The sequence below is a fragment of the Rosa rugosa genome, chromosome 5 (genome assembly GCF_958449725.1).
Source record: "Rosa rugosa chromosome 5, drRosRugo1.1, whole genome shotgun sequence".
Taxonomy (NCBI): Eukaryota; Viridiplantae; Streptophyta; class Magnoliopsida; order Rosales; family Rosaceae; genus Rosa; species Rosa rugosa.
In genome coordinates, this window is record NC_084824.1 from 30,051,342 (window position 1) to 30,195,520 (window position 144,179).

Here is a 144,179-nt window from a genome sequence, read left to right on the forward strand (position 1 = left end):
GGAAAAACAAAAAAAAATATCTGATATACATGAGCGTACATGAATGTGGTTAAGCTATGTACTTTGTCACCCTGAACTATAGAAATGGCTAAGCTATATACATCTCTGGTTCAGTTCTAGTGACCGTTCAAGTCTATGAACATAATCAGCACGATCTGTTATGTCAAATATTTTGTTGACGTACATCATAAGTTAAACTAGAGTAGAAAAATCTTAAGCTAATCTCAATTACAAAGAGTTCAACACGTACATTTTCTGGTACACTCACTCTAAGGATATGAACATTTTCTGGTACATCATACGTGCATGGATATGGATAGAGGATAGTTTGGGGACTTGGACATGCCTCATGTCAGTAGAGATTTGTTGTTAGTTAGATATTCTGTGATTGATCATGTGTCTATGCGTATGAAGTCATATCCAAACTGCTTCTTGTATTGAAATTAACGGTGAGGTTTAACGTGTGAATCTATTTATCTTGGCTTCACAATACTAATTAAGAAGAGTTTAAGCTTTGCTTCATGCAGAGATCATTGTCAAAACATATATATAACTTCACTATTGAACCAAAAAACAATCTCTATTACGAGGATCTCATCCAGTAATTCATTTTGTTTTGTGGTAGAAAAGGACTTGCATGCGGAAAAGTTAACTCGTTCTTGTTTATTTTTCATTCATCCTCCTCAGCCTCATCTCTGGTTTCATCATCTGAGATCTAACTGAAAATAGGCGGTCGGAGGTTATGAGATTAGGAGAAAAGAAAAGAATTAAAAGAAAAAAAGTCTAGCTGTCTAATCAATTAGTCATTAGTGGTCAATGTGATTATGGGATTCAAAGCTCAAATTGTACTGTTAAAGATTTGGATGAGGATTGATCGAGGACTAAGGACTAACATTATGCCAATATTTGAATCAGACGACACGCATCAGACAACTACGCACATATTTTATGTCGTTTGAAAAATTCAGACGACAATAAGAATTATTCTATTGTGTATGATTCAATCATACAATAGTTACTTTAAGGGACAATAGATTTTCATATTGCTATTGTCCAAATAGGTAGTTTCAGACAACATAATAAATGATGTTGTTGTTTCGTACGTAGTTATTCAAACAATGGTTGAAATTTGATGTCGTCTGAATAAATTTAGTTAGACAACTCTTTTCACAGTGTTATTGTGCAATTAATGATCAGAAAATCACCATATTTTTATGTTGTCTAATATTTTCAGTTCAGACAACATCTTTAATTTGTTGTCTGTTTTTAGGGTTAAAATTTATTCTGCCCTAGTTGACTTATATACATCTCAACACTTAGACAAAATTAAAAATTAAAACTTCCCTCTACTTTTTCCCTCTCAAAACACTCGAGCCCACCCTCAGCTCAAACTCTTTCCCAAAAACCCAAGCCTTCATCACCTCTCTCTCCCAAAATCGCTGTCCCCGACGATCTCACCTCTCTCTCTAGATCCAAAGTCCTGACCTCTCTCTCATCACTCAGCCCTCAGCCATCTCTCTCACTCATCCATCCACATCTTAATTGAAGCTTTGTAGTCGTCTCCCTCAATCGAAGCGTTGGAGGTTCTTGAAGCTAGTTGCTCCCTCTTTGGGCTAGGTATGAATTATACTTTACAAGTTTGTTAGGGTTTCGGGGTTGATTTCGATATGGGATTAGGGTTTCGAATTCAAATCGATTTTTGAGTATGTTTGATTTTCTAGATAACATGGATTTGGGGATTGGGGTAGAACTCGAATTGGGTTTAGGGTTTGTTATTAATTTCAATTTGGGCGTTGTCGAATTTGGGGGTTTTTTGTTGATTTCAATTTTGGGGTTGTGAAATTTATAAACTGCATATCAAATTTGTAATTTTAGGGTTTGTATGATTTTGAACTTGTTTGCTGTTAATTTAGAGCACAATGGTTGTGAAAATGCAACTTTTGGTTTGTAATATTGTCAGATGTACTGAGCTTATTCCTTTGTATGATTATGAACTTGTTTGTTGTTGATTTCGATGACAATGATGGTTGTCAAAATGTTACTTTTGGTTTGTAATATAGGCAGATGAACTGAGCTTATTGCTTTGTATGATTTTGAAGTTGTTTGCTGTTGATTTCGATGACAATGCGTGGTTGTGAAAATGTAACTTTTGGTTTGCAATATGGGTAGATGAACTGAGCTTTGATCTTATTGCTGGTGGAGGAGTATATATAAGCTTATTTATGGTGGAGGAGTATAACCTTATTGTGCGCTGGTGGAGGAGTGTAAGCTGAAGTGAGTATTTCTTAGCATATATACTCTTATTCGATCTGTACTAGTTAGTGAAGCATATATATAGGTTTATAAGTTTAAAGCATATGTTTGTTGAAATGCCTAGTTGTGAACTTGTGATGACATGCATATCGTATACAACCTGGAATAGTTGCGATAAAAATGTTTGATAAGTATGGTGTTTACTTGTGGGAATTCTTTCTAAGTTGTATTTTTTTTGTTTTTTGGTTTTTTTTTTTCTTTATAAGATGGATAAATCATGGATGCATGGTGACAGAATGTAATAACCCGAAAATTAGTGTCAACTATAGAACACTATATTATTAGTTATATTCGAAAAGTCTTACTTTGTTTTGAGTATTTTCTTTTTAGAAATCAATATCATCACATACCGCACTGAGAAGATATGTAATTTTTTTAATACTAGACTTCTAGTAAACTTATCAAAATACCTTAGTTCGTATTTCTTGTGTACACTCGATATTTATCATTGAGCTCAATACTATTATCTATATTATTTTTGTGATGCATGTCATTTTAGTACTAATTATTGCTATTTTTACCTTAAGAAAGCACTAAAGTTCTTTACTTATTAATTGGGTAAATGTGCATATGGATGTGTGTGTACATACATACATACATACATATATATATATATATATATATATATATATATATATATATATAATTAGCAAGCTGATTTATGCTTTCTTTCTTTTATTATTTTTTTTTAACTTTATCTTTTCCTTTAATCATTTAACCTAAATAGTGATTAATCACTCACCTTACAATATTAAGTCACTTACTTATTTTATGCTTATTTCTAGCCTATATAAACACATGATCTCTATCATATTTTCCTACAAGCTTAACAATCAAGTGCAAAACTGATTTGAAGCCTCCTTAGTTGAAGAGAAAACTCAAGATTCTCACACAAATCCTTCACTCTTTTTCTCTTAAGAAATTCCCTTTTTGTCAAAGAAGTCCAAGCTTGATTTCAAGACCAAAATCTTCACCTCACCTTCTGAGTTTCTTAAGTAAGTACATGAATACATTTCTATATTCTTTTGTCTTTAAGATTTATCAAACTACATAATCAATGATAAAATGGAAAAGGATCTGCTTTGCTGCAAACCTGTATTTTCGTATATAACAAAGTCTGTTTTGTTAAAAATATTTACAGTATTAAATTCCTCATCAAAAGTTCTTCAGTTTAGGCTTTTGAATCACTAAAAAAGGTTAAGAAATGAAGAAGTTATGGCTAATCAAAGTTTTCAACTTTTAAACTCACTGGAAATCTCATACAGCCATCACAACTTCAAAAATTCATATCTCCCTCATTTCTTATCCGTTTTCTACAAACTTTATATCAATTTGAAGCTTAGGACCTCTACTTGTGATCTGGAAAGTTTGAGAATTAATGGTAAAATACACCGTACGTAAAGACTTAAACATCAAAGGTCAGTATCAAAAATATCGGTTTCTGTACTGTTATGGTTCTTCACCCTTTCTGGACTATATCCCTCTGATCTGGACTACATGACTTATTCCATTGAATTCCTTGTGAAAAATCCTTTGAAATGGTGTACTCATTTGACTAATTCGGACTTGTGATGGACAATATAACACATTTTGAAGTTTGATGACTCTAATCGGAGAATCATGAACATGGTTGATGAACTTCAATGGATTTGGACATAAGAACTGAAATACTAACTATAATATAATTTTGTTAAATTGTGTATACTTATTTAATGCTTGCACTTTATTATTTTACTTTATTTCAGTTATTTACAAGCTTATTAATTGTGTATAGTTACTCATTTAATGTTTGTGCTTTATTATTTTACTTGATTTCAATTATGTATAAGCTTATTTATTTTATTATGTTGCTTGCAAGTGAATTTACTTATTTGTGTTATACAATTATGTTACATATGTTTTCATATGAGATTATTGCTAAATATATGTATCTATATGTGTGCGTACATATACATATATATTACGATATATAATTCATAAAGATTGTATTTTGTGAATTTGATTATGTTTGAGAAGTACAATTGTGAAGCCGGGTGATTAGTACTACCCCGTGCTTAAGTGAATTACTGGTAAACGTGTTTTGGTGTTATGTGGAAGTTAGCCTTGGGCCCTAGTCCCTACAGATAGTGCACTATTATACTCATAGGAAGGAAGTAGCCGACCTTGGGTATACATACTTTGGTAGAGGTCCCTAGTATGCTGCGGCTTACCCGTGCTTTGGGTATAGTAGACATACCCTAGTACGTGGATTTATGATTCGTTACCAGTTAATCCGAAAATTCACTAAGAAGAGAAGTGTACCTATATTATTTTGTTCAAATATCTATTTGCGATATATTATTAATATGTTACGGTGCTAAGTGAAAAAGAGAATTGAGCATGCATTGCTTTGAGGTTATTTCACCTATTAATGTTGCAATATATTGTTGGTTCAATAAGGAGATGTGACTATGTGATTTATTACCAAACCATTCACACGGATGAATATATTTGTATATATGTATGTGTGTATTGTGTGTATATATATACATATTTAAGAATTCGTATGAACATATAAATGGTTCCCGGTACATTTTTACTTGGTTGTTTAGTTTTGATTTCTTATAAGATACATTAATATAAGAATGTATGTTGTGTACTTACTGGGCTTGTGTTGCTCATGATGCTACACCTTCTTGTTTTCAGGTATTGAGTACATGCTTGGGAAAAAGGGATGAACCTACTATATAAAAGAATATTTTTCTACTAATATTTCTAGTGATACCTGTACTGATTTGAATTTTGCTTAACTTCGGTTATGTAAATATATTAACGATTTTCTAATAAAAGTACTATTCAGATATGTATATAATTTCTTTTACTTCCTATTGATTTATTCAAGAAGAAAATTTTATTCATTTTGACTCACGTCACAAATTCACGAGCCATATTTCAGTACAATATTGGCCTTGGATTTGGGGGCGTGACACAGAAGATCGCGGGATTTTCAGTTAGGGGTTGAAGAGATGATTCAGTTTGCATTAGAGAATGGTTGTGATGTTAATAGAATATGTTGCCCTTGTTTGAATTGTGAGCACATTAACTATCATAAGGCTAGGGTTGTGAAAGATCATTTAGTCGAGTTTGGCATAGATAGAACATACAAAAAATGGATTAACCACGGGGAAAATTCAGAGAATGAAGGGTATTCAGAAACTGTAGAGATGGAGCCTAGTCACATAGGTATAGGGGGGCACGATGATGAGGAGCTTTCAAAAGGCTCTGATGAGTTTTTGAGGTTTGACGATGATGGTGATAAACCTCTTTACCCTGGTTGTACCCATTTTACAAAGTTGAATGGACTTGTTAAAACATATAATCTGAAAGCGCACTACTAGAATTTTTGCCTTTAACATCGGCCAGAAACCGATGTTAAAAAAAAAATGTACCGATGTCTTAGTGGGTGATGTTAAAGATCAGGAAATCCCAGACATCGGTTTTTAGCCGATGTTAAAAATGACTCTAGACATCAGTTTCTTATAAGCTCCCGATGTATAAAATGACTCTAGACATCGTTTGATTTATACAAAACTGATTTTGTTTCCTACTATGACATCGTTATACATAATAAATTGATTTATATATCAGTATTAGACATATGTTTTATAGATAGAACTGATGTCCTTTGTCATTTATAACATCAGTTTGTTATTTCAAATTGTTATGTTTTCGTTCTTTTTGCTTCAATTTCTATTTTAGAAGTGATTACTAAATCAGTTTCTTTGCTAGAGAAGTTTCACAATGAGAATATCAGTGGTAAGCAAAAGAAAATTCTCATTAATAATATTGATAAAAAGAGTACAAAGAGTAGGGAGAAGGGGACGTATGGCCTAAACTTCTCCATATACAACAGCAAAAGAAAAGAACAAGATTGAAGTCTTCTAAACTCCTCCATATACAACAGCTGATAATGCCTCTGCTTTGCTCTGTTCTTTTGCAAGTTGATCCTACAAAGAAAATGCAACCCCGATGATACACCTTATCAGCAATATCAGCATAAGAAATAACAAAGTGAAAAAGAAAGCAAAGAATAGACAATCATGCTATTGCAGTTAATGAGCCAAAACACGCGATGTATTGTATAGAATCCCCACAGATAATCCCCATAGATATACTGAACTACGTACACCTTAGCTGCTATTGATAAATACACAGGACAACTCTATACATTATGGACTGGGAAAATATATGTCATCATTTAAGACTATACTGTGTACACCAATGTAACTAATAAATTTCTAGAATTGAGATTTCTGGTTATTAAGCACCAATAGAATCGACAAAATAAAATTTTATTATCCCTAAAATAGAAATCCTTTTTTACATGGACATGAAAATGAAGGAATTATGATGACTTTCTACATCAGATGAGATTTGCTAATTAATGATGTAACTTGAAAGCACCTTTGTTTCTGCAAAGTTCGGACCCAAATAGAACAATAGTAAATATAATATGCACACACACGAGTTATTAACAAGAAATATGACATACCATATTCCGGAGCTATTCTGCAATCTTTTAAATAATGAAGGGCCAATGCCACCTCTGTTGCCTACAAAGAAAAAACACAACCAATAAGTAAAGTCAGCACCATGAATTGACCAAAAATTCAATGCATGAAGGAACATAAACATACTAAAAACATAATGCTACCTGGCTCTGTTAGATCAAATCTGTTAATTCTGTTGAAGGTAGAAGTACTAGTCTCAAATGGCTGAAACACTTGGGAAGGTAGAAGTACTAGCTCAGACTCTGGATTAACAGGAATGTGAAAATACTATAACCTGCTGCAAAGAGATCGAGGTAACGCATCAGACAATACAAGTTGCCTAAATTCAGTTCATGTTCATCTTGAAGCAGTGACCATAACCATAACCATAACCAATGACCAATGGAGAAAAACTGGACTAACAATGAATCAGCAGCAGAAAATTAGTTAATTAAAATCATAATCCAATACCTTGGAAGTACAGTAAAACTTGTAGCTTTTTGAAAGAAATGTCAACGAATTATGAACACCATTAAAGAACAATCAAGTGATAAGAAGTGGACTCTACAGCCATATAAAGATTAAATTGAAATCATAACAACAGTTTAAATATATTCCCAGAAATACACCTTCAATGGGGTGTATAAGTCTGAATTCATTAACTCATAGATGAAACCACTGAGTAATCAAAAAGGGGAACCTTGCTTCCAAGTAACCTCATAATTGAAGTTTTCAAAACTTAATAGCATGCATGTAAAGAAAGAAAATCAGATTTCGATAGCAAAGCTGCACATGATATAAACATCATTAATATATATGTAGCTTTGTTGCAGCAACCAAAACTTTAGAAGGAGAGCAAGACTACAAAAAACCATAACACAGGATAATTGATTATTCTTGTGCTTCTTGCTTCTCATAGTTTGACTGAGAACAGTAGAAATACTAGGAAACAAAACAGAGGTTGAAGTTATGTATATGAAGTTATAGCAGAAACATCATTAATCAGTTGATTAATTCACATAATCAATTAGCAATTAGTATTGTTGGTCTTTCTAATTAGAAATACTATGCTCCTACTAGTTTGTGTCTTACCAGATAAACATATATATTAATGATGTTCCTAGTTTTATACCTAAATAAAACATTACATACGAATAAACACAATTAAACAAACAGAAATAATAGATGGACTTATTTTGTAAGTCTTTACCATCTTATTAGTTGATACAGAAGAAAGTTATTATCAAAACTCCAAAAGCAAGAGGTTGATAATATTATAGGCTCAAGCAGAGTTTATATCAGTTTATCCCATTGCTCAGTTTATTCCATACTATTACATACTGAATCCCTAAACTATAACATCCCCAACATAATAAACAAACTAATACCCAAGCTAAACCTCATAAAGCATCAGTTTAGATTTTGAATACCAAAATGCAGGTCCTATCACTCTAAATCTATAATACATCTGATTTGAACATGGAAACAAAGAACACAAATTCATTGTAATCCCAACTGAATTGTGCATTCAGATCAATCAAATTCAAAAGGACATTAGCTCAGACAACTAAACCATTAAATTGGATGGTCCTTGAAGATCTAAACATAATCCCATACATTTCTCCATAGGTCCATTGAATCATTGATCATTTGTTTTCAAAATTTTTGTGTAGTGATCAGTAATTATAAATAACAAAAAGCGTAGCATATACTTGTAACACTAATAAGGCTTTATTGCTGGAGATATTGGTTTAACAGGTTGCTATATCTCTGTATTTACAACAAAAAAAAACAAAAAAAAAACATTTGGTAGCGCCTAGTGCTAGCCTTTTTCACAGTTGATAACTTAAATGATGAGTAAACATTCCATCAACTTGAGATAGGTTAACACTGTAATTTACGGATGCATGCACATTGAGAAGTCCTGTAGGTAGAAAATTGAAAAATTCTTACCAAGATCTACTTGATGCTGGGATCGGGTCAGGTGGACCTGCATTATATTTCAACAAAAGTTATCAGCAATAGCACTTTCATTTCAACAAAGAATCATGCAATAATCAACATCAACTACAAAAAAATTACTGAAAAAAAAAAACAGAAATAAAAAATCTGCAAAACCAAGACTTTGATCAAGTAGAGAATGGACTGACTGATCACTGAAATCACTTTTGTAATACCCCGAAAAATCCAAATTAAATTCCGTTGTTTTTTAGAAATGATTTCACGATAGTGGGAGCGAGTACGAGGCTTGGAGAAGTGGTGGAATTAGTTTGAACGATTTTATTTCGAAATCGTACGTATTTAGGAGCGTCTCAAAAATTGACTTTTTATACGTATGGAATTTCGGAAAACTTCCTTCATGAAAGTTGTAGAGCTCGTCGATACGATCTCGTGCATATGTGGAACGTAATATTCGGAGTTCGTATGATTAAGTTATGAATATTTGAAAATTGGGAATTTTCTATAAATAGGAAAAATATCTGATTTTTTTCATTAAGGACGAAAAAAAATCTGATTTTTGCGGAATAGTCCCCCCCTCTCTCTCTCTCTCTCGCGCAAAACCCTCCCACCCTTGCCGACCCGCCGACCCGACCCGACGCCAGCGGCGCCGTCGCTCGTCCTCCGGCCACGACCCGGCCCTCCCCGAGGTCGCCTCGAGCCGTCCAGCCGCTCCCTGCCACCGCCTTGCCCCGCCGCTGCCCCCAGATGGAGATCGAAGACACCCCAGCCATGCAAACCCGACCCGGCCGGAAATCCCCGATTCCGGCGTTGCATGGGCCGATCGTTCCCATTTTCGTGATCTCCTCTTCCACCTGATCATCCCCATGTAAGCCTTTCATCACGATTTTGTGTATAGAACGCTAGATCATGGTTTGACTTTTTCGACGTCCCTGATTTAATCTGAAATCTGATCGGACGCACAGGATTAATCCGACTTCCAAGCTTGATCTAGGACGATCTAGGCCAAACCAGACTTAGCTCCAGGTATGGAAGTCGATCACCCTTTCATTTTGAACCAGTTTGTAGTTGGTCACTTTGCCATCTGAGGTGGTTGACCGGTGTTGACCGCCGCGTTGACCGCCCACTGACCACCGCTTGTGGCAGCGCATTCGACCATATTTTGAATTTTTATTATCTAGGCTATGTTCTACGCATCCATACGAGCGTTTTGATATATTACAAGGTTAGGTTAGAAAAAGTTGATAAATAGTGGATTTACGTTTTTACGTTACTATTTAACGTTTTTACGTTTTATCTTAAGTTTACGATCTGCGAAGATCTGACCATCGGTTTTACTTCAAATTTAGATATGTTGATCGTATGACTGTCCCGATGACTTTGTGTGGTCATGGGCGAAGATCCGACCGTTGGATCTTCGTATAATTGTGAAATAGTGATTCGGAAGGCGATTCGTGAGAATCTAACCGTCGGATTTTCGTATAATTTTGTGAAGATGTTAGTAAGGACGATTCAAGAAGATCTGACCGTTGGATCTTCATTATAATTTTGGAGGATGATCCTAAAGGCGATCCGTGAGGATCTGACCGTTGGATCATCATTAAATTAAGATTCGACCGTCGGATCATCATATAATTAGAATCCGACCGTTGGATTTCAGTATATGTGTGGTTTATGAGTAATTTACTAAGTCAAGATAGTATCTGATTAGGTGATTGACGAATCGAGTTGGTGGACGATTCAGATGGATATGTGGCTTTTAGAAGACGCAGCTGGAATTGGAGGTGAGTAAACCTCACGTGGTTCATATTACGAACCCAATATATTTAATTGCTTTATTTTGCAATCATATGAACTATTGTTGGTGTATTAGACATTCCTGTGTGAATGTCTGTATATATATTATTACGTGAAATAATATGTATTGTTGGAGTTGTGTTGAGTTTATTGTTGAGAAACAATAAATTGTTGTGATCTGTGGAGATCAATAGGTCACGGGGTGACCATGGCATACTATCAGCGAACCACGCTCTCGCGCCGGGTAGGTGGAACTGAATAGTATTAAATCGTGAACCACGCTCTCGCGCCGGGTAGGTGGAAACGATCAGTTAGAGCTCTAGTCTGTCTGCCAAATATTGAGTGACCTTATGGGGGAAATTGAGAGTAACTCATAAGTGTCTATATATATATATATGAGAGTGAGAAAGTAACGTGGGTTTGTGGTGGTCTTGTAATTTAATAAATCAACAGTTCTTTCTTGTTTACTCATACTAGCTGTCAAAAGCTTACCGGGTTTTGTGTTGTTGCAACTCCCGGTACACTATTCAAATTGTGTAGCGGGTAATCCTACAGGACAGGAGAACCAGGACGGTGATCGTGCGGTTAGAGCAATTGTTAGAGTTTTACAGCAATTGTACGTTGTGAGGTGTGTTATGCTCATTTGAACTTTACAATATTGCTTGTGAGAGTGAATTGTAATAATGAACTCGAAGTTTCGAGATTTGGATTTTGTAATTGTAATTATTCATGTTTCGGATTTGAATTTATTATTCAAAATTCGGGGCGTGACAGTTTGGTATCAGAGCGTAAGGTACATATTTGGTGATAATCAGTACCTCCCGAGTGATGGCCCGTCTGCAGCGGATCCCCATCATATACTCTTCGGTACTGGTATAATCATTGGGTATGTCTTAGTATGGGGTCTAGACAACGTGTAAGTCCGTAGGACGGTAGAGTTGTCTACTAAGTTCGTATTAGAATAAGTTTAGTTTCCGCGAGTTGTGATCTTCGAGGAATAGGAACCTCTGGATTTAACTCTGATGAGTCGGTGAGGTAGAGGTCGAGTCTGATGTAGGGACAGGATCTTTCTATGGAGACAGTTGAGGATGAGGTGGAGGCATTAGAGGTTGAGTTGCCTAGTCTACCTGTAGTTGATGTGATGGATGTTATTCTTGGGTTGAAATGGTGAAAGAGATTGAGACCCTAGGAATAGTTGAAAAGAGAATTGATCTCACCAACTCAAGATGATAGGAGTGTGAGAGATTATGAGACAGAATTCTCAAGACTATATTGGTGTACGAGTGTAGTGATGTAATTTGGGAGATACTTATGTTACCTTTAATAAGGGTAGTATGTTAAGTGATCATGGCATAGGTTGACTTTGTAAGTGAAGTGGTGGAGTTTGTGTAGCTTCTTTGAGTTATAACCTTTGAGGAATGGGAACCTTTGGATTAAACTCTGGTGGAGTTATTGAGGATGGTTTCCACGAAAAACAGTATCCTTATGTGCATTGTAGTCGTTGGTTGTTGGGGTCATGGTGTTTGACCAATGCTTGTATCTAAAGTCGTTACGAGTATTTGACTAGTAGTTGTGATACTTTCCATTAGTTGGATATGCAGATGTTTTGAGTTGAAGAATACTTAGCAGTTATTGGTTGCTTAGTGATGGAATTGTGTTATAATGGAGCATTCATTCATGCACAGTTGTTTGGTGTTTAGGATAGCTACTATACATTAGCTAAATGTCGGGGTGTGGTTTGAGGTCTGCGGATGGTATTGGAAATTATTGTGGAGTGCTGCTTCACTGACTATTGTTGAGTAGTAATGCATAATTTGTTGTTACTATGATGGATTTTGTGTATGGTTGACTTATGGAAAGATTGATATGACCTCGTGATAGGATTGACTGTGAAGAGACATTGTGTTGATGTATGAGCTTAGGTAATAACGTTGTTTTCAACTCTAGGAGTGCTAGTGTTGTATAACTAATTTATGAGGCCAGATACTGTTGTGAGGACAGATTATGGATTATGACGTGGTTAGTGTGAAGTGCTATAATCACAGAATTTTGACCCACTAGATGTTGACTTACCACCAAATGAGCAGTGAGGTGATTCGTGGGTGAGATACTGAGTGTTGTACCATTATCGATTAATGGATGCTAAGATGGTACATATTGCTTGTTGAAGCAATTGATAGATGGAATGATCGAGATTTTTTTTAGAGTTGTAAGTGTAACTCTAAAGATGTGGGTTTTTCCTAGCTAACTCAGGAAGTGTTTAGCTTTATTAATCCCTAATTCTAGCGACGAAATTATTGTGTTTGGTTTGACTCAGAGGATACTAGCTTGACCTCTGTGTGACTTAATTGATTGCTAGGTTTTGAGTGATTGTTTTTATTGCATCATTATGAAAGATGTGTGCAGTAGAGTTGTTTATGGTTTTGAAAATAGTATTGGGTGACCAAGGTTCGATCCTTGGTGTTGTTGTTGGTTAAACAAAAAGAAAAGAAAACATGCACACCATCTTATTGATTTTACATTACAAAAAAAAAAAAAAAAAAAAAAAAAAAGGAAAACGAGGACTATGCTATACTAAGCCTAGTCAGCAGCTCCGGATGGATTGAGGCTGAGCTCAAGAGAAACGTTTGAGCCACTGTGGTAACCGCCTGAGCCACCAGAATAGTAACCAAAAGCGCTACCTTCCTCGGAAGTAGCCTTCAGGTTACCAAAGACGTCCTCGCCGTGCACGGGGAACAGAGGAAGAGTTTGAACCTCCTGGTGATCTCCTCCTCGTTGTTGCAGGGATGTTTGTCCTCCTGTTGTGCCAAAAGAGTTGTACTGGTATTAGTGTTGAAGTGTGAGGAAGAATATGAAACAAAATTTAAATCAAGAAATCCTTCATTACCAGTAGAATAGGTGGAACCAAAGTTGAGATCAATGGATCTACCATCATCAGTAGAACTAGTGGACCCAAAATTGATGTCAATGGATCCACCAGCCGGCCCAAAATTGATGTCGATGGATCCACCAGCACCAGTAGAACCAGTGGACCCAAAATTGAGATCGATGGATCCACCAGTACCAAGAGAACTAGTTCCCATGGGCACTGGAGCAGCCTGATTACACCTATTCATCTGCTTCTCTCGAGCCCTGACGTTCTGGAACCAAAAGTAAATGTTCTTACCCTCAACATGTCCATACTGGTTCAGCTGGAGGCAGATCTCGTGAATGTGCTCTGTAGATGGGCACTTAAATCCCTTGACGTAGTAAAGATCCTTGAGGATTCTTATTTGTTCTGGAGTAGGAATCCATCTGGTACGGCTTCGCCAGAAATCCATGTTGGCACTACTTCCAGCTGCTTGGGTGTTTCCTCCCTCCTCTGTTGGTTGCTGTTGTTGTGGTTCCATTTGTTGCGGGGTTTGGAGCTCCATTAGTTGCAAAGTTCGTGGCTCTTGGGTCATGAGGTGAGAGGATGTGAATATCGAGGAATACATGGTTTAGTGTTTGAGGGAGATTTTGTTAGAAGGATTGGAGTTGTTGAACTGGTGATTGGAGATCTGAGATTCTCAGAGGAAAGATGAAATCGAATCTTCAAATGGGAGAGAAGATCAGAAGAGAAGGATTGAAATTGATGAAGAAAGGATTTGAGTTTCGAGAGGAAGGCTGCAGAGTTTGAGAGAGAATGGCTGGGGAAAATTTCTTTTCTTTGGTGTGAACAGTTTTTCTCCAGGATGCACCTATTTATAGAACGAGGTTAGCAGATCTCCACCGTTGGATGGACGATCTCTGAGATTCAATCTACGCGTTGGATTAAAGTCATCCGAAAACCCGGAAAAGTTGTTGGCGCGTGGAGAGCGTGTAAGGGGACAGGCCGAACCTCGAGACGCTGTGGCAGACAGCTTTAGCCGAAAGTGATTTGCTTTCCGTAAATCACGGAAGAGACGTGTCGTGGCACGTGGAGTGTACCGACAGTTTGTTGTTATTCTATCGCTTATGATAGAATAAATAAAAGAAGTTGCATGGATAGTAACGAGAGCAGCTGGTGCTCTAGTGGTTGAAGAGCAAGGCTCTTGTACAAGAGGTCAGAGGTTCGAACCTTGCCTCTCGTTTATTTTTATTATGTTCGCTTATGACATAATAAGTATAACATTTGTACACATTATATTAAGCACAGCTTGTGCTCCAGTGGTTGGGGAAAAAAGGTTTCGTGCGGCAGGTTGAGGTTTCGAACCTTGCCTTCCCCGTTATTTTATTTATGTCGCTTATGACATAATAAATATAACACGTGAGCATATATTAATGAAGGCAGCTCTTGCTTCAGTGGTTGGGAGCAAAACCTTCGTGTTCGAGGTCGGGAGTTCGAACCTTACCTCTTACAAATATTTTTGGATCTCGTATATGCTTGATATACGGACGTATATACGGTCTGTACGGTATGCATACGTATATACAGTTGTACGGTATGCATACGTATATACGGTCTGTACGGTATGCATACGTATATACGGTATGTACAATTTCATACCGTAGCCGAGCTGGAAGTTGGTGGGCCGATTGGTAGGCCCAAATAGTAAGCCCAAATAGTAAGCCCAATTGTTCGGCCCGATTTGTAGGCCCAATTGTTCAGCCCGAATGGTAGGCCCAAATAGTAAGCCCAAATGTTAAGCCCAATCGTTCGGCCCGAATAGTAGGCCCAAATGTTAAACCCAAATTGGTTTGGGCCGGTTCGAAATTTGGATGGTTCGGTTTCTTCGGCCCAAATGGCCAGCCCTAATGCTTAGCCCAAGGATTGAGCAAGCCCAAGTCATCATCGCTGGGTGACATATTTTATTGGCGTGCTTTTGGGGATGAATTGTTTCGAGTGATGCATCTCTATTGTTGTGTAGAATAGTGCATGCTTAAGTTTTACTATAGAGATTTACCGTGATGCTAATTGAGTAGCGAAATGCTTTGTGGGAATGTTTACTGTGCTTGTATGCCAGTACAGAGTGATGATCTAAGTGAAGATCTATGTGATGATCTATGTGAGGATCTATGAGATGATCCATGTGACGATTTTGTGTATGTGATGTGGAGTGTTGTTGAGCAGTTGTTTTGTGAATTTACATTGTGATGAAAGGATTTAGTGGCCATAGGAATGTATTTTTATACAAGGGGCTGTGGCTTTGTAGATTTCTACAGATTTGGAAAAGATGGAGATTCTATGGTTAGGTCAACCTTAATCGAGAGGAATTGACTTACGCTCAAATTTCGGGACGAAATTTCTTTAAGGAGGGTAGAATGTAATACCCCGAAAAATCCAAATTAAATTCCGTTGTTTTTTAGAAATGATTTCACGATAGTGGGAGCGAGTACGAGGCTTGGAGAAGTGGTGGAATTAGTTTGAACGATTTTATTTCGAAATCGTACGTATTTAGGAGCGTCTCAAAAATTGACTTTTTATACGTATGGAATTTCGGAAAACTTCCTTCATGAAAGTTGTAGAGCTCGTCGATACGATCTCGTGCATATGTGGAACGTAATATTCGGAGTTCGTATGATTAAGTTATGAATATTTGAAAATTGGGAATTTTCTATAAATAGGAAAAATATCTGATTTTTTTCATTAAGGACGAAAAAAAATCTGATTTTTGCGGAATAGTCCCCCCCCTCTCTCTCTCTCTCTCGCGCAAAACCCTCCCACCCTTGCCGACCCGCCGACCCGACCCGACGCCAGCGGCGCCGTCGCTCGTCCTCCGGCCACGACCCGGCCCTCCCCGAGGTCGCCTCGAGCCGTCCAGCCGCTCCCTGCCACCGCCTTGCCCCGCCGCTGCCCCCAGATGGAGATCGAAGACACCCCAGCCATGCAAACCCGACCCGGCCGGAAATCCCCGATTCCGGCGTTGCATGGGCCGATCGTTCCCATTTTCGTGATCTCCTCTTCCCCCTGATCATCCCCATGTAAGCCTTTCATCACGATTTTGTGTATAGAACGCTAGATCATGGTTTGACTTTTTCGACGTCCCTGATTTAATCTGAAATCTGATCGGACGCACAGGATTAATCCGACTTCCAAGCTTGATCTAGGACGATCTAGGCCAAACCAGACTTAGCTCCAGGTATGGAAGTCGATCACCCTTTCATTTTGAACCAGTTTGTAGTTGGTCACTTTGCCATCTGAGGTGGTTGACCGGTGTTGACCGCCGCGTTGACCGCCCACTGACCACCGCTTGTGGCAGCGCATTCGACCATATTTTGAATTTTTATTATCTAGGCTATGTTCTACGCATCCATACGAGCGTTTTGATATATTACAAGGTTAGGTTAGAAAAAGTTGATAAATAGTGGATTTACGTTTTTACGTTACTATTTAACGTTTTTACGTTTTATCTTAAGTTTACGATCTGCGAAGATCTGACCATCGGTTTTACTTCAAATTTAGATATGTTGATCGTATGACTGTCCCGATGACTTTGTGTGGTCATGGGCGAAGATCCGACCGTTGGATCTTCGTATAATTGTGAAATAGTGATTCGGAAGGCGATTCGTGAGAATCTAACCGTCGGATTTTCGTATAATTTTGTGAAGATGTTAGTAAGGACGATTCAAGAAGATCTGACCGTTGGATCTTCATTATAATTTTGGAGGATGATCCTAAAGGCGATCCGTGAGGATCTGACCGTTGGATCATCATTAAATTAAGATTCGACCGTCGGATCATCATATAATTAGAATCCGACCGTTGGATTTCAGTATATGTGTGGTTTATGAGTAATTTACTAAGTCAAGATAGTATCTGATTAGGTGATTGACGAATCGAGTTGGTGGACGATTCAGATGGATATGTGGCTTTTAGAAGACGCAGCTGGAATTGGAGGTGAGTAAACCTCACGTGGTTCATATTACGAACCCAATATATTTAATTGCTTTATTTTGCAATCATATGAACTATTGTTGGTGTATTAGACATTCCTGTGTGAATGTCTGTATATATATTATTACGTGAAATAATATGTATTGTTGGAGTTGTGTTGAGTTTATTGTTGAGAAACAATATATTGTGAGGGGTATTGAGTTTATTGTTGAGAAACAATATATTGTGAGGGGTATTGAGTTTATTGTTGTGAAACAATATATTGTGAGGGGTATTGAGTTTATTGTTGAGAAACAATATATTGTGAGGGGTATTGAGTTTATTGTTGTGAAACAATATATTGAGAGAGATGTTGAGTTTTATTGTTGAGGAACAATAAATTGTTGTGATCTGTGGAGATCAATAGGTCACGGGGTGACCATGGCATACTATCAGCGAACCACGCTCTCGCGCCGGGTAGGTGGAACTGAATAGTATTAAATCGTGAACCACGCTCTCGCGCCGGGTAGGTGGAAACGATCAGTTAGAGCTCTAGTCTGTCTGCCAAATATTGAGTGACCTTATGGGGGAAATTGAGAGTAACTCATAAGTGTCTATATATATATATATGAGAGTGAGAAAGTAACGTGGGTTTGTGGTGGTCTTGTAATTTAATAAATCAACAGTTCTTTCTTGTTTACTCATACTAGCTGTCAAAAGCTTACCGGGTTTTGTGTTGTTGCAACTCCCGGTACACTATTCAAATTGTGTAGCGGGTAATCCTACAGGACAGGAGAACCAGGACGGTGATCGTGCGGTTAGAGCAATTGTTAGAGTTTTACAGCAATTGTACGTTGTGAGGTGTGTTATGCTCATTTGAGCTTTACAATATTGCTTGTGAGAGTGAATTGTAATAATGAACTCGAAGTTTCGAGATTTGGATTTTGTAATTGTAATTATTCATGTTTCGGATTTGAATTTATTATTCAAAATTCGGGGCGTGACAACTTTAATTTAATAGTTTAAGCTTTGACCTTAAATTCCAGCCAGCATTGGACCTGTTTTTCCAGAAGGAGAGGTTCCCGAATATTGATCCTACTTCCTTTCTTTGTTTGTTCCCAACCAAATACTCCTGAGAAGATTGAACCTCGAACAATCCTACTTTTTCTTTTCAGCAAATTAAGAACATTAGAGGGAATTACTTCAGACTGCAATCAAACCAACAAATCAACACAAACATTATTGACAAAGAAAAAAATTACCAGCTAAAGAATTCTTGCGCTCCAACCAAATAGTAAACAACTGCAAGACAACCATAATAAATAGAAATCAGATAAATTGAAACTCTTCTGAGTCAATGAAGACAAAAGAAAATCTGAATTCACCCCCAAAACTAATTATCTTTGATGCCTGATGAAAACCCAACCTCGTCAGCAAACGACAACCAAAATCTCTGCGCCAAAACAGCTGAAATCGCCGGTCATGCAAACTCCTGGCCCTCTCTCTATCTCTCTCTCTTTTTATGTCTCTTTGATCCAAAGACAAAGAACTTTATAAAATTGTAATACCCGAAAAAAATCCAAATTAAATTCCGTGGATTTTTAGAAATGATTTCACGATAGTAGGAGCGAGTACGAAGCTTGGAGAAGTCGTGGAATTAGTTCGAACGATTTTATTTTCGAAAACGAACGTTTTTAGGGGGTCAACAAAGTTGACTTTTTATACGTTCAAAATTTGGGAAAACTTCCTTCATGAAAGTTGTAGAGCTCGTCGATACGAGTTCGTGGACATGTGGAACGCAATATTCGGAGTTCGTATGATTAAGTTATGAATATTTTAAAATTGGGTTTTTTCTATAAATAGAGAAATTTTCCAAATTCTTTCATTAAGGACGAAACTTTTCCCTTTTTGCTAAATAGTCCCTCCGGTTCTCTCTCTCTCTCGATCGAAAACCCTCAGACCCGGAACTATTCGACTGACCCGACCCGGACCCATCTCCGGCCTCCGGCGTCCTCCGGCCACGACCCGGCCCTCCTTGTGATCGCCGCAAGCCGCCCAGTCGCCTGGTGCCACTGTCTTGCACCGCCGTTGCCCCCAAACCTGGATCGAAGCGACCCCAGGCGAAGTAACCGACCCGACCGGATCTCATCGACGCCGGCGTTGCACGGGCCGATCGGAGTGTGGAGTGTGGAGTTCCTTCCCCTGATCATCCTCATATCCTCCTTGCTTGACGATTTGGAGTGTGGAGTGAAAGATCACGAGTTGAAGATTTCGACGTCCCTGATTCAATCTGGAATCTGATCAGACGCACGAGATTAATCCAACTTCAACGCTTGATCTAGGACGATCTAGGCCGAACCAGGCTTAGCTCCAGGTATGAAAGTCGACCACCCTTTCATTTTGAACCAGTTTGTAGTTGGTCACTTTGCCATCTCAGGTGGTTGACCGGCGTTGACCGCCGCGTTGACCGCCCACTGACCACCGTTTGTGGCGGCGCATCAGACCATATTTCGAGTTTTCATTATCTAGGCGATGATCTATGCATCCATACGAGCGTTTTGATATATAACATGGTCATGTTAGAAAAAGTTGATAAATAGTGGATTTACGTTTTGACGTTACTATTTAACGTTTTTACGTTTATCTTCGGGTTACGATCTGTGAAGATCTGACCATCGGTTTTGCTTCAATTTTGGATATGTTGATCGTATGACTGTCCCGGTGACCTTGTGAGGTCACGGGCGAAGATCCGACCGTTGGATCTTCGTATAATTGAGAAATAGTGATTCGGAAGGCGATTCGTGAGAATCTGACCGTCGGATTTTCATATAATTTTGTGGAGATGTTAGTAAAGGCGATTCAGGAAGATCTGACCGTTGGATCTTCGTGATAATTTTGGAGGATGATCCTAAAGGCGATCCGTGAGGATCCGACCGTTGGATCATCATTAAATTCAGATCCGACCGTTGGATCATCGTTTAATTTGAATCTGAGCGTTGGATCGTCGTTTAATTACATATTTGAGTTGTTGGCTAAGTCAAGATCATTATTGGACTAGGTGATTGACGGTTTGAGTTGGTGGACGATTGTGGATCGTATTTTGAGCTGAATTGAAGACGCAGCGGGATTATCGAGGTGAGTAAACCTCACGTGGTTCATATTACGAACCCAATACAATTAATTGCTTTATTTTGTTGCAATCATATGAACTATTGTTGGTGTTACTAGACATTCCTGTGTGAATGTCTGTATATATATTATTACGTGAAATAATATGTATTGTTGGAGTTGTGTTGAGTTATTGTTGAGAAACAATATATTGTGAGAGATATTGAGTTTATTGTTGAGAAACAATATATTGTGAGAGGTGTTGAGTTTTATTGTTGAGGAACAATAAATTGTTGTGATCTGTGGAGATCACTAGGTCACGAGGTGACCATGGCATCTATTAGTGAATCACGCTCTCGTACCGGGCTGGTGGTTATTAATAGTATTAAATCGTAATCACGTCTGTGGCCGGACGAGTGGTTACGTTCAGTTAGAGCTCTAGTCTGTCTGCCAAATGTGGAGTGAACTTATGAGTGAAATTGAGAGTAACTCATAAGTGTCAATATATATATGGTAACCTTATGAGGGAAATTGAGAGTAACTCATAAGGGTCTATATATATATATGAGTCTGTCTACCAAATGTTGGGAAATCTTATGAGCGAATTTGAGAGTAACTCATAAGTGTCTATATATATATATGAGAGTGAGTGATCTTATGAGCTAAATTGAGAGTAACTCATAAGTGTCTATATATATATATGAGAGTGAGTGATCTTATGAGCTAAATTGAGAGTAACTCATAAGTGTCTATATATATATATGAGAGTGAGAAAGTAACGTGGGTTTGTGGTAGTCTTGAAATCTAATAAATCAACAGTTCTTTCTTGTTTACTCATACGGGCTGTAAAAAGCTTACCGGGTTTTGTGTTGTTGCAACTCCCGGTACACTATTCAAATTGTGTAGCGGGTAATCCTACAGGACAGGAGAACCAGGACGGTGATCGTGCGGTTAGAGCAATTGTTAGAGTTTTACAACAATTGTAAGTTGTGAGGTGTGTTATGCTCATTTGAGCTTTATAATATATTGTGAGAGTGAATTGTAATAATGAACTCGAAGTTTCGAGATTTGGTTTTTTGTAATTGTAATTATTCAGGTTTCGGATTTGAATTTATTATTCAAAATTCGGGGCGTGACAAAAATGCTCACAGTTTGTATCAGCAATTCAAAAGAACTTTATAAAATTGTTGGTCAATTCATGATACATGATCCGCAGTTTTATAGCATCGCGCGGGCATCAACTGATTAATGATGTTTCTGCTGATCAGCTAGTTTTGTAACAATGTAAATTAAAGACCAAGGAAAGTACATAATCAATTAGCAATAGCTCCTACTAGTTTGTAGGAATTACTGATCATTCAAGATTACTTATTGAAAAGCAAGAAGTAATGGTCAAGGATAGCAAACACTGGTCACTTTGGAAAAGCTGCAAACCTTGAGTATATAAAAGATCAAGAAGGGAATGAAGAACAAAGCCATCAGCATATGTAAAATGATTCTTCAGTCCTCGGGCCTGTAGCCACCAAGAAACAAAATATAACAACAAAGCTACATAAACACAGCACAATAAAATCCACAAACTAAATCACCCCACTTGAAGACTACAATTATACCACACGCCCATCAAAATTAAAAATGACAGCATGAACTATAAGCACTTGACAACAATGCAAAAAGTTGTTTCAGATTTCCCACCAACAATAAGAATCAGTATGGTTTAGCAATTTTATTACTTCAACAAGCTGAAATTTTTAGAACCATAAAGAGCAGCAGAGCTAGGTTCGTAAGATTTGTTCCATCCAAGTACATAGAAAACTAGGTTGAGCAAGTAGTATGAGCTAAACTTGGATTGACAATGGTACATAAATCAAAGAGAAAAACGAATGGAATACATATGGGAAGAGAACCCATTTGAATGTAAGATATGAAATGAAAGACGAACCAATTTCTGAGCTTGATCTCCCGCCGACGGCCGACCCTCATTTTGACGAGCAAGGAAGAAGGTTTGGTTTGGTCTATAAGGAGTAAGAGTAGAAATAGCCGCCCATATCATCGTTCCTCCACAGTTCTTGATTTATTCTCCCCTACAGAACCACCAAGATTGACCACCGTATTAAAGAAACCACAAGTCCACAACGAAACCCAGAAACTGGAGGACTCACCGATGAGATAGACAAAAGCACAGACGAGAGAAAGGGAGGAGGAGAGAGAAAGTAGATCTGGAAGACTCTCTCTCCTCCGTCATCGATCTCCGACCACCGGGGTGGACTCACCGCAGCCACCATCTTCTTTGCCTTTCTTCGATGGTGAGAGAGAGATAGAGAGAGAGAGGGGTGAGGTGAAGGACGAGAGGGATAGGGTATCGGGGAAGAGTGAGATTATGCGTGTGAATGTTGGAGATAAAGTGAGTGAGGTAAAGTAGGAAAATTTTGTTTGCCGCGTGTATGAAATTTTTTAACTTAGTCTTTCCGTGTTTTTGAAAATTTTGGAATCAAAATATAGACATCGGTCAACAGTAATAAACGATGTTAATTATATATATAGAAATCGGTTTTTCAGAAATCTATGTTAGAATATATTTTTCACATCACGTGTTTTCTGAACCGATTTAAATGACGTGATGTCTAAGGCCAAAATTCTAGTAGTCAAAGCAAGGGTTGAGTGATGCATGCTATTCTGAAATGTTATTACTGATCAGCATATTGCTTCCAGAAGGTAATGAGATACTGGTTCTTTCTACGAGGCCAAAAAGATGTTGTGTGCGTTGGGAATGGGCTACAAAAAAATACATGCATGCCCTAATGACTGTATTTTATATAGGGACAATCATGTTGATGCCATTAGTTGCCCTGCTTGTGGTATATCTAGGTGGAAGTTGGGAAAGAATAATGTAGAGAAAGAAGGGGTTCCAGGTAAAGTTTTGTGGTATTTTCCACCTATACCTAGGTTCCGAAAGATGTTTCAATCAAAGCATACAGCTAAAACCTTGACCTGGCACGCTGATGAGCGAGTCAAGGATGACAAATTAAGGCATCCGGCTAATTCCCCTACTTGGAAGTTAGTGGACGATAAGTGGCCAGCTTTTAGTTCAGACCCTAGGAATCTAAGGCTCGCGCTTTCCTCCGACGGCTTCAATCCCCACAATTCCCTATCTAGTAGATATTCTTGTTGGTCTGTCATATTAGTGAGCTACAATCTTCCTCCATGGCTATGCATTAAGAAGAAGGACATGATGCTCACTTTGTTAATCTTGGGACCTAAACAACCTAGAAATGACCTTGATGTCTACCTCCAACTGTTGATAGATGATTTGAAGATTTTGTGGGATGGGGTTGAAGGGGTCTATGATGCTTATAGGAATCAATACTTCAAACTAAAAGCAATCCTCTTTTGGACAATCAACGACTTCCCTGTATATGGGAACTATCAGGCAGCATTGTGAAAGGATGCAATGCGTGTCCTATTTGTCTAGATAACACCAAACCTCTTAGGCTCAGTCATGGTCAAAAGATGTCGTATCAACGGCATCGAAGATTCTTACCACGTCACCATCCTTATTTTAGGCAAGAAGTAGCTTTCGATAACACTGAAGAAGCTGACCTCGCTCATGTTCCATTAAGTGGACAGGAAGTGTTGGAAAGAGTGGAAGGGTTGAACATGCCTTTTGGTAAAAAGCATCGTCATCCTTCATATAAGGGTGTTGAAGATTTGAACAGGCCATGTTGAAGAAGAAATCAGTTTTCTTCGAATTGGAGTACTGGAAGTTTTTACCTAGGCTTGTTCGACACAATCTAGATGTCATGCATATCGAGAAGAATGTATGTGATGCAATCATTGGAACATTGCTGAACATTCCTGAGAAAATAAAAGATGGGGTGGCTGCTCGATTTGATATGGTTGCGCGCTATGGGTATAAGGACTGGTTTGAAGCCCGATACTTCGAGAAAAAAGTAGAAGTTACCGTTGGCAAGCTGGAATTTAATGTTAGAAGAGAAGAGAAGAGAATAGTTTACACTTCTTTTTTCGGTATGAAGTTAGCTGATCATTTTTGTTCTAATGTGAGGAGTTTAGTGTCAATGGAAGATCTTCTGCTTGTTGGCATGAAATCGCATGATTGCCATATAGTGCTCCATGACTTGCTCCCCATTGCAATTCGTTCTATTTTAGATAAAAAGTCATTGACCAAGAAGAAGGAGGGTAAGTCATCAAAGGCCTCCAACCCCGAAAAACATGGCTTACAGTTGTTGAAGCGAGGTTGTGTAACTATGCATAGGATTGTGCGCCGAAAAATCCTTGGTGTAAACACTATGCCAAAAACCTTATCAGACGACGATGGAAAATCGTTGTGTGATACGGAGAGCTACCGTTGTAGACCGAGCCGTTGTCTGATGAAAATTCAGACAACGGTGGAACACAGTTGTCTGAGAAACACCCAGACGACGGGTATGTGTTAAAAGTGTTGTCTAATAGCTCGGCAGATGCCATGCGCAGCTACGCAGCAGTTGCGGCGCTGCCTTCAAACAACATAACTTTTTTAAATCCGTTGTTTGTTAAGCTTTTCAGACAACAGAGTTCTAGTGTTTTCTGTTGTGTGAGAGTTAATTAGAAGACTTTATTTTTTCAAAAAACCATTGTCTGATATATGAGAAATATGTTGTATGATCATTTAAACATCCATTACCTAATGAACTGTAGTGATCAAATGGAAATAAAATTTCATGCAAACCATCAAATGAACTAGCAGTACATCAACCCATACTTTAAACTTCAAAATACATTGGATCCACCAAGATAGATACATTCGTATTAGTCATGGTTCCACAAAGTCATGATTCAGTGACAATTTATTGTCTCACATTGCATCAGAGACAAAAACATAAGTGTGCTAGAAACGGATACAGTGATTATTGGACTATTTATGATTGCTTGCCCACTTCGGCTACTACTAATGCCTGCTCCTGCTGCTCCTCTTTTTTTTCTTCTGCTTCTGCCACCACTATGATGTAATATTGGTTAACAAACTGTGGGAGAATCAGTTCAGTAGCTTTAACATTTGAATATTCACATTGCTGCACAATATTCCTAAAACAATAATTTAAAGAGGCTAAGAATACATGACTAGCTACAATATTTGCAAAACATGTATGAAAGAAATTACAAGCTAATAACCAGTGCAGAATATATAAGACTTCAAACTCTGAACAGACATAGCAAGAAGCAGGACACAACTAAACTCAAGAAATTTAAATAGAGAAGTGAGTCTCACGTGAACTAGAAGAGGAATAAAAGCTTCAGTAAAATTCAGTTAGAAACTTATCTACTAGAATAAGTTACATAAAATGAGTTATATATAGCATCCAAAGTTTCCCATATGCTAGTAAGTCAGTAAAAAGAGGGGTCAGAAGTTGGTCATGTCTAACCTGAAATGACAGAAATGCAAAAACTTAAATTCGTAGTGACCAGCTACCAGAATCAATTTCTCTGGGGTATTTCTAAATCAACAGACACAACTAAAAAAACTTATGAAACAGTGCATCATGCAAGAGAATTAAATATTAGTCAATTACCTTGATGGCACGTTTCCTTATGTCTTGAACAAAGAATTGCCAGATTGTTAGCTTCAACACATGAAACAAATATTGCCAGATTGCCAGTGCATCATGTAAGAGAATTAAATATTAGTCAATTACCTTGATGGCACGTTTCCTTATGTCTTGAACAAAGAATTGCCAGATTGTTAGCTTCAACACATGAAACAAAATAATTGCTGGTCTACACAAAGCCAAAAATGGACCAAAACAGTAGGCAGCAGAAAAAATTCTGGAGGGATTAGCTCCAAGAGCATGTCCAAATTCACTTTCTAGTGAATCCTTCCTCAACTTTGCATATTCCGTGGATGGACTCTTACCATGGACGCTGGTGAAACTCATGGAAAAACTGCATATATACCTGCATTTTGGAAAGGGAATTAAAGAAGACAATAGTAACAGCAGTTTCTGAGAATCAATTATACTAACTTGATGCCAGATCAAATAAGATTGAACAGGAAGAGTTACATTCATATTTGAAAAACAAGTCTCTTATTGGAGAACATCTTAAATAGAGATGAATCAAACCTGATAAAAGCTTTCATGTTGTTGTAAATAGATATGCCTTCTCCAACAACAGAAACTATAGTGCTAAAATTGTAATCTGCTAATACCATATTAGAGGCTTCCTTTGCAACCTGTGACAAGTGGACCAGGCATGACAAAAAATTAAGTGACATTAAAACATATAAAGGTTAAGGATTCTATGAGAAGATAATGAAATTATAAAGAACTTGTATACAAGCACACAAGGAAACAAGATGTCGAACAGTCCACTAAAATGAACAATCATGACCACCTCACTAGTAAATAAATATACCAACCACACAAGAATAAACTGACTGTTTTGGATGTACAGTATATCCCAAAATACAACCAAACACGCTAAAATGCTAGTCTAAAAGCATACCAGCAATGGACCAATTCATAATCTGGTGCCAGATATGCAGTTCTTGGTTCTGAGTAAAATGTCTCCACTATGTGGCCAACGATCTTTATCAATTGTCGACATCCTTGCATTATTAAAGTAACCTACAATGTCAATGGTGAACAGATGTATATGATTCCTGTATACATGGAATTTGCACAATGTTTTCTTCAATTTGGATTCAGAAATACCTTGTAATTAAGCTTCATAAGCAAAAAACAGAAAGCACTATTAGGGATAATCAATATCACCTAACTAGAAAAGAACTTTCAATTATAATGCAATTGCAGAATGCTATTTCCCAATAACATGTATAAATATTTCATATCAAAATAGAAAAACACAATTACGCCAATTATCTAATCAAAATATTTCACCTTTATTCCAGAATCTAAAACCATTATTGTCAATCAAAGTAGACAAGTAACTAAGTTAACCAACCATACATTTCCATCACACCTCACAAAAAGCTCAATATGCTCATCATTTCAAATGCAATCCCTAAATAACATGATTCCTAATACAACAACAAGGTCTCACCATTCAGATTTGGCTTGTCGTGCATCAAGTGGTAAAGAGGCATAATTCAGTATCTGGAATATACGTTGAACCAAAAGCTTTCACTTACCGAATGATCAAAGGGTTTTCCCTTAGTTGGCATAAAGGCCACACACAAGCTCCTCATAATCTCAACAAATTGCTTATACCTTGGTAACTTGTATCAATCTTCTTCTCCTTTTCAGTTTCAGGCCTAATTTGTTGTTTTGCTCTCTCAAAATTGTCAACCATGGGCAAAAGGCTCTCAATTACTTCTCCTTGAGCATCAGTCCTCACGGTAAGTCTCTCTTTCTCAAATCAGCCACTCCAACTATCAAAATCTGCTTGCAAGCGGATAAGCTTTTCCTTCAGATGATACTTTCTGGACTTATTCATTCTGCTTATTTTTAATTACTTCTATCCTTGCCTCAATTTCGGATACAGTCTTTTCATCTTCATTCAAAATAGCATCCTAACCAGAACACATACCCAATACCAAGCAACACCAATCAAGAAACAGATACACATACCCAATACACAAACTAACTCTAACCAGAACACAATACTTTAATCCTAATTTCTACAGAAACCCAACTTTCAATTCTAGATCTGTTTAAAGTCTAGAAACCAAACTTTCAATTTCTACAAAATTGCTAATGTAAGGAAATTTCGTTACCGAAATTGAATCCAAAGGCAGAGAGTAGGCGGACGAATCTTGGACAAAAGAAAATCTGATTTCTGACGTCCTTATACAACTGAATCTCATTAAACCCGTTGTGTGAAGCAGTTTTTATCAACACAAAACGGAAAAAAAAAATTTCGTTGTCTAAAAAGTGTAGTCTGATAAGGTTTTTGCCATAGTGAAAGCTTAAAGTCTTGTTTAACAAGAAGGGTTAGCCTTATGGTGCTACAGCGAAGGAAATGCAGTCATACATTGGGGTACTTGCACGTACTAAGACACCTATTTGGAAACCTACTTGGAAGCAGGTGCCAAGAGATCGTAAAAATAAGATATGGCAATGTGTTGAGGTATTCAAATGACCCCTTTGTTTATTTCATTAATGTAAACAACAACTTTACCTTCATAGACTTGATTTTAATCTGAACAATTATCATCTGTTTAGATCCTTGAGGAACCGCTGGAGGCAAGGAAACTGGTCCTAGCTTCAGCTTCTTAGAAGTAGAGAGAATTCAAAAGCAAGCTGACTACACACTACATCATACCTTTTAACACGTCACAGTACTACCCTTGCAGTATCAAGGACATAGTGAACAAAGAATCAAAACATTGAATTACTTCAACGTACTAGTATGAAAATTGTAAGGCTAGCTTGTCCCCTTTAAAAACAGAACAAAGAAGTTTTGTGAAAATCTAGTGACTTCATATCATCTGTATGTGATATATATATCTGTTGAAAAGTGGTGCAGGAAATCACATTTACACCAGCCAGTAAAAGTTTTTTAGTTTCCTGCATACAATTTTTTATTCTTTTTTGGTTACATGGAAGAGACCTGAAACAGGCCTAAAACAAAAAAAATTCGGGCTGGGCACGGGCCGGGTTCAACAAAAATTTTGCTGGGCCCGGGCCCAGCCCGTTTTTTCAGTTCGGGCCCAAAACCCGTTTTGCACTCAACAGGGACCGGTCCGTTTCATTTCGGGCCAGGCTTCCGGGTTTACGGGCCCAAACAGCCTTTAAAAAAAAAAAAAAAAACCGAGATCGGCATCAGATGAAAGCATTCCGATCAACTCCATCAGGAAGCATCCGGGGTTGTAATCTCTCCTTATCTATACTACGCTCACTGACCTCCATGAAGCTGAAGCTCCTCTCTTCGCCAAAGTCCTAAGCATTCCTACCCCGCCGATTTGGTTCTGGAGCTGGTCATAGAAGTCGGGGACTCAGTCTCGAAGAAGAGACTGAAGAATACGACTACTGAGGGCTGAAGAAGACTGAGGATTCAGATCGTCTACTACTCTTCTTTCTTTAGTACAAATTCAAGTATATGAACTGGAGCCCTGTTCTTCAGGTCTTCCCCGTATTAAACAGATCTGAACCAGCCCTCTAATCAGAAAAAAAAAAAAAAAAACAAAACAAAACACAGATCTCAGATCTTGAATCAAAGCCACAAGTTACATTTATGCAATATTTCTGGATGAGGACGACGGGGCGAGCTCGATGAGGATGATGGGCCGAGCTTAATGAAGACGATGGGATGGGGACGACAGGATGAGGACGACGGGGAGGACCTGGACGCCGAAGCCGGTGATTGGGCCACCATTCGCAAGTGGAGACGGAGAGCCACGACGAGCCGCAGAGGTCGGTGGTGGAGATGGAGTGGACGAAGGAGTTGGGTACGCAATCTCAAGATGAGCAGAAGAAGAAGTTATGAACTTGCGAAGAAGAACAAAAAAGAAAGAACAAAAACTGAAGAAGAATGAGAAAAAGAAGAGGAAGAAACCAAAAATTAAAGAAGATAGTACGCATAATTAAAATAAAATATATATATTAGTTATGTATCCGGGCCCAACGGGTTTTCAGATATTTCAAAGTCAAGAATCGGGACCGGACCGGATCTAATAAGATTTGGACCGGACCGGCCCGTTTTAACAAATTTTTTTACAAGACCCGGACCGAATCGACAGGACCGGGCCGGTTTTTCGGGTTTTCGGTCTTTTTTGCCCAGCCCTAAAAACATTTGACAAAGAAAGACTTGGCCATTACAGCTAAATCCCAAAGGTCTTGACACTCCATAAAAGTCTGCTAAAAAAGCTTGAGTACCATGAGTTGGAGGAGCTAATGGTGAGTACGCCATACAGTCATGCTCAATGCTCAGCAGACATGTTGCATTATCTGAAAATATAGGCGAGGAAACATCCTCAAAGGTTTCCATGATCCTTGGACAGCAATCAATCAAAGAACTGAGAAAGAAGGCTTTGTGAACTTAATTTGATTTACCGCCAGAGTTCGATTATTATTTGGATGAAGATTGTGAAATTCTTTGGAAGTAAATATAATTTAGCAAGATCAATGTTAGGAGTTGATTCCAAGGCTTGTTTATCAGTCATTCTCAGCCAATTGGTGGATGATGAGCCTAGATTTCTCACATCACAAACTCAACGTGAATGATTTTCTTGGTGTCTGTCTCTTTACTTCCCTTGTGTCGCAGGACTTGATCGATCTCATCGACTTGATGAAACCGGATTATGTGTAATGTTGACATTTTGGCCGTCTCTTTCTATGCCTTTGTTTGCTACTTGCTAGCTTTAATTTCGTTACTGAATCATTTAATCATTAGTGTTGAAATAGTCCTTCAGAATGATCAATGACATAGATCTCAAGAATTTCATTATCGCCAGCTAGTGAGGTCTTTTTAACCAAAACTTGGCATTTTTTATATCAAGAATTCAAGATGATAGGGTTTCACGAATTAGCTAGCAGCTTTGATTGGTCAAGCATTAATTCTTTGGACGAGTATGTGATCCCAGAACACTTTAATTGTATTTTATCGATCACATGATCATGTTTTTCCTGTTGATCGAGGAGAAATTTAACTTAACTGTCTACGTACAGAATATATGGTAAAGAATGTTTGTTTGTTTTCCATTAATTATTGCTTCGATCGGCAAAATAGATGGTGTTCCATGAGAAATTTTTGTGTCCTACTGTAGAACCATGTCAGATTGCAATCCTATTGGGTTGGTAGACCATATGGCAATCTGACATGGTTCTACAGTAGGACACAAAAATTTCTCGTGTTCCATGCAATTGAAAATAGGAAAGAAATCCCCCAAGATCCAAAGAAAATGGGAGAGAGATCTTCTGAATCTCCTTTTCTTCTGAAGCGCTCATCTATGCGTGATTGACAAGTGTAAATTGAAACGCAAGTTTCTCAAAACTAATAACCAAGCATTGTTAAAATTAACTCATGCATTCTAACAAAAAATTTCTGTATTAAGATATAATAAATTCTTCCATCACTAAACATAAACCAGTCATTATTACATAAAATATAGGTAGAGAAACATTTAAAGAGAAAGTGATCAATAGATCAAAGCACAACAAATCAAATTGTTATTTCCTAGTACCATATACTCTAACTACTCCTTCGAGCTTCTTGGTCGAAATTCGTGTTTAAGTTTTGTCCGCCAAAAGAGTCCTTGTATCTTGGAGAAGGTTGGCTCTTTTTTGGAGCTGGTGGACACGAACGGCCTTCACAGGAGCAGTTTTCTTGAGAATGGTCTTTCTTGTTGTCTCCAGCCATCGTCCACTTGTTGCCTTCTTGCGACATATTTGAAAATCTCGTCTTGATTAATCTCAATTAGCTAAGTACCAATCAAAGTTACAATCACAAAGTGCTTTGAGAATAAAGTGTGAGGAATACAGAGCCCTAGCCTAGACCTCCTTATATAGATAATTTCTTTCCCAGATCCAAACGGATTCCTAGCTAGTAAAGCTGAGACAAAGTCTTTGCTAAAGAAACCAGGAAAGAATAATTTTACAACGCAACACAAAAAGGAAAAGAATTTTCTTTGTGGAAAAAATTGGAAAAACAAAAAAAATCTCTGATATACGTGAGCAGGCGCACATGAATGTGGTTAAGCTATGTACTTTGTTACCCGAACTATAGAAATGGCTAAGCTATTTACATCTCTGGTTCAGTTAGTTCTAGTGAGCGTCATTAAAGAATAGTCTATGAACATAATCAGCTCGATCTGTTATGTCGAATAATTTGTTGACGTACGTTCATCATAAATTAAACTAAAGTAGAAAAATCATATGCTAATCTCAACTACAAAGAGTTCAACACGTACATATGCTGTTGCACTCACTCTAAGGATATGAACCCATACGTGCATGGATATATATGGATAGAGGATAGTTTGGGGACTTGGACATGCCTCATGTCAGTAGACATTTGTTGTTAGTTAGATATTTTGTGATTGATCATGTGTTTATGCGTATGAAGTCATAGGGTACAATTAAACTATTAAAGGATATAATGCGATAATATAACACTATGCCAAAAAGGCCTTCAGACGACACACATCAGACGACATAAGTTTTGTTTTATGTCGTCTGGGTTTTTCAGACGACATAATTTTTTTTTATGTTGTCTGAATATACACTGAAACCATACTGGTTTAGTTTGGAAAAATGGTGAGAATTCAGACAACAAATTTGTGTAGTTGTAGAAGGTGGTGATTTCCTATCTCAAATTTGGATAAATGGTGAGAATTCTGATAACACATTTGTGTAGTTGTAGAAGGTGGTGATTTCCTATCTCAAATTTGGAGGGATATCCAAAAGTTGATTAATTCTTTTCCCTCTCAAATAGCCGTATGCCTTAGTTGACTGGAATATGTTGTGACATTTAGACAATATTTAATTGTTGTCTAAATGTGGGGGTTGTTTTAAAATTTCCCAACTTATTTGACTTGTGCTATTTGACATATATCCCTCGCAATTAAGTCACTTTCTGTCCTTCTCGCTCGATCAGTCAGCTCTCTCATCTCGACCTAGAAACCGCGAAACCTAAAACACCAGCCTCGCTCTCTCCTTTTCACTTAGCTTTCTCAGCTCTCTCCGATCTCGGTTCTCTTTCAGCCAATTTCGATTCGGTTATTTTCAATTTGGGGATGGGGTGCCTTTCATCATCGTTCAGTGTTCCGGTTACATAAAACCCAGACCTCTCTCTCTCTCTTTCAGCAGCCTCCTTGATAGACGACGACGGCGAAACAGTCTCATCTCGACCTAGAACCGGTGAAACCTAAAACACCAGCCTCTCTCTCTGTCCTTTTCACTTAGCTCTCTCTGATCTCGGTTCTCTCTCTGCCAATTTCGATTCGGTTCTTTTCAATTTGGGGAAGGGGTGCCTTTCATCCTCGTTCAGTGTTCCGATTACTTAAAACCCAGACCTCTCTCTCTCTCTCAGCCTCCTTGATAGACGACGGCGGCGAAACGGCGGCATTCAATGACTTTGCTTGGTGTCTCCTTCAATCCGAAGTCAATCACTCAGTGAGTCATCGTCTTCTCTCTCTTAATCTCTCATGGACGGTCGCCGGTACTAGCCCTAGCTCTCCCTCTTTTCTCGAAGCTCGACTGCACCATTGAAGCTTTGTTTTGAGAAAGGTATTGGCTTTAGTCAATTTTTCTGGGATTTATATGATCTGGGTTTCGTTCAATTTCGTTTTTATTGGGTTTTTAATGCATGTGTTTTGTTTCTCAATAGATGAAATTGGTAAGTTTAATTGAAACACGGTTGTTTTGCAGATCTATACCTTCAAATTCTTCACCCCGAAGCAATCAAGAGCCAACACAAGAGTTCCCTACAAGAAAGATTAGTTTGCTATATCGACCATTGGGGCTTGGTTGGTGTGATTGTAGCAAGGTTAGTCCTTTGTACACTTTTGAACTGATTTTGTTAATAGCAGATTAAGAATGGGGAGGACACCGTCCCGATAAGCATGGTTGCTTTTTTGAAGAACCAAAAACTGAATTGAGTTTGGTGATTGAAATAATTTTATGGTCTATTTTGTTGCCCAATGAATTGAATTAGTGCAGCAGTGGAATGGTATTTGCCTAAAAGAAAGTAGGTTTTCAATTCAATGGTAGAAATGTGGTGGTATATTTTGATATTTGTTCAGATCACTAGTGCAAGAAAATTTAAGTGGTGTAACTGTTTGTTCTTTTCTTATTAGCAGGGTGGTGTCTCTCTATCTGATGCTGATGATCTGTCTTTAACTTTAGAAAAGGTTAGTCTACTACATATGTGATGATACATGTGGTAAAGATCAATGATTTTTTAATATTCTGGATTAGGATGAAGCACATTTTAAATTGATCATTTCTTTTGTGAGATTGTTGCTTTTGTTTAATTGTGTAGTGGTGCGAGTGGCTTCTACTTTCTGATTTTGTGTTTCTTTTCTTGATAATTATGTTTTATTGATTATACTTTACAGCTGTGCATATACTTCTACTTTGTAATTACTATATGGAGTACTTTTTGTGGTTTGGTCGGTAATCTTGTTACCATAAACTTCTTACTTGCTTTATTAGTAGTTAATGATGTTTTGGTTCAAGTTTTGAGCTGGGTCTTTACAGTAATGCATTTGGATGATTTTCTTTAATAAATGTAGTGATAGTTTGCTAAATCTCTTTTTACTATAGCTCTCAGAATTACATTCCATTGGGTTGGGGTTAAATTGAAAAGAACAAAATGAGAAAAATCAGAAACGGAGAATAATAAGGTTGCTCTTTTAAGAGCTGAAATGTTCGAGGACCCTTTGCTTATGCATTGCTAAGACTGCCATATATTATTATTTTTTTTTTTATAAAGTAAACTCTTAAGGATTGAATAATTCTAGTGCTCACTTTAGTGATGTGTTTAGAGGCTAAATACTTTGAGGTCAGATTGTAACCCCTTTCTACCCTCTTTAAACTTATTTTGTAACTTCTTCATGATGGGTGGTCAAATGTACATCTGCATTTTTTTTTCTTTTGCCTTTGTTGTACTAACACAAGAATATATCAAATGCAGCAGGAGGGCGAGATTGGCGCACAGGAGAGACGCTTTGAACACAAAGTAACAATTTTGTAAATTTTTATTCCCAAAGTGAGTCGGCAATTTATATGACACTATGATCCTTTATAATATTTTTGATATTTTGATTTTGTTTGTCTTTTTTTCTTGTTTTGAGTTTGAATAATAGTTCTTCTTTTTCTAACATGTTCCTTTTGTTTTGTTGACCTTGATAGGGAAACTTGGTGGTACAAAAGGATTTGTGAAGGAAGGCTCACTGCTAGTAGTGTAGTGGAGAAAAATAGAAGGTTTTTTTGTAAAAATTTCTGGTGAGTCTTCAATGTTTGTGATTTATATATATATATATGAGTCAGCAAGTAGCTAATTATCGTTTTGCTGATGTCTTTGCCTGCACATAATGATTATATGTTTACTGCTAGCTAGTTGAGTATAATCATAAGTTCATTTTTTATTCCGTGATAGAGTATTGTATTATTTTGTATAATAGAAGTATCAGCATGGAATGCAATCTGAACATTAGAATTGTCATGGATCGATGTAATTGTTGCAGCTATATGTGGATGAATTTGTATGTGTTAAGACCACTCTTACCAGTACTAGTCTTAACAAATATACTGTATATTAGAAGTATGAGCATGTTAAGCAATGTTACTTTTACAATTAGCATCTATTTGAGTGTGTTGAATTTGTTATATATGAAGGAATCTATATATTTAAGATGGATAAGTCATGGATGCATGCTGATAGAAGATCAAAGAAGTTTGAGCTAGGAGTAGTAGAGTTTCTCAAGTTTGCCGAGTCTAATGCCAATAACAAAAACAAGATTTCTTGTCCTTGCTTGAAATGTAGTAACACGGAGGGATTTTCTGTTGGAGTTATTAAGGATCATATATTTTGGAATGGTATTAACGAAAGTTATAAGCATTGGAGGTGGCATGGGGAAGCTGCTACATCTGCTATGAATGACAATAGAGTTGAATCTGAAACTGTAGATTGGGAACCTGGGATGGGGGAGAATGATTGGGGCTTTGGGGAAAGTGAGGATGAGCAGATTTCCGAAGACTCTAATGAGTTTTTGAAGTATGTAGAGGATGGGGATCAACCTTTGTACCCTGGTTGTACGAAGACAACCAAGCTGAATGGTCTGATTCAGACCTTCAATTTGAAAGCAAAGCATGGAATGACCGATGCTTGCTATTCAGATATGCTTATCATGATTGGGGGTCTGCTTCCTGAAGGGAATCAGGTTCCTTTGTCTTTGTATGAAGCGAAAAAGACACTTAGTGCTTTAGGGATGGAGTATGAAAAAATTCATGCATGTCCTAATGACTGCATCTTGTATAGACAGCAGCATGCAGATGCACTCATCTGCCCCAACTGTGGTGTTCCAAGGTGGAAATTGGGTAGGGATAAAACTGTGAAAGAAGGGATACCTGCAAAGGTTTTATGGTACTTTCCACCAATCCCAAGGTTCAAACGATTGTATCAATCGACCAACACAGCTAAGAATCTTACTTGGCATGAGTTTGGTAGAAAGAAAGATGGAATGATGCGACACCCAGCTGATTCTCCTACTTGGGAATTACTTGACAAGCAATATCCAGAATTCAGTAGCGACCCTAGAAATCTCAGACTAGCTCTATCTTCTGATGGATTTAACCCGCATAGTTCTCTAAGTAGCAAGTATTCTTGTTGGCCAGTTATACTGGTCACATATAACCTTCCTCCATGGCTTTGTATGAAGAGGAAGTTTATGATGTTGACATTGTTAATATCGGGACCAAAGCAACCTGGTAACGATATTGACATCTACTTGCAGCCATTAATAGATGATCTGAAAATATTGTGGGATGGGGTTGAGGGAGTATACGATGCACTAAGAGGGGACTACTTCAAATTGAAAGCGGTGCTGCTGTGGACTATTAATGACTTTCCCGCATACGGGAACTTGTCTGGTAGCATTGTTAAAGGATACAATGCTTGTCCAATATGCCTTGACCAGACTCGACCTCATAGGTTGAAGAGAGGTAAAAAAATGGCATTCATGAGGCATCGCAGGTTCCTACCTAGACATCATCCGTATAGGAAACAGGCTGCTGCTTTTGACAACACCATAGAGGAGGACCTACCTCCTCTACCATTAACCGGAGAGGAGGTGTTTTCTAGAGTAGAGGGTCTGAATTGTGTGTGTGGGAAAAAGAAACGCTCTCCTCCTGCCAAGGGTGTTGAAGAGCAAGGGAGACCTTGCTGGAAGAAGAAGTCTGTCTTCTTTGAACTAGAGTACTGGAAATATATTCCGGTACGACATAATCTCGATGTCATGCACATTGAGAAGAATTGCTGTGATGCCATCATTGGTACGCTGCTGAACATTCCCGGGAAGACAAAGGATGGGGTTGCAGCGCGTTTGGACATGGTGGAAATTGGTATTAGGGCTGGTTTGAACCCAAAAGTTGGTGCCAAAAGGGATAAATTACCTCTGGCTAGTTGGAACTTGATGCTTGCTGAAAAAAAAATAGTTTGTGGCTCTTTTTTTGAAATGACAGTTCCTGTTAGGTTTTCGTCAAATGTAAGGAATCTTGTCTCTATGGAGGATTTAAAACTTACTGGTCTGAAATTGCATGACTGTCACACTATCATGCAGATTCTTCTTCCTGTTGCTTTACGTTCTGTTCTTGAGAAGCCGGTTAGGTATGCAATAATCCGCTTTTGCCTTTTCTTCAAGGCAATATGTGCTAAAGTGATCGATGTTTCGAAGCTGGAAAAAATGCAAGCAAACTTGGTTGTTACTGTTTGCTTATTGGAGAAGTATTTTCCGCCTTCATTTTTCGACATTATGATCCATCTAACTGTGCATCTCGTACGAGAAGTTCAGCTTTGTGGTCCAGTATTTTTTCGGTGGATGTACCCCTTCGAGAGGTACATGAAAGTCTTTAAAGGGTGGGTTAGATGTCGAAGGCATCCTGAGGGATGCATAGCAGAGTCTTATATTGTTGAAGAGGCTGTTGAGTTTTGCACTGAACGTATGCTTAGTGATGCTTCTACTGCTGGAATCCCTGAAAGTTCCAAACCACGAGCCCGTAATGCATCCAAACCGTTATCAGGCGCTACCATGATTTCTGTCTATGGCAAGGAGATGCATGAAGCACATCTGTGTATATTGCAGAATACCGAGGATGCAAGTCCTTATTTCATGTAAGTCATAAACTTTTAATTATCATCAGTTTTCCTACAGTCCATGAATTGATTCAATATTTTGTTACTTAAATCATTGAGTTTTCTGTGTTTGATATTCAGTGAACATCTGGAATTGTTGAAGCTTCTCAATCCAAGGTTTTCCAAAAATGAAAAGTGGCTCAAGGATAAACAAAACCAGACCTTTTCTGTCTGGTTAAAAGAAAGGGTATGCGATCATATACTTGATTCTTAGTGATTAACAAAAAATAAGATTTTAACATTACGCTAATGTAATCTATTATTGATTTGAAGGTTTCAAATGAACTGCAGTTTCCGGACAATAATGTTTCGGAAACAATGAGGTGGATGTCAAGTGGACCGAATCATGTAGTGCCGACCTTTAGTGGATACCAGGTTAATGGTGTTGATTTCAACACTAAGGAGCGGGACAATGTGCGATCAGTGCAAAACAGTGGGGTTTTTTTGGTGGCTGATGCAATGCAAGTTTCTAGTGCAAAGGATAAAAATCCCAAAACTAATGATATGGACTTCTATGGTGTCATACAACAAATATGGGAGGTGGACTACTACAAGTTTAGGGTACCGTTGTTTAAATGTGATTGGGTTGAGAATGTTAGGGGCATTAAAGTAGATGAACTAGGGTTTACATTGGTAAATCTGAATAGGAAAGGTCATCTTAATGATGCTTTTGTCTTAGCTAGCCATGTTAAGCAAATATTTTACATTGAGGATCCCCTCGATCCTCAATGGTCAGTGGTTGTAAGGGTCCCAGATAGAGACTATCAAGGGACTGATTCAGATGAGGAGTTAGAAGATATTGAAGTAGAACAACAGCCATTTGAAGCAACAATGCCATCGATCGAGACTTTTGATAATATAGATGGTGATCAGCATAGCAATTATATGCGTCCTGGAGATGAAGCAATATGGGTGGAAAATGACTGCAATCAACGTGGCTGAGGGGAAAAAAAAACATTTAGTTAAAATTGTTTGTTCATGATTGACTTGTTTTAGAATGCCTATATATATGTACTGATGTGTTTGATGAAACATGTATATTAACACTTCCAATTATGTTAGTTATTTCATTGTCTTCTGTGTTGTTTAATTTTGAGTTGTGTTAGTAATTTCATTAATTGCTTTATGTGTTTGTTATTTCATTGTTTTATGTGTTTTTGTTTCATATGTTTATTGACATTAATTGTTAACCTATATTATGGGGCTAACTGTGTTTATTGTGTATTGCAGGTCATGGCTCCATCTGCAAGCACATCGAAAGTTGCTAGATCTATAGCCTTAAGGATGAAGGCGGTGCAGATGAAACGTTGTAGAAAAACCGTCTCTGAACCACCTATTACTTCTCCAAATCGTAAACCTACTACCCCCAAAAAGGCTGCAGCAAGACTGATAGAAGCCAACAAGGCTACCTCTCCTAGGAGAAGTCCGCGAAAACATAAAGCTACTCAGTCCAGCAAGGATGTGTCCTCTAGGAGACGTATGGCACCTCCTAAAGCAGTAAATTCCAAGGTGGCTGTGGCAGCAAAGAAGTCGTCGTCCGGTCGTAAGTCTGCAAAGAGCAAGTCATCCGAGGATTCTGATGATGATGACAACATCACTGGTGGATTGAGGTTGCTTAAGCGAGGGATGGTAAGCATGAATAAAATTACTAGGCGACTGATTCGAGGAAAGAAGCTAAAGGTGAATTCTAATGCTGATGGGGAGCCAATTGGGAAGGCAGCTAAGGAGATGCAGTCATACATTGGGGTGTTAGCACGCACCAAGATCCCAATATCTATAAATGATTGAAGAAATGTGCCTTTGGATGAAAAAGACAAGATTTGGAATAGTATTCAGGTAAACAATCAGTCTATATATAAGTTGTTGCTGTTCACTAATTTACATTTCATTATTCTTATTTTTTTCAAAACACAGTAACTAAAGCTATGATACTTTGTATTCGTTAATGTGTAGGATGCTTATGTGGTGCCAAAAGAATGGAAGAAATTGGTGATTACATCAGCCGGCCACAAATGGAGAGAGTTCAAGAGCAAACTAACGAACTGGTACATTATTCCCTATCTGGATTCTCCTGAACTTTTAAAGTTCCCTCCAGATGATTATCGATCCATTGAGGTAGATGAATGGAATACGTTCGTGGCTGATAGAACTTCAGAACAATTTCAGGTTTCTCTAATACCATACTTGGACATGCAGTTGTGGAACAGTTTATGCATTATTAGTTACTGTTTATGCAAATACTTAAATATAATGCATAATTCACATATGCTTTGTAGGTACTCCGTGAAAAGCAGAAAATAAAGAGGAAGGAGAAGAAGTATCCTCATCGATTGTCACGGAAAGGATATGCTAACTTCCAAGAAGAATTGGTCAGTATTCGTCTTACAATCTATTTACAATATATTTGTTATTCTTTTCGGTTTACATCAAGCTGATCATGATCTCACACGTATCTATTCATATTTATAGGCTGAAAAAATACCGATTGAAGAATTGGATCGTGCTACGATGTGGATAAAGGCCCGGCAAGACAAGAGCGGCAACTTCAAAGGGCCAGCAGTGAAGAAGAAGGTCGAAAAAATTGTAAGTTCAGTTTTTTATAATTGTTTATTACTTGTTGTTTTTTTTTTTTTTTTTTTTTTTTCAGGTTTTGTATCCGAAGGATAATTTTTGTGTGCTGTGATTGATGTCTATATCAGGAAAGTTTGAAGAGGAAAGTGTCTGAAGGAGAAATCAACCCTGAAGGAACAGATGATGTTCTGACTTTGGCGTTGGGAAATCCTGAGTATCCTGGTAGGGTACGCGGTGTTGGTGGCTTCGTCAAGCCTTCCGCATATTTTCATCTACCTAAACGCCCAATGCTAAATGTAGAAGATAGTGTTAGGGTAAGTGTTAAGAAGATGCTAGCAGAAGAGAAAGAAAATATCATTGCTCAGGAAAGAGCCAAATGGGAGTTGGAGATGGAGCGACAAATTGCTAGGGAAAGAGCTGCTTGGGAGGAAAGATTTCAGAAGTTAGAAGCGATGGTTAATGGAAAAGAGATGCCAGCTGACTCACCCAAACCTGTGACACCGCTGAATGATTTAGGCTCTGGTCAGGGCAGCTGTTCAAGGCTACTTGAACAGGCTGGTTTGAAAGCTATTGAAATTGAAGCCGCCAAAACTGCCAAGAAGAAGTTAGATTTAGGGGAGGACCAGCAGAAAGTAGTTGAAGAGAATGAAGTCTTTGTGGATGGGGAGCTGAACATCAAACTAACCTCGATTATTGAGGAGGAGGTTAGGAATGATTTAACTCCAAAAAAAAATGCAGTTGTGGAGCAAGTGCAAGTGCCGGTAATTAATCGCTACCCTAGCTTTACTTTCTTTTTCCTTACAATTAGTTTTCTTTTCTTTTCTTTACAATTACATTTGATCAACCATATTGATGACATTGCTACCTCAAATGTGACTAATGCTTACATATTTTTTGGTTTGAATTAGCAGGTTCAGTCCACCAATATTGTCCAGTCAGGGTGTAAACTTGCGATAGATTCATTGGACAACATAGTGGCTGAAGGAACGATCATTCAAGTGGATGTTGAGTCCAGCAAGCAAACCATCCATGGTGTTCCATTGGTTGAGGAAAATGTCCGAGTGTCGATCACCAAATCTATTGTTGCCAATGCTTTGCTACCAATTCCTATTAAGGATGAGATTCTGTTTGTCTGCGATGCAATTGGTACATGCGTTGCTTGGCCTAGAGACTGGGTTATACCCACTGCAGCTGATGCAAAGGTAATGTAGTTTGCTTAAATTATTTGTCATTTTTAACCTTTTTATTCTTACCAAAATGACCATATGAGCTGCTATATTACATCATATAGAAATACTAATCATGCAATGTTATTTTTTATATCAATTGCAGCAACAAAAGCATAAAATTGTGAGGAGGAAAAAGAAGGATACATATGATGATTTTTTTGATCATGATGATTTGGACAAGCTGCCACCCAATTTGCCTCCACCACTTAAGACGTTGGCCACATGGGCTAATGATAACTTAAAGGATGGGATCACCATCCACACAACCTTAGGTGAGGAATTATTTGGATATCGAAAGAAGGTCGCCATCTTCAGAAGGGATGTGTATGCCATGACCAACATGGAGGAGGTTTCTGCCGGCTGCGTTGTGATGTATATGAGGTCTGTAATGCATTTTAAATGGAGTTGTTAATTCAGTGTTATTGAATGATATTTTGAGACTTGTGGTTTTACAGCTTCCTTTATCAAGTGTTGAAGAAATCGAAGATGCTTGACATGATTGGCTTCGTAGATCCTGCTAATACTGGTGTCATTGGCTGTGGAAATCCGACTGAACGGGCTCGTTCGTTGTCAGTTTCTTATGAAAGAGGGAAGCCTGGTCAGATTTTTTTGGTCCCCTATAATTCAGGGTACGAAAGCTTCATTCATGCATTTTTGTTTTTGTAAATATTGACTTTTGATCTCATAAATATAGCAATGCAAGTACCTAGATCAGTTGTGTATTTTATGGATCCGCTAAAGAGGCGACTCATCACCGGTGAATGGAGAACTATTGTGGACAAGTAAGTGCAGCTAGCTTGTTGGTTTTTTGTTGGTATTATGTACAAACAGTTTAGTCCTCTTTTTTTTTTGCAATCTTTATCGATTCTCAATTTATAAGTTGTTAGTTTCATCATAATTTTGTGTATTATGTTGTTGTTGAAGCTCCATCAAAATATTCAATGCCCAAAAACATAGGAAAGGCCGAAAGACTGTTCAATGGAAAAACTGTGCAGTATGTGTTCCCCATCTAGCTAACTATTTATATATGCATTTTTCTAGTTCAGGCAAGGTTTATTAGGTACTGAAAATATTTATTTCTTTCAGGGCATTCCGGAGCAGATGGGTGATAAGACTTGTGGATATTGGATTATGCATTACATGAGGGATATAGTAGAGGACAAAAACCAAGAGTGGAGTGCTAAGGTAATCAGTAACTAATTTATTGTACTAGTGATTTATTGGATTAATTATCCATTGTTATGCATAACTAAACTTCTGTCCTTGCAGTGGGAAAGAAAAGCAAATCACTATTACACAATGGAGAATGTTGATGTTGTCCGGGCAGAGTGGGCAAAGTATGTTATGAAGTTCAGAGATAACTAGTGCATGTGTAGGTTTATTAACTAGTGCATCAACTTTTGGACATGGATAGTTGATATATATATATATATATATATATATATATATATATATATATATATATATATATATAGGCCAGATTTTGATTGCAGTACTGCTAGCTATTTTGCTATGTTGTTTAGTTGGTTGCCCACATTGTGTTGTGCTTCTGGTTTATTAGCAAGCAGTACTGCATGCATATATTTTGGTGGCTGCCCAGTTTAGTATATATGGGCCGTTTAGAACTGTGATGTTGATGATTAAGTTCTGATGTTGATGATTAGAACTATGTACCTGAGACAATGGTGGATTAATGGAAATTGCAATGAATGATTTTGGATGTGGATTTTATGGTTTCAGGAATAGCCAATTTTAGTTTCCAGAATGCATGCATACCAATTGTACAGGGGACTACTAAAATGTGTCATCACAAACTGCAAGCTACAACAAAAGCACACCAAAATGTGTGGTTGTAGCTGCACAGACATAACACAAAAATCAATAATAAGTCTATTGTCTGTTTGACAATGGGACAACAAATTGTAGTCTGAAAGCCAAAACAACAACATAAGTTAGTTCAAAGTACTGGCTAAAGTGTATAACAACAACAAATAAGTGTGATTGGACGTGATTACAGACAATATAAAACACGTACTATTAGTGGTCCTTGTTATATTCAGACCACAAAAATTTGTCGTCGTAATGAGATTGACATAACAAAAATCTATTGTCTAAACCATTTCCCAACATCACATATGTATAATTGAAAAATCTTTCACACAACACTTAAATGTCATACAAATAAACCATAGAACGACACTTAATTGTCCTCTGATACACATTACGACCACATATAATTGTCGTGTAAAGTAAATTAGCACAACCTTTAAGTGTTGTTATATGAGAGAAGACACTACATATGAGTCTTCATATTTCTTATTTAAAGGCATTCACACCACACAAATAAGTCTTGCAATATGCTTCACAGAATAGTATTTCAAAAAATACTGTCATTGTTTTGTTTATCAGACAATACAAAACAGTTGTTTGAATGCTTTTAAAGAAACAGATCACAATGTTCCCAAAATGCAAAACTCATCAGACGACACATTTTTTATGTCGTCTGAAAATTCAGACGACAGAACTCTTCTGTCGTTCGATACGCCCAAGACATGACATCGTACTAGACGACACATTTTGGTTCGTTCAGACGACAGAACAGTTCTGTCGTCTGAAGGCCTTTTTGACATAGTGTAAACACGGGAAGATCCAAACTTAATTGTTGTATTGAAATTAATGGTGAGGTTTAAAATGTGAATCTAATATTGATCTTGGTTTCACAATACTAAGAAGAGTTCAAGCTTTGCTTCATGAGTTCATGCAGAGATCACCGATCATTGTCAAAATATATATATAACTACACTGTTAAACCAAAAAATGATCTCAATTACAAATATCTCAACCAGTAATTCATTTTGTTCTATGGTAGAAAAGGACTTGCGGAAAAGTTAACTCGTTCTTCTTTATTTTTCATTCGTGCTCCTCACCCTCATCTCTGGTTTCCTCATCTGAGATCTAACTGAAAATAGGCGGCCGAGGGTTATGAGATTAGAAGAAAAGAAAAGAAAAAGTGTAGTTGTCTAATCAATTAGTCATTAGTGGATGACGTGATTATGGGATTCAAAGCTCAAATTGTCTTGGTAAAGATTTGGATGAGGATTGATCAAGCACTAAGGACTAGTTTCTAACTCAAGATGGCGACATGACGTAGCTGTTACAAACTTGATGTCAAAAAGGTTGAGACATACTGGTGGTATAGCAGAGTTTGTATTTCCAAAAGTTTGATCTAATACGTGATTCTGGCTTCGCACTAGAGTACTTTTTTTTTTTTTTTTTTTTTTTTTGACTTTGTCAAGGGGAACCCAAAGGCTTCCTAGGCCCAAGATAAACCCATTCGGCGCTTGCTGCATGCTAAATCATCGATAAAAATTAGAACCACAAGCTTAAACCAGAAATCAATCTCATTTTATTTTGTTTTTTAATTTGAGCAGCTACATGTAGATCTGTACAAGTTGGACAAAACTTTAGTTAGCTTTGATTTCTAACTGATTGATGTTTTCAATTAATCTGTCCTATTATAGAGTCCATCTACTACAAACTGATTAGTCTAAAGAGTCTGTAAGTCAATAAATCTGTAAGCTCCTATATGGGCGTACCTAGCTTATTGCGGATGGAGAGGTGGGGTGGGGGGGGGGGGGGGGGGTGACCCCCCTGCTCAATATTGTTAAAAGACTATTTATGTTATATTTTTCTAATTTATATGAGACATATTTATAAGAATTTAATCATTTTGCTCATTTTGAAATAAAATAAAGTTTTTTTTATTGAGAAAAAGAAATAAAATAAAATTACTATTAACCTTTTAATTGTTAAAACGCGAGAAAATTCTCAGCAATAAAAAAAAAAATTCTTCTATATTTTCATTCCCTCCTTTTTTTATCTTTTTTTTTTTTTTTATCAAAAGAGGTCAGTCTATTCTATAGATATAGCAAGCAGTACAAAAACGAAACACCTCTAAGAGGTCGATAGAAAAAATCGTTCATCAGAGCACCCTAAGACTCCTATTCTAAAAAAGAACAAAAATCTAACATACTCCCAATACACCAACCTTTTATAAAGTTCACGCACCATTATTCCAAACAAAAACCTAGGAACTCCGAAGTAGGAATAAAAAACCCTCAGAGCTACTGGTCTTTGCGACCAAATATCAAAATCAAATAACATAAGGAGTAGAGAATGATATGACACCCTCCGCTCCATCTTCATTCATCAGAACCGCCGGAAATAATAAGCTCCCGTCAACCTCAGCCCAATTGCTAGTCCACAGGCAGCCTAGCATCCAAAATGCACAGTACCCCAAACATAGGCAAAATTCCAATCCAGAGAAGTCCTAGCAGCCCTTAAGGCCTAAACACTGAGCCCAGGAGAAGAACATGATGCCCAAGTCGGCGAAAATGCTATGGACACCCCACAGCCTCTTCGTAGAGCTTTCAGGCCACGAGCCTCAGCCATTGCAAGCCCGCACTGCCACAAGGCCTTCCCTACCGTGCGCCCGAGCCGCTGACTAATATTACCCCTACAAGCTACCCCGCATTCGTCGGCGAACCAGCCCCCGTCAATCTAGCATCCACCTGCAACCCTGCAATCGTCCACGCCGTCAAAGTTGACAACGCGAGTTCCAACAATCAGGCGCTCGTCGATTGCGCCTTTCACCATCCTCCCAGCAGGAGCCAACATCGGATCAAAAACTGGATCTGTCAAAACTCCTCCATCACCGCTACCAACAAACAGAAGGAGAAGGAAAAAAAAAAAGGAAAAAAGGACCTCCAGCAAGCCCCCAGTCAACGCAAAATGCACCGGAGAAAGACACCACTGTGAGGCCATTTGTGGCATCAACCATAGGTTTGGGAATTTTGTCGAAGATTAATTTTTTTTTTGTTTAATCTAACATCGACACAAATTTGACCCTCCTTAACAAAATTTCTAGCTATGCCACGGTATACTAATTGGATTTTCACAGGTATACAATTAGTAAACAGGTAAGCCCTTCCTCAACTGTGTTCTATAGTCCTGGGATCGATTTGGCTCAGTTTTGTTCGGGATGCCGATCAGTCCCTAAACAGATCGGTTGGGTACAGTTTCGGTACCAAACGGTTTCAACAGTTCTAATGACAGAAATTCCAGAAACCTGAAAAAGTGTAGCATTGTAAATTTGCCTGCCTTCCTAATTAATTAGTTCTCCAGTGAACTTCATGCACATTTCAGTCCAAAATGCAAATAAAAAAGAACTTAGAACTACAAATAACTAAAATAAGTAAATAACAAATCTCACATAATAAAATCAGTTTAGTAGATAAGTTCACAGACCACAGTAGCAATGTTCACAAACCACAGTAGCGAATTGAAATCAGTTCAGTAGCTTAGACAAATTGAAATTCAGTAGCCAAATGCCTAAACGGCTAAATAAGTTCATAAAAATATGAAATGTTCAAGTTGAAAACTGAAAACTGAAAGCCTAAGAAGTCCATGCTTGTTGCAGAAAACATAATGTCAGAAACTGATCACCATCAACTGTTTTCTAAATCATCAGACATCATTTCTTAAGAGTCATCTTCACTGACTTCAACAACTTCATCATCAGTTTCGGTACCATTCTTTCCCTTAGCTTTTGGAGGAGGACAAGAGCCTAAAGAGATTAAGGTTACATGATCTACATACCAAAGTACAAAACACAAGAAACTGATATCAGAATGTAAAACATAATTGCAAAAATTGAAACGTAAAAACACAAACACAGAAAATTAGAATTCTTTACCTTTCTCACACTTTTCATAGAACTCATAATCTTTGATGCATGGTGCATCTTCTATGCAGCTAATATCATTCCCCCTCAACCAACTTTGTAGATAAATCAATGCTTCGACAAATTTAGGAGTCAATGAACTCTTCCTCCGGTGCGCGCTAAAAGCAAACTCCGATGCAACTGTTGAAACTTGAACAACCAATACATCTTTGGCTATTGTTGCAAGTATAGGGTATTTGGGTCCATTGATCTTCCACCATAACAGAATTGGGAACTCAAACCCTTCCTTCTCATTTGTGAATTCAAGAGAGTCCAGTAGGTATTTATCTACTTCATGTGAAACCACAGCCTCATCAAGCTCAAAAACTACTTTTCTCCAATCATTGATGTAAGATTGTCTTCCACTGCTACCAGTACTTGTTATAGTGCTTTGTAAAGATGAGCTTTCAACCTCTCTTTGACCTCTCTTCTTTGTAGGGGCCTCTCTTTGATTGACAACACATCATGAAAAGTGGTATGGATTATGGGAAGATTACTTGCACTAACTCTTAGAGTAACTTCATAGAACACCCTAAGAAACTTCACAAATGCTTACGCCTTATCCCATTCTTCATCGGATGGAGGCCCTACTCTAGGCCTCTTGCCTTCGCTTGGAACCAAATTTCCTTCCTCAGGCTCTTTGAAATCGGCTGAAAAGCCGCTATCTGGTTGCTCCTTCATCCTTGCAAAGGTTGCTTTGAACTTCAAGGCAGCTTCCAACATTAAGAATGTTGAGTTCCACCTCGTGGGAACATCCATAACAACCAAGCCTATGCAAGGGATCTGTTCCTACTCTACACATGCTTTAAAGCTATCCAACCTTGCTGGTGAAGACCTAACAAACTTTACCGCATTTCTAATGGCTAGCACTGCTCTATTCAATCTCTTCAGCCCACTTCCAACAATCAAATTACAAATATGGGAAGTACACCTAACATGCATGTACTGACCCCTTAAGATTGATTCTGATTTTTTTCTTTTGTTAAATTTGGACCTAACAACTCAATAACACACTTATTGGCTGCTGCATTATCTACTGTTATGGTTAAAACCTTGTTAATCCCCCATTGAAGTAAACAAGACTTAATCAAAAGACCTATGGAATTCCCACTATGGTTAGAAATAGTGCAGAAATTGATTATCCTCTTATGCATTTCCGACTCATCATCGATAAAATGTGCTGTTAGCACCATGTAGTTGAAATTTTGAACAGTACTTGTCCAAGTGTCAGTAGTTAGGCAGACCAATAAGTTTTCAACTTCTTCTTCGTCTTATCATACAATGTAAGAAACTGTTTCACCAAAGTTTTCCTACAAGGGACCTTAAAAATCGGCACTGCAACATGACAAAAATGCCTAAACCCTTGCTTTTCAACGAAGCTAAAAGGAAGCTCATCAACTACAACCATTTCAACACAAGCTTTCATAACTTCATCAGGATTAAATGCTACCATTTTCATTGAATTAAACTTACCTTTATCACCAGCAAGCACTTTCTGATTTTTATCTATCGCTTTCCTTCCTGGATAATACTTGCATGATTTGTTTATGTGCCTAATTATTCCTTGAGTCCCATTTTTGTAAGAATCACAAGCATAGTCTCTTACAAAACCCTTAGGACAATATCTACACTTACCCCTCCTAAATTCTTCTACAATATCTTCTTGACCCTTCACTTAATTTAGTGACTTTTACATCTTTGTATTCCACAAAGTGCTCCCACACCGAACTACGTTTTCTATCAGCTCGAGGATTGCTATTAACCTTGTCAGACGAAGATGGAGCTCTTGCTCCTGCTTGAGTGACATCTTCTTCTGCTTTCTCAGGGATTGAGCGAGAAGTACCAGTTGAAGAAACAACTAGATTAGAATCTGCTTATTTTTGTACTTGAGATCTCTTCTTACTGTTTTTAACTGAAACAAGTAAATTAAGCAACAAAAATGTTACAAGTAATTAAATTGATCGAAATAAGTAAATTAATCAACAATTAGATATGATATAATTAACATTGCATCATAGCATACAACTCTGTAAAAGCCACTGCTATTATAACATGAACTTTCCATCATAGCTGACAACTCCATAAGAAGTAAAAGCTACTGCTATTTCAAAGTATTGCTCAACAATGGTGACTTGGTCATATCTCTGTAAAGTGTAAACCTTCTTCTTAGTAAAAGCTACTGCTACTACAAACTATAAAGCATGAGCCATGAAAGAAAACAGAAAAATTTGAGAGAGTGAGAGACTTGCAATTTTTTCATTGATTCAGAGTGAGAGGCTTGAAGAATCTGAGAGATTGAGAGAGTGAGAAGCTACTGTTAATCGCCTATTCGAGTTGGAGTCAAATCAAGAAGTCTTCACGCTTAAACTCTGATTTGGTCTCTATGAGAGGACAGAGAGCCTTTGTTTTAGGGATGGAGGCTGAGTTGTTTTATGGTTAGGATCTGAGTTGAGAATGCGAAGCAATTGGGAGTTCAGGGTTGAAGCTTACGACAACTCGTGCTTCCTATTTAAACCGTTAGAAAATTCAGGTTGGGTCGGACAATATGGTATGTATTTGACCCATACCGGTGCTGACCCGTTTACACATATTTCGGTATGGTTTGGTTCGGGATGCCGGCGAAATGAGTTTTCATACTGACCCAATCGATTTCGGCTCGGATCAGACTGGATCAGCATCGGTTTCTCCGTGTGGAATTCCCAGGCCTAGTGTTCTGGGTTTTTTGGGATGTGATGGCTAATTGTTGTATAACGTTATCACGTACATAAAAAGAGCTAGAGAGCTTTTGGTAGGATAAAGTTTCGAGACTAAAAATATAGGAGAGTATATATAAAAGAGGTTTGCAGTGGTGAAGCTACTTGGGAATATTAGATATGCTAGCTCATCAATATTGGCTGGTAGATACTCTAAATATTGTACACCATCATTCTCCATACTTGAACAGTCTGCATGAGAAGGTACCAAAGGACATAAAAACGACAATCGTGGTGGTGGAGATCACCAAGCAACACAACGTCACTGGTCCGGTGACGTCCATAAACATTGGTGGAGTACCGGTTCGACAACTATTCCTAATTTTAGAGTTGGGTGTATATACCCAGGTCAAGAACGAGTGTGAGGGGATTATGGAAAAAAGAGAAAAAGATGGGATAAAACATGAGAGGTGGAAGTTGTATGAGGATGAGAGAAATGAAAGTAAATATGGGCATTTGGATAGGAATTGGGCTAGAGCAAAGAAAACGATAATGAAAATGGGACATAAAGCCTCATATCTGAAACAAAGCTTAGCGAAAACTCACCACAGAGGGTGGAGACACCCTAAACTATTGGATATGAAAACCCCAAATCCTAAAGCTCAAGCGCTCATTTGGTGTTACAAGTTTCACCACAACATGAATTGCCCAAAATATTTATAAATTATAAAATTAAAACTCTTAATGAAATCATCTATAAATTGAAAAAGTGCGTGACAATACACAATTCATGATTTAAAAATACACAATTCCTTCCATCTGTAACTCTTTTCCAGTCATTAAACCCATCAGTAGTTAGTGCAGGATTCACTTTTGGACCCTTTGCAAAAAGAAAGCACGGAAAGCAGAATGCTTTATTCTTAGAAGGAGAATACTCTAACCATGGCCAATCTGTGAACCAAGAATAATTGAACCGACGATATTGGTTTCCTGACCGAACTCTTGGATACTCAAAAAGTTTAGGTTGATATGGCCCCAACTTTATATAACCACGTTGAATATGGTCACGCTGATTAACAGGATATTCATATATCTGAATTCGTTTCCCTGGATCTCGTTCCAAATCACCAACAACAAAATCTATATCTTCAAGAGTCAGAGATGTGACATGAGGTTGCTCATTGAGTACTGCCCTATCAGTACTGGATGCGGGAGGAGTAGGAATAGAATCTCTACGTGTTGAATGAACAATAGGAACAGATTCTCTAGGCTCTGGTATTGGAGATGTGACATGATGATGCTCATTAAGTATTGTACTATCAGTATTGGATGCAGGAGTAGTAGGAACAAACTCTCCAGGCTCGAGTATAGGAGAACTGACATGATGATGCTCATTAGATGCAAGGGGTGTATTGCTATTCTGATCTTCTCTTATTTTCTTGAGCCATGAATCAAGAGTTTTTGCTTTCTTGGTTGGTCAATTATGATCAGACATTATATTTAAATACCTAAGTAGTAACCATCACCAATTGACAAATGCAACAATAAAATCAAGTAAGCAACTATCTATTATAAAATCAAGTAGCACACAAACACACTCTAACAATGCATCAAAGGATAAAACGAAAAGCCAATTGATCAGCAAAAACAAGCAAATCTATAATCCCAAACCTTAATTGAAAAAGAAAAATACAATCTAAGAAACTGATAAAGAATCCAATATTAATGACCCTAGTCAAACGTTGATCACTTGGTCAATAAAAAAATTTATATATATACCTAGGTTGAATCTTTTAGGGTTTTCGGTGAAAGCAAGCAAGCGGCTTTGATTCAAAGCCTTTGAAGATGCCGCTGGGGTTAATTATATATGTATATATACCTAATATACCAACACATCTACGCCTTTCAAACAAAGTCAGAAAGCTAATATAATATATTGATAAAGTAGCAATAGTGTGATGAGACTCATGGATTTGATTAACTGATTAAGCAATTGTGAGCTAAAAACAAAAAACATATGAATTAAAAAATGAAGAGGTGCAAAAGATCATATAACCAAGAGGAATAGAGGATGAGCTTGTACCTGAAGAGTGAAGAGGTCAAGAGGGAGAACGGTGGTCGACAGATTGGACTGAATACCACAACTTTTTCGTCTGACGTCTGGGAGACTGGGACTTATTGATTTTGGAGAAACGGTGAGAGAAAAAAGAGAAAAAGGTTGACCTAATTTACTTGAAGGGTGGTTCTATTCAGACCTCCCAATTTGCTCTTGGGACCTATCTAAATTTTTGTCAAAATTTAATCCCTATTTTAACCCTCTGTTATAATTTAAAAAAAAAAAACTGAATATATAGAATGAATACCATTGATACGGAAGAGTCATTATTCTAAAAATACTCTCTTCCTTCGCAATTGTTTTTAGCCAATTGACAAATATGAATCATAGAGTTTTTATTTTTTATTTTTTTATTCAAAATTTGTGATGCACTTCATAACTCCATAGCCATGAGAAATTAAAGAGGAAAAGAAGAACGAGTAAAGAGCAGGTTACATCACTTGAGATATGCAGGTGGTTTTAAATTATGCAAGAACCTAGAAATTTTTGTGGTTTTTGGGTTGAGAACGTAGCCTCTAGTTTGACCCTTCTTCTATACTCCAACACAATTGCACTTGTAGTTCTCAATTAAATACTCTACTGTATGCCTGTATTTATCCCTTTTGACGAATTGTCGATGACCCTTCATGCCATGTATAGAGTTTAGACTTTAAAGTTGGTAGTGTGGTCATATATTAATCCTTCCTCTCCTCTCTATGTATATAGTTCCTTACCGGACAAAGATAAAAAAAATTGATATTCAAAGGAACTGCACGTATCATAGTAGGAGGTATAAAAAAAATGGGGAAATGATCATTTACCCAATTTTAGCTTAAAAATTGCCCACTTACCCAAACACTCTAAGAGATTGCCCACTTACCAAAACACTCTAAGAGATTATTTCCCTAATACCCAATTAAGTATTTTTTAATTCATTTTTATTTATTTTTGGGACAATTTTGCCCTATGCTTCTTTGTCACTTTGAGAAATAAGTCATTGGAGACCTTGCTTGACTCCGGTGGCGGACTCCGGCGACCGGTGATATACTCCAGCTACCGGTCACCGGAATCCGGAATCCGGCTACCGGACTGGTGACCGGATTCCGGCGTCTGAATTTATTGCCCCCTAATAATACCCAGTAACCATATTATTGCCCCCCAGTAATCATATTATTGCCCCCCAATACTATATTATTGCCCCCCAATACTCATATTATTGCCTCCAATAATCATATTATTGCCCTCCAGTGAATTGCATAAACTCCCAAAACCAAAATGAATACACTACAGGCACAATCGATCAATTTATATGCATATTATTTCCCCCCAATACTCATATTATTGCCTCCCAATAATCATATAATTGCCTCGCAATAGACATGTATAACTACTCAATAAAACTTTCACCAACGTGGCCCGCTCGGACTGAAAATAGATCGAAGAGGAGAGAGGTAGTGCAGAGTTCGATCAATCCCATATCTGTCAAATCCGCAGAGTTCTTAATCGACAGTGACTCCAGCCCCTGACACAGAGCAATGCCGTCGAGCTGGGACCCAACCGCCGAGCACAGCCCATGGAACTGGCCAAGCTTGAGAGCTCTCAGTCTGGGACACTTGGAAGCAAGAACCTCCAAGGCCAGTCCACTGTCCCTCACGTTCTTACACACATCTAGTACCAGCTCTTCCAGCAAAGGAAGCCCGGAGAAGAAGTCGATCAAAGCCGCCCTCCCAATCTGAGCGTCCTCCAATGTGAAACCGTCGTCGTTTGGATCCCCACGCGCGTTGGCCAACGAAGACGTATCGATGAGATGGACGACTCTGAGCTCCGGGCAATTGGTCGATATGGCCAAGAGAGCCTCCTCCCCGACGAACCCTATGTATCTGGGATCGAACATATAAGCGGCGAAGAGCTGCTGAAGCTTGGGGCAGGCCTCGGTGATGGATCGGATCTCGTTGGCTCTGAAACCCTCGGTAAACGACGCCGTCAGGAGGTTGAGCTTGGTGAGAGAGCGGGCCACGTTGGGATGGGAGGAGAGAGAAAATAGATCGAAGAGGGGAGGGGGGGGGGAGAGAGAGAGAGAGAGAGAGAGAGAGACTGAGTGGAGAGAGATTGATCAATTTCAATTTAATAATAGGGGCAAAATTGTCAAAAGATGTTAGATCGGGTAAGTGAGGTTAAAAAACTCTTAGTGGAGAAAGTGGACAATTTTTAAGCTGAAATTGGGTAAGTGGTCACGGCCCCTAAAAAAATGTAAAATACAAACAAGGACAAAATAGGAAGTTTGTTGAAAAAAATTGGGATGGGAGGTTGTCTTTTAAAGCAGAATAGAAAATAAAATAAAATCAAATACTTCAAGAAAAGAAATAATATATATGTGACTAAAAAAAGAAAAAAGAAAATATATGGACTAAGTTTAATAATATATGGGCTAAGTATAAAAATTTGGGGTGGGCTAGTTTTTAATATTTAATTTTTTAAACTAAAATTAAGCTACTAAGTAATGTTTTTTTCAAAATTTGGGGTGGGCTGTAGCCCACTAGAGCCCGTGTGTAGCTACGCCTTTGGAGGTAGAGTTGTATGAGGATGAGAGAAGAGAAAGTAAATATGGGCATTTGGAGAGGAATTGGGCTGGAGCAAAGAAAACGATCATGAAAATGAGACATAAAGCCTCAGATCTGAGACAAAGCTCAAAGAAAAACTCACCACAGAGGGTGGAGACACACCCTAAACTATTGGATATGAAAACCCCAAATCCTAAAGCTCAAGCGCTCATTTGGTGTTACAAGTTTCACCACAACATGAATTGCCCAAAATATTTATAAATGGGAAAATTTTAAGAACAGTGCATGAAGTTTGGCCCACTATTAATTTTCGTACACAAAGTCACAAATTATTAACTTTGGTACACAAACATTTGTTCCCGACCAAAGACTTGTACACGACGTTAATGACGCCGTTAAAAGGTGTGAAACGTGGCAATTTTTTAGGGGTAAATCCGTCTGTACGGCTTTTCCCTCCATTTTAGCACCTTTTGTGTCTAAAAATGTTGTAGCAATGGTTCCTGGCAGAAATTTGGCAACTGTTCATCAATGTCTGTTTCCCCCCATCTTGCCCCATTACATGGTCCTCAACATCACTTCCAGCCTGGTCTGCATCTTTACCAACAAAACCCAATTGTTCCTCTTCAAGTGCTGATAAAGGCAAATCTTAAATGAAGTGCCCAAGGTACAGCAGGTGGTCCACCTCATCATCAAAATGATCCAACTCCCAGTCCTGAAAATGCCTCCTTCCAGCTAAACACACAAAGTACACATCCAAAATCCTATCTCTAGAAGGGATAAATTGCAGCATATCCATAACATCTGCATCAGTCACAACTGGTAGGTAGCCAGTTCCTGGTTCACTCCTTGGGATCCTATACCAGTACATTATAGGACCATGAGTATAACCTAGGTCATTTGCCCACTAGTTGAACCCAGTTCTGAGATTTTATCTGGGTCAACCCCATCCACATACACTACTCCTTCAGCCCCCCCTGTATTGCCTATTAACACATCCATTGCTATAAAACCTACCCCCATGATGAATACACCTCCATTGCTATAAAACCTACCCCCATGATGAATCCTCACTGTAAACAAATCACCACCTGTCCAATTGAAAACAACTCACTTTCAGCTGCTATACATAACACTACAAATCAAGGTCAAACAAATCTTTGAACACCATCAGTAAAAAACAAACGCAGTTTTGAAAAAAAAAAATTGATAACAAAACCCAGCTATTCTGTTGTTTCCTTCTGACGCAGTCATTAAGGGACTTCAATTAATGGCTGACAATAGTTTCTGCCCACCTTAAAGCACAAAATTGAAGGCCTTTACGGCCCCTACGTTTCATTCACTTCAAACCCAGTTAATAGCCACCAAACTAGAAACTCATTTAAATCCCCAACCAATCTCAACCAAATTCACTGACAATAAAATGATGGTTTATAAAAGGAGGCAGAATAAGACAAAAATAAAACCCTAAATAAACAATATTCACTAACCCTAGATAGTCAATCTTTGACCTTGACCTTGATAAACAAATAAGGAATCTTTTGGACCACAGTAATGACAACGACAACACCCATATATGGAGACAAAACCATCGAAAGCTAAACAAATCGATAAAAAAGGAAGTAGCTTTTTCACATACCTCGGAATATAGGTGGATCTCCTCCCAATTTGAAATACCTCCAGTGATTTTCCATCACTTTTAACCTTGCTATCAGTTGTAAAAATGATAAAGTACACTCTCTTATTCTTATTCTCTCTGCCCCAACAGTCAATACATGTTCTGATCTCTCAGAACTGTGGCTGTCGAACAGATAAGGGAGAGAGAAATGAGATTGACTTTTTGGGACCTTTGGGCCTTAAGTATTGGTAGGGGTTTCTGGTAAAATGTCAATTCTACCCTTGATTCTTTGCAAAATGGCATACGGTCTAACGGGGTGACTAACGTCATGTATGAGAAATGGGTCGGGCTTTACAATTGGTGTACCAAAGTTCATAATTTGTGACTTCGTGTACGAAAATTAATAGTGGGCCACTACAACAAATATGGGTATCAGTGTCCAAATCTTAGTGACCAACTTGTAATTGGTCAGTAATAGAATAGAATTTATGACCAACATTACCTATTGGTCACTAAAATAGTTAGCGCTAAATTTTTTCAAACTCCCGCCTGATTATTTCATTGCAGTGACCAAATACATAATTAATAGTGACCAGCTTTAGTTTGGCCACTACAAGTTTAATAACACTTGCAGAAATACGTTGTCGTTTTGGTGTTAGTGACCAACTGCTTTACATTTTTCTAGGGCTGGGCAAGTTAAACCGAAGTACCGAACCCGTCCCGAACCCGTACCGAAAATAGGCGGGACGGGACGGTATCAAAAATATGAAAATCACTATTCAGCCCGGCCCGTACCGAACTGAATAAAAACGGGACGGGATCGGTATTAGTGTTTTAAATACCGAACAGGCCCGGCCCGTACCGATTTATATATATATTTTTTTATTTATATATTATATACATATATATGTGTACAATATCTTGTCTTCCTTTTCTTCTTTTATGGGAGTATGGGACCATCAGACCACACATGCCTCCCACTTTCGCAACTCTCTCTCTCTTGTCATAAACAAACTCTCTCTCTGTTTGTCACTTTGTCATCAGAGAAAAAAACTCCAGAGAGATTCACGCTCCTCTCTCTCTCTCTCTGTTCATCCTCTCCCTCCCTATCTGTTCACTGTCCTCTCTCTCGTTCTCATCCTTTATTCAGCCTCTATTTCGAATTTATATCGGCACTCTAGACATCACCACCTCACCATCTTCGGTCGACACAGGTAGCACAACCATCATCGCACCACCCACAAGAAACATTGCCCAGATCTGTCCCCATCAATCTTGATGATCTTTTTTAAGATCTGGGTTTGTCAAATTGTGCATGTTCAATGAGGAAAATAGAATTTGCAGAATTTGCAGGGTGGATTAAAGTTTTGTGTTTGTTTATGGGTTTAGGTTTGAATCTTTTTTAAACTCCCTCTCTATGTTGCACTGAATTTTACTAATTTGTGTTTTTGTTTTGAGGCAAAACAAAGAAAGAAAAGGAATGCTTTTGATTGCAGGAGGACAAAACCCAGAACTCCCGAAGTGCAGTTTGCAACTTTGCAACTTCTTTTTTTTTTTTTTTTTTCCGGGTCAGTCCCGTAATGGGCCCGAGCCCGGCCCGAAACCGATCGGGTTCGGTACTGTCGGTATCAAATCTCAAAAAGCCCCTTACCGTCCCGGCCCGTCCCGATTTATAATTCCGGGCCCGGGATCGGGTTTACCCCAAATCTGGCCCGTCCCGGCCCGTGCCCAGCCCTACATTTTTCTTTAGTGAATTTTCAAGCGGCAAGTTTTCATAGTCGAGAAATTTCGCGGTCTCCAAAAGTTATAGGCGCGCTTCCAATTCTCAAATTGTGAATGAAAGCTTGATATTGTGAATTGTGATACCCATCTTGTTCTTCTCTCACTCCGACTCCGACTCCGACTCCGACTCATACCCATTGACTCCGACTCAAATCTTCTCCTCCGCTCCTATTGCCTTCTTCACCGCTCCGATTGTAAGTATCTCTTTCAAGAGGCTTGTTGAACTGATTATACTCCATGGTTGAGCTATTTGACTTTGGGTTTTGTTTTTTTGGCGATCAAATTCACATTGGGGTTTGAATAGAGAGGTTTCATGGAGCAATTTGGTACTTGAGTTAATTTTAGGGTTATGGGTGTTTGGGTTTTGATTTGATTTTCCAGATTTCTAATTTTTAATGATCAGATTGCTCGGCTACTATGACTATAGATGTAACTTGGCTTTTCATATTTCTGGTTCAAGGGTTTGCTGGAGACAACGAAGAAGGATCGACAAATAAACTATTGGCTTTTTGTATTTCTGGGTCTTGTAAGAAGTTGCTAGTAGTTGTTGTACCCCTTATTTATGGTGGGTATTTGAGTTCTGTCTTTATCATCATATGCCAGCTCTTTTTCTTTATTTGAGTTCTGTTACGTTTTGGATATGTCCAGGGACTTCATCCCAATGTTTGTGTTTTCAGAGTTGTCAGAAGGTAACCATATATACTTGCTTGCTTCTATGATAGTTGGTTAGATGTGCTCACTTGTTTAGTATGACAATGTTCTTCTATCATTGCTAATTAGATTACTTAGCATTGGCACAACACTACTGAGGTTTATTGTAATGTTAAATATAAGCTCCTTCATTTCTGAACTGGACATTGCATTGTTTGGGCTCTATCACAGCTTGTTAGCATTCGGTTTTTTAAGTAACTAAAGCAGAAATGACGTACTGTTAGTATGCCTCACTTGAGCAATTGGGTTACATTGATCTGTCATGTTTTTGTACTGAAGTTTAAGAACTCAGAATGATTTAAACTTGGATATGATTTGGATATTTGTGTTTTAGAAAACTGACCCTTTGTTTCCTTGTCCTTAGACTTTAAATATAGATACAACCAGAGGCCGCAAAGAAAAATCTCACATTTATTCCTCTAGCACCAGCTTGTGTGGTAAGCTACTCATATTACTTTTCTTCACATTGATTTCATTGTTTCAAGACATTGCTAACTTTATATGGTTGGTCACATCTATCTGTATATCTATATTGAAAGGTCAGAACATTGTTACTCATAGAACAAAACATGGCTAATGGCTTATATTTTCAGTTACTATTTGCTTCATGACAACTGCAATGGGTACCGGGATAATTTGAAAATGTGAAATTTACTAACACTGTTAAGGCTAGGAATCCCATGAGCTGAGCTGATAAGGATTATTTTCGAAAGTTTCTCAGCTTGATTGAGTATAAATATCCCGGACCTGTGTTCAATGTTCGTTTTGATTTTTTTATTAGTTATTAGAAAGGGTGGGGGTTGCCTATAAATATGGCTTTGTTCTGGGTAAAACCTTATATGGCTTTGTTCTTATACTCTGTTCCTCAGTTTTCTTGTTCTAAATATATTCCTTGATATGGTATTTCATCATATTAATTTTTTGATGCAGTATCCTTGAATTTAATACTTTTCCATCTGGGTTCTTTTGCAGTTGTTAAATTTCTGTTCTTGAAGCCTATTATATGCTTGACTGAAAATAGAAAAGAGTTACAAAGTTCTACGTGGGAAACTACTGTCTTGAAATATTCTTATATGATTATTGCACGCAGATTCTGGATTTGCAAATGTAGAATGTGGAATTCCTTCAGTGTTGAAGTATGATTGGAAGAATTGAAGACTGTGGCACTTTTGGGACATGTCCAGTAGCTTTTTTCTATCTTTGCTTCACGGTTTCAGACTTTCAGGTTTAATGAAAATTTGTGGTATGTGATTTTGTCAGCTTTTTGTTCTTGTATTTTGGAGTTTGATATAGTTGTGAATGAATAATGAGATTCTTGAGCATATCAACTATTGAAGAGAATAAAGAATATAGAGTAATGACAGTCATTTGTGATATAGAATGTGATTCAAACATGATCAGAAAACAAATGAATCATAGTTACCGAAGAGGGATGTTGGAAGCATATGGTTGTGGAAGTGCTTTTTCTCAGTCTTATTTTGGTCAGCTTGGTGCCAAAAGCTAGAGCTTTTAGTTCTGACAAATTGTGGTCAGCTTTTGCTAACTAATTATTGCTGTAAATGAGATCACACTGTCAATTCATTGATCAAAAATATTGGCTTCAGTCCTTTTTTTTGTTGTCTATTCTACTACATCTGCAACTTTTTCCTGTTCTAGCTTTTGTCAGATTACTTCTAACTTTGTCTTCAGTTTTATTTTGGAAGGGTCAGTAGCATTAGAACGATGTTTGCAGGTTCATTTGGATACCTTTTAAACTGGTTGTTTGGTTATTTAATTTCAGGTTTTGTTGATCGCTAGACTTCAACCCAGAAATTGCTCTAGTATTATAAAAAAGGTGTCCAGGTATACTGTCCAGCTCCACATATAGTATATTACATCTTCCTCTTTTTATTTTTCGTAACACAACATATTGATCAATACTCGCTCCATCTTCTTCTTCTTTTTCTATTTTCTTTTCTTGCTCTCTCTCTTTTTTTCTTTGTCACACAATAGACAAGTAAACAACCCTTCAATTCAGAATTTACAGTACCTCTGGGAGGTACCTTAGATAGGGTGAGCTTTTTTTTTTTTCTTTTTCTTTTTTTTAAGACTATAGGCTGTTGCCCTTTTTTCTATTTCCAGCCATAAAACAAAACGCACTTTTCTTTCTGGGAAGAAGAAGACGACCAAAAAAACAGAACACTTCATTTTAAGCAAACAATAAAGACAAATAGACTACCCCCCATCTCAAGTTTCTTCTAGACTAAATTCAAATAGCCCCATCGCTAGCTTAGGAAGTTGTCACTTCAGTTCTGTTTTCTATGAATTATAGTCATGACTACTGAATTAAGGGTTTTGCTTGATATTTTGATTTCTAGTCTTTTGTGGTTGCTATATGTGGTTGGTGTTATACTACTGCAATTTGTTCTGGTTCAGTAATGAAAAGTTGTGATAGTTTCTTTAAACTGAGTTTGTTTATCTTTAAGGTCCAATTGCACAATTTTACGTTGTTGAGGTTTCCTAATCCTGACAGTAATTGATTTTTTATTTATTTATTTCTACCTTTGCAGGTTGTATTTGGAGCAAAAGTTGAATTGATTCTGTGGACACAAGATTCCATTCGATTGTATTGTTTGTGGTGGTAAATTAACTTGCTATTTGATTTCAGCTGGTTCTTATGGGGGTTCAAAACTATTGAAATGAAAACTGAGAATAGATTCGTAAAGATTTCTGCTGTTTTTCACTTTTTCAAAGTAATGACTGATTGTGGATGTTGGTATCACTACTACAATTATAGGCTACAAGGACACCAAATAAGGACACATAATTGATGTGGAGTCCTTGAAGATTTATAAGGACACTCGGGATGTAATTGAAATTTTTTAGTGGGTCAGGAGTGTTTCAACGACACACCAACTTTATTAATGCTGTGTCCTAAGAAAACCTAAAATTCAATTCGGCTCCAAATCTCCAATTGAAATAAGAAAACGCGCTGCACTTCGTGTTTTCCCTCCCCCAAATTTCACTTCCCTCCCCAAATTTCAGTTCCCTCCTCCCCTAACTTTCGACTTTCCCTCTTCAATTGAAACCCACCAGAAGAGAAAAGATGTTTCATTCACTCTATTTCCCTTTTTAGTTGTAATAGAAAAAAGAGAACAAACTCGAGCTCAAAACACCTTCGATCTGATTCGACTCGGTGGAGGAGGCGGCGACTCATAACAAGGGTTCCACTCATAGTAAGGTGTGAGACATGTTCTGGGTTGAGAGATTCTGGGAAAAATTTCAGTAGAAGGTGAGGTTACGAGGAGAATTTGGAGGTTACTCGATCTTTTTTTTTTTTTTTTCCTAATTTTTTTGTTATGCTTGTGTCTTGGGTTGAAAGAGTGTTGTTAAACTAGTGAATATATGTGCACTGCTTAATAAATTGAAAAGACTGAATGTGTTGTTGCAGCATGTTGAGGTTCTGATCCCAACTCTGAAGAAAGATGAGGTTTTGCTGAATCGGAAGCGGCTAGCATAATCCAATTGATTGGTTGGAGTGGGTAGGTTGTCTCTAACTTGTTTATTTTGATTGTTTTCTCAAAACCAAAAACCCTAAAATCGTTTTCTTGTTTATTTCTTTTGTTTCTGTTTTCGCAGGTTTCTATGCTTTGTTTTCTTTTAATTAATTAGCATAGCAAATGATCTCCAAAATCCCTAAAAATTAACCAGTATCCAGTTTAGTGTGTTAGCTTAATGTATATAAAATTTCATTGAAATCGGAGTAGTTTAGGTTAGATTTTTATTTTCGTTTTGGTTTCTGGTCAGAGTCGAAGTTAATCTGATGTTTTTTTTTTTTGGTTTCTCCGAAGCTCATTACATTTGAGTTGTGAATAGCTATGGCTATTAGACTCCTTTCATCCTATGTAGGTGTAAAATTTCTCCTTCACAGGAGTTCTGGAGGTCTATGGGAAGTTGTTGCACTAAATTGTTAATCTCTAGTTCAGTTTCCCTGATCCCTTTCTATTATTTATCAATTAGGGACTTGCAGAAGGCAGGGTTATATCAGTGGTTGCTTCGAATATAGCTATTTTTTCAGATTCGAATATAGCTATTTGTTCAGATTCATGGCTCATGGTTAGTATCACTTGTTCTTAATGAGTTTATCTTTTTGGGATTATATAAATGAACTAAGAATCAATGCTGAATGCAATTACATCTTTCGTTTACATATGTGCTTGCAGGAAATAAAAGACCAAGGCTTTTGAATAGCAGATGATTAGATACTTAAAGCCTTTGAAGGTCTGGTTCCATCTCCTTTTTTTTTTTTCCCCTTGAATAATTAAGTAGCTAGTTCTCCGTAGTGTACCAATGTCTAAGAGGTTAGTTTTCGATGATTCTTGTTTGATGTTTTTGTAGAAGTAAGTTGTTGCTAATATGAAAACCATAATTGCAAGGGAGGCTAAAATGTTTTACCCTGTCTAATGATGGATTCATTTCAACTGTCAAGTTGATTGGTTTTGGAATGTACAAACTGAAGATCTTAGACTAGCTGGATGTTTTCTGTGTTACTAAAATACTTGTCAATATGCTGTAGGACTTTTTTTTTTGTGTCCGTGGTCATCAGGCAACACCCTGAACTTAAGGATAGGCCTATAGCTGTATGTCATTCTGATAATCCAAAGGGCACTGCTGAATTTCATCTGCAAACTACCCTACTCGAGATTATGGTTTGTTTTGGTAACAATTTTTCATTGCAGTTTTTTTTTTTTTTTTTTTTTTTTTTTTTTTTTTTTCTGTCGATCATTCTTTTGTTTCCACTGGGTGTGTCATGTGTGGTTAAAAGTCTTTTTAATGTGTATTTTCAGGAGTGAGGGCTGCGATGTTTGTTAGAGATGCTAAGGCTCTTTGTCCACACCTTGTCATTCTTCCTTATGATTTTGAAGCGTATGAGGAGGTAGGTTATTAGAGGACATCATTGTCTTATGCTTTAAATTGCTGCTAGTTATCTTCTTCGTTTCTTATATCCTTACTTTAGCAAGTTTAGTGGATTTCTATGTGTCATATGATCTATTGTGCAGGTAGCTAATCAGTTCTATGACATTCTGCATAAGCACTGCAGAAAAGTACAAGTACGCTTTTGGAAACCAATTTTATTTATCTTTTTAATACTTACTTCTTCAGTTGAGTTTTTGTTAATATGCATGTTGTTGAATTTAGGCGGTAAGCTGTGACGAAGCATTTTTAGATGTCACATACTTGGAAGGGGTAGATATGGATATGTTAGCCTCAATTATAATACAAGAGATCTTTGAGACTACTGGATGCATTGCAAGTGCTGGCATAGCTAGAAATATGCTCATGGCTCGCCTTACAACAAGAACTGCTAAACCAGATGGTCAATGCAACATTCCTCCCAAAAGGGTATGCATTTTGAAATGTAGTTTATTGCAACTGTTGTGCTTGTCATCATGAATATTATGTGCAGTCTGGCTTACTTAAATTGTATGGTTTTTATATTAGGGGCATGATTATTTTTATGAACTTCCCATCAAGATGCTTCTAGGAATTGGACACGTTTTAGAGGAGAAGTTGAAGAAGCGAAATGTTTTGACGTGTGGACAGTTGCGCATGATTCCTAAGGTGTCTTTATTTATGCATTTCTATCTTTTTTTTTATCAGTTGAACTGCCATAGATTTAAGTATGTATCAAACCCTAAATTGTAACTGGACTGGATTTTATAAAGTTTTGGTTTGATACATCAGTAAGAAAGTTTATTGAAAGTTACATAGTTTTACATGGAATAAGGTTACACATTTTATTGAAAGTTTATTGGTTGGCATAAGGTTTTTATTCTTTGTGCAGTGTCTTTGTAATTATCATGGAAAGTTACACAGTTTTACGTCTTTCATCCCAATCATTATTGTTTGGAAAATTAATGTGGCCTCTTTTTTGTTTCCCCAGCCCTGCAATGTGGTTTCCAGTAGCTATTTTTATGCTGGTGGATGTGTATGGTAAGAATTCTTATTGCTTCTTGTTGATGATTTCCTTTAGTTTGTGTTAAGATTGATAAATATTAATTCATGGAATTTGCATCAACTCTAACCAGGTTGGCACGTATATCTTTGGCTATCCTATGTTCCACTTTTGGTGAGTACATTGTTGCATGTTTAGACGAGCATATATAGATACCTATGTTTCCAGATAGTCATTAACTTTTCTTTTCTTGGTCATTCTGGTCCTAGGAACCAAACTTGAAAACATTACTAACATTACTGTTTTGGACCTTGTAGAATGCTTTTGAGCTTGCCTTCTTTGTTTGGGTTCCAGTTAGTTTTTCTTTCCCATCCTCCAGATTTTGGTGAAGTTCAATATTTAAAATTTTCCATAGCTTTGAATATGTAGCAACTGGGTATGAATTGAGTTTTATATGTAGCAACAACTAGCTTTGAATTATGTGTCTTACGATCAGTAGTAGTAGTACATTAATTCTGGATGTTGGACTTGTTGTTTTTGCAGGTATTACTTGTTTTTGATGGTATGAATTCAGTTATATATGTAGCAGCAGCAGCTAGCTTCAAATTAGTCATGGTAGAACATTCTCGGCATGTTGGACTTTTGGTTTTTGCAGGCTACTTCTTTTGGATCTTAGACATGTATTAAGGAATGTTCTATATATTATATATAGACTTGTTTGATGTGTACGTACTCGCTGTAATGCGCGCACTTTTTATAATATGAGATCGTTTCCCTTATGGATTTAATGACTCCATTTTCAGAACTTTGAGTACATAATTTGTGTCCTTATATAGAAAAGATGACACATTTGATAGTATATTTTGTGTGACCTCTTATAGATTTAAGGACTCTATTTTCAGAGTTTTTAGGACACAATTTATGTGTTCTTGTATAAAATAGAGGACACATTTGGGAGTGTTGTTTTTGTGTCCTCATACATTTAAGGACTCCATTTCCAGATCTTTTAGGACACACTTTTGTGTGTCCTTCTATAGAAAAGAGGACACTTATTTCATAATATTAGGATGCAATTTAGGTGTCCTCTTATGGATATAAGGACATCTCGTCCAAAGTTATTAGGACACATAAACACTGTCCTCGTATAGATAAGAGGACACATAAACACTGTCCTCGTTTCGGACTTACAATGACTCCCGGATAGAGGACTCTTTTTTAAAGAGTCCTTGTATGTATTTAAGGACACGGTTTCAATGTCCTTAAATCATGTTTTTGTAGTAGTGTATCATCACTGATATGTCAGTTGCTTCAGTTGTACAATACCAGTGTGTGCTTCAATAGTTTCTCTTTGATCAAACTTAGCCCAATGCCTTCTCATTTACTACCGTTCATGTTGGTTAATATGTGTTCTTATAATGCAGAATGGTGAAGGTCATCATTTCAGAGGAAGATATATCAAAGCACATCAATTACAACTGTTGTATGTGACAAGTTGCATAAGCTTGTCCATCTTTCTCTTGGATTTGGTTGCCCTGGAAGTACTGAAATTGTTTTAGGCTTTTAAATGAGTTTTCAAGGGACATGTATTTGTGAACATGATCAATAAGTGATAATGTGGATTGTCCTCAGCAATACAATGTATTTATTTTAGTACAATTTCTATTATATAGAAGTTTAAGTAGCATTGGAGTTCCATGTTCAACTAGTTATTATTTGATAGCTATTGTAATAGACCAAAATAAAAAGCTTATGAGATAAACATTTCTTTTTTCTAATAATCAAAACTTTAGTGGCCTTAAAGTTTGGTCACTAATATAAGCATGTGACTCAAGCTTTAGTGACCAGATCATGTGTTTTAGTGACCAGATTTGTTACCTTCAGTGAGGAACTTTGTGGTCACTAATTGTTTAATGATTTGTGACCAAATAATCTTGATCACTAAACCTTTTCATATTAGTGACCAACAACCATATTTTGGTCACTAAAGAGAATTAGTGACGGGTCTATAGTGACCACTCAGTGACCAACAATATTTGGTCACTAATCATATATAGTGACCAAATTGGCTATTTTCAGTGACCACTATGGTGGTCATTAATGCCAGGTTTTGTTGTAGTGGGCCAAACTTCATGCACTGTTCCTAAAATTTTCCCTTTATAAATTATAAAATTAAAACTCTTAATGAAATCATCTATAAATTGAAAAAGTGTGTGACAATTGAATGGTCTTAGAGCATTTTTAGCTGACTCTATTCTGGCTTCTTAGCTATTTTAGAGAGCATGTTTAGCTTTTTATCTATTTTAGCAACTGTGCCAGACTTCGAAGTGGCTTTCCATTATAACTTTTAGCTATCTCGCTCCCAAATATATAGAGCGAGATGAGGCTCTATATAGTTTAAAATATTCATTTTGAGTTATTTTATGTAATTTGTAAATACATTTAAACTATTTAATCTTCATTTAAAAAATAATATAAATCAAAATTAGGCTAAAAATAGAGAGCACTGATACAGACGTATTTCCGACTAGCAAAAATGACTTTTTAACTACTTTAACTAAAATTTGACTAAAATATATTTACCGTTGCTAAAAATACTCTTAATCACTACACTCATTGCTAATTTTACACGTGTATAATGTTAAGTACATTTATAATGACAAACATATTTACAAGATTGTGCATTAAAGTATAAACGTGCATTTAAGTATTTTCCTATTAATAATGACAATCTTATTACAGAAATAACAAAACGTAAACATTTATTTTGGTTCCCCCATTCAAAATGGAAGCAATAGCTATGGAACGAAAAAACAGGACACAAAATAGTTGATCGGCGCTTCTCTAATCTATACTATTATTAAGAGAAGAGGTTTTGTTAGCCAAAATCTAAAATTTTGACAGAATTAACCCTAGAAGATTAATAAACTTTGAAAATTAATTAAATCACAAGGATAATTAAGACATTTACAAAATATTTTTTTATTAAAAAAATTTGAAAAAAAATATCCACAACCCACTTTTCTCTCTCCCATTTTCTTTTCTCTGCAATAACCAACTTTTTCCTTTTATATTTTCTGAAAAAAAAAAATTTAATAACTTGCACATGCAGAGCATGTGTGGAAAAATGCTAGTTCCGAATTACCGAAACCCCTTTTATAGGAGCGAGACAATTTACCGAACCCAGATCCAAATTATAAACCGCACAGTTTTCCCTGAATCGTGGGATAGTAAAAAGTAAAAAAAAAAAAAACCATTCTCCCACTAAACCCTGTAAAGACGAGAGTCTCTGAAGTCCCGTGTAACTGCTACTGCTGACGGAATACCAAGTCCAAGAACAACCCAAAACAAGCAAACTCTTGTCTCAGTTGAGTTCAACTTTGTTTCACCTTCAAATTTTGTGGGCAACCAACCAAATTGGTGTTGCCCTTGTCTGTCTTAGTGGGGAGCCAGAATGGTATGGTGTACTTTCTGTGTCAAAAATGTTGAAGGAACCAGCGATGCTGGTAGACTGTGAGTAGTCTCACTCACCCTTTTTCTTTCTCTATCTCCATTAAACTTGATTTCTTTATTGTTGTTTGCAACTGTAATTGTTTGATTGTTTTTGTAACCCACATTTTCTCTGAGGAACCCACTTTCGTTAAGAATGCGGCGGGCCAGGTATTATTGGGTCTTCTTCTACATATCTGTCGTTCTTGATTATCACTGTGTTGATGTTGTTGTGTGTATTTTGCAGAGCCAATTGGCTGGAAGATATGTACGCTCCAGGGAAAGCGAAATCTCAGCTTCTTGTGAAAGGATACTCGAAAATGGTCTGTTTTCTTGCGTTTTTGCTCTTTCAATGTTTGGCTTGTTCAAGCTTTTCTTGTAGTCACTGTATGCCATTAGCCTAGGATTCCTTGGAGATATTTACCGTTTTCCGAAAAGGATAACTGAAATTTTGCACTAGGTGTTTGGGTCAGTGTGGATAAGTAAAGTCAGGGTCTGGTGTTAGAGGTGCAACTTGAAAGTAGCTTTGATTGGTCAAGCATTAATTCTTTGGACGAGTATGTGATCCCAGAACACTATAATTGTATTTTATCGATCACATGAACGTTTCCTGTTGATCGAGGAGAAATTTAACTTGACTGTCTACAGAATATATGGTAAAGAATGTTTGTTTGTTTTCCCTTGCAGAAAACCTAGCAAGAAGCATTATTGCTTCGATCGGCAAAATAAATGATGTTCCAAGCAAGTGAAAATAGGAAAGAAATCCCCCAAGCATTGTTAAAATTAACTCATGCATTCAAACAAAAACTTTCTGTATTAAGATATGGTAAATTCTTCCATCACTAAACATAAACCAGTCATTATTACATAAAATATAGCTAGAGAAACATTTAACATAAAGTGATCAATAGAAACAAAGCACAACAAATCAATTGTTATTTCCTAGTACCATATCCTCTAACTACTCCTTCGAGCTTCTTGCTCGAAATTCGTGTTCAAGTTTTGTCCGCCAAAAGAGTCATTGTATCTTGGAGAAGGTTGGCTCTTTTTTGGAGCTGGTGGACACGAACGGGCTTCACAGGAGCGGTCTTCATGAGAATGGTCTTTCTTGTTGTCTCCAGCCATCGTCCACTTGTTGCCTTCTTGCGACATTATGAAAATCTCGTCTTGATTTATCTCAATTAGCTAAGTACCTATCAAAGTTTCAATCACAGAGTTCGTTGAGAGAGGAATACAGAGCCCAAGACCTCCTTATATAGATAATTTCTTTCCCAGATCCAATCGGATTCCTATCTAGTAAAGCTGAGAAAGTCTTTGCTAAAGAAACTAGGAAAGAATAATATTACAACCCAAAACAAAGAGGAAAAGCATTAATTTTCTTTGTGGAAAAAATTGAAAAAAACAAAAAAAATCTCTGATATACGTGAGCGTACATGATTGTGGTTAAGCTATATATGTACTTTGTCACCCCTAACTATAGAAATGGCTAAGCTATATACATCTCTGGTTCAGTTCTAGTGACCGTTCAAGTCTATGAACATAATCAGCTCGATCTGTTATGTCAAATAATTTGTTGACGTACATCATAAGTTAAACTAGAGTAGAAAAATCATAAGCTAATCTCAATTACAAAGAGTTCAACACGTACATATGCATATGAACCCATACGTGCATGGATATGTGTAGAGGATAGTTTGGGGTTAGATACTCTGTGATTGATCATGTGTCTATGCGTATGAAGTCATAGGGTATAATTAAATTAAGGAAATAATGCGATAATATAAACACGGGAAGATCCAAACTGCTTCTTGTATTGAAATTAATGGTGAGGTTTAAAATGTGAATCTATTTATCTTGGCTTCAAAATACTAATTAAGAAGAGTTTAAGCTTTGCTTCATGCAGAGATCATTGTCAAAACATATATATAACTACACTCTTAATCCAAAAAACGATCTCAATTACAAGGATCTCATCCAGTAATTCATTTTGTTCTGTGGTAGAAAAGGACTTGCGGAAAAGTTAACTCGTTCTTGTTTATTTTTCATTCGTCCTCCTCAGCCTCATCTCTGGTTTCATCATCTTAGATCTAACTGAAAATAGGCGGTCGGAGTTTATGAGATTAGGAGAGAAAAGAAAAGAATCAAAAGAAAAAAATCTAGCTGTCTAATCAATTAGTCAATAGTGGATGATGTGATTATAGGTAAAGATTTGGATGTGGATTGATCGAGGACTAAGGACTAAGGACTAGTTTCTAACTCAAGATGGCGACATGTACGTACGTAGTTGTTACAAACTTGATGTCAGAAAGGCTGAGACATACTTGATCTAGTACGTGATTCTGGCATCGCACTAGAATACTTGGAAGATTCTGAGCTTTTGCTGCATGCTAAATCATCGACAAAATAGAACTACAAGCTTAAACAAGAAATCAATCTCAATTACAAGGATTCCATTCAGTAGTTCATTTCGTTTTTTGAGCAGCTACATATAGATCTGTACAAGTTGGACAAAACTTTAGCTAGCTTTGACTTCTAACTGATTGATGTTTTCAATTAATCTGTCCTATTATAGAGTCCATCTAGTACTACAAACTGATTAGTCTTAAGAGTCTGTAAGCTCCTATAGGCGTACCTAGCTTATTGCTAGGAGGGTCACTTGATCCAGCTCAATATTGTTAAAAGACTATTTATGTAATATTTTTCAAATTTATATTCTTTTTTTTTTATTTTTTAAAGAAATGTGGATTTCATTAATTCATGTCAATATGTATTTTTTTTTGGCAAAAATTCACCAACGGTGTCTGGACACTTAGGAGACTTTCAGAATGATACCTGAACTTACAAAGTTATCAATGTGATACCTGGACTCATTTTTTCGTATCAACATTGTACCTATGACCAATTTCCGTAACGGCTCCGTGACGGAAATTGGTCGTAGGTATCACATTGATACGAAAAAATGAGTCCAGGTATCACATTGATAACTTTGTAAGTTCAGGTATCATTCTGAAAGTCCCTAAGTGTCCAGACACCGTTGGTGAATTTTTTCCAATTTTGCACGTGCGATGCACGTGAGTCACTTAATGAAGACAAAAGGACCGATTTACCCTCAAATTCTTTCTTTTTTTCTTTATTCTTCTTTCTTTCTTTCTTTCTTTCTTCTTCTTCTTTTCTAGTTTCTTCTTGCCCTGATTTGAATCATCAAGATTCAAATCATCTTGCTCGTCCGATTCCCACCGCCGATCGCCGATCAAACACCGCCATTGAGTCTCAATCCACCTTCATGCACCACAAATGTTTCTGGTTCCCCCAACTTCAAATCCTATAGCAAATTGAAATTGTGCATTGAGGCTTCACCGCTCACTCCGAGTTCATCCCCGCTGCCGCCGCCAATGACTTGACCACCACCACTCTCGTTCTCTCCTCCGACCCCTTTTTATACACCATTGATCAGAAACTCAGACCCCGCCAGCCCTCCACTCTCAAATCACAGCTCCAATCCCACCCCTCCATCCTCTCCTTCGTTCCCGACATGCAACACCACCTCCACACCATCCTCACCTGCAACTTCATCGGTTTAGCCGACAACTTCGGCCTCTAGCCCAACTTCGATCAGAGGCAATTTTAGGCAGATAAAGATTAACAACTTCGGCCTCCACACCATCCTCACCTGCAAAAAATTCGAGCTGTTCTTATTCACCAGCTTCGCCACTCCGCTGCTACCCACCATTGTGCCTCGCCGATTAGTAGACAAAGAACTCGGAGCCTCCACCATCGAGAAATTGAGGCTCACGTTCTGCGTGTCCTGCGCGGCGGATATCGGCATCGTCGGAGAAAATGTTGTATGAACATAAATTTAGTTTGGGTTCCACGGTGGCAGCTAGTCGAGCTCGTTGATTGCGGCCTTGGCTTTCTTGATTAGCCAATCGACGACCTTGCTAGGCTGGTCGTATCCAAGCCGGTCCTGCATGTCGTAGAATTGAATGGCGGTGTGGGCGACGAGCCTGATGCTGCGGTCCCTGGGGCCTTTGGTGGTGCAAACCTTGCTGTGGCGGTCCTTCCGGCCGGTGGTCCTTAGAATGTGGCCTTGAGCCTCCACGATTTCGCTAGCGGTGGAGGAAGAAGCAGTGCTTATCCCCAAACCCAATCGAGAAGCAGCGGAGGACGACGTTGTTGTGCGGTGGTGGAGGTTGTTGTGGTCAAGTCATTGGCGACGGCGGCGGGGATGAACTCGGAGTGAGCGGTGAAGCCTCAATGCACAATTTCAATTTGCTATAGGATTTGAAGTTGGGGGAACCAGAAACATCTGTGGTGCATGAAGGTGGATTGAGACGCAGCGGCGGTGTTTGATCGGCGATCGGCGGTGGGAATCGGACGAGCAAGATGATTTGAATCTTGATGATTCAAATCAGGGGAAGAAGAAACCAGAAAAGAAGAAGAAGAAAGAAAGAAAGAAAGAAGAATAAAGAAAAAAAGAAAAGAAAAGAAAGAAAGAATTTGAGGGTAAATCGGTCCTTTTGTCTTCATTAAGTGACTCACGTGCATCGCACGTGCAAAATTGGGAAAAATTCACCAACGGTGTCTGGACACTTAAGGGACTTTCAGAATGATACCTGAACTTACAAAGTTATCAATGTGATACCTGGACTCATTTTTTCGTTTCAATGTGATACCTACGGCCAATTTCCGTCACGGAGCCGTTACGGAAATTGGTCATAGGTACGACGTTGATACGAAAAAATGAGTCCAGGTATCACATTGATAACTTTGTAAGTTCAGGTATCATTCTGAAAGTCCCCTAAGTGTCCAGACACCGTTGGTGAATTTTTCCCTTTTTTTTTTTTTAAAGAAATGTGGATTTCATTAATTCATGTCAAGATGACCATTACATATCCTTTTGCTGCCTTCGACTAGACATATCAAGAAGTTGTAGTAAGAAAACTATTGCGATACATAGAAATAGACCACCTAAATTCGAACTAATCACTCACTTATTTAAAAGCAAGCCTATAAACTATGGTGAATAGCAAGACATAGTAAATAGCAGACCCCTACCACACCTATCTATATTTTGTTGGGCAAAATTGCTTCCCGGTCCATAGAGAGATTGGGCCTAACAGTAGAGTGAAGCGGGTGCCACAGCTGTCCAAACTGCTGAAGACCGGAATGGACTCAGATGCTTCGTTAATGAAGAGCCCAGGCCCATTACTTGCTTCCTTCATCTTCCTTTTCTGGCCCATAATAGCACATATGAGCCCATTTCCAAGAGCCACAAGCATAGGCATAATAGTTTGACCTAGCCAAATAGGGTCCCAGTATCACTAAGACCGCCGCATCGCTGCCACAATCCCCGACATCACTGTTGCCGGCAATCACCCCGCCAGTCGCACAGGGTATTGGATCACTGCCAAAGACTAGCCCTGCCCCCTGACTCCACCAGGCAACCATCATCGGAATTGACTTGGACACCCAACTTGTCTCCATCAGCTCTGACTTCTCCGGCGACTTCGGTCGTGCCCCGAAAACCTCACTCTAGCTAGCAGCTCTAGCTAAACTCCGCTGCTCATCCACGCTTGAGAGGTCTCTTGTAGCAAGACTGCATCGCTGCTATGCTAAAAATAGCACGCAATTTAAAACCCTTTTTGTTGTCAAGTTGTAGTGGTGAAAGTAAGGGATTGTTCTACGCCAAGGATCAAGGGTTCACCTTCAATTTACGTACCCGACAAAACAAAGAAAACTAGGATGTTAAACTATAGTACGAAACAAATTGAAAGACAATTAGGGGGGATTGTTGATTAATTCTGCTGAAAATAAAGTAAGAACAAAAGATGAATCTCAATAAAGTTTGTGAATATGATGATGAGCAGTTAGGAGTTCATTATCCACCACTAAACACAATCCAAGTTCCAATTTTTCTTCCTATGTTTATTACTAAGTCATGAGAAAGAGATTGACCAAGTTACAAAGCTAGAAGCAAGCTAAGTACCTTATATTACTTCCTTATATTGTTCTAACTCTAGCGCTGTTATTAGAACCTTTTGAAAACATGCAACATAGAGATCACAAGCGGCTCCTACATTTAGCAAGTTCTAAAGCATTAAGCACATGTGGAAGGATGTCAATCTAAGTGTACAAAGTACTAGTACAACAAGCGTGTCTAGTTGCATTCCTCATCTTTGGTACACACCTTGGCGAGAGGCTTTACTACTTCGGTTAAAATCACAAAACTATTAGGTGAATTGCTATTTAACCTAGCACCAATGACATGCATATCCTATATGTTTGCAACCACATAAAACATACATATAAAAGACACATCTAATCCAGAACCAAAGAACAATCTCATCGACAAAGTAACTAAAACATAGAAATTTATTATGAAACTTGAACCATAGTTTAGGGCTTCAAACTAGCCCCTAACACAAAAGTATTTAGCTACTCATTGTTCTAAGGTAAACACACAGAAACATATTGAAAATAAGAAGACAAAGTCGCATAAAAGGGAGTAAAGAACAGGGTGGATGTTGCTTGAAGATGGATGGTCACGGTTGATAGGAGCATTTTTATGCGATGTTTTAACTGTTATCTCCCTACATTTCCTGCGTTATTTCCTTAATAAAACTCTGTTTAGGAAAGTTTCCATTCTTCGATTGGGAAAGTTTCTATTTGTAGAAAGTTTCCATTTTGTAGTTTCTATTTTTCATTTTTAGAAAGTTTCCCATTTTAGTTTAGGAAAGTTTCCGTTTTTCATTTTAGGAAAGTTTCTATTTTTCATTAACAATTTCTATTTTCAGGACCTCGGAGCTAAAAAGTGGAAATGAACTCACGAAAGGAAAAGGGAGCTTGCAAACGTTAAGGGGAGCAAAAATGAGACACAAAGGGCCACATAATTAAGCATAAATGAAGAAATAAGCTTTCCTGTTCCAACCAGGAAACCCTGCGAAAAGGAGGAGAGCTTACCAAGCAAGTTTCCAACGCAACCATGAAAAGGAAATGGAAAAATGAAGTGTCATGACGTTGGAGGGTGACAAGGCTTGAAGTTGACGCAACAAAGCCCAAGAACTCTATGAATTGACTTGGACTTTCGGCAAAATAGATCAAGGCCCATAAAAGCCCATGGAATTAGGGTTTGTGACGCAAAGAGTAAACCCTAGAGAGGCTTTGCCGTGAAATATCAAGGAGAAGAGAGAAGTTGGCGTGTAAATCAAGAAGCAAATAAAAGATTACGCCAAGAGATTTTCTAGGGAGAGTTTTAAGGAAAGAAGAAGTGTGGACATCAAGAAACGGCTCAAAAGGCGTCTAGATTCATTCCTATATTCCCTAAAGGTATTTTGGCTGAAATAAAAGAGAAAAAATCAGAATATATTCATGCAATTTCGGCAAGAATATATTAGGGAATCATATTGGAGTTTTGTGATTGGTTGGATGACACACTAGGGCCTACTTGGCAATTTTTCATTGGTGGACGCTATGTGGAATTATTAAATTAATTCCATGGAAAACAAAAAGAATATCACGGCTTGGAGACCAAGTATTGCCGCTCCCTATATATATCTCTCCCCAAGACGTCAAAAAGGAGTTCCCCTAATTCAGAAATTACTTTATACGCGAAAGCTCTCTCCATTCTCTAGTTCATCTTCTGCGATTTCAAGCAAGGGAGGAAGAAGCAAGAAGAAGCCGTGAGCACCTCTCCCATTCCACCTTGAAGCCGTGAAGTTTGAAGCTTGCTTTCGAGTTTCATTAGTTCATCATTCGAGTTCTTCATCACTATCTCCATTCACGGTGTAATTCAACCTTCTTTCTTGTAATCACTTTTGATTCCCCTTGTTTGATTTTGTTAGAAGTTGTTCTAGTTAACATTTATGTTTGAACAAGGTTTTTGATTCTGAAATTTATTTAATTGAATGAGAATTTCGACTCCTATATTGTAATTCTTAGTTGCTTTTGTGAGAATCGTTTGATTAAATTTGCTTAATAGATATCTTTTGTATTTTGATCTTATGTGGTTCGAAACACTTAGGGTTTTTATATGAATGATGCTAGGTTTAAGAACATGAATCAACTTTTTGTTTTGTGTAAACTTGAGTCAAAAGTAGTAAAGGTTTTGGACAAAAACCGAATTTAATTGAAGAGGATTGCAATTAGGTGGACTTTTTCATACTAAGTTGCACACTTGAGTTGATAGCCTTTCTATGTGTTTAATGCGTCTAACATGTTATGATTGTCTAGCTTTCTAGAGCTTGAATGCATGTTTGATAGGATTAGTCTTTGTGCTTTCACTTAGATTAATTAGCATTGAAAAGTAAAATATGGGAAATCGTTTGCTTTCTAACGTTTCACATGATCAACTCCTTTCTCATGACTTAGATGAACAATATTAGGGTTGAATTGAATTTGATTATAGTTTCGGTTTTGATCTTTGTTTCTTTCATTCCATCCTTGTATTTATGTTTTTGTGTTTTTATTATCTTCTTACTTAGTTAATTTTCGGAAACTAAAAATCAAAATCCCCCCTTTTTCGTAAATATGTTTATACTTTGTTTTATTTTTGTAAATAATTATCCTTGTATTTTTATTGACAGGTGTACCCTCAATCCCCGGATTAGATTGATCCCTATTTACTATGTACTAACGATGACATTTTCAGGGTTAAATTATGCGCTTGCTTTGAGCGTATCAACGGTGGTGGCAGATGGCAACTTTGGCAGCTTCTTTTCCTTATGCTTGTATGGAGCTTTGAAAACCAGAGAGCTAGGGGTGTTTTGAGGCGTGAAATCTGTATGATATGGTCTGCTAATGACGCAAAGAAGCCTCCTATTTTTATGGTTTACAAACCCTTAGCTTTTCTCCTCAAAACCGGGTTGAGTTCTCATTCTTCTCCAATTCCACTTGCTTAGCTGCCACACAATCTTCTGAACCTTCCTTAAGTCTTTCTAACCGTCTCTTGGTCTTGGTAAGTATAATGCAGCAAAAATCCAATAAAATTCGTCCCAAAAATCTGCCATGAATATCTTCAGAAAATATAGCCTTTAATTCACTTTCCTTTCTCAACTAGGATTGATTTTCCTCTCCATGTTTGACAAGGGTTCCTGGAAGATTCAAAGGTGATATTCTGCCACATAATACTCCTAATGTCACTCTTCAAAACCGTGTAAAAACCTTCTAGAAAGCTTCTTGAAACGTGGCCCAACGACGGCCTTGAAAATGCTTCGCAGAAAGACTTGTCAGAAATTCCAGATTTTTCTTATCCTCTGCTCATCTTTGCAGCATCATAACTTATGCATTCCACCACCTTTCTGGATGATTCTTGATTTTGAACTTCTCTACAACATATATTCGTCAAATCTGGGTAGATAAATTCATGATTTTCATCCCTTAAGTTCAGTAGAAAGGTCCTTAAAAAAGCTTCCTGAAAAGCTGATGGAAACAGTCTTCTCGGGGTACCAACTTTGAGCACAGCCTCCAGCTTCCTCTTTATCACTCTGGACCAAATCTTTGCCTATAGTTATAGTAGAACATACGGTATTCAAATATTTCCAGGCCTTTCTTCATAATTTCACTCGAAAGTTCTTCAAAATAGCTTCCCAAAACAGAAGAAAATAAGGTAGATTCTAATACTCTGTTTTCTGCTTTTCTGCAATTGTTTTGCACGGCAACTTTCTCCATCTTCTCTTGAGTTTTATGACCAATGAATGATTAGAGTCCATCCTTTGCATCACTACTTCATGTGAAGTGCCTTGATTGCCCCATTGTAGCTCTCTTTCTCCTTAACTGCTTCTCAAAGTACCTAAGAAAATAACAAAGTTAAATTGATCTTTTTAAGGAACAAACTGAGCAAAAGTGTAAAGGTTTGAACTATAAATTCGTTGCATTTTATACTCCTATCAATCGCTACCCCACCATAGCCTGGGACAACTTTGTCATGACGAGACATCTGGAGATTGGGCCACCGACATTCAGGCCACCACCCAGTAGTCCACCACCACAATTTCAGGTCGCTGTTAAGCAGAAAACTGCCCTTTCAAGAGGGTGGTTCAACAATTGACGAATGAGAAGGATTATGCCCATCACCCACAAAGGCACCAGATGAGAGGAAGATGATTGAATCCGTAAGCTTTGGATTTGGAAGGCGATCGGAACCGCCGTATGCATCACCGACATCGGTAGACGGCTTTTGGGTTAGCGCGAGAACAAGCGTTGCTAGAGAGGATAGGTTTTCCATCAATCTTTATATTTAACATCACTAATCATATTTTTCAAATTTATATGAGATATATCTATGAGAATTTAATCATTTTGCTCATTTTGAAATAAAATAAAGTTACTATTAACCTTTTAATCCTTAAAACGTGAGAAAATTCTCAACAATAAAAAAACAATATATTTCTTGTATATATTCATTCCCTCCTTTTCGACCTCTTTCTTTCTATGAATTTTAGACTATTTGCATAATTTTTTTTCTCATTTACTACTTTTCTTCAAGGAAATTTGGGGTGGCTAAAGTTTTCTTTCTTTTGAATGAAGGGCTGGGCGACTGCCCTCAAGCATTGATTAATGAAACTGTCAAATACAAGGAGGGGACATTGAGCCTAAACCCCTGATTACAATAAGCATATAAAGAACATATCATCCTGAAATACTATCGTGAATCTCTACCAAATAACTGTATTCAACTAGGCTCCAACTAGCAAAAAGCACTCTACTAGCAACTCTATTTGCTTTGACATAGCGGTGACATAACGGAAAGATAACTCGATATGTAACCCGATTGTAACGTAGCATAATTACCATACGCACAGCTTTCCTACTATGTTACCGCCGGAGGATAAATCCAATGACACTTAGTCTCACCCTGCCACTAGGAGGTAGCAACCATTTGACGAAGCAAAAAACTCGCTGCCTACCTACAGCAAACAAAGCATTCTGAGTGCATACACAGGCGAAAAGCCTGACTAGTCCTATACAACAAATATAGGAATTTATTACTTGTAAAACGCGCAACAAATCTAAACAACTGAAAAATATAAAAACCGTAAAGAAAATAGCAACCTAGTCTGGGCCCAAGTAGTGAGCCCAAGCCCAGGCCTTAGAAGCAAGGAGAGCCCAACCAACAAGCCAGGCCCAACCCAGTTTTGGTACAGCTCCACCGCCAAACTGCATAACCTGTAGCACCACTACCTGCCCTGTCGTCACCATCCGTCGTCTGTCACCCGGTCACCACCAGCCCAGCCATCCTCCATGTCCAGATCGGATCTGGAAATATCGATATTGTCAACCCAGATCCGCCAAACACCCTTTGACTCAACCCTCGCTGCAACCCGAAAGCCAACCCAACCGATGACGAAACCCCGCAACGGCGCCCTCAGCAACCAACCCCGCCAACCAGAACTAAATCTCTGCCCGACAGTGTCCACGATCTCCTCCTCCACCTTTCTCAAACTGCGACGGCCCAGATAACCTCCTGCATTTGAGGACAACACTTCCTCCACCGACATATAGGTGGAAACAACGAAGCCCGTCCGACAATAGAGCCCCGAGGGCACGCCGACGGATGAAGAAGGGAGAGTTTTTATCGAAACCCTAGAGAGAGAGACGATGACAGGACCCGCCCCGGATTTCACCCTGAAATCCGAAGTGACCCTGCGGGGCCCACCTTAGAAGAAATTCTACCAAAAATTTGGCGGAACTTCCCCTAAAATGGGCAACCCAAACCTGTAGGGAACATTTACACTCCTCAATCGAATCATCATTATGCCCCTGGAGCCACCCTGCTCCCCAAATCAACATCAATCTCCAATTCACAAAACACATATCTCAACTTGAATAACATAAATCCCATAGGTAATCAGAGCAATTCTAACAGAAAGGTATATGAGGAAAACCTAATTCAAAGGCAGATGCGGAAGCCATGCTGCTGACTATGCCTCAATTTCGTGTACGCCCGACCTCAACTCATTCGCCTGCAAACTGGGCATTTGAAACCGAAGGGCCTAGGGGAAAAGTATTGAAAACACGTTAGTGTGAGTGGACAAAAATAAACAATTCTAAACGAAAGAAATTTTATACTTTCCCCATTTATTTCCTTAAAAACTCTCGATGCATGCAACGATTTAGAAAACAAATCACGAGAAGCTCCGCTCAAGAAAAACCGACTAGCCCCGCTAGTCAGAAGCAACTGAGAAAAAAGGTCGAAACTCCAATACTCAACAGGATAAGACCAGCCCCGCTGGTTACACGGAAATCAGACTAGGCCCCGCTAGTCGAGAAATAATAGGATATGGGGAAGATATATCACCATACGGGTAATGGAGCCTCCCAGGCTCTACCTATCCTCGACTGCCACTCACACATAGATTGTGCGAGGAGGAAAACTAATAACCTCAACTTCCACTCACACATAGATTGTGCGAGGAGGAGACCAAATAACCTCGACTGCCACCCACGTGAGGAGGAGAATAAATCACCTCTACTGCCACTCACCAACACAAAGTAAGTGAGGAGGAGAATAAGCTACCTCAACTGCCACTCACCAACACAAAGTCGGTGAGGAGGAGACCTAATCACATGACCCGCGTATGGTGAGGAGAAACCATCGAAAACCAGTAAATCCGTAAATCCATAAGGCTTCTCCAAAATCTCTCAAGATAAAATCCATGTATTCAACGACGTGACCCCGCACGCCAAGATAGTCTCAAAATCATAAACAAATGGGCGAGAATTAATAAATCATTATAATTTCTTTAGGAAATCCCATTTCTGATAATATTCCAGAAAAATCTCGAAATCATCATTAAGGCATTCCCAATGCCAAAACCAAAAGTCGATAAATATATAAGAAAATCCAACTCCATCGAAACTCATCTCGAGAATCTTCCAGGAACTTAAATCGGCAATTAGAAATATACTTAATTCCGGAAAATTACCTCGGAAATAAGCAATTGTCAAATAATATTATAAATCATAATCAACCTTTGAAACTCGTTGTCGAGAGCGACTCCACGAGATAAACCGAGATCGAATTTCCGAAAATCAAATCATTTGCTCAATAAGTAATATGATTAAAACTAGAGCATTATTTAAGAAAATAAATGCATGCATCAATATTTAAAAAATAAAAGTCCACTCACAGGTGAGTCTCGCAGCTAATCCTGCTGCCTACCCGTATCCCCTCGCTCAAGGGATCAATCCGTCCTGTAGCGAATGGACAGGATATAATTAACCATAGTAAGGAAATAATCTCAAAATCAAAACTCATTCCCTATGGAGTTAGTATTCGTTACTCATAAATTCTTATAAAATCTCACACTTCAATTTGGGATTAAATTCTTGAATACGGAATTTCCTTAACAATTCGACATCCTCACTAAATCTTAAATCATCGCAAGGATTGATTCGATAACTTAGTCAATTTAATTTCAATTCCTTAACCATAAATAACCACCAAATTATAACACAACTCCTTTTCCAAAATTTCCACATTCTTTCATAATTTCCCTTTTCAATCCACAATCACTTCTCCAACTTTCCAACACATTAATTCAATACTAAACTATAACCAAGAGCATTTTAACCCACAATATTCAAAACAACCTTTACCAACATCAAATTTCCAAGAAACCTCAAACCAAACAACCTCAAGCCTAAAACAAGTTCAAAATAATCACAACAACACACCCATCAACTTCCATACCTGCAACAACAACCAAAATCAAGCAGAAAAGGCCGGAGAAATCAAACAAAAACCAAGAACCCGACAGTTACTGTTCACGTTACTGTTCACACGCTCAAACACCTTCAAATCTTCCTCCATAGATCAAAACAAGCTGCAACAAGGTTAGGAACACGTTCAGCACCTCACCAACAACCAAAACCCTCAAGGAATCCGGCCGGAAACCGCCGGAAACCGGAGATCAAAGCAAAACCCGATTTTCCCTTTTTTTGAAATCCCTCACCAATTTCTTCTCAAATCAAGGCTACCCAAATCAGAAATCTTACCTTAGATGCAAGAGGAGGAAGAGAGGATCCTCTAATGGCCGGTGGTGCGGACGGTGGCGGTGATTTCGCCGGAAATGGGTTCCGGTTTCGCAGCAAGGAAAGGAAAGAAAGAAGAGAAAAAGAAGAAAGAAGGAGGGGGGGGGGGGCTGGAATCGGGTTCTCCCGATTTCACTCTCTCTCTCTCTCCTTTTTTACCCACTTTCCTTTAAAATAATAGGGAAATAATAACCATAATAGTAAATTTCCATTTTTGGTCATAACTTTTCCGTAGAAACTCCGATTTAAACAAACTACGTGTCCACGAACTCGATTTTTCATATTCTACGACATTCTCAAGGAAATTTCCTAATTTACCGGACTAAAGAAAAAGTCACTCTTCGGTCAATAACGGTAAAATTTAACTAGTAAAAATTTTAAGGTACGGGGTATTACAATCTCCCCTCCTTAAAAAAAATTTCTTCCTCGAAATTGTACCTGTCATGGAAAAAAAAAAAAAAAAAAATGTGGGTACTGCCGCTTCATTTGCTCTTCCGATTCCCAAGTAGCTTTTTCGATGAGATGATTCCTCCACAATACCTTAACCAAAGGTATAACCTTACTTCGGAGTCCCTGCTCACGACGATCGAGGATCTGTACTGGTTCTTCATATGTTAAATCCCCTCTAAGTGTAATGGGTTAAACTGATAACACGTGAAGAATCGGCTATGTACTTGCGAAGCATGGATACGTGGAAAACATCATGTATCCCAGATAGTTGTGGAGATAAAGCCAAGCGGTAAGCAACAAGACCAATTCGTTCCACAAATTCATAGGAATCAATATACCTTGGACTAAGTTTCCCACGTTTACCAAACCTTACCACACCCTTCCAAGGAGATAACTTCAAAAACACCCAACCACCAACTTGAAATTCAAGATACTTCCTGCGGTTATCAGCGTAGCTCTTTTGTGTGGTTTGAGCCGTCTTGAGTCTCTCTCTAATCACCTTAATTTTATCTATTGTGATTCCAATAATTTCAGGACCAATAAGTTGTCTTTCTCCCACTTCATCCCAAAAGAAAGGTTTACCTCCATTCGTGATTGAAAAACCTTATGTTCAAAGCAACCTGTTAATGGTTCTATAAGTAAGTAAAAGCGTAGTGTTACGTGGGCGTAAAGCACCTCAAATACTGCAGAGAGAAAAGAAATCAACTCGTGAATTAAGAAAAAGAGATATTGAAGCAACAACGTAATCCACAAGAAGGAAATAAATTCTTTCATAGTCCCCAAAAGACTAATCGAGAAATCCCTCATAGAATGCTACCAGAATCCCGAAACTTGTTGACTAGCATCACCCCGCAACGAAAACTACTACCAACCTTCGCCATAACTCAAGGATTTTAAACTAAGATCATAACCACATCACCTAGCACTTCCACTTGAATTACTATGGACACCCTGTGGCGTCACGACGACTATTTCTTGATCTCAAGTTCAACAATTTCACCCAAATGGATATCCAATGACACCTAATAGTACCTTCATGCGCAATAAACATGATCAAAACCATCGTAAGACGATCCGAATGTCCTTGATTTCTGAAACCTTTCAAAATTTCAATACACCCCTTTTTGCACTCTTAATTGGTTTCAAATTCCAAATTCTTGCTACACGGGGCCATTCCCCCCTGACCTCATCACCAGTTTCAAGGTTAAGGACACCCGTCCAACATCATGTATCACTCCCAACGATACCAAGATCCGAAGGTGGTCCCACCACCTAACGATCAAATTTCCAAGTTCAACCCACAAAAAGTTTTTCTCAAAATACAACTCAGAACTCTGGTCAAACTATGACCTGAAATACTTTCCGAGTCAACTGGGAAAACCCATGTCCTTAGAGTTACTCTACTTACTACTCTTATAAAATCTCAACCATTCCATCTATCGCTTGCTCCACCAAGAACTTACCACAATTCAATCCCAATGACTTCACGATTTAGAATTCGAATCAAACTCCGTATCACATAGTAATTCGCTTGAACCACTATGGATACCCAACAGTGTCACTACCGTCACTCCCCGAATTTGCATTAAACCATTTCACCGAAAATGAAACACCAAAGACAAACTTGTACAACATCATTTACAAAGAGTTGGTTCTAATCCCTTGAAAAGCTTTAAGCGTCCCGCTTACTTAAACTTAAAACATAGAAACAACTTCAAAAACTCACTACTGTACATCTCCATACGATCCCTAATTTAAAAAGACTAATTCATAACTCAAAGAGCCAAAAAAAATCAATTTCCTTCACTTGAACAAAACTGTGGAATACTCAAAGTTTACTTAAAGTCGATATTCTCAAGTGACAATCGTCTTCACTGAAATGAGAATAAGATCGCTGAAATCCGCTCTCCGAACCACACTTAATTAATAAGATTTCGGCTACAACAATAATCTCAATAACTTCCCTGTGCTAACCAAATTCGCACCAAATTCCGAACCTCTTCTCACTGAGAAATAAACCAACAACACAACTCAATCATAGCAGCTCACCATTTAATACCTTCATTAAATGTCGGTTGAAACCTTGATAAAACTTAAGTCCAATCAATTAATTCCAAACTCAACTCCTACTTCCTGTTCAAGTCATCTTACTATTAAACACATGATGGTGATCAGATATCACTCGTACCAAAACTTTCTACACTATTCCAATCAAGAGTCATCATGTCGTAAAAAGGTCGATCAAAGCGAGAACTAATATCATAAACAACTTAACCCATCGCCACCAGTAATGGCACCAAGGTAGTAAAAATTCACTCAATTCTTCCAAAACATTCCGTTACTTTCAACCATTCCACTCAAATAATCAAGGACAGACATCGGCACAATCTCAAGTACAAAAGTTATTCCTAATCCTCCCAATTGAATACCGACAAAGATCGTAACTCCATTGTAAAACTTCAAGCATCCAAATAAATACTCAAGTTTCAAACATAAATTATTTCAAAAGTCCATTCTATCCATCTCCCAATTCTCTACAATCTAGAACTTAATAAGATGATACAATAGCTCAAATTATCTGGAATCAATTTCTTTCACTACGAATAAAACTAAATCCAAATGTCATGGTCAGGTCAATGACTCAAGATGACCAGTCCTATGATTTTCAAGTAATCTCCAACGGCTGCAGTAATGTCTCAGATGTCGCTTATGTAACCGGTCACGTTAAGTAGACATCACCCGAAACTGGGTTCAAAGTGAGAACCACCATTACTACTAATTCTGCTTCTAACAACAATCCTGATTCCTGAAGCAATTATATTATCAAGGGACAGCCAAAGCTATGGTTGCTCGTCTCAGACACTCAAGCACGAAATAGAACTCCAGTCTCACACATTAACCTTGCTCCAATAAACTTACTGGAGTCGAGGAAGAAATAACCACAACATTTTCTCGAATCATATTTCGTAGCACAACTCAAAATTGTATAGTCTTACTCTACCATCAGCAGGGAAATGTGGAAAACATGCAAACAATCCACTACGCAACGAAAACCCTAGGAGGTCGGCGTACAAAAGGCATAGCACCTAAAGGAACATCATCTAGACATGCACCTTACACACTTAATGAATACATCAGCACCGAAGAGTAAACGATGGGGAACCGCTGCAGTCGGGCCATCACTCGGGAGGTACTGTGTAACATCAAGCGTGTAAGGTAACAGGATAGAAACAAGTCTACAGAATCTGACAACCTAATGCTCTGATACCAACTGACAGGACCCGCCCCGGATTTCACCCTGAAATCCGAAGTGACCCTGCGGGGCCCACCTTAGAAGAAATTCTACCAAAAATTTGGCGGAACATCCCCTAAAATGGGCAACCCAAACCTGTAGGGAACATTTACACTTCTCAATCGAATCATCCTTATGCCCCTGGAGCCACCCTGCTCCCCAAATCAACATCAATCTCCAATTCACAAAACACATATCTCAACTTGAATAACATAAATCCCATAGGTAATCAGAGCAATTCTAACAGAAAGGTATATGAGGAAAACCTAATTCAAAGGCAGATGCGGAAGCCATGCTGCTGACTACGCCTCAATTTCGTGTACGCCCGACCTCAACTCATTCGCCTGCAAACTGGGCATTTGAAACCGAAGGGCCCAGGGGAAAAGTATTGAAAACACGTTAGTGTGAGTGGACAAAAATAAACAATTCTAAACGAAAGAAATTTTATACTTTCCCCATTTATTTCCTTAAAAACTCTCGATGCATGCAACGATTTAGAAAACAAATCACGAGAAGCTCCGCTCAAGAAAAACCGACTAGCCCCGCTAGTCAGAAGCAACTGAGAAAAAAGGTCAAAACTCCAATACTCAACAGGATAAGACCAGCCCCGCTGGTTACACGGAAATCAGACTAGGCCCCGCTAGTCGAGAAATAATAGGATATGGGGAAGATATATCACCATACGGGTAATGGAGCCTCCCAGGCTCTACCTATCCTCGACTGCCACTCACACATAGATTGTGCGAGGAGGAAAACTAATAACCTCAACTTCCACTCACACATAGATTGTGCGAGGAGGAGACCAAATAACCTCGACTGCCACCCACGTGAGGAGGAGAATAAATCACCTCTACTGCCACTCACCAACACAAAGTAAGTGAGGAGGAGAATAAGCTACCTCAACTGCCACTCACCAACACAAAGTCGGTGAGGAGGAGACCTAATCACATGACCCGCGTATGGTGAGGAGAAACCATCGAAAACCAGTAAATCCGTAAATCCATAAGGCTTCTCCAAAATCTCTCAAGATAAAATCCATGTATTCAACGACGTGACCCCGCACGCCAAGATAGTCTCAAAATCATAAACAAATGGGCGAGAATTAATAAATCATTATAATTTCTTTAGGAAATCCCATTTCTGATAATATTCCAGAAAAATCTCGAAATCATCATTAAGGCATTCCCAATGCCAAAACCAAAAGTCGATAAATATATAAGAAAATCCAACTCCATCGAAACTCATCTCGAGAATCTTCCAGGAACTTAAATCGGCAATTAGAAATATACTTAATTCCGGAAAATTACCTCGGAAATAAGCAATTGTCAAATAATATTATAAATCATAATCAACCTTTGAAACTCGTTGTCGAGAGCGACTCCACGAGATAAACCGAGATCGAATTTCCGAAAATCAAATCATTTGCTCAATAAGTAATATGATTAAAACTAGAGCATTATTTAAGAAAATAAATGCATGCATCAATATTTAAAAAATAAAAGTCCACTCACAGGTGAGTCTCGCAGCTAATCCTGCTGCCTACCCGTATCCCCTCGCTCAAGGGATCAATCCGTCCTGTAGCGAATGGACAGGATATAATTAACCATAGTAAGGAAATAATCTCAAAATCAAAACTCATTCCCTATGGAGTTAGTATTCGTTACTCATAAATTCTTATAAAATCTCACACTTCAATTTGGGATTAAATTCTTGAATACGGAATTTCCTTAACAATTCGACATCCTCACTAAATCTTAAATCATCGCAAGGATTGATTCGATAACTTAGTCAATTTAATTTCAATTCCTTAACCATAAATAACCACCAAATTATAACACAACTCCTTTTCCAAAATTTCCACATTCTTTCATAATTTCCCTTTTCAATCCACAATCACTTCTCCAACTTTCCAACACATTAATTCAATACTAAACTATAACCAAGAGCATTTTAACCCACAATATTCAAAACAACCTTTACCAACATCAAATTTCCAAGAAACCTCAAACCAAACAACCTCAAGCCTAAAACAAGTTCAAAATAATCACAACAACACACCCATCAACTTCCATACCTGCAACAACAACCAAAATCAAGCAGAAAAGGCCGGAGAAATCAAACAAAAACCAAGAACCCGACAGTTACTGTTCACGTTACTGTTCACACGCTCAAACACCTTCAAATCTTCCTCCATAGATCAAAACAAGCTGCAACAAGGTTAGGAACACGTTCAGCACCTCACCAACAACCAAAACCCTCAAGGAATCCGGCCGGAAACCGCCGGAAACCGGAGATCAAAGCAAAACCCGATTTTCCCTTTTTTTGAAATCCCTCACCAATTTCTTCTCAAATCAAGGCTACCCAAATCAGAAATCTTACCTTAGATGCAAGAGGAGGAAGAGAGGATCCTCTAATGGCCGGTGGTGCGGACGGTGGCGGTGATTTCGCCGGAAATGGGTTCCGGTTTCGCAGCAAGGAAAGGAAAGAAAGAAGAGAAAAAGAAGAAAGAAGGAGGGGGGGGGGGCTGGAATCGGGTTCTCCCGATTTCACTCTCTCTCTCTCTCCTTTTTTACCCACTTTCCTTTAAAATAATAGGGAAATAATAACCATAATAGTAAATTTCCATTTTTGGTCATAACTTTTCCGTAGAAACTCCGATTTAAACAAACTACGTGTCCACGAATTCGATTTTTCATATTCTACGACATTCTCAAGGAAATTTCCTAATTTACCGGACTAAAGAAAAAGTCACTCTTCGGTCAATAACGGTAAAATTTAACTAGTAAAAATTTTAAGGTACGGGGTATTACAGACGAGAAGTGGAGTTGTCTTTTTAAGTTTTCTTTCTTTACATTACTAAGAGTTTAAATTTGTAGATTAGTATAGCGTATTTAAAAACCAATCTTCAATTATTTTTTTGTTTAATCTAACTTCAACACAAATTTGACCCTCCTTAACAATATTTCTAGCTACGCCACGGTATACTTATTGGATTTTCACAGGTATTCAATTCGTAAACACGTAAGCCCTTCCTCACTTGTGTTCTAGGTTTTTTGGGATGTGGTGGCTAATTGTTGTATAACGTTATGACCTATATTAAAAGAGCTGGAGAGCTTCTGGTAGGATAAAGTTTCGAGACTAAAAATATGGGATAGTATAAAAAGTGGTTTGCGGTGGTGAAGCTACTTGGGAATATTAGATTTGCTGGCTCTTCAATATTGGCTAGTAGATACTCTAAATATTATCCACCATCATTCTCCATACTTGAACAGTCTGCACAAGAAGGACAAAGGTACTAAAGGACATAAAAACGACAATCGTGGTGGTGGAGACCACCAAGCAACACAATGCCACTGGTCCGGCGACGTCCACAAACATCGGTGGAGTACCGGTTCGACAGCTATTCCTAGGTGCAGAGTTAGGTGTATATACCCAGGTCGAGAATGAGTGTGAGGGGATTATTGAAAAAAGAGAAAACGATGGGATAAAGCATGAGAGGTGGAGCTGTATGAGGATGTGAGAAGTGAAAGTAAATATGGGCATTTGGAGAGGAATTGGGCTGGAGCAAAGAAAACGATAATGAAAATGAGACATAAAGCCTCAGATTTGAGACAAAGCTTAGGAAAAACTCACCACAGAGGGTGGAGACACCCTAAACTATTGGATATGAAAACCCCAAATCCTAAAGCTCAAGCGCTCATTTGGTGTTACAAGTTTCACCACAACATGAATTGCCCAAAATATTTTAAAATTATAAAATTAAAACTCTTAATGAAATCATTTATAAATTGAAAAAGTGCGTGACAATTGAATGGTCTTAGAGCATCTTTAGCTTACTCTATTTTGGCTCCTTAGCTATTTTAGAGAGCATGTTTAGCTTTCTATCTATTTTAGCAGTTGTACCAGACTTCGAAGTGGTTTTCCATTATAACTTTTAGCTATCTCGTTTCCAAATATAGAGAGCGAGATGAGACTCTCTATAATTTAAAATATTAATTTTGAGTTTTTTTATGTAATTTTTAAATATATTTAAACTATTTAATCTTCATTTAAAAAATAATACAACAAAACATAAACATTTATTTTGCCGCAAGCAAGAAATTGGTTCCCCTGTTCAAAATGGAAGCAATAGCTATGGAACGAGAAAAACTGAAAAAGAAGGACACAAAACAGTTGATCGGCGCTTCTCTAATTCCGAATTACCGAAACCCCTTTACCAGAGCGAGACAATTTACCGAACCCAGATCCAAATTATAAACCGCACAGTTTTCCCTGAATCGTGGGATAGTAAAAAGTAAAAAAAAAAAAAAAACCCATTCTCCCATTAAACCCTGTAAAGAGTCTCTGAAGTCCCGTGTAACTGCTACTGCTGAAGGAATACCCAGTACAAGAACAACCCAAAACAACCGAACTCTTGTCTCAGTTGAGTTCAACTTAGTTCACCTTCAAATTTTGTGGGCAACCAACCAAATTGGTGTTGCCGTTGTTTGTCTTAGTGGGGAGACAGAGTGGTATGGTGTACTTTTTGTGTCAAAAATGTTGAAGGAACCAACGATGCTGGTAGACTGTGAGTAGTCTCACTCACCCTTTCTTTCTCTATCTCCATTAAACTTGATTGCTTTATTGTTGTTTGCAATTGTAATTGTTTGGTTGTTTTTTAGATGATGTTCCGGATGTGTCAAGGTTTTAGAGGATCACATTTTCTCTGAGGAACCCACTTTCGTTAAGAGTGCAGCGGGCCAGGTATTATTGGGTCTTCTTCTACATATCTGTTGTTCTTGATTATCACTGGGTTGATATTGTTGCGTGTATTCTGCAGAGCCAATTGGCATCTTCCAATTCCAGGGAAAGCGAAATCTCAGCTTCTCGTGAAAGGATACTCGAAAATGGTCTGTTTTCTTGCGTTTTTGATCTTTCAATGTTTGGCTTGTTCAAGCTTTTCTTGTAGTCACCGTATGCCATTAGCCTAGGATTCCTTCGAGATATGTACTGTCTTCCGAAAAGGATGATTGAAATTTTGCACTAGGTGTTGGGGTCAGTGTGGACAGAGCCGTCTTAAAAGTTTTGGAGGCCCTGTGCGAGATAAAAAATATGGCCCTGTTTGCGCGATTATACATGAATATATCATTGAAAAATTGTGTTATATACAAACAAATATAAATACAAATTTAATTACCTTATTTTTTTGCCCTCTTATCTTATATTATTATTCCACTTCTTTAAAAACAAAAAAAATTAGAGAGAAAGAGGACTAAAGCTTGTTAACAAAAATCCATTTACATACAAAACTACAATTGAATTATGAATTGTTAATGAAGATAAATACAATACTATCTAAAAGACAGAACTAAATGAAATAAGGATCAAGGATAAATGTAATATCTACCTAATGAACAAGAAAATGGAGGCAGCAAGAGGGCCCTGAAAGAAAAGAAATAAAAAGTAAATCACCTGCAATAAGAAAAGGGACCCAAAAGAACAAGAAAATGGAGGTAGGAAAAGGGGCCAAAGAAAATAAAGCATAAAAAAGCTATAGGGAGAATCGAACTGGCACTTCCAAATAGGTATGAGAGCTACTTACCAACTGAACCACGAAGCTTTTAGGTAATCAAGGCCCTTTTATAGTTTATATATATGCACAAAGAATTATATATAGGGCCCCAAAATTTGGGGGCCCTGTTCCATCGCACTCATGGCACAGCCTCTAAGCCGGCTCTGAGTGTGGATAAGTAAAGTCAGGGTCTGGTGTTAGAGGTGCAACTTGAAAGTAGCTTTGATTGGTCAAGCATTAATTCTTTGGACGAGTATGTGATCCCAGAACACTATAATTGTATTTTATCGATCACATGAACGTTTCCTGTTGATCGAGGAGAAATTTAACTTGACTGTCTACAGAATATATGGTAAAGAATATTTGTTTGTTTTCCCTTGTAGAAAACCTATCAAGATCGGCAAAATAAATGGTGTTCCATGCAAGTGAAAATAGGAAAGAAATCCTCCACGATCCAAAGAAAATGGGAAAGTAATCTTCTGAATCTCTTTTTCTTAGCTTTAGCTTGTCTATGCGTGATTGACAAGTGTAAATTGAAACGCAAGTTTCTCAAAACTAATAACCAAGCATTGTTAAAATTAACTCATGCATTCTAGCAAAAACTTTCTGTATTAAGATATAGTAAATTCTTCCATCACTAAACATAAACCAGTCATTATTACATAAAATATAGCTAGAGAAACATTTAACATAAAGTGATCAATAGATCAAAGCACAACAAATCAATTGTTATTTCCTAGTACCATATCCTCTAACTACTCCTTCGAGCTTCTTGGTCGAAATTCGTGTTCAAGTTTTGTCCGCCAAAAGAGTCATTGTATCTGGGAGAAGGTTGGCTCTTTTTTGGAGCTGGTGGACACGAACGGCCTTCACATGAGCGGTCTTCATGAGAATGGTCTTTCTTGTTGTCTCCAGCCATCGTCCACTTGTTGCCTTCTTGCGACATATTTGAAAATCTCGTCTTGATTAATCTCAATTAGCTAAGTACCGATCAAAGTTTCAATCACAAAGTGCTTTGAGAGAGGAATACAGAGCCCAAGACCTCCTTATATAGATAATTTCCTTCCCAGATCCAATCGGATTCCTAGCTAGTAAAGCTGAGACAAAGTCTTTGCTAAAGAAACTAGGAAAGAATAATATTACAACCCAACACAAAGAGGAAAAGCATTAATTTTCTTTGTCGAAAAAATTGGAAAAACAAAAAAAATCTCTGATATACGTGAGCGTACATGATTGTGGTTAAGCTATATATATACTTTGTCACCCCGAACTATAGAAATGGCTAAGCTATATACATCTCTGGTTCATTTCTAGTGACCGTTCAAGTCTATGAACATAATCAGCTCGACCTGTTATGTCAAATAATTTGTTGACGTACATCATAAGTTAAACTAGAGGAGAAAAATCTTAAGCTAATCTCAACTACAAAGAGTTCAACACGTACATATGCTGGTACACTCACTCTAAGGATATGAACCCATACGTCCATGGATATGGATAGTTTGGGGACTTGGACATGCCTCATGTCCGTAGAGATCGATTTGTTGTACTTGGACCCTTCCTATTCAAATTCACCAGTGTAAATCCAAGATCATCTACTTGAACACCCCTTCCATTCTCCACCCAATCACACTTAAATATAGGGATCCTAAATTTTTCATAGTCGAGCTCCCATATTTCATTGATCACCCCAAAGAAGCTCATGTCATCAGTAACCAGCCTTTTATCCCTAGCACTTGCAACTTGTGGTGTCTCAGCAAGCAAGTATATACCACTGTTTTGCGTCGATCAAAGATCATCACGAGCCTTTGTGTTATACTAAACTCCCCTTATTTTGTAACCACTAAACTTTGGAATTTCATTGCTTGGTTTATCTGCAAGCGGTCACAATCTCGGGGATGTCACAACCTGGTTCACTGAGTTGACCAGCAACCTGCATAATTAGCAACATAACAGTTAATGTCTTATAATTAGCAATTTATATGAGGTAATGTAAAAACAAAAAAAAGGGTGATTTCAGGTAAAGCTGATTGAATTACTGAAAACATTTACCCTCTCCTTCAACCAATCAGCAAATGTTTTGTTTTGCTTGTCCGTAAGCCACTTTTTATTATTTTCGAATCTTGGAAACTCATTCTTCAAATATTCCATGTGTTCACTGCAACAACCTACAAACATGGTATAATTAGTGAATATAGTGTCCACTTTACTAAAATTTTAACATAAATCATAATATTAGATAGAGGGGCAGTAAATTACCTAAAGTAGCTTCTGATTTCATCTGTGTTTTGAAGCACACAGAGATGAGCTTGGTCAAACAACTTGCCATAGACATTGACAACCGTAGCTCCTGAGGTCGGCTTGTCTTCTCTGTTTGGGGCAGCTGGGATGCCAACAGTATTATCATTGAAAAAAGTTTTTGCTATAAATTCAACCGCCTCTTCAACAATGTAACACTTGACAATACAACCTTCCGGCCGATTTCTATTGCGAACATATCCTTTACACATCTTCATATACCTCTCGAATGGATGCATCCATCGAAAGAAAACCGGACCACATAACTCCACCTCTCTAACTAGGTGGACCGTTAGATGAACCATTATGTCAAAAAAGGATAGGGGAAAGTACTTTTCCAGCTCAGACAATGTTTCAACAAGATCACTTTGGATTTTCAGCAGCCTTGACACATCAATAGTCTTGCTGCAGATTTCGTTGAAAAACAGGCATAACCTGATCACAGCAATTCTCACCGGCTTTTCAAGCACACCTCGGATGGCAATAGGGAGGAGTTGCTGCATTAAAGCATGACAATCATGGGATTTAATTAAGTCCACCAAGCCTTAAATCATCCATGGAAACCAGATTTGATATGTTGGAAGAATAGTCTTCAGGAACCTTCATATTAAAAAAAGACCCACACATACATCTTTTTTCATCTAGAGTTAAGTTCCAGCTTGCCAATGGCAAGCGCTGTTTTTTAGGACCTTCAAAATTAGGCTGCAGTCCTAATCTAATACATAGTTCCACCAAATCCAACCGAGTTTTCACCCCATCTTTTGTTTTTCCAGGAATATTTAATAAGGTCCCTATTAGACTATCACATACATTTTTTTCGATATGCATCACATCAAGGCAGTGCCGAACCGGTAGAAATTTCCAATAATCAAGTTAAAAAAATATAGACTTTTTCTTCCAACAAGGCCTATTTTCATCCTCGGCACCCTAATACGGAGGTTGATGATATTTCTTCCCAAAAGGCCACTTCAAAACTTCCTCCTCTACCCTACACAATACTTCTTCACCAGTCAAAGGCACAAGAGGAGGTGAATGCTCAGGGAAGTTGTTGAAGGCAGCCTTTTGCTTTTGATACGGATGGTTTCTTCGTAAAAATCTTCGATGCCCAATGTAGGCCATTTTCCCTCCATGAACTAGCCTTGTAGGTTCTGTTTTTTCAAGGCAAATAGGGCATGCATTATACCCTTTAACAATACTCCAAGAAAGGTTACCATAAGCTGGAAAATCATTTATTGTCCAAAATAGTAAACCCCTAAGAGTAAAGTATTCACTTTGTCTTCCATCATAAACTCCCCTAACTCTTTCCCACAACAATTTTAAGTCATCTATTAGAGGTTCCAAGTAGACATCGATGTCATTTCCTGGTTGTTTTGGCCCCGATATCAATAATGTTAACATCATATGTTTCCTCTTCATTATTAACCATGGAGGCAGATTGTAGATCACAAGAATTACCGGCCAACAACTGTACTTGCTACTTAATGAACTATGGGGATTGAACCCATCTGATGACAATGCAAGTCTAAGGTTTCTAGGGTCAGAACCAAACTCTGGCCATTTTTCATTTACTAACTTCCACGAAGCAGCATCTGTCGGATGACGCATCAAGCCATCATGTTTTCTATCAGTAGCATGCCAAGTCAAACTCTTACATGTTTCACTTGATTGAAACATTTTTTTGAACCTAGGAATAGGGGGAAAGTACCATAATACCTTTGCAGGCACACCATCCCTCTCTTTGGAGTTTTTACCTATTTTCTACCTTGAAAGACCGCATCTAGGGCATTTAGTTTCATCAACATACTCTTTTCTATACAGAATACAATCATTTGGGCAAGCAGGGCAAGCATGAATTTTAGTATAATCCATTCCTACAGCACTCAAGGTCTTCTTTGCGTCATACACAGAGGCAGGTATCTCATTGCCTACTGGAAGAAACTCTGCAAAGGCAATCAACCAATCAGAGTAAGCATTATCACTCATACTGTGTTTGGCTTTCAAGTTGTAAAGTCTTACAATTAAGGACATTCAGCTTTGTGTGCCTATCACAACCCGGGTATAACAGTTTATTGGCATCATCAACAAACTGTCTAAACTCGTTACACTCATTTGAAAGCCCTTCATCCTCATCATCTTCCAACTCCACGTCACTACCTAACTCTACTTCATATTCTGCCCCCTCATTACACTGCACAGAATTAGATTGATCTGAATCTGTTTCCCTGCTATTGGTATCTTCATCTGTTCCTGAATCCACGACAGCCTCCCCATGATCAGTCTATTTATCATAACTCTCATCAATTCCATTTACAAATAAATGGTCCCTAATTACCGAACTAGAAAAATATTCTACATTTCCACACTTCGTGCAAGGACAGCTAATGTGATTGGGGTCTCTAGCATTATCCGAGGAAAACTTACAGAATTGAATCACCCCTAACTTATATTCACGAGATCTCCTATCCGCTGACAGCCATGTTCTATCCATCTATAATACGCACAAACAAAAAAGCAAACAGGAAGACAAGCTTAATCAATGCTATATCAATAGGAACGCAAACAACAAAACACAAAAGCAAATTTTTGGGTTTCTTTTAAACTGTCGGTACTGGAATAGGGAATCTCGGTGTGCAATGGGCTGAAACAGCTACCAAGCCAAGATTATGTTTTATCCGATATACCTTCAGTATAGATTTCTGTTTAAGAATACTAAGTTAATAAAAATAACACAGCTTCAATAAACCTTGTACTAGAACCAGATTTATTCATACCTTCCGGAACAGTTCCTATTATAATTAACAAGTGATTCGCAACAATTATACAATATTACATGGCTTAACTATGTTTTAACAGGCCAACACACTACACAATTACAAAAGTAAGAAAGAGTTGCAGACAAAATTATTTCACATCAAACAATACACTTAGAATTAATGATCATACTATATCGTAGTAATCAAACTAGAAGCACAACTTGTTAAAGCAAGTGTAACAATAGATGATTAAGACAAGCTATATACAGCAGCAATAGTCCAATAAATTTAAACCAAACAAATCAATCAAAAACGTTGATGCTCACCTGCAGCAATAGAAATTACCTTCTCTAATAGTCAACACCTTCTCTAATAGTCCAGCACACCCTCCAATTAAGAAATCTCTGTGACAAAAAGACATTCATTATATAAGAGTGCATGTACCTTCAAACCCTTAAAGCTATCAAGCTGAAAGACAAACAAACACCGTGACTCAAAGTTTCTATCTCTAAAACAAAAAGGAAAACAGAAAAGCAAAGTACAAAATTGCAACACCTTAAGTCTGTAGCAAGTACCAAGCATTAGTAACTGGAAACATGTCATGCAATATAATCTGAAATTCAATAAATGGAACAAAAAAAAAAATTTCAAACTTTAGTAAATGCGTTATATTTGTTCAGTCCATCTTTTGTAATGGTAGTTGAATAATGAAATTTCCTACATATGTGCAATTAATCATTATTAGATGGCCTGAATCCCACACTTTTTCTTCACCGTAGAACATTTGTTATCAAACCAAACAAGTAAAGATCAAAATCTGCACCCAGCAAACAATATAAGAGTTAGGCTTCCACATTGCCTTTTGACCTTGTACTAGAACTGGATTTTACCTTCCATAACTGAATGGGTAGAACTAATGCTTGAGTTTCCCCACCGCTTCCACTAGGACCCCGTCTTTGGTTTCTCTCTCGAATTTTGCCCACCCTTTCGCTGCAAAGTAAACCAATTATCTCAATCATACTATTAAAGTTCAAATTTCAATCAAAATGTATAAACACATTCAGTCTTCACCGGTGAGGCTCTTGGATGCAATTTCTAAATCATAACCAACTCTCTCTCATTTTCTCAAGTTCACACATTCAGTCGTCACCACTAACATGTATACACAGACAATAGCAATTCCAAATCAATAGCAATTATCTGAGCTAAACATTCTCAGGAGTAATCTAACAAAGTGTAAAAACAAATAGAAAAATATATCAACGTGCCCATACTTGACATTCAAATCACTAATCAAGTATAAACTCGTCTACTCAACCAAATTAGCAATTCACCATCCAATTGTCAATCTTTTAGGAAAAAATCCAAAATGAAAGTAGCCTAGAATGACCAAAACTTGCAGAGACACTTAATCAAACACTCAAGAAGAAAAGAATGAGCTGAAAGTAGATAAATTCTTTTGATACTAGACTGTTGTGATGCATCTAAGGAGGTTTATATTTGCTAGATAACATAATGATCCATTTAATAATAAGTCAAACAAATAATATGAATAAATTCTGTGTTAAACAAAAAGGACATAGATTACAAATCTACTTCAAGTCTCTTCCTTGGTAAAAGGACCAATGGTCTAACTTTACACTTCTTCTCAACAAAACCAGTCCCACCAAATTACTCTCTCTGCAACCACACCCCAAAACTCCAGTTCAAATTAATTTGTTCTCCTTTCTACCTTTATACGGTTTCACTATTTTGAACCAGAACCTCTAACTAAAAATTCAATCTAACTCTTCTTCTCATGAACGACCACTTTACCCTTCTACTCAAAAATAACCATCAATACTCTAGTTAAGAAATCTGTAATATATTTTTCAAGTTGTACCCTTTTTTCCAGAGGCACGCACTAACTCTCAGCAATCAAACTCACACCACCTCAACACTCAGAAATCATGTTTGTCTCAACTATACAGATAGAGTGTAAAGTACTGAGAAAGGTCACTACAACAGTAAATTATCAAAGAAACGACGATTCCTACTCAATTTAACAAACCAAGTTTTTTTTTTAAAAGAAAAAATATTTCAATGATGTAATACCATAGAAACTCGTACTTGAGCAGTTCAATTTGTTATCCCAATAATCGTACAAGTTGAGAGAGAAGCCTACATGAATTAAAACGCAATAAACATTCTATCCATCAAAAGTTGAAATTCACAAAATAGTACCGTCCAAAATTCTCCAGAATCATCATCAATCAAGCAAAAGCAAGAACAGAGAAGAATTCCAGTTGTACTGACCCAATAGATGTGGAACGAAACCGGATAAGTTTGACTCATGCACTGACACAATATTGTCGCCGCCGCTCTCCCCCTTCAAGTACCGTTCCTCACGCCGGAGTCGGCATCCTTGAGCCTTTTCACGATGTGGGAGATGATCTTGGTGAGATGGGTCGATGTGAAATCAACGTGGGAGACGGAGACCAATGCGAGGAGGCGTAAAAACTCAAGGACCCTTTCTTAACATCGGGTTTGGGATCGGCGAAGGCATCGTAGAGGCAGTTGAGGAGGATCGGGAGGCCGTCGGTGGCGAGGGTCAGGATTATTTTCTCTAGATCTTCAATGGCGATTTCGAAAGTGTTCCGCTCGCCCAAATTTGGAGACAGAGAAACCTGATATCTAGGTTTCGAGAGCGATTGACAGTGTTTTGACTCGGGCTAGAAAGTTTAGATAGTGATTGAGAGTTTTGATAGTGATCGAGAGGGAAAGAACAAGTTTTTAGGTTTAGAACAATTTTTTCCTTTCTCTCGACATATAGCTAGGTTTGGTGAGAAGGAAGTAGCGGCTTGGTGAGAAGTTCGGTTTGGTGAGACTAGCTTAGACACTTCAATAAATTTTTCCAAAGTGCGGTTTGGTGAGACTTAGACACTTCAATAAATTTGTCCAAGTTCATCATACAACAGATAATTAAACAACTGTCGTAGGAGAGTATATGATGTCAAAGCAAGGACGGAAATTTGCCTGCCTAGCTAGGTTTGGGGGAATTAGCAATTCAAATAAATTTGAGCCTTCACACAACAGAATGCCCACAATCTGTTGTGCCATTTTTTATTCACACACTCGGTATACCTAGTAGAAGGTGTCAAATTTTTACAACATTGCCGGCCACTCAAAATTTGGCGTACGTAGAATTTGGCGCCCAGTTCTAGTCATACAACAGAAACAACTACACCGTTGTAGCATGCAACATTCTTACAACAGATGAAACATAATTATGTTGTGTGATTAAATTAGTGAACTTGTCTTGGAAGGGAATTTTGAGTTCAGTGATGGCGAGATATCTGCCGCTAAATTTTGTGTCATTTAGACAACAGAACATGCATAATTGTGTTGTGTGATAGAACTCTGAAGACAAAGTCATCAATTTGGTAGCATTCCCACAACAAAACTTCATTAACACCGTTGTACAATGGAGTTCACGTTATCAGACGACGGTAAACTTTTAATCTCTTGTCTGATGGGTGTTGTGTGATGCACTTTTTGTAGTAGTGTTAGTTAGATATTCTGTGATTGATCATTTGTCTATGCGTATGAAGTCATAGACTCATAGGGTATAATTAAATTAAGGAAATAATGCGATAATATAAACACGGGAAGATCCAAACTGCATGCTTCTTGTATTGAAATTAATGGTGAGGTTTAAAATGTGAATCTATTTATCTTGGTTTCACAATACTAATTAATTAAGAAGAGTTTAAGCTTTGCTTCATGCAGAGATCATTGTCAAAACATATATATAACTGCACTCTTAAACCAACAAACGATCTCAATTACAAGGATCTCATCCAGTAATTCATTTTGTTCTGTGGTAGAAATGGACTTGCGGAAAAGTTAACTCGTTCTTGTTTATTTTTCATTCGTCCTCCTCAGCCTCGTCTCTGGTTTCATCATCTGAGATCTAACTGAAAATAGGCGGTCGGAGGTTAATTATGAGATTAGGAGAAAAGAAAAGAATTAAAAGAAAAAAGTCTAGCTGTCTAATCAATTAGTCATTAGTGGATGATGTGATTATGGGATTCAAAGCTCAAATTGTATTGGTAAAGATTTGGATGAGGATTGATCGAGGACTAAGGACTAGTTTCTAACTCAAGATGGCGACATGTACGTACGTAGTTGTTACAAACTTGAAGTCAGAAAGGCTGAGACATACCGGTGGTATAGCAGAGTTTGTATTTCCAAAAGTTTGATCTAGTATGGGATTCTGGCTTCGCACTAGAATACTTGGAAGATTCTGAGCTTTCGATGCATGCTAAATCATCGACAAAATAGAACTACAAGCTTAAACCATAAATCAATCTCAATTACAAGGATTCCATTCAGTAGTTCATTTGTTTTTTGAGCAGCTACATATAGATCTGTACAAGTTGGACAAAACTTTAGTTAGCTTTGATTTCTAACTGATTGATGTTTTCAATTAATCTGTCCTATTATAGAGTCCATCTAGTACTACAAACTGATTAGTCTTAAGAGTCTGTAAGCTCCTATGGGCGTACCCAGCTTATTGCTAGGAGGGTCACTTGATCCTGCTCATCAATATTGTTAAAAGACTATTTATATAATATTTTTCTAATATATATATATATATATATATATATATATATATATATATATATATTTGTTTTTTTCGAAAGAAATGTGGATTTCATTAATTCATGTCAAGATGGCCATTATATATCCTTTTACTGCCTATGTCTAGTCGAATCAAGAAGTTGTAGTAAGAAAACTACTGTGAGACATAGAAATAGACCACCTAAATTCAAACTAATCACTCACTTATTTAAAAGCAAGCCTATAAACTAAGGAGAATAGCAAGACATAGTAAATAGCAGGCCCCTACCACACCTATCTGTATTTTTTCCTCACCCTTCAAGCTAGGGCTAGGAGGATTTGTCGGGCAAAATTGCTTCCCGGTCCATAGAGAGATTGGGCCTAACAGCAGAGTGAAGCGGGCCTCACAGTTGTCCAAACTTCTGAAGACTGGAATGGACTCAGATGCTTTGTTAATGAAGAGCCCAGGCCATTCCTTGCTTCCTTCATCTTCCTTTTCTGGCCTATAATAGCACATATGAGCCCATTTCCAAGAGCCACAAGCACAGGCACAATAGTTTGACCTAGCCAAATAGGGTCCAAACCCAATATCACTAAGACCGCTATATCGCTGCCACAATCTCCGACATCACTGTTGCCGACAATCACCCCCTGCCAGTCGCACAGGGTATTGGAGCACTGCCAAAGACTAGCCCACCCCCTGACTCTACCAGGCAACCATCATCGAAATTGATTTGGACACCCAACTTGTCTCCATCAGTTCTGACTTCTTCGGAGACTCTGGTCGCGCCCCGCAAAACCTCACTCTTGCCAGCAGCGCGCTCTAGCCAAACATCGCCGCTCATCCACGCCTGAGAGGTCTCCTGCAGCAAGACTGCATCGCTACCCCACCATAGCCCGGGACAACTTTGTCATGACGAGACATATGGAGATTGGGTCGCCGCCATTCAGGCCACCACCACAATTTCAGGTCGCCGTTGAGCAGAAAGCTGCCCTTTCACGAGGGTGGTTCAATAATTGACGAATGAGAAGGATTATGCCCATCACCCACAAAGGCATCATCTGAGAGGAAGAGGATTGAATCCCTAAGCTTTGGATTTGGAAGGCGATCGGAACCGCCGTATGCATCACCGACATCGATAGACGGCGTTTGGGTTAGCGCGAGAACAAGCGTTGCTAGAGAGGATAGGTTTTCCATCAATCTTTATCTTTAAAATCATTAATCATATTTTTCTAATTTATATGAGATATATCTATGAGAATTTAATCATTTTGCTCATTTTGAAATAAAATAAAGATTTTTTTTTTTCAACAGAGAAAAAGAAACAAAGTAAAGTTACTATTAACCTTTTAATCGTTAAAACGCGAGAAAATTCTCAGTAATAAAAAAACAATATTTTTCTTGTATATATTCATTCCCTCCTTTTCGACCCCTTTCTTTTTTGGATTAATTTCAGTTTACCCCCCTGAGGTTTGGGGGTGTCATCATTTCACCCCCTCTACTTTTAATTTTAAATTTATACCCCCTAAACTTTCCAATTTCAATCAACCGTGTCCAATTTCTCCTATTCCGTCCAAAGTCAACGTTAACTTTCACTTTTGAGGGGTAAAATGGTCATTTCAAGATAAAAAATAAAAATAAAATAAAAAAATAATTTTTTTTTTTCTGTTTTCGTTTTTTTTTTCTTTTTCTGTTTTTTAGTTTTGATTTCTTCATTTTTTTTATATATATTTTTTTTTGTCTTCAACCTATACACCAAAAGTTATAATAGGTTTATAAAAACAAAAAAAATACTCTAGATGGTTGAAAGCCGCTCGCTGGTTGTGATATATCTCCGATAAAGTGAAGAATTTTAGGATATATCCCCAATAAAGTGAAGAAATATCTGTGTAAAATCATTTTTGGTCTACGATATTTGTGATATATCTCCAATAAAGTGAAAAAATTTAGGATATATCCCCAATAAAGTGAAGCAATATCTGTAAAAATGATTTTATAATTTATCTGTAAATATTTGTATATCCCTAATAAAGTGAAAAAATATCTGTGTAAAATCATTTTTTACAGATATTTATTTACAGATAAAGTGTAAAATTATTTTTTACAGATATTTCTTCACTTTATTGGAGATGTATCCTAAAATTCTTCACTTTATCAGAGATATATCACAAATATCATAGACGAGCGAGTGTGTAAAACCTATTATTTTTTACAGATATTTCTTCACTTTATTGGGGATATATCCTAAAATTCTTCAATTTATCGGAGATATATCACAAATATCGTAGACCAGCGAGCAGCTTTCAACCACCTAGAGTATTTTTTTTGTTTTTATAAACCTACTATAACTTTTGGTGTATATGTTGAAGACAAAAAAAAATATTAAAAAAATGAAGAAATAGAAAAAAAAAATAACGAAAAAACAGAAAAAGAAAAAAAAAACTAAACCAGAAAAAAAAAATTTATTATGTTTATTTATTTATTTTATTTATTTTTTTATCTTGAAATGACCATTTTACCCCTCAAAAGTCAAACCTAACGTTGACTTTGGACGGAATAGGAGAAATTGGACACGGTTGATTGAAATTGGAAAGTTTAGGGGGTAAAAATTCAAAATTAAAAGTAGAGGGGGTGAAATGATGACACCCCCAAACCTCAGGGGGGGGTAAACTGAAATTAATCCATCTTTTTATGACTTTTAGACTATTTGCATAATTGTTTTTCTCATTTACTACTTTTCTTCAAGGAAATTTGGGGTAACTAAAGTTTTTTTTCTTTTGAATAAAGGGCCGGTACGGTTGCCCTCAAGTCTTGATTAATGAAACTGTTGAATACAAGGGGGGACATTGAGCCTAAACCCCTTATTACAATAAGCATATAGAGAACATCTTGAAATACCATCGTGAATCTCTACCAAATAACTGTATTCAACTAGGCACCAACTAGCAAAAAGAGCTCTATTGGCAACTCTATTTGCTTTGACATAGCGGTGACATAACGGAAAGATAACTCGATATGTAGCCCGATTACAACATAGCATAATTACCATACGCACAGGTTTCCTACTATGTTGCCGCCGGAGGATAAATCCAATGACATAGTCTCATCCTGCCACTAGGAGGTAGCAAGCATTTGACGAAGCAAGGAACTCGCCGCCTACCTAGAGCAGACAAGGTATTTTGAGTGCATACACTGGCAAAAAGCCTAACTAGTCCTACACAACAAATCTAGGAATTTATTACTCGCAAAACGCGCAACAAAACTAAACAACTAAAAAATATAAAAACTGTAAAGAAAATAGCAGCCTGGTCTGGGCCCAAGTACTGAGCCCAAGCCCAAGCCTTAGAAGCAAGGAGAGCCCAGCCAACAAGCCAGGCCCAACCCAATTTTGGTACAGCTCCACCGCCAAGCTGCATAACCTGTAGCACCACCACCTGCACCGTCGTCACCATCCGCCGTTTGTCACCCGGTCACCACCAGCCCAGCCATCCTCCATCTCCAGATTATATCTGAAAATATCGATATTGTCAACCCAGATCCGCCAAACACCCTTCGACTCAGCCCTTGCTGCAACCCAAAACCCGACCCAACGGGCGACGAAACCCCGCCAACCAGAACTAGATTTCCTCCCGACAGTGGCCACGATCTCCTCCTCCACCTTCCTGAAACTGTGACGGCCCAGATAACCTTCTGCAATTGAGGACAACACTTCCTCAACCGACGTATAGGCGGAAACAACACTTCCTTAAGGGCACGCCGCCGGACGAAGAAGGGAGACTTTTTATCGAAACCCTAGAGAGAGAGACAAGAAGTGGAGTTGTCTTTTTAAGTTTTCTTTCTTTACATTACTAAGAGTTTAAATTTGTAGATTAGTATAGCGTATTTAAAAACCAATCTTCATTTTTTTTTTGTTTAATCTAACATCGACACAAATTTGACCCTCCTTAACAATATTTCTAGCTACGCCACGGTATACTGATTGGATTTTCACAGGAATTCAATTCGTAAACACATAAGCCCTTCCTCACCTGTGTTCTAGGTTTTTTGGGATGTGGTGGCTAATTGTTGTATAACGTTATGACCTATATTGAAAGAGCTGGAGAGCTTCTGGTAGGATAAAGTTTCAAGACTAAAAATATGGGATAGTATAAAAGAGGTTTGCGGTGGTGAAGCTACTTGGGAATATTAGATTTGCTGGCTCATCAATATTGGCTAGTAGATACTCTAAATATTATCCACCATCATTCTCCATACTTGAACAATCTGCACAAGAAGGACAAAGGTACTAAAGGACATAAAAACGACAATCGTGGTGGTGGAGACCACCAAGCAACACAACGCCACTGGTCCGGTGACGTCCACAAACATTGGTGGAGTATCGGTTCGACAACTATTCCTAGGTGCAGAGTTAGGTGTATATACCCAGGTCGAGAACGAGTGTGAGTGGATTATGGAAAAACGAGAAAAAGATGGGATAAAACATGAGAGGTGGAGCTGTATGAGGATGAGAGAAGTGAAAGTAAATATGGGAATTTGGAGAGGAATTGGGCTGGAGCAAAGAAAACGATAATGAAAATGAGACATAAAGCCTTAGATTTGAGACAAAGCTTAGGAAAAACTCACCACAGAGGGTGGAGACACCCTAAACTATTGGATATGAAAACCCCAAATCCTAAAGTTCAAGCGCTCATTTGGTGTTACAAGTTTCACCACAACATGAATTGCCCAAAATATTTATAAATTATAAAATTAAAACTCTTAATGAAATCATCTATAAATTGAAAAAGTGCGTGACAATTGAATGGTCTTAGAGCATGTTTAGTTGACTCTATTCTGGCTCCTTAGTTATTGTAGAGAGCATTTTTAACTTTTTATCTATTTTAGCAGCTGTACCAGACTTCTAAATGGTTTTCCATTAGGGAAAATTTCGCAAACAGTACACCAAGTAAAGGCCACTAATAATTCTTATACATAAAGTTCCAAACCAAACATTTCGGTACACGAAATCTGAAACTCGACCCACTATCAGTACACGACGTCAATTTTTGACACCAAAATGTCCATTATGCCCTCAGTTTTTTTTTTTTAATAATTTTTTTTTCTGTTATTTTTTTCTATTATTTTTTTTCCTTCTTTTTTTCTGTTATTTTTTTTTCCTTCGTTTTTATCTCTTTCTTCTTCCTTCTTCCGGGCTCACTCCCTCGCTTCCAGCGCCGCCTTCCTCACCTCCACGCTCACTCCCTCGCTTCCAACGCCGCCCTTGCCCTCCAATTGGTGAGATTTATGGTCCTACAGCTTATATTTGTAACTCAGCCAATATTTAGTCATGTGAAAAGAAAGAAAGAGATAAAAACGATGGAAGAAAAAAAAATAACAGAAAAAATGAAGGAAAAAAAATAATAGCAAAAAATAACAGAAAAAATGAAGGAAAAAAAATAATAGAAAAAAATAACAGAAAAAACGAAGGAAAAAAAAATAACAGAAAAAAAAAGAAGGAAAAAAAAATAATAGAAAAAAATAACAGAAAAAATGAAGGAAAAAAAAATAACAGAAAAAACGAAGGAAAAAAAAATAACAGAAAAAAAATTTATTTAAAAAAAAAAGAACGGAGGGCATAATGGACATTTTGGTGTCAAAAATTGACGTCGTGTACTGATAGTGGGTCGAGTTTCAGATTTCGTGTACCGAAATGTTTGGTTTGGAACTTTATGTATAAGAATTATTAGTGGTCTTTACTTGGTGTACTGTTTGCGAAATTTTCCCTTTCCATTATAACTTTGAGATATTTTGCTCCCAAATATAGAGAGCTAGATGAGCCTCTCTATAATTTAAAAAATGTTCATTTTGAGTTATTTTATGTAATTTGTAAATATATTTAAACTATTTAATCTTCATTTAAAAAATAATATAAATCAAAATTAAGCTAAAATAGAGAGCACTGATACAGACGTATTTCTAAAATGAATAGCCAAAATAACTTTTTAACTACTTTGATTAAAATTAGCAATACACGCATTGCTAATTTTACACGTGTATAATGTTAATTACATTTATAATGACAAACGTATTTACAAAGATTGTGCATTAAAGTATAAGCGTGCATTTAAGTATTTTCCTATTAATAATGACAATCTTATTACAGAATCAACAAAACATAAACATTTATTTTGCCGCAGGCAAGAAATTGGTTCCCCCATTCAAAATGTTGATCGGCGCTTCTCTAATTCCGAATTACTGAAATCCCTTTACCAGAGTGAGACAATTTACCGAACCGCACAGTTTTCCTGAATCGTGGGATAGTAAAAAGTGAAAAAACCCATTCTCCCACTAAACCCTGTAAAGACGAGAGACTCTCAAGTCCCGTGTAACTGCTACTGCTGACGGAATACCAAGTCCAAGAACAACCCAAAACAACTAAACTCTTGTCTCAGTTGAGTTCAACTTTGTTTCACCTTCAAATTTTGCGGGCAACCAACCAAATTGGCGTTGCCCTTGTTTGTCTTTGTGGGGAGCCAGAATGGTATGGTGTACTTTCTGTGTCAAAAATGTTGAAGGAACCAGCGATGCTGGTAGACTGTGAGTAGTCTCACTCACCCTTTTTCTTTCTCTATCTCCATTGAACTTGATTGCTTTATTGTTGTTTGCAACTGTAATTGTTTGATTGTTTTTGTAGATGGTGTTCCGGATGCGGCAAGGTTTTAGAGGATCACATTTTCTCTGAGGAACCCACTTTCGTTAAGAATGCGGCGGGCCAGGTATTATTGGGTCTTCTTCTACATATCTGTCGTTCTTGATTATCACTGTGTTGATGTTGTTGTGTGTATTTTGCAGAGCCAATTGGCTGGAAGATATGTACGCTCCAGGGAAAGCGAAATCTCAGCTTCTCGTGAAAGGATACTCGAAAATGGTTTGTTTTCTTGTGTTTTTGCTCTTTCAATGTTTGGCTTGTTCAAGCTTTTCTTGTAGTCACCGTATGCTATTAGCCTAGGATTCCTTGGAGATATGTACCGTCTTCTGAAAAGGATAATTGAAATTTTGCACTAGGTGTTTGGGGTGTTAGAGGTGCAAGTTGAAGGGATTATGCAGTAGAGTTTTATGGTCAAATAAACTAGAATTGAGTATGTACTTTTACGTTTGGATTCTTGCTTTTACCCAATTGTTCACAAACTTGACATCCAAGCACGAGGATACAAGGGAGGCAACTACTTTGCATTTGTTTACAGACCTTGGAATCTTACCACACTTTGTGGTACTTGTTCTTTTGAAATAGGTGCTCTGTTCCTATTGGTTGCTTACTTGCTCTTCAGAGTTACTCAATTTTTCACAAGTTTAGATGGTTAAATTTCAGATTCAACCTCTGAAATCTTAATGAAGTTTATCATGTTCAAATGTTATCATAGTTAAATAAGAAATGATGGTCAGGAGTTGCTGAAGAATGAAGATGACGATGAATTGGCATATTAACGATCTATCGTTTTTATTTTTATGCTTTTGCAGCCGAATATGAATTGAGATGTATGAGAAATGCTTTAGATATGGGAGACAATGAAGAAATTATTGACATAGCTAAACGCTTTTATAGAGTATGTGTACTATTACTTGAATTTAAGATTCAATACGGTTCTTTATACAGAACTTGTGAACTGTTCAGTTTCTGAATCTGCGTTGCTTTTGTGAAGATTGCGATTGAGCGGAATTTCACAAGGGGCCGTAAGTCAGAGCAAGTACAGGCTGCATGTCTTTACATTGCATGTCGGTAAGACTCTCTTTGTTATACATCATTTTTTGTTCTGTGAATTCTTAAATAAACTGACCTTAATAAGTTCCCTAGAATGCAGAGGAAATTCGAGAATATTAGTTATATCCCTTTAGTTTTATAGTATACTTTGATCTTATTCCTTAGAGAAATTCATCCATTATAGGAGGAAATTAAAAGCACAATTATAACATAATTATAAGGTAAGAATCTTAGACTGAATTTCTATGAGCTTGGTGTTTTTTGATTCATAATCTTGTATAGGGTTGATTACCGGACTTCTCTTTGGGCTTCAGTGTCATCGGAGTTCAACTTCAGCAGTCTTTTCAGATTGGAATATTCTTGTTACTGCTTTCAGTTGATGTTGTGGAGAATTATCGAATATGATTAATTTACAAATAGATTATGGACTACTTATAGTCCTGCTTTTTTTTCTTCATCAGACATTATGAAGCACATATACGTCAAAACTTGTTGTATCCCGTTGTGGATACTCGGGATACTCTGATACTGTCATACTGCACATACCATTATCCAGTACTTCAAATCTGTTTAGGTTGACTTTTTGCATCTTTGACTCTAGGCACTGGCGGACCCACATAGAGGCCAGCTTAGGCAGTTGCCTAGATTGGATTTTTGAATTTACACAGGTTTGGTATAGGCAAGGTATGTAAAAATGGCAGAAATAGGACAAAATCAGGTGAATTGGGGAAGAAAATTGCAGAAATAGGGCAAAACCAAGGCAAAATCAGGCTAAACTCTTCACAATTGCCTCCAAAATCTATAGCTTCCCTCTAATTTTCCTCCCTTCCCCTTTTCCTTCAACCTGCCATTGTCTTGCCTTACCTGAAAAATTTTTCTGGATCCGCCACTGACTCTAGGATACTTCTAATCCACCGGTACTTGCAGATACCTGCTAGCATCTAAGAAAAAAATTTCTGATACAGAATTAATACAGTTTGTTTATTACAAACTGCGGTTGATAACTTTTTTTTTTTTTTTTTTTTCCATTGAGGTGAAGATCTTGTTTACAGTGCTGTACTGTTTATCTTGATCAGACAATATTGGGGGAATGGGCATTCTACTGGTGTTGGGATAAATGCTACACCAGTTTGAATTTTGTAAACAAGAAGTTTCTTTCTTTTCAGGAAAAAAAAGAAAAATCTTCCAGTTAGAGTTCGCTCATGAAGGTTAAATTTCTAATATGCTCAGTCCATCTATTTGACAAAAAGAGAAAGGTTAAATTTTTATAGATGAACTGAGCATATTAGAAATGCTGCATGACCTGCTGTACTTGGATGTATTTGGCTGAAGCAAATAAAGACAACATATAAGAAGGGTTTTAGACATATTCTTAATAGAAGGAAATTCAAATTTGCTTTTCTTTTATTTGTATGTTTTCTTTTCAAAACCTATGATCACCAAGGATGAGAGATATACTGTATGAAGCATAGTAAATCTCAACATTATTAGAGAAGACAGACAATCTGTGCATTATCATTACTTGGACATTATGAAATTGGTGGCTTGCCAGTTAAATTAGTTTGACCAGTATTAAGATCGATTGCAATTTTGGTCTGCTTTATGGTCATTCAGTGGTACTGCTGGTTTTCCCTTTCTTATATTGTGCTAAATTTGGTAGCTGTTGTGAAGAGTCTTGCTTCTCATATTCAGCTGTTCGTTGGTCTCAGAGTGTTTTTAGATCCTTTCTTTCAGCTGTCGTCTGTGGATTCCTTATCCACCAATCATATTATTCTAATGAGTTTTCATTTCTTCGCAAAAGTAAAAGGAAAAATTGTGCCATACCGGTGTTATTTAGTTTTTATAATTAATTTTGTTTGCTCTTAATTTAATTTTCTTATCCATATCCAAATACAGCCATAATGTTTCCAAGAAAATATCCAAATATAGCCAAAAAGATGTGAACTGATTCTGAACTTGAATCTTGTCTTGCAGGGAAAAGAAGAAGCCATATCTTCTCATTGATTTTTCGAACTACTTGAAGATAAATGTGTGAGAAAGCCTTTCTTCTTTGTTTCCCTTCTTTGTTCTCCATGTTCTCATGCTTCTTAGTAATGACATTCTGATTGATTTTATTTTATTAACCCTTGATAGCTGTGGTTTGGATCCAATATTCCTTAAGTATATTAAACCAAAACTTTATCTGATTGATTTTTCTTATATGCTTTCTCCTTTGACTCTCTGATGCTTCTCAGTAATAACACTTTGACTGATTTGATTGTGATTTAAGCCTCAAGAATTAAGTTTTGGGTTTTTATAATCTCATATGATTTTATTTGCAGCTATGTGCTGGGAGCCGTGTTTTTGCAACTTTGCAAGGCTCTGAGGCTTGATGAGCACCCAATTGTTCAAAAACTTGTTGATCCTTCCTGGTTTATTCATAGATTTGCTGAGAGTAAGTGCTTGCTACTGTAACACCACATTGCTTTCTCATCCTATCATAGATGGAATCAAAATAGTATTTGCTTTATTCAATTTCCAACACAAGGTTATCTCTTAAGCAGTGTGACATCATCTTAAATGAGTTTTTCAATATTTCTAAATAGTGTTGGTTCTCTCTCTGCGACAGAAGTATCAACTCCAAAAACTTGAGGTTTCCTTCTGATTGCATCGGATTGAAATTGTTTGAAGCGGAAATTAATGTCACTTCAATTAATAGTTTACATTTGCAAATATGCTTTGTAGGTTTACCAGGAGGAAGGGATAAAGGGGTTATGCAAACTGCACAAAGGATTATCACAAGCATGAAACGGGATTGGATGCAGGTGAGAACTCACTTTTAGTGTTTTATCTTGATATGTTTTTGGTGTCAAGTGCTTTGATGGTCGTCCTAGGAGGTTGAATGTATCATATGACAAATCTTTAATTGTTTCCAGACAGGCAGAAAACCCAGTGGACTTTGTGGTGCTGCATTATATATATCAGCACTTTCACACGGTCTCAAGTGCTCCAAATCTGATATTGTAAGTTAGATTCAGTTGCTACTCTCTGCTTTGTCAAAGAAGAGATTATTATTACATGCCTTTGTCATACCTGTTGGAATGGTTATGATGCTGTTTTATTTTTTGAATTCGAGGCTTTTTCGTTGTCATCCTAATACCATCTTTTGAACTTCATGTTTTTTTTTTTGGGCAAAGAGCTGTAGACATGAATATGATTTTAATTTTTAGTTGATGAAAAAGTGTGAATGAGTTCATATTGTTTTATAGTGTGACATCTTGTTTCTTTTGAAGCTCCTGCTTTTGCTTTATATATAACAACTCTTTTTTCCTGTTCCTTTACGCTTTGAAAGATACTTCAAAAGTTCCAGTATTCCTTTTTCCATTTTATTTGATGTATATTATATATTTTTCTCCAGATCAAAATTGTACATGTTTGTGATGCTACATTGACTAAGCGGCTGGTTGAATTTGAGAATACAGAATCTGGGAGCTTGACGGTATGCTTACATTAATCCCTATATTGATAATTGCGACTCTTCCATTTTTGGCTATTTTACTACAATATGTGAGTACAGCGATAGATGCACATTTTGATAGGCAATGGTTGAAACAGGGTTGGAAAGTTGGTAGAAGGTTTATCTTTATAGAGGAGGCATCTTACCTTTATTATTTGTCTTGATTTAAAAATTCAGAAAGGGGTTTCTAGGATGGTGGAGAATCTTTGAGGGATATGCTTTCAAACGCGGGAAGAAAGGAATAAGGCTTTGCAGGCTAAGTGGTTTTGGAGATTCCCAATATGAGGGAGTCACTATGGCATGCTAGTATTAGAAGCAAGTATGTATCTTATGAAATGGGTGTGATTCAAATATGATTGAGAGGGGTGATGTCAAAGACCTTGGAAGGATCTTTCATAGGGTATGAAGGTTTTCTAGATTGTTGCAAAATGGTGGTGGGGAGGATTGTGGGTTGGAGAGGAAGCGTTCATAGGTCTTTTGACTAGGTTATAGAACTTGTCGAATTTCCTCGGTGACATAGTAGCTGATGTGGCAGAGGGTTTGAGTTTCAGATTGAGTCGTTACATGTGGTTTAGAAGGAATTTATATGACCTAGAGATGGAGGAGCTGATTTTACTGTTATGGAAATGGGAAGGTGTTTGATAGGTCACATTAATGTTGACATTCAAGGTTGTGGAGTCTAGAATCTGCAGGAGTTTACACACACACACACACACACACACACCAAAAGCAGCTTCTAAAAAGTAACCTTTGGGTTGCTTCTAAAATCTGCTGCCAGTGACCTATAATTTTCAATTAAAGCTGCTTTTTATTTATTTACCAAACACAATATAATCTAAGATTTTAGACAAAAGCTGATTTTTGTTAAAAGCGAAGCAATCCCAAATGGGGCCGTAGTCTGTAGACTAGTAGATCAGTGGCCCACAGTGAGCTCAATTTTTGATTAAGGGCTAAAAGGTGGGTGGACAGACTCAGGTGTCCCACTTGCAACTTGCAGATACCACTAATATTTTTGTTTTTGTTTTCATTTGAGGGAATGAGGTCAGGTTTGTTCACCTGGTTCACATTCTTGAGTTAGGCCGATTTTGGGTCTAGAGAAAATATGTCTGAGAGTGTGTAGTGGTCTTAACATTGAGTGGTCCTAATAACTTTTAGGTCATAAGATTGTTGTTATTTATCTTTTACCTGCAGTTGTACAATAGGAGTGGACTCCTTCTCTGCTATCTGTAATAATAACAGGTTTTCTTTTCTTGAAAAAAATTAAAAATAGCGGTGGAGATCACTTTTGGTGAAAGTTTATCAAGCTGGTCATGTTGGCTTACTTTTTAACAAGTTAGGGATCATGAATGTGATTTCATATTTGCTTGATTATCTTGTAAACCTAACTTTTGTTTCTTCTCTACCATTTTCCTTTCAATGCATTTGTTTGTGAAATTATGAGTACTGAATGGATTTGTCCCAATTTGGAATCTGCTTTTTTTAGATTGAAGAGTTCCTCGTGAAGGCAAAGGAACTGGATGAATTAAGCAAACAACCAATTATGGCTGATAAAATGGATAATACAGATGGTGGCCTTTGTGAACACAAGATCCTTTGTGAACATAAGGATAGTGGAAAACCTTTTGCTTATGGACTTTGTCAAACCTGTTATGATGATGTGAGTCCATATTTCTTTTCTCACGCTCCAACGATGATTTAAATCCCTACTCTATTTACTTTAACAGGTTGGTGTAGTTTATGACAATTTCAGGTGGACTTGACGGAGGATCTAATCCTCCAGCTTTCCAGCGTGCTGAAATAGAGAGATTGAAAAAAGCATCTGCGGAGCTTAATGCTAATGACTCTGGCATCGATACCATTGCTTGTCAAAGCCTTGACAACAGTGATCAGTCATCCAAGGTAACTGTTTAATTTAATTGTTATATTAGCTGCTATCTCTACAGTAATTATAAGTAAAGTTACAATAAGGATGATTCTTATAAAATACTGACCATATACAATCATTTTGGCTGGAACCATATACAGTAATTTATGCAAAGTGCGGGGAGTCATGATTGAACTTTTCACAAATACTTGAGGCAGCAATGATTCTGCTTTTCATTTCTATGAATTAGTAGTTTAATAGGCATGGAATTACTTGACTTTTCTTTTATTTTTATCTGCAAGGGTATTGGTTTTTATAAATAAGAACCGTACTATGTAAAGTATGGGGAGTCATGATTGAACTACAAATACTGAGGCAGCAATGATTCTGCTTTCTATTTCTATGAATTATTAGTTTAACAGGCATGAAATTACGTGACTATTCTTTTTCTTTTTCTCTCCAAGAGTAGTGGTATAAATAAGAACTGGACCATGTAACTGACTTGTAATGGTAGCCAAATGGTTTAGAATTCGGCATAACTATGTCATAGTCTGGCCTCTTGTGTATCCTTATCAGTTGAGAAGCATTGTGCCATTGGGTGAAAGATTAAAAAAAAAAAAAAAAAAACTTAGTAGCAGTGTTGTGTGATGTTTTAGGTGATTTAATTCTGGATAGAAAGGAATGTTTCAAAGAAAAGTCCGCGGAGTGAGGTTTATGTGATAGAGTCAGGTTTTGGGTTCTTTCTGGGCTTTGGTAGCTGCTGAAGTTAGAGACATTTATTGTTTTTTGTTAAATAAGAAATCCTTCATTTGGATTGAAAAGTATAGCTTGTTGATTTTTGGGGACCTGTTTTTGGTTAGATGGGTTGAGTTGTACACTGTAGCTAATTAAACTGATATATGATGTGCAATACCCTCCCCCAATATCGTTAGATTGGAAGCATACTGTGCAAGTGTTTTTGAAGATAAACAATTGGTGAGTTTGGTGATTGTTAATTCATTTGCATGCGGAAGAACTAAGCCTTCAATGAGTTTATTTGTTTCAAATTTGCTCTTTGGTTTTGGAATTGAAGGGTCTTGATTTCTCCTCATGTGGGGTTTACTTGTGTTATAGCACTTTCTTAAGATGTTAGTTGGATGTTATTGAAGGTTTTGTACGTGTTAAGCATGTTTCCTTGATTTCTGTTATGTTTGATATAGGTCTTATTAATGGGTGGGGCATTTTCTCTAAAGCTGGTTTTCTATATTGAAGCATGCCCTTAAGATAATTTTTTTCCAGAACTTTTGTTGCTTGTCGGTTATCAATGGTACTTGTTGTACGTTATAAGCCATAATTATTGTTCTCCGACTTATCAAATTGTGTCTGATTTTGTTTTGCTTATTTCATTTTTAGTTTGAGAAAGAGAACAACACAAAATCAGGAAGTGAGAATAAAGGACTGCTGCTTATGGAGCCTGAAAGTGATGGTTGGTTTCTCTATCTCTCTCTACCTGTCCTCTCCTTTTCATTCTCCTTTTGGTTTCTCTAATTCTCATAGATAATATCCCCAATGAATTCCAACAAGGTTTTAGGGTAAGGGTCAGGCCCATTGTTTTCTCTCATGTGGTCTGGGGCCTGAACCCCTTTAATGTACATCCCTAGCTATTTGCTAGAATTTCCTGCCTCCTAAAGATTATACGATTCTGCAGGGGGCCCCGGTTTCGAACCTCGGCCCAGGAAGTTGTCTGAGGCATTTTTTTTTTCAGGAAAAAAAAAAAATCGTCAAATGGTATAGTATAGTATGGTGTGGTGTGGTATGGTGTCTTTGCTGAAAATGTAATGTTTTAGTATGTGTGGTGTTGTGTGTCTAACTTTGTTCTGCTGGAAGTCTTTGCTGAAAATGTAATGTTTTAGGGGCTGCTATGGAGAATACAGCTGTTGAGACCGGAACTGAAGCTTGTGATGATGAGTCTGACAACTTTTCAGATATTGATGATCTGGAGGTGCATAACTACTAGACTGAATTCCGTAATATCTTTTCTAGTCTTGGTAATCCCATACTGATCATATAAAAAAAAAATTGATAATTAGAGATTAGAGATTCTATACTCCAGATTTGCACAAACTTCTGGTGGTACCAAAAATATGTTCCCCATAGGCCCATATAACTACTGCACACGTTATATTTGTATCTACTATTTAAGATAACTTGTACTGTTGGATCACTACTCTAAATTTAGGATCTTGCACAGGTTGACGGCTACCTTCTTAATGAAGAGGGGAAACGCTACAAAAAGATGATTTGGGAAGAAATGAATCGTGAGTACATTGAGGTACTCTAATTGATTATGCCCTTAATTATCATTTATTGTGTTTCTAAAAATAGTAGTTTTGCATTCCAAATATGATAAATGATGGTGTATATTTAGTATATCGCCATCAACTCTAAAATCTGGATTTCTAGATCTAGAGGTTAAATTATTTCTGGTCAACGTGGTGATATCATGTGGAAGATGTATTTTTGCTATAGATTAAATTCAGCGGTTGGACAACTAAAGAAACTTTATTGGGCAATAACAAATGCAAATTCTATTAAATATTTAGTGATTTTTAATTGATTTTAGCGCTTCTAGGTTTAGCATGATAAGTTAAATGTAGTAAACTAAATAGTTGTGGATATTCAATGCTTTGCACTTAAATTAGCTGTTATGTATTGGATAAGATCCCAAAGTGTTTGATGAATGCATGACCTGTGGTAAACTGAGTCTCAGTGTTTTAGCTTATAGGAAATGAGGATTTTACATTAAGAAGTGCAAACGCTATGGATAACAGGATAAGTAGTTGACTTGGGGAAAAGCATGACACACTGAACATACTGAGATACACGTTTGAGACCTGTCCCAAATACAATTTAATTCCTCTTTCCTAACTTGGCAGCTTATTCTTTTCCTCTCCAACCATACCTAAATAAATGCTGGTTGCCAAAGAGTAACAAGTAACAACTCTCTCTTGGCTTCCACTCTCATGAAACCCTCACTCAACTAGGAATAATAATCCATGGAACAGTCCACTTCAAACCAAAGGTTCCAAAGAATAGAGCAATATATACAGTGAATTCATGATTCATGTGCTGGGTACACACCACGCCTGAATGAGTCAATGACGCTATGAAATCCTTTTTCCAAAGCATCTTATAAGTATTACTTTTACGATGAGCCACTACCTAAGCTAGAAGTCGACTCCTGAAAGTAGTCAGGTAAAGTAGTCTTCCAACTTACTTTACAATGAGCACAATGGAGTTACTTGGATGATCTAACAAAAAGGTATCCGGAAGAAACAATCTCGGACCCATTAATAGACCAATGTATAGGGTCAAGTTGAGTAGAAGTGAAGGCAATATTTACATTTACATTGTATGTATTGTATTATTAGAAGTTTGTACCATAGGTTTGGCTTAGTGAGTTCTTCATTTGTCTACCAATGCTGGAACTCTGGAAGTGATACGAGTTTACAAGAATGCAAAGTTTAGTTAGAGAAGACATTGTATAGGGAAGTGACCCAATCTTTCCAAGGATTTTCAGAAGCTTGCAACACATGTACATATGCATGTATGTACACATATGCATTGCATTCATACTCGAACTGATGTGCAACAGATCTGCATGGCCCCTATGCAAAAGTGAAGAAGAATATATTTCATTGCAATGGCCTCAGTTGGGGTATAGAGTGGTAGACATGACTCACATGAGATGTAGCCATTTCTAACATTCTAAAGCTTAGTTGATTCATGGATTATGTGTATATTGGTTGTGTCATCCTATTTTATTATCCTTTTATATTGATCTGTTGTATAACTCATTCCTCCAGTAAACTTTTACAGGAGCAAGCAGCTAAGGAGGAAGCAGCTAAGGCTGCTATGGATATCAATTGTCCAGAAGGTGCAAAGAAACTTGCGCAAAATACTGAAGCAGCTGTTGCCAAGAGAAAAAAGGTCTTTTATTTCATATCTTTGTCATATTTCAATTTTTTTGGATGTGTTTTCAAGTTTACTAGGTAAAGCGTGTTATTATTATTATTACGAGAAGGAGAGTAACTGGCTCCATATACTGGCCTCTTGGCATGTGCGTGTCAATTTGCTTTTTTTCATTTTATATATATATATATGTATAAAATTTTATCATTAAGTTTTTCTGTTCAAGCAATTTAATCAATGATAGAAAATTGTAGGGATTTCAAAAAGTTAACCTTAAGGCATATTTGCTTAATTAATATTATTATTCTAATAATAAAATGATATTGAGTTCTCCATACTAGTGCTGCAGCCAAGGCTGCACACAGTAGAAAGACCTTGTAAATATTAGGGCTAAAAATCCCCTACTTACAGAAAAGCAAGAGTAAATACAAGCTAACTGGAAGAAACAGAAATAACATGTCTATCTACTCCCACATTTGCTAAAACGAAACAGATACTAAGTACAGAAAACCCTGAAGAAAAATGAATAGCAATCTATAACTGAAAACAAATTAATATGCCTAGTTACAAAGAGCACTAAATTCAAGGAAACTGATTCTGCATTTAATTAAAGGAAAATTATATAGGCTTCATTAAAAATGAAAGTTTTTAGAACTGTCTTATCTTTCTGAAGTTTGGTGATGCCCAACTTAATGGACTAGTTTTCTTCTAACAGCTTATTTCTTTGATCTTTATTTATTTATTTTTTTATACAAAAGCTACTCATAAAAGTCTTGAAGGCCACAAATTCTGCGAAATCATTTCTTTTCCATCCAAAATTTCCAAATATTAAATGACATGCTCCTTTTTTTTTGTGAGAAGAATATTAAATGACATGATTTTCCCAAGTTTTATTTTAACAGCTGGTGTAGAAATTTGTGAGAAATTGTTTCGGACAGTTGTGGCGGAGATAAAAGTGCATTTATAGTTATGATGATGGTCCTAATGTGAGAATACTGGAATGTAATTGCCCTCATATAGCTTGCATGATATGGAGGATAAGTTTTGCAATATTGCATTTATCACTCTCACAGACCATAATTTATCAATTTTATAAACCTCAACTTTATGATTTGTAATTTTCAGGAGAGGCAACTAGCTAGAGCAGCTGAAGCGAAAAACTCTACTCCAGCTCAGACTGCTGCAGAAGCTGTCCACCAAATGCTAACTAAGAAGGTAATGGTAACTTTCTATAAGGGAAAAATAAATGTTGAACAGACCGGTGATCAATATTTTTCCTCCACTGGTGCATTTTCTTTTCTTTTATTCATATTTTTTTTTTCATTAGCTTTAGCTTTCATTGTGTGTTTCTAAACCATAGTACCAAGTTCTGATCGATTCTAACCTGGTTTCCTTGCAGAGACTCAGCTCAAAAATCAACTTTGATGTCCTGGAGAATATGTTCGAAACATCTGTATGCATCTCTCCTTATTGGTTTCTCTTATTAAATGACAATGAATTACTTTTTCATTTCTTCGCATGCATGCCCATGACAAGTTCCATAGATGCCAGAAATGAAAGTAGTAACAGATTGTTGATCCCTCATACCTATTTCACTTACATTCTCTCTTTTAGTGCTAAGAAATGAGAATTCCATCAATATTTATGGAAAAACAGTGAGGAACAAAACCAATTCTAATCAACTCCCAGTAAACTAATAAGAAAGGAACCTATCAATTTCTCATGCATATGTGGATTTGTGTATTTATTTATTATTTTGCTTGTGTATGCAGGAGGCTCCTGATGTCTCCCAGAAAAGAAAATTTGATTCACATCTTGACAATGACGACAAGATGCCCCATGACAGTGAAGAGCTTGAATTTGATGCATACAAAGATGATGACTTGGGTATGGAACATGAATATGGGGATGAAGAAGGAATTGAAGGAACAGGCTTCAACAATTACGGTTATGTTGATGAAGTAGACGAGTACAATGATCGTGATTATGATGATTTCTGAGATAGCTGTTCGTCACCATGTTTTCAGCGTCATAAAATTTTGAAGTTGCTTTGATTTAGTTGGCGGTGGCATGGCCGACCCTTGGGGTAGGCCAAAATGGCGGCCGCCTCAACCCCAAATTTTGACTCCCGGCGGTGACTTACGCTCCAACTATGCATGTATCATTTAAGAGATAGTATAGGAAACATGTATCATTTAAGAGATAGTATAGGAAAATTTTCATTGTTTGTAAATAAAGTTGTATTTACTACCCCAATAAATGATCTTAATCAAGTACTCCAAATTTTAGTGCTGAAGTGTGAATAAGACTGGACAATTTCCTGTTTTGTATTATAACATTATATTCTTTGGTACCCAATAAAACTTTGTATTTTATGTTGTGTTATTTTATACAGTTGAAAGATTAATGTCTGCAATTTTATTATTATTATTATTATTATTATTATTATTATTATTATTATTTATATTTTCCACCCCCTTTACCTTTCTCATCTTCATCTGTATGGGGCTTTAACTCTCTCATACAGTAAAATCTCAATAAGTGATATTTATTAGATTAATAGTCTCGATTTTGGGGAGAGCTTGTAATAAGGACCACTAAAATGAGGATTTCATGAGGAATTTTTAATCAACAGTTGTGAGACTTACTTTTCAATTACATTACAGCAAATCAACCGATAGATGTTTATGTATGCATGAGTAGATCACTTATGAAAATTTTCTTTCAAATTGCTAACCGTTAATGTATCAAACTAGATCAAATCAATGGACGAACCAAATCTGTCAAACCTGAACCATTCACGTTCATAACTGATAAATCATGATTATGAATGTCTTGACGATTTTCAATTTGGTTGAAAAATTGCAGAAATGATTTACAGGTGAATATCTAAACATCTAACAGTTGATTTGCGGAAGGGTAAATTCCTTCTATGGTACCTGAGGTATGGCCAATTGGACACTTTGATATCTAGTCTTCAAAAGAGGACAATTTGATACCTGAACTTATACTCTGTTTGACACTTTGGTACTTATGTTAAGGATTAAATTTAGTTTACTCCCCTGAACTTTGGGTCTAAAATCAGATTGGTCCCTCTTTCTGAAAATCGATTACGATGGTTCCTATACTCTCAAATGACCTCACTTGAGTCCAAAATTTAAATTTGGCTCGAAACATGACGTCATGTGCTGAGTTGGAACCGACATAGGGGCCCACTTTTCAGATTTTAAACCATATAAGGAGGATAAAATAGACATTTCCAATTTTTCTAATTTTTTCTCTCTTTTCTTAATTTTTTCTTCTTCTCTCTCTCCCCTTCTCTATATCGACGACCATGCTTCCACCTCCACCTCCCTTCGATCTGAAGCTCCACACCACACCATCTCATTCCTCGTCCTCCTCCTCGATCTGAATCGGCGGTGTAGGCACAAGCTTCTGTAACTTCTCTCTATCTCCCCAAACCCGATTCAAGCCCTAATCTCTCACTTTTGCCCAATTCGGAGCTGGAGGCTGACGTGCAGGAAAGGCCACCTCCGACAGGTGCACACGCGCCAAACCTTTCGTCTCATCCTCCCTAACGTCCCCATGGTATGGGTTTGTCTAATCGTTGATCGAGGAGAAAGAATCGAAGCCTGAAGCTTCGGGGTTTTGCGGTGAAGTTTCGATGTGTTTTCCAGCGACTCTGGTGATCATCAGCAATGCATGAGGTACAAAAATCGATCACTTCTTCACGTTCTACACAATAGTATACATGGTTTTTGATTGCTTGAGTTATGAACGAATTGGTTTTTGGCTGCCTACGGTGCCGACGGAGCTCACTGTGCGTGACGGTTTTCTGGGATTTTCTGGCAGCTGTTCAGGAGATTCTGGGCTTGTATCTGGCGTTTTGGAGCGTGATAAATGCCTGGTTGGGCTTGTGAATTCAAGTTATACTATGAATCTTGAATTATGAATTATGAATTGAATGGCTGATTGTGATTATTGATTTGGTTGCTGTCAATCATTCCAAGGTCGATGGCGAGGTCGCGGAGCTTCTTGGAGAGGCGGAGGACGGGGAGTGTGGTGGAGGAGCTTGGAGGTGGCGTGGAGGTTGAAGAGCTAGAGAGCGAGGCATTGATGGATCGGAGGTGGCGCGGTCAACTTGCCGGTGGTTAGCGTGTCGATAGAGAAAATTTTTTAAAAAAATAGAAATTTGATTAAATTAGAAATGTCTATTTTGCCCTCCGTGGGGGGTTTAAAGAAAAGTGGGCCCCTATGTCGGCTCCAACTCAGCACATGACGTCATGTTCCGAGACAAATTCAAATTTTGGACTTGGGTGATGTCATTTGAGAGTATAGGGACCATCGTAATCGATTTTCAGAAAGAGGGACCAATCTTATTTTAGGCCCAAAGTTCAGGGGAGTAAACTGAATTTTTTCCTTATGTTAATTTTTCAGTTAAATGTAAGGGTAAAATTGACATTTAGAATATATGTACAAAAACAAAATAAAAAACATGAGTTTTGTGGGTTGATGGCCGTTCTCCATCATTTTATAGGTATGAATTAATGCTTATGGGTTATGCTGAAGCTGAAACAATCGAATTGTTTTGTTTAAGAAATATAGTAATTGTGATTTGAACACCCACGAGATTACTCCACCGAACTATATCTAATCCACTGAAAGTAGTCTCTTGAGTGTTCAAATCACGACGACTAAATTTTTTAAACATAAAATTCAATTATGTTATCTTTAACATAACCAAAAGCATTAATTCATGTTCATTTTCTCCCAAATGACCCAAAAAATGATGAAGACCGAGGGCTGATGGTCATCAACCCACAAAACTCATGTTTTTTAAATATTTTATTATGATATATATATATATATATTCTAAATGTCAATTTTATCTTTACATTTAACTGAAAAAATTAACAGAAGTACCAAACTGTCAAATGAAGCCTAAGTTCAGGTATCAAATTGCCCTCTTTTGAAGACTACCAGGTACCAAAGTGTCCAATTGACCATACCTCAGGTACCACAGAAGGAATTTACCATTTGCGGAAATGTGATCGAAAAGTTGGTCTCCTAAGAATCCTCATTTTAGTGTTCCTCATTAGAAGCTCTCCACCTCAATTAAATAATAAATTTCTTCGATTCCAACTTGGATCAGTGTATAAAAATAATCTTTTTTTTTGTTTTTTTTTTATTAATAAAAATGATAACTTTTTTATTATCAAAGTTGGTAACATTACTGTTTGGACCCAAAATGAGCATTTTGGCCTGACAAGGCGTGTCTTGGAGAAATTGAGCCAAAGTCAGTGGCTCAAGCTATATATTGTCGACAAGTTCGAAATATATTATTTAGAGGCTAAATAATGCCTACTATGGAAGATTATGCGAGCTGCAAGAAAAGGAAATGATGGAAGCATGGAAATGAAAAGTCAACTTTAGCACATTTTCCTACTTCGGCTAGGAAAAACCGAGCTAAACAAGGAAGGAGGGGCGGCAGACTAACCAAACGAAATCAAAATGAGCTAAAACTTTCCAGATTAATTCTAGACATCCCAAGGATCATTTCTTATGAAGAGTTCCAGAGCTAGTTATGAGTGAAAAGCCTTCAAACAATCAGTCCAATTTTCTGAAGAAGCAAAACTGGAAAACTGGACCTGTAAGGAGGCCAGCAGCATTTCCGGCCCAACAACATGGAAGAAAGCTCTGAAAATTTGTCACAATGATCTACACTCATTTTGGATCATTTTATATGAAGAAGTCGAAGGCTCATTTTGAGTTCTTGGTGGAGATATAGCTGCAGAAAAATTGGAGCAGTAAGTGCTTAAACCTAACATTCCATTAGTGTTTAAGTGCTTAAACCTAACATTCCATTAGTGTTTTAAGTACTTAAACCTAACATTCCATTAGTGTTTTAAGTGCTCAAACCTAACCCATCATGATTTGTTTAAGGCCAACCACTATGGCTTGGTAGCCTATATATAGAGGCTACAACAAGTAACAAAAACAACACAATTCATCAATCAATCTCTTTGATCATCCAAGCCTCTCTAGAGCAACCCCTCTCAGAGCAACTCCTCTCTTTCTCTTACCGGTGATCACACTCGAGTCCTAGTCTTCTCAGGAGCCGACTGTCAGTGCCACCAAACCCTCTATCAAAGTGCTTCGGTCCTAGTCTCCTCGGGAGCCGACTGTAGTACCGCTACCACAACGGTTACGGAACCAGCCAAGCAAGGGTAACGCCCTCGCAAATTAGACAACACAATTCAACAACAATCTCTAAGGTTATCCAAGCCTCTCTAGAGCAACCCCTCTCTAAGAGAAACTCCTCTTTTTCTTTTACCGGTGATCACACTCCAGTCCTAGTCTTCTCAAGAGCCGACTGTCAGTGCCACCAAACCCTCTGTCAATGTGCTTCGGTCCTAGTCTCCTCGGAAGCCGACTGTAGTACCGCGACCACAACGGTTACGGAACCAGCCAAGCAAGGGTAACGCCCTCACAAACCAGCTAAGCCAAAGTCACGCTTTAGCAAGTTCGCCCCACTTCCCGGTGATTTTCGCTCTGCTCGATCTACGACATCGAGTATCGATAGTGTGATATTGAAGAAGCTCAGCAAAAGTCCTCACCACGAGGCACAAAGAATCCTGCGACGAGGTTGGTGCTCTCCTCGTCCACAGTCGCTTGAAAGAAGTCAGGTCAAGGGACACCTCCGACGACCGCACCCGAACGGTGCTGGCACTCCCGCGCAAGAAAAGATACTGTTGACCAGCTGCAGTAAAACTGGAGCCAAACAATTACAAAGCAACCTGCCACAAGGTGGCCAGTAAATATAAGTTTCCTACACATAATGCTATACTAACATATATCTGTTCGCCCTAAAATACACAGAAAAATAAAAATCTGAACCCCCATACTCTCATCTAACTATGTGGTCATCGCAATTACATCAAACTATTTGGATGAGCTTTCTCATCTAGACGATCAACTAAAGCCTGCTTGAGAGTCGCACTCACCACCCTATTTGTTGATAATTTGTGTTTACGGGGTGAATGACTTCCAACAAGTGTCACAACAGAACCCTTCTCCGTAGGGGAAGGATTCTTCCCCGTAGGAGATGATGTCTTCTCCATTGAAGAAGCATGAGGTCTTTTGGAACCTGAAAGTGCCTTGGCCCTCAAAGCACCATTCATGAGACGACTCTTCCTCCCTTTCCTGATTGAAGAGGTGGTTGAAATCAATGTGACAATAGCAGGATCAATCTCTCCAGTCAATATACCATCCAACCCAGGTAGCAAATGCTCCTTTCCTATATTAGCAGGGACCTCTGGTTCTTGAGAGTTAGCCCCTGCCTTATACCCAAAGTAGGAGTAGTAAAACCCAGGGGAATTGAGGGTTTGGTGGACTTGAACCTTTGCACATACATTCCCGAACCTCCGCCTCTGGATGGGGGAGGCTTCATCGTTTGCTCCTGAGTAATAGAAAGCCTACTGCCTCCCATTCCCACCTCCGCCTGTAACTGCAAACTAGTAGAGGAGCTTTGCCCCTCAAATCAACCACCACACTCGGCACCAGTGCTGTAATAGGATTGTGACCCACTTGGTCCCCCTCTCCACCAAACAACACCCTCTGAGTTGCTGAAGCCAGGGTGACAAGCGCTAGCATAGCCGCATCTAGTGGCGAGGAAATTGTTGCAGTCGCCGTCGCTAGGGTGGTTGTGGCCCTAGACAACTTGCCTCCACATGTTCCTTCCTCCTACAAACATCACATAAATTTCGCAAGTGCAAATACTCAAAAGTCCCGCATCGTAGCAAAAGAATCAAAGAAGTGATACCACTCCCTACAGCAGAATGACAACCCTAAGTCCATCACCACTAGTACCCTCATCACCTACTCTCGATCAAGGTGGCGATGTTCCACCTGTAGAGACTTGCTCAGTGCGTCACCAATCCTATAAGCCCAATACGTCGTCATAAAAATCAGAGGGGCACCATGCACCATGCACCTCCACCCACACCAGCAATCGATCAAGATGAACATGTTGAACATCACCAAAACCATGAAAATCTTCAAGCACCACCGTGGTCGTTTTGTAGAACCACGGCCCCTTGGAGAGAACTCACTACTTGTCCTCAAGATCCTTCAAAAAACACAAAAATCGGCCATTGGGACGTTGTTGGAGTGTCACCATCTCCTTGACCGGCCAGAGTGTCGCCATGGCTGCCATGAAGCGATCCAGGTCGAGCGCTGCCAGATTTGAGGAGGCATGCCGCGTGTCACGGGCCGAATTTTGCAATGCGCAAAGCGGACCGTGCGGCACTTGCTAGCAAGCAAGTCAGCCAAGTGAGTACCTTGCAAGGAACAATGAAAGCCACATGATATTAAAATAGTGCTAGTGACAAGCAAGAACACAATTATATGAATGTTGGGGCAACCACGAAGAACAATGAATAATCGAAAGGAAAGATCAAAGAGCAATCTCACGGGGCACAGATGATTGAATAATTCCTCTTTTATTGATGGTAAGACGGTAAGGGAGGCAAAAGTACATGTGCTTACCTATACTAGTTCCGTAGTCCAAACTATGCCGACTAGGAACCCCTCCCTATAGAGCATATCGGCCTTACATGAACTTGGCAGGGGGAAACATGAAAAAGGTCGAGGAGACTAATTGCTAAATAAAATAAATTACATAATTTGTAAATTACCAAAACAACCCTAGCACGCAAGCAAACCAACCAAAGGCTTAACTAATGACCCTGGACAAGGTTGCTTGCGGCATTACAAGTGCGGCCCCTAACATCCTCCCCCACTTAAGCTGTCGGCGCTCTCGACGACTGCCTTGATCTTGAAGTCTTCAATCTTCTGCTGGAACTTCTTCGTCAGGACGTCAGCATTCTCCCAACTGGTTTCTTCATCTCCCAGACCCTTCCACTTGACCAGGAACTGCTGGCATGGGCGCCTGGACACTCGGATCACTCTCTCTGCTAGGATCTCCTCCACTTCTTTCGGCTTTGGTGGTCTGATGTCGACGTGCTCCCGAACAGGCTGGTTGCGTGCTTGATCTTCACAGTCTGGCTGGTGCGGCTTGAGGTTGCTGACATGGAAGACGGGGTGAACTCTCATCCAGGCGGGAATATCGACTTTGTAGGAGCACTTCCCCACTTTAGCAATGATGGGGAGCGGTCCTTCATACTTCCTGAATAGTCGTTTGTCTCTGGAGCGCAGGAACCTGAGTTGTTCCGGAAGCAGCTTGACAAGGACCATGTCCCCTGCCTGAAACTCCCTGGGCTTGCGGCCTTGATCTGCCCACTTCTTCATTCTCCCCGCCGCTTTCTCTAGATAGGCTTGAGCGATCTCGGCATTAGTCTTCCACTCTTTTGTGAAGTTGAAAGCACGCGGATTCGCCCCTTTGTAGACTTCTTGCACCGTATGCGGCAAGAGAGGCTGTTGGCCAGTGACAATTTCAAAAGCACTCTTGTTGGTGGATGAGCTCTTCTTCGAGTTGAAACAAAATTGTGCAACATCGAGCAATTGCGCCCAATTCTGTTGGTTGGCATGAACGAAATGGCGCAAGTACTCCTCCAACATCCCGTTGAACCTTTCTGTTTGCCCATCAGTCTGTGGGTGATAACTTGAAGATATGTTGAGCTCAGACCCGAGCAACTTGAATAGCTCGGTCCAGAATGTTCCCGTGAACCTAGTGTCTCGATCGCTGACTATGTTCTGAGGCACACCCCAATACTTTACAACATGCTTGAAAAAGAGGCTTGCTGTGTCTTCCGCCGAACAGTACTTTGGGGTTGGCACAAATGTGGCATACTTTGAAAACCTGTCAACCACAACCAGGATGCCTGATAAGTCTCCCACCTTCGGGAGGTTAGTAATAAAGTCAAGGGAGACACTCTCCCATGGGCGAGTAGGAATAGACAGTGGTTCCAACAGCCCTGGAGTCTTTTGGCGCTCAATCTTGTCTTGCTGGCATGTCAGGCAAGTCTTGGTGTATTCCGTGACATCGTCTCGCATCTGGGGCCAGTAGTACCCCTGCTTGAGGAGTGCATGGGTCCTCTGCCATCCAGGGTGACCTGCCCACAGGGTGTCGTGACACTCCTTCATAAGCATTCTTCGCAGTCCGTCCGCTCGCGGAACAAACACTCGTCCTCCTTTGGCCATCAATATGCCATCCTCCATCCAAAACCGACGGCTCTTCCCTTCCTTCACCATTTTCATGAGGGATTGCGCCACGGAATCCTTCTCCAGACTCTCCTTGATACGTTGCTTGATGTCTGTGGCAATGATGCTGCTCGACAAAGTGGCCAACACCTTGAGGGTGGCAAGGTCAGCCTTGCGACTTAGAGCATCAGCAACTTGGTTTGTGTGCCCAGCCTTGTGTTCGAAATGGAAGTCGAACTCAGCGAGAAACTCTTGCCATCGAGCTTGCTTTGGAGTTAACTTCGGCTGGGTCAGGAAGTGGCTGACGGCTGAATTGTCTGTCTTCACAAGGAACTTTGACCCCAACAAATAGTGTCGCCACGTCCTCAAACAGTGAATTACGGCTAGCAACTCCTTCTCCTGAGCCGCGTACCTCCTCTCAGCTTCCGAGAGTTTATGACTTTCATAAGCAACAGGGTGCCCTTGTTGCAACAGGACTCCTCCTAAGGCGAAGTCAGAAGCATCTGTCTGGACTTCAAATGGCAGGTTCAGGTCGGGTAAGGCAAGGACCGGATCTTCCATCACGGCCTTCTTCAAATCTTGAAAGGCCTTCTCACAATTACTACTCCAGTCCCATGTCACTCCTTTCTTCAAGAGTTCAGTTAAGGGGGTCGTCTTCTTTGAGTAATTCTCAATGAAACGTCTGTAGTAATTGGCCAGCCCAAGAAAAGAACGTAGCTCTTTCACATTCTTGGGGTTTCTCCACTCCTTTATGGCTTCTACTTTCTCCATATCCATCCTGATTTGACCCCTTTCAATAATGTGACCTAAAAACTTGATGGTCACTTGCGCGAAGGAGCACTTTTCGCGCTTGACATACAACTGGTTGTCCCGCAACCGTTGGAACACCAACTTCAAGTGCTCTACGTGTTCTTCTAGGGTAGAGCTGTACACCACTATGTCATCCAGGTACACTACCACGAACTTATCTAAGTACTCGTGGAAGACTTGGTCAACCCGAACGGCATCACCAGGAACTCAAAGGCGCCATAACGGGTGACGCACGTTGTCTTGGGTTCATCTCCTTCTGCAATGCGAACTTGATAGTACCCCGAGCGGAGGTCTAGCTTTGTGAAATATAATTGGCACCACTGAGTTGGTCAAACAGATCTGCAATCAGAGGGATCGGGTACTTGTTGCGCACCGTGACTTTGTTGAGAGCCCGATAATCCACACACAGTCTCCAACTTCCATCGTGTTTCCTTTGAAACAGCACAGGTGCACCAAAGGGGGCTTTAGATGGCCTAATGAATCCCGCCTTGAGCAGGTCTTCGAGCTGCTTTCGAAGTTCCGCCAGTTCTGGGGGTGCCATTCTGTAAGGTGCCTTTGCAGGTGGTTTGGCCCCCGGAAGCAGTTCGATCTCATGGTCCACACTCCTCCTTGGAGGCAATTCTTTGGGAAGTTCAGGAGGCATCACATCTACAAAGCTCTCCAATACCCCTTCAATCTCCTTCGGAATCACTTCTCCTTTAGTCTCATCCTTTATCAAAGGAACTGCTACATAGGTAGGCTCATGACGCTTCACGCCTTTCTTGAACTGGAGGGCGGACAAGAGACGGGGTTCACTTGGTTGCTCGATTCTTGCCGGAACCACACACGGCCTTTCTCCCATAATAAGTAAGTGTTGGGCACTAGGAATGGGAATAGCTTTGTTCGCCAACAAGAACTCCATCCCCAATATGACATCAAAGTCGTCCATCTGGACAACTACGAGGTCAGCCTTCCCTTGCCAGTGACCTAACTTGAGTGATACCCCTCGAGATAGTCCAGTTGTAGGTGAGGCCTTAGAGTTCACAGCTTTCATGTGGCCAACATCCTTCTCCAACTTCAGCCCCAACCTCCGTGCTTCAGGTTCTGACACAAAGTTGTGAGTGGCCCCTGTGTCAACCATCACGCTCTTGGCTACCTTTCCATTAATACTACCATCTATGAACATCAAGCCTTTAGCCTGAGACTTCTTGGGTGATTGTGGTCGCTTCTCCACCGCACCCAAGAACCTTAGAGCTCCCATGTGACCAGGTTCCTCCTCTGGCTCTTGCTGATCTTCCATTTCTTTCGAGTGAATATGAGCCTGTAGGGCAGAGAGGGCGGTCTTGTGAGGGCACTCATTCACTCTATGCGGTCCCCTGCATAAGAAGCATGCTAGTGGCCTTGGAGCATAGCCTGAGGGATTAAAGGGTCGAGGGGTGAAGACCCCTGTCGAGGCAACAGGCTTGGACGTTGCCGTGTCCCTCGTATTCACTACTCTCCTGTCCCCTCCTCCTGAGTTGGAAAACTTGGACTCCGCTCCCCCACTTCTACTCGGTCCAGGCCTTACATTTCTGTTGACATTCACATTCGAAAACGGCTGAGTCTTCTTAGTAGAGTTCTCTTCGAATGTGTAGTCCGTCAACCTTTCAGCAGCAGCCTGTGCGGAGGCCAAATCTTGGACTCTCTGCCGCTGAAGTTCGGTCCTCGCCCAGGGCTTTAAGCCTTCCAGGAAATAAAACAGCCGATCCTTCTCTGACATGTCCGGGATGTCAAGCATGAGCACCGAGAACTTGTTTACAAAGTCTCGGATGTTGTTGGTGTGCTTGAGCTCCCTTAGCTGCCTTCTAGCAATATACTCTACATTCTCGGGGAAGAATTGAGCTTTGAGCTCCTTCTTAAGATCCTCCCAGGTGTCAATGGTGCATACCCCTCTTTGTATGTCATTATACTTGGTCCTCCACCATAGTTTAGCATCTCCTGACAAATACATTGTCGCCATGTTCACCTTCACCTCTTCCGAGTCTGGCTTCACTGCTCGGAAGTATTGCTCCATATCAAATAAGTAATTCTCAAGCTCCTTGGCATCTCGCGCCCCTCCAAAAGCTTGAGGTTCTGGTATCTTTACCTTCCTGTAGTCCGTCACAGGTTGGTTTCCCATCGCACGGATGGTTAGATTGAGCTTGGTATTCATCTCCACCAGCTCGTTTCTAAAAGCATCAATGGTGACTCGGACATCTTCTGCCATATTGTCCACAGCCACCTGGAGTGTGTCAAGGGCATCACTCATCGCCCCCATTTGCTCGTTCGGAACAGGAGCTTCTTCCTCATTTCTCTCCCTTCCGCTACCTCGAGCTTTCCAATTTTCAAGGGCCACAACTCGGTCCTTCAGGCTCTCCACCTCTATCACCCGCGCCGCCAACTCATCTAGGTCGACGCGGTCCAACACATTTGTGATATCAATCAACCTATCCGGCACTCCCGCAAGTTCTCCGAGTTGTTGGTCATACCAATCGAATCTTTGTTGGTTTGTCATCTTCCCCGACATCGTAGCGAGCTTCTTGAGCCGAGTTGGCTCTGATACCAACTGTCACGGGCCGAACTTTGCAATGCGCAAAGCGGACCGTGCGGCACTTGCTAGCAAGCAAGTCAGCCAAGTGAGTACCTTGCAAGGAACAATGAAAGCCACACGATATTAAAATAGTGCTAGTGACAAGCAAGAACACAATTATATGAATGTTGGGGCAACCACGAAGAACAATGAATAATCGAAAGGAAAGATCAAAGAGCAATCTCACGGGGCACAGATGATTGAATAATTCCTCTTTTATTGATGGTAAGACGGTAAGGGAGGCAAAAGTACATGTGCTTACCTATACTAGTTCCGTAGTCCAAACTATGCCGACTAGGAACCCCTCCCTATAGAGCATATCGGCCTTACATGAACTTGGCAGGGGGAAACATGAAAAAGGTCGAGGAGACTAATTGCTAAATAAAATAAATTACATAATTTGTAAATTACCAAAACAACCCTAGCACGCAAGCAAACCAACCAAAGGCTTAACTAATGACCCTGGACAAGGTTGCTTGCGGCATTACAAGTGCGGCCCCTAACACCGCGCAACCAGAAATACTCCAGCGCAGCTCTCATTTGATTTCGACTTGCCCGACATAGCCTACCTCTGCGTCCTCTGCTGTGTCCTCCACCTCACTTGCCGCGAAGAGCCAGCGACTCGCTAAGCCTGGAGGTGATGGCATCAACAGTTGCTATTTGGATTACAAGAGAAAGCACCACCACGAAGGAAAATCAGTAGCGAGAATGAGAAAACCACCCAATTTGATGGAGAGAGATCGAAATCAAGTGGGAAGGAGAATAAAAGGAAGAAAATCAATGGAAGAATAAGTGTGGGAGTGCTCTATCTAGGATCAAAAAGAGGAAATTGGGATGGAAACCTTTGCGGCTAGGTAACAACAGTAAAGAAAAAGTGGCAGAAATTTAAGGATTCATGCTTCCCAAATGCTTATAAATTGCAAAATGACTAGGCAGCTCGCTCGCGCGATGCTGCGGGTTCGTATTTTTTGTCTTAAATTTTATACGCAATAGGGTAGCAATGACAATACAAGAAATATTAACTTAATATGTTATCGTTTTGCATATTATAAAAGCTAGTATTTTAACCTAATATATATGTATTTCAAAAATGGAAGTGTTGAGTAGGAGCTGGTATTTTAACCAAACTTTTGTATTTACTTTTTTCAAAAAATAAATTTCACAATTCTTCCACCTCAATTGTTCCTTATGCAGCATTAATCTCAAATTGAACTGAAATTCAGCTAAAGAAAATATGCAATCAAAAAGCTTTCCAAAAGCGATCGACATGCAGCTCGGGCGGTCAATGAGTCGGGGGACAAGTCATAGTTGCCGGTGAAGACGACGCAATTAAGCTCTAAGTTTTCGGCTTGGATGGCTTTGATAGCACACCAGATCAGCCAGGTCTCGTCGAGTTTGACTTTCCATATCAGAGTTCTAGTTCGGCGATGCTGGAGAGAGGCAAGATTTCGCCGGGATAGTCACCGGGTTGGAGTTTCCTTCGAAGGAGGAGACGATGTCGTCGCTGTCAATATGTGGGAGAAGCAAGGGAATCCGTCGGCGGCGCCAGTGATCTGTGGGAGACCGGAGTCGGTGGAGGAAGACAACGGCGGAGTCGAACGGATATGGGATATCCAGTTGATTCTATGAGATCTAGAGTTGTTGATTCGCTAGTCTCGAATTTGGGCTAGGGCTCCGGTATTAGGTGCTTGAGGAACAGCTCGGACAGGTTCGGCAAGGACCGGTGGGTGGTTCGTGCACGGCGGTTCATGGTTGAGAGAGTGAGGGAGGGAGAGAATTGCAGTTGGATTTTAGAGAGAGGGAGAGAGACAGTTTTGATTTGAGAGAGAGAGAGATTGTTTGTTTTGTGTGTAGAGGGGCAAAATAGTCAAGACAAAAATAAATTGAAGATGAAAGTGGTCTTATTTGTACAAGAAATACTAGGTGGCCTTAATTACGACTAATTAAAGTCTCAAAATGACACTTGTGTGTAATTTTTTATTAAGTTTTCTACTTTTTATTTTTGTTTGTGTTGTTTTGTTATTTTAATTAGACGTGGCTTTATGACGGCAAAAAGTCCCTACCCTATGGTGGTAGGGCGACGTGGTTTCTGTCCTAGACTACACACCTGGTGTGCCTTGTTTGTCCTAGTTAGGCGGTGAGTTCCTTGCTTTGCCAAATGGTCGCAACCTCCTAGTAGCAGGATAAATTAAGTGTCACTGGATGCGTTCTCCGATGGCAATATAGTGGGAAAGCTGATCTTATTAGTATATTATGGCTTCGAGTAAGCATTTACTTTCCGGTATGTCACCATCTTTGTAAAGCGAACAGAGTAACCAGATATGCACTCTTCGCTAATTGATGTATGTTAGAATACATACTTTATATTGAGACTCTCGTTATTATCTCGAGATGTTCTTGCTATGCTTATTGTAATTTGGGATTCAAGTTTCATGTTACCCAACCCCCCCTCCCCCAACATATTTTGCAATTTCATTAATGATCAAGGCTTAAGGGCAGCCGTATTGGCTCTCTTTCAATAAATAAATAAATAAATAAACAAGAAGAAGAAGAAGAAATATAGATGAAGATGATGGAAGTTAATCAAAATTCATGCCCAGATTAAGGCAATGAACAAAAAATGAAATAACCTTCTTATTTCATTGAGAAGCAGATCAAGATTATGTTTAAAGGGAGAGGAGAGAAGAGAAGAGTGGTAATGAGAGAAAAAAAAAATAGTGATTAGACAAAAGTATCCTTGACTTAACAGTTAGACTGTTAGATTTAACAACGATGACTAAAATGATAAACGATATATAATGAGTGACTAAAGTGATATATTCAAAAGTTAAATGACCAAAGTGTCGAGCAAGCTAAACTATAGCAACAATTTCTGATATTTACCCAACTTTTTATTAATTGCAAACCCTAGGTCCTATTTTTTCAAAGTTCTATCTTTCTCTAATCATTCAGAGGACATAATCCGATCTGTACGTATATGTTGGGTCAGGAGTTTGATCCCCTATATTGTAATAAAAATAAAAAGCTAAAATTACATCTAACGATTATGCCAAAAATAGTTTTGTTCTATGTGAGATTTTCTTTATTTGAAAATGACTCTATAAATGAGATTCTTGAATAAGATAAAAAAAAATAAAAATAAAAATAAAAATAAAAACACCAACTATTTTGAACTGGAAACTCCTTGATCTTTTTTCCCCTCCGGCCAAGGTAACAGCTAATTAAAAATACAGATTTAATTGATTTTTGATCCTCTTTCTTCTCTCTGTAATAAAAGTTCAGTAACAAAATCATCCATAGCTTTAACGGAAGATCCCTTTGCTTCACCATCCTCCCGTACAGCTCCTCTTATCTTCTCCATGAGCTGGTGAGCTCTTCTCCTCATCTCACCACCTTCGCCACTCTCATCCACCACAAACTCAATCACTCTCCTCACCTCTTCCGCCTCTACATTACTGTTCACACCCCTCGTCAGCTCCACACTCACACCCATCTCCTCCGTCAACATCTTCGAGTTATACGTCTGCTCCGCCGCCAGCGGCCACCCAATGATCGGCACCCCTCTGCTCAAGCTCTCCAGCACCGAATTCCACCCGCAGTGACTTACAAACGCGCGCGTCGCCACGTGCGATAGTATCTCCAGCTGCGGGGCCCAGTTGTGCACCAATAACCCTCGCTTCTTCTCCCTTATTCGCTCCTCGAAACGCTCCGGCAGCCATTCTGATCGGAACTCGCCCTTCATGTCGTGCCCCACCGGTGGCCTTATGACCCAGACAAAAGGCATCCCGCTCTTTTCCAAACCTTTGGCCAATTCCATCATCTGGGAGGCGCTGATCGTGTTCTGGGAACCAAATGAGATGTACACCACCGAATCGGCACTGTGCGAGTCAAGCCACTCGGTGCATTTCTCTGCCGAAATTCCCCATTTCTTGCTGGAATATTTTTGGCTGGAAATGTTGGAAGCCAAAATGGACCAAACAGGGAGCTTGATGTAATTTCGCAACACTTTCAATCCGAACGGCTCGATTTCTTCAACGGTGTTGCACATCCAACCAAAAGACTTCATCGAAAGCGAGGTCTGCGTCCGAAAAAATCTCGACCAAGAATCCGTACCATCGGCAGCTCTGAGAAACTTATGCAAGTGAGACTGTGTCAGACGACACCGTTCTGGGAACCCCGGAATGTGGAACTCCTCATCGTCTGAAGACACACTACAATGTGGGAGATGTTGCCACAAGGACATAAACGCCGTCGTGCCGTAAGCCCCTGCGGTGGTGATAGCGACGTTGACGGTGCCAGAGCTTTTTGCTACATTCACAGCCCACCCAAAAAACACGTCGGAGATTAAGCAAAGCGGTGGCTTGCCTTCCTTTTCGGTGATGTCCGAGACTAGACGGCGAGTCGGAGCTTCTAGATGTTGCGATGCAGTGAGTAGGGTTCCGAATAAGTCGAGAGGTATATTCTCTGAGTTCTCCGTGTTTGGGGGGAGGCCATAGTCTTCACTGCGGAAGGGAAGCTCGGCCAAGTGGATGTTGCTGTTAGGTTGGGGAGAACGTAGGTATTGGGCGTTGAGTGGGGTGGTGGCGATGGTGATGGTGAAGCCTGTTCTTTGCTGGATTTGCTTGGCTAGGGCTAGGAATGGGATCAGATGGCCTTGAGCCAAGAATGGTAGCATCACTATATGCTCCTCATCAAAACCCATTCTCTCAACTTCTTTGATTTTTTGCTTTTGGTTCTGTATGGGTTTTGGGGTTACCATATATATGAATGGACTGGTCATATATGGTTTTAGAAGGCTACAAGTTTAGTCACTTTAGTGAGAGTTGGGAGTATGATAATTAATATGCTCATCAATGACGTCCAGGGTTTGGTTAGGCATTTAAGATTTGTTGCTTTCGTGCAGGCAAAAATTATGTTTTGTTCATTGATGCGGGCGGTTTGTTGTTGGTATATTATGTGGTTGAAAATCCTTCACGGAATGTTGGTAAGGAATGTAATGGTTTCCTCTTGAGATCGAGTCACATTCTGTGTCTGTTTATTTTTTTTATTTTTATTTTTTTTGTTGATCGAAAGTTCTTGTTTACTTTTGAGTCTTTGATCTATATATATGACTCTATGAGCGACTAAATTATGAGTAAAATTGTAGGCCGTGGCACAGTGTCATGCCCCATTTTTACTGTGAGAAAATAGTATGTTTAGTTCGATATCGAGAATATGCCAAGAATAAATGGTATTTTTGTTATAATAAAATTTTCGACATGCCACTGGTTTCCTAAAGTACGATAGCTATCTCATATATATTTGCAAGACAAGTAGCATGACTGCGTGAGATTGATCAAGTCTAACCATATTTATCTAAGTGATATTTGGTTATATTAAGGCACTTCTGTATTTTTTTTTTTTTGAGCATGACTGCGTGAGATTAATCAAGTCTAACCATATTTATCTAAGTGATATTTGGTTATATTAAGGCACTTCTGTTTTTTTTTTTTTTTTTGAAAAAAAATTATCATTTTGGTCACTCAATTATACCGTAGTCGACACTTTAGTTACTATACTTTTGAAAATTTTACTTTAGTGTCTCAACTTAAATACCGTCTATCACTTTGGTCACTGCCGTCAACTTCACTATTAAATTCTTATAAGGATTTTTGTCCAATTACCCCATTTTTAGGAATTTTTTTCCCACTTACCCCATTAAATTTTTTTAATTCCCTCTTACCCAAAACACTCTAAGGAGGTATTCCCTAATACTCCATTAAGTTTTTTTTTTGTTTTTTTTTTTTAATACCATTTTACCCTCACCCCTTTGTTACATAGTGAGAGAGAGAGAGAGAGAGAGAGAGAGAGAGAGAGAGAGAGAGAGAGAGAGAGAGAGAGAGAGAGAGAGAGAGAGAGAGAAACCATAGGAAACTTCGCCGGAGCCCGGTTACCGGTCGCCGGATTCCGGCCAACTTTCACCAGATTTCTTTCATTGGATTCCGGTCATTGACCGCTGCCCAATGGAATTTTCTGAAAACATCTATTGTCCCAAATAATCTATTACCCCCTAATAGATGTCTATTGACCCCCAATAGACGTCTATTGCTCCCCAATAGAGGGGCAATAGAGGTCTATTGCCTTCTAATAGAACTTTCGTTAGCCGACATAAGAACTAATCTTCCTAAAATTAGACAAATAAAACTTTAATTAAAAAAAATGAAGAGATTATATCAATTTAAAAACGTCTGTTGCCCTCCAATAGACGTCTATTGCCCCCCAATAGACATTTAAAACTTTTTTTTCTTTTCTTTTCTTCTGCCCCATTTCGGCGAAGTTCTATTGCCCCAATAATTTTTTTTTTCCATTTTTCTTTCATTCTGGGCCTTTTGCCCCAATTTTACAAAAAAAAAAAAACAAAGAAAAAGAAATTGATTTGGGCACCGAGAGAAAAACTCTGGGCACCAAATCGTGGTTGTTCGCCGAGGCTACAGTCGAATCGAGGCGAACTCTTTCGCCGGAGATAACCTTTTGACCCTGTGCTCTATTCCCAATCGGATCGGAGATTGTCAACGTCGTCGTCGTGGTGGCACCAGATCAACGTTGTTCTCCGCCACCTGCTCACCAGATCAACGTTGTCCTTTGCCATTGACGCACCAGATCAACGTCGTCGTCGTGGTGGCAGTGTCGGCGGAGGTCAGCAGCCTGTGGAGAGTGGCTCCGCTGCTGAGGAACAAGATGGTGACGGCAGTACTGCTCCCTAATCGAATCTATGTGAGAGACAGAGAGAGAGAGAGAGAGAGGAGAGAGAAGTGAAGGAGGGTTGGTTTTGGTGACCGGAAACGACGGCGACGACGATGACGAGGTTGATATGGGCCTTGAGCGTGAGAGAGAGAGAGAGAGAGAGAGAGAGTGAGTCGTGACCGGTGGTAGATAGGAGAGAGAGGAATTAAATGGCATGGTTGTAGTTTTTTAATTAGGCTAAGGGAAAAAATGTCAATTTAGTTTAAATTGTGTTAATGGGAATAAAAATCTGTTGCTGGGTTAAGTGGATTAATTTTGATCAATTTTGGTGCTTTGGATCAAGGACCCTTCTTATAAATAACTCAAATTTTCAGGCTATTTTAGTCAATTGAGTACCAAATTCATCTTTTTTTCTTTTTTATTTTGAAGATATTTTGGCCAAGAAAAAAAAATTCTAAACTTTTATTTTACTCTTCTCAAAGAGATACAATAAGCTTTTTTTTCAAAAAAAAAAAAAAAAACAATAAGCTTGATCCTTCTACCTTCTTCAATATATATAGTCAAATTAAATGGTGTATTTTCTTTTTTTAATTATTGCCAATTTTAATATTTTTTAGTAATTGGACCAAAATGTCCTTAGTTTTAAACTTTTAATAGTGTGTAATTGAATATTTAACCGCAGTTACTAAAGTGAAAAATAAATCTAAACTTGTGACTAAAGTAATAATTTTAAAAATAGAGTGATCAAAGTGCTGATTGGGTTATAGTTGAATTACCAAAGTAATAATTTTTCCTTATTTTTATTATCAGGATATTAAAGGATAAGGACCTTGACCCATAGCACCAAAATGGACTAAAATTAGCCCACTCACACCACCAAGAGATTTTTATTTCCACTAACTCCATTTATAAGAAAGTAACAGTTTTGCCCTCAGACTAATTAAACAATTACACTATACCACACTCATCTCATCTCTCTCTCCGATCGGTTCTCTATCTGTCTCTCTCTCCCCCTCCCTGATCACGAGCACCATGTGGTGGCCGACGACGTCGTCTTCATCGGAGGAGGAGGACACAAACTGATGGATCTTAGACCACCGTGTCCTTGATCGTCGTCGTCGTCGTTAGCGGAGAAGAGATAAAATCTTTGGTTTCAGGTGGACTTTGCGAGAGCGGCGAGCGGAGGGGGGTGAGACGGTGGAAGCGGCGCCAATTCTTCTGGTCTGAGCTGAGCGGTCGACGGCAGTGTCACTTCTGATGGACGTCGGCCCTTTGCGATTGGGGTTCAGCGGATACGAGTTCGATGTTGGTCGGCCTCTTCTCGCCTACGTCGAAGCCTTCCTTCATCCTCCGGTTCTGGTTTCAGTTCCAGCTTGTCGGCGTCAAGCCCAGGAGCTTCTCGGAGGATTCCTGTACGGGTCATGTGGCTTCAAGAGTTGGGTCGATTGGGTCGCTAGCGTCGTTGCCAACAATAGACGTCTTCTGATGCCCGCACCGGATCAATCTGATTTGGTCAATACTTGCAAGACTCCTTGCCCAATTTTTGATGTTTGTTATTGACCTCTGTGATACAGGATGCTGATGATGACGAGAAATTCGATGAGGACGAAGTTAATGAATAGGTGGTGCAGATCCTTTTTGGATTATATTAAATTCTGGTGTTCTGCTTTTTCGTTTTCATTAACACTAATATTCACCGGACCTTGTTTTTGCTTTCCATGACTTATTTTTTTGCGAACTTTATGTCTATTTTTTTCTTAGAGGGGGATAAAACCTTCAATACTTTTTTTTTTTAGTAAAATGGTGGCAGAAGGAAACAAAAAGAAAAAAAAAGTTTTATTGGGGCAATAAAGGTCTATTGGGAGGCAATACATGTATGTTAAAGGTCTATTGGGGGACAATAGACGTCTATTGAGGGCAATAAATATTTTGAATTGATGTATTCTCCTCTTTTTTTTTTTCTTAATCAAAGTTTTATTTGTAAATTTTAGGGAGACTAGTTCTCATTCCGGCTACCGAAAGTTCTATTGGGGGGCAATAGACGTCAATTGGGGGGGGCAATACAGGTTTATTCAGAGGGCAATAAACCTCTCTGGCCCCATATGAGATCTTCGACAACCTCTTTGGTGATTTCCGGCTAGGTTTCATAAACCTCTATTAGCCCCCAATAAATGTCTATTAGGGGGCAATAGAGGTTTATTGTCCGTCTATTAGGGGGTAACAGACGTTTATTGGGGGCAATAAACCTTTCCGGCGACCTATGAGATCTCCAACGACCTCTTTGGGGATCTCCGGTGAGGTTTTCAGAAAAGTCTGGTGGGCGGCGACCGACGGCTGGAACTGGCAAAAGTTGGCCAGAATCATGCAGGCGGTGACCGGAATTCCAGCGACCGGTGACCGGAATCCTGGGGTCGGTGACGGGGCTCCGGCGAAGTCTCCTATGGTTTCTCTCTCTTCTATTCTCTCTCTCTCTCTCTCTCTTTCTCTCTCTCAGTAACAAAGGGGTGAGGGTAAAATAGTCTCAAAAAAAAAACTTAATAGGGTATTTGGGAAGACTTCCTTAGAATGTTTTGGCTACGGGAGAATTAAAAAAACTTAATGGGGTAAGTGGGAAAAAAATCCCTAAAAATGGGGTAAATGGACAAAAACCCTAAAAGATATATGTCGAGTATACAAAATGGATTCGAACTCGGTCTTCTTCATAAGATGAGGATCGAGTGATCCTTGGCTTTATAGAACGCTGGTCCATACACACAGTCATCATCGTATTCTCGAGTTTGGTCATAAATCTAAATACAACGAGTGTTGTGAAGAAGACCAACTGTCCTCCGATAGTTTCACAAGGTTTGTTTCTCAAGTCCTAAATTTACATATACATATGAATTGTCATATTTATTATATGTTTAACATGATTACAGTTGTATATATGTCCGTTGTCATTTCTAAAAGTACATGCATGCAACAATTAAATTTTGACTACGAATTCAAGGAAAAATATCTATTTATCCAAATTTGAGCTACACTAACTCCATATATCCAAACATCTTATAAGATTCCCCACTTACCCAACAAATTACATATTTTTTGTCCTAATAACCAATTAAGTTATTTTTTATTATTTTTTGGACAATTCTGCCCTCTCTCCCTTTGTCACTTAGAGAGAGAGAGACTTCGTAGGACTCCAGTCACCGATCGCCGGATCCAATCATAGGGCCGCTGGAATCCAACCACCGGCAGCTGGAATCAGGTGACTGACTACCGAAGTTCAGTGACCGGTGATCGGAGTCTGGCATCCGGTTTTCTTGCCCCCCAATAATACCCAATAAACTTTTTATTGCCCCCCAATAAAAAAAATTTGGTTTTTATTGGGGGGTAACAAAAGTCTCCGACGACCTCTTTGCGAACTTCCTGCAACCTCCGGACTGGTGGCCGGGGTCCGGCGTCCTGTTTCATTGCCCCCCAATAATACCCAATAAACATTTTATTGCTCCTAAATAAAAATTTATTGGGGAGTAACAAAAGTCTCCGGTGACCTCTTTGGGAACCTTTAGCCGGTGATCAGATTCCGGAGACCCGTGACTGGATTCCGGCCACCGGCGACCAGAGTTCGGCGAAGTCTCCAATGACTTTTTAATTATTTGAAGGGAAAACTTGTCTTTTTACATTTAAATAGGCTAAGTGGGCACACAAATCTTTTAGTGGAGTAAGTGAACATTTGTTGGACCCAAATTGAATAAATGGTCAAGAGCCCTAATTTCAAATTTATAAATTACGAACTATAATTAATTCACAAGTCGTATAAAAAAAATTAATAAAAACTACAGTTCACTAAACTTGTATGAAATTTCCCAAATTGCATATTTATTTCATCAAGTTGCTCTTGTATCATTAGCTATAAAGCTTTCCCTTCTCATTAGTAACATAAAATTAAGCCACCTTTGATCAAACCTTGATTTCGTGCAAAAGGCTATATGGTCGGTACTAATGTGAAGGGCAAATTTGCCACAATTAACACCATAGCCTTTTGCACTAGTACCATAAAAGCCACCTTTGCCAGTTGCCACAATTAATGAGCAAATTGAAGATAGCACAGAAAGAACAAAAGCAGCTGCAAACCATTTTCTAAGCTTAACAGATTGTCAGCAGAAATAGTACAAGAGTTGGCAGAAAACAAACACTATGTCGACACTATGTAGGCCAGCTGAATAACTTGGCAGAAAACTGAAATAACAAATGCATGTATGTACGTAGATAACCATTAGATGCAGCCCTATTTTGCATGGAATAAGCCTATATGTTTAGGCAAATGAATCATAATCTTGCATTGGCATGGATCGTAGGCTTAATAATGAAGAAACTGTATTAAAACCCGGCCATAACAGAATCCAAGTTAACCTAACTTCATCACTGAAGAGACCTGAGCTATCACATCGACTAATGTTAGCCAAGTAAGTCTAACTAATGGAGGCTTTACTCCTAAAGAGAGATGTACATTAACTAGATAGAGGTATAATGATATATCTCTTATTATTTATCTCAAGTTAAACCAATTATTATTTACTAAATAGTCCAAATATTCACTTATATTCTCCTAGTTGGATTATCATTGTCTATATATATATATATATATATATATATATATATGATTTTTCTCAGGCAAGGATGTCCTTACCTAAGGTTTAGGTACGGATTTGGTGTTTTCACCCACTTTTTGATCACATTTTCACATCTTAACCGTTCAGTTTTTAGGTCCTAATGTATAGATCACCTCTGCAAAATTTCAGCCAAATTGGTGATCGTTAAGGTGTCCAAAACTGCAATTTACACGAATGGACCGAATCTGTCGAACCGGAACCGTTCGTATTTATAATGGTAAATTGCAGTTTTTGATGCCTTAACGATCACCAAATTGGCTGAAACTTTGCAGAGGTGATCTATACATTAGGACCTAAAAACTGAACGGTTAAGATGTGAAAATGTGATTGGAAAGTGGGTGAGAACCGGAAATCCGTACCTAAGGCTAGGTAAGGACGTCCTTAGTGTAGCCTTCCCGTATATATATATATATATATACGGGAAGGAT

The 144,179-nt window shown here is 38.4% G+C and overlaps 6 protein-coding genes and 1 long non-coding RNA gene across 33 annotated transcripts; 3 read left to right on the forward strand and 4 right to left on the reverse strand.

Annotated features, from left to right (window-relative positions):
* Positions 1–8,483: 8,483 nt before the first annotated feature.
* LOC133708099 (uncharacterized) lies at positions 8,484–22,892 on the reverse strand. 4 transcript variants are annotated; one of them, XR_009845566.1, is made up of 4 exons: positions 22,463–22,892; positions 21,955–22,033; positions 18,447–18,620; positions 8,484–8,832 (listed from the first exon to the last, which is right to left on the reverse strand). XR_009845566.1 is itself a non-coding variant. In XM_062133551.1 (3 exons), the coding sequence occupies exons 1-3, from the start codon at positions 22,003–22,005 to the stop codon at positions 8,740–8,742; spliced, it is 318 nt and encodes a 105-aa protein (XP_061989535.1). In that variant the 5' UTR covers positions 22,006–22,892; the 3' UTR covers positions 8,484–8,739. The 4 variants fall into 4 exon arrangements, 1 of the variants encoding a protein (XP_061989535.1); XR_009845567.1 differs by lacking the exons at positions 21,955–22,033; positions 22,463–22,892 and adding exons at positions 18,675–18,714; positions 18,798–18,966 and having other exon boundaries at positions 8,491–8,832; positions 18,447–18,579; XR_009845565.1 differs by lacking the exons at positions 21,955–22,033; positions 22,463–22,892 and adding exons at positions 18,675–18,714; positions 18,839–18,972 and having other exon boundaries at positions 8,497–8,832; positions 18,447–18,579.
* Positions 22,893–25,279: 2,387 nt separating this feature from the next.
* On the reverse strand, positions 25,280–26,734 carry LOC133713013 (uncharacterized). 2 transcript variants are annotated; one of them, XM_062139136.1, is made up of 3 exons: positions 26,637–26,734; positions 26,211–26,469; positions 25,280–25,602 (listed from the first exon to the last, which is right to left on the reverse strand). In XM_062139136.1, exons 1-3 carry the CDS (start codon positions 26,723–26,725, stop codon positions 25,582–25,584), a joined length of 369 nt encoding a protein of 122 aa, XP_061995120.1. In that variant the 5' UTR covers positions 26,726–26,734; the 3' UTR covers positions 25,280–25,581. The 2 variants fall into 2 exon arrangements, 1 of the variants encoding a protein (XP_061995120.1); XR_009847712.1 differs by lacking the exons at positions 26,211–26,469; positions 26,637–26,734 and adding an exon at positions 26,088–26,157.
* A 16,117-nt stretch (positions 26,735–42,851) lies between these two features.
* On the forward strand, positions 42,852–43,539 carry LOC133708849 (uncharacterized). Its single transcript, XM_062134397.1, has 4 exons — positions 42,852–42,910; positions 43,053–43,122; positions 43,215–43,313; positions 43,398–43,539. The coding sequence occupies exons 1-4, from the start codon at positions 42,855–42,857 to the stop codon at positions 43,491–43,493; spliced, it is 321 nt and encodes a 106-aa protein (XP_061990381.1). The 5' UTR covers positions 42,852–42,854; the 3' UTR covers positions 43,494–43,539.
* Positions 43,540–57,831: 14,292 nt separating this feature from the next.
* LOC133708701 (DNA repair protein REV1-like) lies at positions 57,832–66,090 on the forward strand. Of its 12 annotated transcripts, XM_062134193.1 has the most exons (19): positions 57,832–58,850; positions 59,117–59,221; positions 59,305–59,345; positions 59,732–59,804; positions 60,458–60,610; positions 61,148–61,209; positions 61,917–61,987; positions 62,483–62,638; positions 62,798–62,888; positions 63,367–63,462; positions 63,570–63,627; positions 63,923–64,065; positions 64,194–64,282; positions 64,407–64,457; positions 64,546–64,749; positions 64,849–64,968; positions 65,291–65,340; positions 65,436–65,476; positions 65,846–66,090. In XM_062134193.1, exons 12-19 carry the CDS (start codon positions 64,053–64,055, stop codon positions 65,860–65,862), a joined length of 585 nt encoding a protein of 194 aa, XP_061990177.1. In that variant the 5' UTR covers positions 57,832–58,850; positions 59,117–59,221; positions 59,305–59,345; positions 59,732–59,804; positions 60,458–60,610; positions 61,148–61,209; positions 61,917–61,987; positions 62,483–62,638; positions 62,798–62,888; positions 63,367–63,462; positions 63,570–63,627; positions 63,923–64,052; the 3' UTR covers positions 65,863–66,090. The 12 variants fall into 12 exon arrangements, with proteins under 12 accessions (XP_061990177.1, XP_061990184.1, XP_061990173.1 ...); XM_062134200.1 differs by having other exon boundaries at positions 61,917–62,638; positions 65,620–66,090; XM_062134189.1 differs by having other exon boundaries at positions 61,917–62,638.
* A 2,538-nt stretch (positions 66,091–68,628) lies between these two features.
* On the forward strand, positions 68,629–121,198 carry LOC133708369 (uncharacterized). 2 transcript variants are annotated; one of them, XM_062133828.1, is made up of 19 exons: positions 68,629–68,812; positions 108,440–108,521; positions 108,598–108,673; positions 109,264–109,349; positions 109,446–109,522; positions 111,479–111,535; positions 111,826–111,938; positions 112,229–112,308; positions 112,420–112,506; positions 112,902–112,982; positions 114,484–114,657; positions 114,735–114,899; positions 116,257–116,329; positions 116,757–116,845; positions 117,095–117,175; positions 118,723–118,833; positions 119,941–120,030; positions 120,215–120,268; positions 120,588–121,198. In XM_062133828.1, the coding sequence occupies exons 1-19, from the start codon at positions 68,754–68,756 to the stop codon at positions 120,813–120,815; spliced, it is 1,863 nt and encodes a 620-aa protein (XP_061989812.1). In that variant the 5' UTR covers positions 68,629–68,753; the 3' UTR covers positions 120,816–121,198. The 2 variants fall into 2 exon arrangements, with proteins under 2 accessions (XP_061989812.1, XP_061989811.1); XM_062133827.1 differs by lacking the exon at positions 68,629–68,812 and adding an exon at positions 108,091–108,342.
* On the reverse strand, positions 74,800–89,232 carry LOC133708370 (uncharacterized). Of its 11 annotated transcripts, none has more exons than XR_009845789.1 (6): positions 82,784–86,821; positions 82,479–82,611; positions 81,916–81,979; positions 80,671–80,755; positions 79,838–80,556; positions 79,294–79,688 (listed from the first exon to the last, which is right to left on the reverse strand). It is a non-coding gene; the product is annotated as an uncharacterized LOC133708370 (long non-coding RNA). The 11 variants fall into 11 exon arrangements; XR_009845786.1 differs by having other exon boundaries at positions 79,294–79,692; XR_009845784.1 differs by lacking the exons at positions 79,294–79,688; positions 82,479–82,611; positions 82,784–86,821 and adding exons at positions 86,828–86,912; positions 88,073–88,136; positions 88,636–88,768; positions 88,941–89,232 and having other exon boundaries at positions 80,521–80,778.
* Positions 121,199–135,460: 14,262 nt separating the features above from the next.
* LOC133710830 (crocetin glucosyltransferase 3-like) lies at positions 135,461–137,138 on the reverse strand. The gene has a single exon (XM_062136972.1). It carries the CDS (start codon positions 137,130–137,132, stop codon positions 135,609–135,611), a length of 1,524 nt encoding a protein of 507 aa, XP_061992956.1. The 5' UTR covers positions 137,133–137,138; the 3' UTR covers positions 135,461–135,608.
* Positions 137,139–144,179: the final 7,041 nt, after the last annotated feature.

Bases quoted from the DNA above. Each gene is read 5' to 3' on its own strand.
- LOC133708701 (XM_062134192.1), top strand. The intron at 64,283-64,406 runs GTAGGTTATTAG...TCTATTGTGCAG, and splicing joins ATTTTGAAGCGTATGAGGAG to GTAGCTAATCAGTTCTATGA. The intron at 64,969-65,290 runs GTGTCTTTATTT...TTGTTTCCCCAG, and splicing joins AGTTGCGCATGATTCCTAAG to CCCTGCAATGTGGTTTCCAG.
- LOC133713013 (XM_062139136.1), bottom strand. From the start codon at position 26,725: ATGGTATTAGCAGATTACAATTTTAGCACTATAGTTTCTGTTGTTGGA. The intron at 26,470-26,636 runs GTTTGATTCATC...TCCAAAATGCAG, and splicing joins AACATGAAAGCTTTTATCAG to GTATATATGCAGTTTTTCCA. The intron at 25,603-26,210 runs GTAATTGACTAA...TTATTGTTTTAG, and splicing joins TAAGGAAACGTGCCATCAAG to GAATATTGTGCAGCAATGTG.
- LOC133708099 (XM_062133551.1), bottom strand. From the start codon at position 22,005: ATGCTGATGGCTTTGTTCTTCATTCCCTTCTTGATCTTTTATATACTC. The intron at 18,621-21,954 runs GTTTGCAGCTTT...GTTTGATTGCAG, and splicing joins TGATCTTTTATATACTCAAG to TCTGAAGTAATTCCCTCTAA. The intron at 8,833-18,446 runs GTCAAAGCTTAA...AATATAATGCAG, and splicing joins AATGCTGGCTGGAATTTAAG to GTCCACCTGACCCGATCCCA.
- LOC133708849 (XM_062134397.1), top strand. From the start codon at position 42,855: ATGGATCCGCTAAAGAGGCGACTCATCACCGGTGAATGGAGAACTATT. The intron at 43,123-43,214 runs GTATGTGTTCCC...TATTTCTTTCAG, and splicing joins TTCAATGGAAAAACTGTGCA to GGCATTCCGGAGCAGATGGG. The intron at 43,314-43,397 runs GTAATCAGTAAC...CTGTCCTTGCAG, and splicing joins ACCAAGAGTGGAGTGCTAAG to TGGGAAAGAAAAGCAAATCA.
- LOC133708369 (XM_062133828.1), top strand. From the start codon at position 68,754: ATGGTATGGTGTACTTTCTGTGTCAAAAATGTTGAAGGAACCAGCGAT. The intron at 108,522-108,597 runs GTATTATTGGGT...TGTATTTTGCAG, and splicing joins TTAAGAATGCGGCGGGCCAG to AGCCAATTGGCTGGAAGATA. The intron at 112,983-114,483 runs GTATGCTTACAT...TGCTTTTTTTAG, and splicing joins CAGAATCTGGGAGCTTGACG to ATTGAAGAGTTCCTCGTGAA.
- LOC133710830 (XM_062136972.1), bottom strand. From the start codon at position 137,132: ATGGTAACCCCAAAACCCATACAGAACCAAAAGCAAAAAATCAAAGAA.